Source organism: Heterocephalus glaber, unplaced genomic scaffold (assembly GCF_053883595.1).
Source record: "Heterocephalus glaber isolate CG9 unplaced genomic scaffold, H.glaber_assembly_v1.0 deba00001553, whole genome shotgun sequence".
Classification (NCBI taxonomy): domain Eukaryota; kingdom Metazoa; phylum Chordata; class Mammalia; order Rodentia; family Bathyergidae; genus Heterocephalus; species Heterocephalus glaber.
Genome location: NW_028258344.1, coordinates 9,524,083 through 9,668,261, shown reverse-complemented (window position 1 = coordinate 9,668,261; position 144,179 = coordinate 9,524,083). Strand labels below are relative to the sequence as shown.

The window sequence follows — 144,179 nt, the reverse complement described above, 5'->3', positions numbered from 1 at the left end:
GGTTGACCCCTTAGCCAAGGTCCCCAATCTGAACTCCAGATTTAAAAAACCCATTTCCACCCATTAGACAACCCCTCAAGGGCTATGTTAGATATGTAAAAATCAGGCTTATGCCCAACTGCCATCTCCTTGGACAGGGAGTTATGTTTTGGGGGACATTAAGCCATCCTTCTTCCTTCTATCTCTGCACCAAGAAAAACTGTTATGTTATCCCTTAAATACCCTCTTATAAGAAGATATCAGTCCATAAAAGGTTACATAATATTAGACCTAGATGATAAAAGTCAATAAAATATGATGTTCTTCAATAAGAGCCTCCAAGGGGGGAATGAGAGAAGAAACCACCTCCTCATTGTAAAAGACACTCCATAGTCATGACTACCACTATACTGTAAGTTCGCCAGAGCATAATGATCTTGGAAAGTCCTGCCAGGAGTTCCCACCTCTCCTAACCACCGCTTGTATAACCTCGGCTGCTATTTCCCCCTCCAATAAGAAGAAAGCAGCATAGAAAAATAGATGTATAAAAATGAAAGTAAACTTCTTTTTGATGCTCTCTTCTTTTTGATGTTCTCCAGGTGACAGTCCCTTGCTGAACTGCCAGCAATAAAGCTACTTTTGCACCTACTCTGTGTTCAAGTACTCTGTCTGGGTATCCCATCTTTTCTCCTGCTTCATTATCACTAACAAATTCAAGCAACAACTGACACACTCAGTTCTCATCCAATGATCTGAACTTTGGCCAGAAGATGGATGGGACAAGGATGGGCGTTTGTGGTGAATGAAGTAACAGTACTTTATCATGTTAGCTTTTCTTTTGTTTTTCATCCATGAGTTGTTGCCCCAAGTACTTAACATCAGTCCAAGGAGACTATCAGGAGATATTTTATTCCCTGATCCCCTAACCTGTCCTAACTGGGAACACGTTTATTTTCCATTCTGTTTGTCCCAAAAGCCTGAGGATCAATTTCTGGTGCACACTGAGAGGTCTTGCCAACAGTCAACGTAAGGACATTGTTCAGGGTAGCTGGTGTCCCCTGAAACAACAATGAACACTTGTCTAACTATCTACTTATCAAGTCAGCCCTCAGTGGGCCATCCCACTCCAAAGATGATCAATCAATTTCACAGAAGATCTGGAGCTTTCTAGGAGTCAGCTTAACACCATAGTCACCTGAATATCCTCTTAAAAAATTCTTTAACATACAGTCTAGGGGAGTTGGTTTACTCTGCTTTCCACACATTTCCTCCTCCTGACAGACAGCTTTCATGCACAAGAGAGGGAGGAAGGAAGGGGAAGAGTTTTCACACACTCACTTCATCTGTCTTTGGCCATTCTCCTCTCAGAGATATTTCAGGTGCCTCTTATCATTGGCAGAACTCCTGGGGGCCTATCTTTACCCTTAGCTGTATGAGGATTGTCACAGAACTACAGATTGGGACTCACCACTTGCTTTGTCCCTGAGGTCAGGTCAGAACCTTCCCACTGTCTGTCTCATTCACATGCAAACACATGACAACTTTAATCTGCCACGCAATGCCTAACACCTTGGGGCTGTGGTTTCATTCCTCACAGAACTACTTGGGCATCTCTGGTACTCCAGTCCACCACTCAGGTCCAGGAGTTGTGGTTTCAGTTTCAGTGAAACTTTCTCAGGCAACTCTGGGAGGTGATCAGTCTCTCCTTCTGTCTCTTTATAGGCAGGACTACCAAATTGAATATGGGTCTGGTGAGAGGCGCTCCCTGAACTGGTTCCTGGGCCTCTGGGTTCCATGGGCATCTGGAGCTCTCACCTTGGCACATTGAGAGAGACCAACCTCTTCTATGGGTCAAATGATCCACTGGCACCAGGCTAAGGTCGTATCTCCCAGTGCTCTGAGGTTTGGACTCCAGAGATAAAATAGGTGGAAATACACCACCTCTGATTCCCAGCCACAAGTCTCCAGATGTGCTGTGGGATTTTCATGTAGAGAGATTGGATACTGAGGGTTTTTTTTCCCAGAAAGGAGCTTTATTTGTGCTGGGACTGACTCAGCAGATTCATATCCGAAGGCTGAATGCTGAACATGTCATAGTTGTACCCTTTTATAGAATTCTTATGTCTTTATCTTCCTTACATGGGCATACACTAATATTTTACAGTCTAGTTGGGTATACATTAACATTCTACAGTCTGGCTAGGTAAGATTTATGTTATGGAGTTGTATCAGAACTACACATGTGTACACTGAGGCTGGTATCATTACATTGTAAAAAGTTCCCATCCTGGGCTGGGGATTTAGCTCAGTGTTTTCGCCGCCAGCTGCACAAGCGCAAGGACCTGAGGTCGATTCCCGGTACCAAAAAAAAGTTCCGACCCTAATACATCAGGAGGGGCCCTACTAATTCTACACGTATTTATTGAGAACAACTGTCAGTTACTGTAGTAGTAACTGAGTGAGCAAAATAGAATTATTCCTGTCTTAATGGAAGTAAGAGTTAAACAGGAAAGCAAAAAATGAAGGAGAAAACAAAAGTGTTGTGGAAATTCCTATAAAGGAAAAGAACAGTATAAAATAATGGATAATAATAAAGAGAACCATCATTTAGGTAGACTTACAGAAAAGACTTTCCTTGGAGATCTCATTTCAGCTCTAGAAGAGGGGATATATTGATTAAGACCTGTGCCATTTAATCTTGATTGTCCATTTGACTGGATTAAAGGATTTCTTTAGTGGTGATTAGATTGTGAGAACACTAACCTCATAAATGGGTTAACCTATTGATGAATTCATAGCTCAGTGGGATATTAGGATGCAGAGACTTGTTAGAAGAAGTTGGTGGATAATGGGGGCATGATTTGGGGGACTATATGTGGTCTCTGGCCCTTCATCTCTGACTTTCCCAACCCATTTTACTTCCTGGTTGCCACAAGTTGAGCAGTTTTCCTCCACTATGCCTTTCCACCTTGATGTCTTTGTGTTGGTAACAACCAACCATAGACTGAAACCTGTGAAATCATGAGTCAAAATAAACCTCTCCTACTTGAAGTTATTTATGTCAAATATTTTGTCCCCAAAATGGGAAAGCTGATGAATATGGAGAATTACTTGTTATGGTTAATCTTGATTGTCAACTTGATTGCCTAAGAGGCACCTCAGAGTTTAGTAAAACATGCTTGAGGATGTATCTGGGTGGGTCATAGGTTATGATCTTGAAGACTGCATCTGGTCCCTGGGCCTTTCTTCTCTAGCTCTTCCTCAGCTCTTTATTTTTCAAATAGCATGAGTTGAGCAGCTTTCCTTGCCCACTCCCTTCCACCATGATGTTTCTGCCTTGGAGTTAGCCAACCATTGGCTGAAACCTCAGAAATTGTGAGCCAAAATCATTCTCTCTTTCTTTAATTTGTGGGTTTCAGATATTTTGTTCTAATAACTGAAAAGCTTACCAATAAAAAAGGAAAGCATTGTGAGTAGAGAAGGTATAAGAACATTTTGGGCATAAGGACATCCTATTTATATTTGGAAAAGAATTTAGTGAATCAGGGAGCTCAAAAGCAGGTTGCTGTGTGCAGTAACATAGTGAGCAAGAAAGGCAGAGGATGACATGAGGAGCACTTAGAAGGGTGGCAGGGGGCACATTACACAGGGTAGGTGTAATGGAAGGCATTTACACATTATCTAAAATGCAGTGGGAATCCACTAATGAGTTTTAACCAGTGAAAGAACATAATTTGCTTTAAAATTTAATGAGTACTGTAGTTGTTGAGTAGAGGATGAATTAGAAGGGAAAGGAGAGGGTGCAGAAAACATGAGAGAAGCTATTACAGTAATTCAGAGAGAGATAGCTATTTAGACAAGAGTGGTGGTACTAGGCAAAGACAGAAGTGTACATAACTATAAATTATGGTATACTTGATATGGAGAGATTGTCAGGGAGAATCAGAAATCAAGGAAGATTCTCCATGTATCTTTGAAGGAAGATTTGCTAAGATAGAAAAGACTAAGGTATGAATTGTGAGGACCATGACTTCCATTATGAACATGTTTGAAATTCTTGTGAAATATCTAAGTTTCCTTCTGAAAAGAATTTTAGAAAATTGAATATAAAGTTCAAAGGAGAGGACTGTGCTAGTGGCTAGTATTTGGGCATCACTGACATAAACACACGTGTTTAAAGCCATAGAACAGTGAGGTCATTTGGGGAAAATGCATACAGTTAAGAGATAAGTGTCTAAGACTGAGCTGGGCACAGAAAAAAAGGATGGTGCCAAAGGCAGAGAGAAACAGCTAACAGAAATCACAAAGCCAGAAAAGCTTGTCAGAAGAGTCAAGACCAGAACACATTTAAAATAAGGGGTAAGTTAGTTTGTTACGTAATGCTAAAAAACCGAGTAAGGGGAGAAAAGACTGTCCACTGTATTTGGCAACATAAATGTTATTAATGATCCCATCAAGAGTGATTTTGGTGGTATGATGGGGATGAAAGCCAGGTTGGAGTGAGTTAAAGAGTTCATGAGAATTCTAGTTCTAATAAGACAACAAAGTAGAATCATCAGAAAATTTTATGCATGCGGGGTAGACTTTTACAACAACATTTATTTATATGCATGTAAGAGCTTTAAACAAATACAGTGGAAACTTTCCAGTGTTGGAAATTCATGTGAGAATTAAAGTCAAGTCATAAGCATATGAGCTGATAATATGACTGTTTGGGGAAGTGTTTGTTTTTTAAATCATAGTCAATTTAGAAGCTTCAGTTTTAGTAACTGTAGGGTAACATGACACTTTAAGACAATAAAAGGCGGGAAATGGAAACAAGGTATCAATGAAATAGTTACAGGACACCATTAGTGAAAATGAAAATTAGAAAATAAAATCATTTTTCTATGGGCAAGAGACAAAAAAGGTTTAAAAATAGGGAAAGAAAAGTTAGTTTGACACACCTAAGTTTTGGTTGAAATAATAACAATGTATCCATAAGAATTTAAAACCCCAGGTGTTAAATTCATGAGTGTGGGTTCAAAATTATGCTTTTGGCATTATTTATGAACTTGTAAGGAAGAAATCAATATGAAATTTAGTACCAACATTCAGCAAAAACTCTGGGGGGGAAGTTTCTTCAAATCACAGAGAATTTCCATAGATAAAAGCTTAGTGTAGATAAGCTCTGAGTCCCAAATTATAAAACATACAACACAACAACCTATTTTGAACAGTAAGCAGCCAACATACATGTACACACTCACATATAAATTAGATTAGAGCATTAACAATTTGAACAATATGATGGACATAGATTTATTATTAAAATATAGACAAAAAAATAAAAACTTAAAAATAGGAAATAAGCAGATAAGAAAATGAAATAGAATTTCTAGAAATGAAAATCTGTTATATTAAAAATGCAAATGTTGGCTAATTTGTTGATTTACATATGCAAATGAGTATCTCTGTGCTATGTTATAGAGACATAATTGTGACACCCCATCCCCACTCATGGAACCTGTAGTCTTTGGGAGATAGAGTGGTATCATTCAAATCATAAAAAAGACAAAAATAATCAGTTAATCTTATGATGTTATTAGAATAAATAAAAATGAAGAAAAATTCACCAAACTGAAAGACATCTGAAAGGTAATAAGTAATTCTGTTATTCAAAGTGTTTTCTGGAAATTCAAATAAGTACAAATGTGAAAGGAAATTTTTTAAATGTGGAGGATAGAGTAGAAAGATCAATATATATTTAACAGGAGTTACGGAAAAGAAAACTAAAAGGCAATACTACAAAACGCAATGGCTGAAAATTTTCCAGACCTAATATATAAAAATGGACTCACCAATTCAACAAATACAACATACTCCAATCAAGATAAATACAAAAATATCTACATAAATATAATGATAATGAACCTGCAAAACCCCAAAGACAAAGAGAAGGTTATAAAAGTAGCTAGACTGAAAAGACAGATTCTCTAAGAAGGAAGCAAAGTTAAACTCAGCAGGTTTCTACTTAGTAACCTAATACTGTTAAAAATAGGCCATTTTAGTAAAATTGAGGTTTAAATCCTAAAACTCTGCCACTGATATTTCTAGTCAACTATAAAAATATCAATATACAAGGGAGATTCTTGAAGAGCCCAGAGAAAATGCAAGCAAACCTAGAGGTCTGTCCTTGGAAGGCAAGACTGCTCTTAGTGAGCCTGTGAATTTGCTGAAACTTTGATAGACTTGAGTTCCCAAATCAAACCTCAGGCTGGCATCTTTCTTCCCAACTCTTTGCTGGTCACTAAATTACTTGGGAGTAAGAGAGATTATCAAGTGACTAGAATAAAAATAGAAGCTGTAAGGAAGCAACAACAATAGCAACAACAAAAACTGAGAACAGAGACTTCAGTGAATGAATCTCATGAGAGGAATATATACTTTATTTGGCTCAGGAAGTTAATTGCTAATCGTTATAAGAACAAAACAGAATTCATGATCTCTCCAATGTACTACTATCTGCAATTTTGAGTTTTGAGCACACCTACTAGACATTCCAGGAAACAAGAATTTTTTTATACTCTACTAAAGGGGAAAATATATATCAATAGATTTTAATAGCAGGTTGTAACAGGCTTTTGTATCACCAGTTATGTGTGAATTTGGCTCTTACTGTGAAATGAGGAAGCTGGTAAATAGCTGAGGTTCATGGGTGCATGGATTTTATATATTTCTGCTGGCTTGGTTACACTGTCAGTATTTCCTTGTATTTACCTCAAGTTTCTCACTGATGATATAACACAAAAACAAATTAGAAACTTATATTATGCTCATATTTTTTTCTTATTATCTCAACTGTCACGGAACAAATTTCAGTTTTCAAAATGTGCTATAGCAGATCAACTGTATAAGAAAATACTAGGATTGTCTACTCTTTTAGCTTGGGTACTGTTCAGGACTTTTAGACATTTCTACATTAAAAATTAAGAGAAAATTGTCTAGTGGAATGATTTAAAAAGTTTTGAGTTTGGCAGAAAGAAAGCTCTACTAAAGGGGGCCTACAAAGATATAGAGCAGAGGAGAATTTGGTTGCTGGAAAGATTAGCATTAAAAAGAAACCAAGTACTTTGGGAAACTCAATAGGAAAAATGCCTTGAGGGAATATGAGGAACCCGCAAAGCCCCTCTCTTTGCAGGCTCAAAATTGCAATGGTGAAAGCCTTTGCTTTGAGAAGACAGTCCTGGGGCACCATGCTCCAGAATGACAGAAACCTAAGGAATGGATTCCCCAGGATTCAGTTCCTTGTGCTCAGCCATCCAGACATGCAGAGGCCTCTGCAATTACCAACAAAGTGCAGAAGGTCCATCCACATACTAGATAGCCAGAGGATCCAGTTAAAGATCTCTGGAGCTCACTGCAGAGTCCTGTCTGAGTCCCTATCAGGAAGCTGAAGGGTCTGTGTTGAAAGGCTGGGGATTGATATCCAAAGGTGATGATGAAGACAAGAGCTCCTTCAAAGAAGTAGAAGTGATTCTTCCTTCTTTTGCTTTTCATTTCATACAGGGTATAAGCCTATTGGTAGACGTCACCCACAAGTAGGATGGGTCTTCTAACATCATCCTAACGATCATCCCAACACAGCCAGAACTGTACTGAACCAATTAACTAGGTGTTTCTTAATTCAAGTTGACATCATAGTTAACTGTCACATGGGTTTCAGTAAGGAAAAAAAAGCTACTTAAATAAGATACAAAAAATAGCTAGGTGTGATAGTATATGCCTCTAATCCTACCACTTTGGAAAGCAGAAGCAGGAGGATTGCAAGTTTGAGTCCAGCCTGGGCAATTTAGAAAGACCTTGTCTCAAAATAAAAAAATAAAAAGGGTTAGGGATGTAGCTCGGTATGAAAGTGCAATGGTTCTGTGTTCAATCCCCAGAATCACCACCAAAAAATATAAGCCATAAAACATGGATAAATTTGACTATACTGAACAACAACAACAACAACAAAAACAACTTTACACAGAGCAAACATTATATCAAAAGTAAAGTGAAAAAAATAAGCTATTGGCTGATTTAAAATTTTGAGGTGATTATAATGCTTGCATTTATCAAGAACTTCCAAAATCAATAATAAAGTAAAAAATTTAAAAAGAAATGGGCACAGGCAATTTATGAAGAAGACAAAATAAATGTCTAATAAACACAAGAAGAGCTGCTTTATCTTACTAATAATTAGTGACCTGAAAACTAAATCAGCAATAAACTACCACCTGTACAACAATTTGGCAAAAGTTAATTTGATTACACAAATGTTGGTGAGAATGTGGGAAACAGGTATTTTATAATTGATAGTAAAAACAAAAATTGATATAATTGCTTTGAAAACTCTGTCAATCTGGTAAAAAAAAAAGATACTCAGGGTTTAGGATTTAGCAGCTTTCCTTCCTAGTGACCACTGTAGATAGAATCTGGCATATATACATAGATAAGGACACATGATTGAGGATGTCCAAAGCAGAGTTTATAATGGCAAAAATGTGGAATACCCAAACCATCCTTTATTAGGGGAATGTGTACAGTTTTACTTATTAAAATGATGAGAACATATATAGAAATTAAAATTTGAGACATCTACTTGTAGATATTGACATGAATAAATTACTAAAAGAAAGATAAGTTTTAATGCAAATATATGTAAATGTTATGTATAGCCTGGTATTGTTTACAGATTTTGAAGACAAGACCACTAGTATATATGTATTTTAAACAAATACATCCATGTGCATTATAAATACTTGTAAGAGTATGATATGTGCCAATTTCAGAAGAGTGGGTCATCAGGTGGAGTGGGAATATGGACTGGGATCAGATGTTCCTGAAATATTTTAAATCTTATTTTCTTTTAAAAAGAGAGAAAATTAGGGCCGAGGATTTAACTCAGTGTTGCTGTGCCTCCCTCGCAAGTGCAAGGTCCTGAGTTCTATCCGTGGTACCAAAAAAAAAAAAAAAAAAAAAAAAAAAAATGAAGAGAGAGAGACTCATTTGATACAAATATATCAAAATAACATCAGCAAATGTAAATCCATGGGTATACACCATATATTTTTTCCATATTTTGTATGCTTAACATTTATTCAACAAATATATATCCAGTGCTTTATTTTATGTTGAACAATTTTTCTAAATGAGAAACTAAACTTAAAAGAGTGAGTGGAAAGAAGGTAGAAACATCCTGTTGGAAGTATGTTTCAGCTGCCTGTCTTTATAGTGAGGTACTAAAGTAAGTTCCGGCAGATTTAAGGAGCTCTCTTTCTCTGTCAACACGGTTACACAAATGTGAATCTAACGCTTATATCTGGGGAGAGAGATGGAAAAATGTGAAAGAGTTGCTTTCTCTGCTTAAATAATGTGTGCAGGTTTTCTTCCTTCAGGACAGGGGGTATCAGGATGATTGTTGCGGAAAGTGAGCTGGGCTTTGGGTCCTCATGGACAGCAGAGTGTAAGGACAGCTGCTTTGGAAAATACCTCTGGTTTCCGAAACAGAAAGGCTCAGGGATACAGGGTAACAGGCGGTTTATTTTAAAGCCAGGAAGTTATAAATTTTCTCACATAAAGACAACTCTGCAGAAAAATTCTGCGAATTGGCTCTTCCTAATGGGGATAGGAAAGAGTCAGATGTCCTCTGACCATCAGTTCCTGCTCTGTTGGCCTTAACCCTTTCACAGCTGGACCTGAAGTTCTGGTAAATGGCGCAGTCCAGACAGGGATGCTGTGGTGCCAAGGGGTTAACAGGCACTTTGTGTGAAGTTTTAATATTCCACAAATGAAATGTGCATGTGAAATGGGAAAAAAAGAGGAAAAGATTACATTCGTCAGCTGGGCTGCCATATGTTGTTCTGGCCGGAGTGCAGAAAAAATGGTGACAATTCTTTCCTGAATGAGAATCTCTGTCAACTCTCAATTTCATGCCTTTCTTTGGACAAGCAGGAGCTTTCTTCATGACCAGACAAAGCCTAAGATTTTCATATTTTGGAGCTACCTGCATCTACCCCTAAAAGATAGAATTGACATTGTTTGGTTTGAATTTAGAAGGTAGAAAAGGCAAAAAAAAATAAAAAAAATAAAAAATCATAAAATTCATCTGCATATTTTCTTCTTTTATTTTATTTTTTAAGATGAAATTGGACCTTAGGGTAAAAGCAATCCTCTGAAAGAACAAATGATAGCTAGCTGGCTCTGGCTCTGGCTGACACATGGCGAGGAGGTTAGATCTGCATATCTGTTAGTTCTCACCAAGGTTACCATCAATTTCTTAGGATTGACTCTGCTACACAAAAGGTTTTTCTTATCCATGTTTGGTGGGTTGCAGTGCCTATGTTAGTATGAAACAAATGTCTAATCCTGTGTGTTGTAAGAAAAATAAATAAGACACAGCCTTGAGGTGTGAGAGGGGGTGTTTATGTTTTAATGATAACTGTCTCACTTTGTATTTAAAACTCTTGCCCTAGACAAAATTACTTTTTCTTTGAGAAATGTTTTATAGATTCTGTTTGCTGATTGTATAAGTAATACAATTTAGGAATGACTTTTTAGATGTAGAAAATTTAGAAAACAGAAATACTTCATAATCTAAATATTGCAATATTTTATTCTATTTTTCATACTATAAGTAAATGTATAAACATAGCTTTATATAGTTGACAGCATATTATTATAATTCTTAATAGTTCTATATATATTAGTGATAGGATGTTCCAATCCTTGTTAATTATTTCCTGTTGTTAGCATTTGGATTCTTTTTGAGTTTCTTTTCCACTAAGAAGTAAGTTAGATATTTTTCCCTCAAGATTATTCTTTACAGAAGATAGCACGGCTTATAAGAAAAGCAAGCAGGGCTGGGGATTTAGCTCAGTGGTTCTGCCACCTGCCTCGAAAGCACAAGGTCCCAAGTTCGATCCCTGGTACCAAAAAAAAAAAGAAAGAAAAGAAAAGCAAGTAAAGGTTACAGTGATCAATCAATGTTTAATTTAGAATAGTAGGGTAGTTGAGCTGAGAATCTCTGACTTTATGGTTATGTTATATATGTTGATTATTTTATCTTAATGATTATGTGAGGTAATGTTTATTCTAGACCTACTTGAATACTTGAATTAGATTCAAGTGTTACAAGGATAAAAAGTTAACATAGATTTTTGTTAGCTGTATCATTGATTTACTCATTCAGTTTTTGGTATGTGTCAAATGAGGCACAGTTTGGATTAGACACAAATTCTTAGTGGGAACTAATTCTGCCAATTGCTAGAATGTTAATGAAAATACTGTGAGCAGAAAGTTTCAGGTAAAGATGGAAAAATGAAGCCAGTTCACAGACTCCCCTTCTTCCAACTCCAAACTAAACTTACTAAAACTAAGAGAATAAAACAGTAACTGAACAAAGAAAAGATCACAACCAAGGGCTATTGAATTTAAAAGTGGGGGACAAGCCAAGGAAAAAAAGAGCCTGGCATTATGCAATGCCTGAGCAAGTCCCTTCCGGCCCCCCCCTGCCCTCCTTAGACAAACTGGTGAGTTGACAAAACTCTAAGATTTTTTACAAATAGCCAAAATCTGGACAGAGGAAAGGGGAAATGCTTGTTTGTTTTTCTTGTTTCTGACTAGAGGGAGGCAGAGAAACGACTATCAAGAAGGCCTTGAAAAGCGATGGAATGAAAAATGGAGGTAGGGTCAGAAGATAGCAGACACCAGGCTGAATGAGGCCACAATGTGAGCACATGAACATTTTAAAAAGAAGTATACATTTAGTTTGATATCAGTTATTAATTCAGTAAACATGTGGCTTGATTCTAATTATTAGTAAGAATTAATTTTTCCATTCATCTATCCTTTCACTTTATATACAAAGAAATGAAAATAATTTACAGCTATTGGTAGCTTTTTCAGAAGGACATTTTTTCTTTATGATTTTCTGTATTGCTTGAATGTAAAAAATATTTTTATTAGCTTTATAAAACAATTAAATGATCATTATAGTATTACAATGATTTAATATATTGATTGTAGTAAGACCTTGCATTCTTATTCCTGTGTTATGCATTCAGTATTTTATTTCATTGCCACCATTAAATGGTAAGGAAATTTTAAAAATACTTTGATTTTCTAGTTCCTTTTGAAAGTTAGCTAAACTGGCTACACCAGAGCCACAACTTCATATAACATTACACTGTTGCTGATTTGCCACAGTCCACAGTATTCAATAGTGTGTTTCTCGTTGTCTTGTTTCTGGACCACTTCACTAGTTTACATCCGCTGCCTAACCCCTGTAGACCTCTGAGTTGGTTGTCTGTGCTCTGTTTCCCATATGCTCCATTTCCCCTTTCTACTTTTCTATTTATTATGAAGCAGTTTCCTTCTTTAAATATCATCCTATTATGGGTATAATTTTTAAAATCTCCTTAAGGGTCTCTAGAGGTACTGATTGTTGTGTCTCTTTTCAGTTTGATAATCTAGATTTAAGATGAAGCTCAAATACTTTGGACTGGTTCTTTTACAACATCCTTGTAACCTTGACTGCTAGACTTCCGTCTTTCCTCTCTTCACAATCCTCTGTGGTGGACTTGGAGAAAATGGAAAAGAAAAATAAAAGGAGAAAGAGAAGGAAAGGAGGCAGGAAGTAGGTAGAGACCTCTGGAAGAAATTATTGTGACCCACAAATAGGAAATTGAAATAAAAGGATTCGTCTCTTCCTTCTCTCCTTATCATATGCACTTCAATTTTTTTTAACCCAGTACCTTTGCACTGAGCTACATCCTCAGCCCTTTTCTTAATTTTTATTTTGAGATAGGGTCTCACTAAATTTTCCAGACTAGCCTTGAACTTGTAGTACTCCTGCTTTAGCTCTCAGAGGATTGGGATTCCAGGCATGCACCATAATGCCTGGCTTGCACTTCAATTAAAAAAAATTATTCATAAAAGTATTTTAACAAATAAAAATATGTTAAAATAATTTGAAAATATTTTTAAAAGTTGTATATAGATAAGCTTTTCAGATCTGGTTGGAACACAACATGAACAGGAATTTATTTGTTTGTTTCTACCAATAGCACTTGGAATGGTAATTGACCCAGTAAATGTTCATTAAATTATCTCTCATCCTGTTTTATTTTGTTATAAAACTAATGGATCTGAGGGATACAGTCTCATTATTTTATTCCTGGCTAGTTTCTCAAGAAATGTTACCTAATAAGAAATAAAATGTTTTGGGGCTGGGGATTTAGCTCAGCGGTTCTGCTGCCTGACTTGTAAGTGCAAGGACCTGAGTTCAGTCCCCGGTACCAAAAAAAAAAAAAAGAAATAAAATGTTTTACTAAAGGCAGATTGCAGGAAGAAGCAGAAATAAAGGGAACGCTTTTTTCTTGATTATACTAAAATTAGGTATCAGTAAGTGAAACTATGCCCCCATTTTCCTGGGACAGTACCAATTTATTCCTACTGACTTGGCATAATTATTAACAGCACCACTTTTCACTCTCAGAGTATCCTTGCTTGGATGATAAGTTATACAGGCACCCTATTAATCAGGCCCTAAATAATCAAAAACTATTTGCAATCTAATTGCAAGAATTTAGTTTTTTTTAAAAAAAATATTTTGGTGGAAGATGGTGATCTTGTAAGCTAAATGGAAATTAGAAAATATATTAACACTTTTGGAGATGATACATACATACAAACATATATGTAGGTAGGGCACTTTTAGGATACTACTTTGAATTAGAATTACATATTTATGTGTTTATTTACATTGGCCTCATTAAGGGCACTTCAACAGTTGGGAATGTGCTCATTTTTATTTTCCCTCAATACCTTGCAAAGAGTTTTTTACTTAATATAAATTGAATAGGTATTTGTTGAATGAAGTTGAATAAAATGAAAACAAATCATTATCAAATTATAAGAGATAATTTTTGTGTTTGTGTTTCAATCAATAAGCTTGTAATAGCCAGTATGACATTATAAATTTTATATATGACACACTAAATTAATTTTTTAAATTAATTATATTGGTACATTTAAGGTATACAATATAATGACATTCATCATTGGAAATTTGTATCTTTGCATAATCTCTCTTGGTTCTCATTTTTTCCCCATTCTGCTGCCTTCCCTTCAACCCCTCCATCCTTCCCTATCTACAAAGACTTCGTTTCCATTTTTTCTTTTTCTCATATTAATTCCATTCCCTTCTTTCTTTTCCCCTATCCCTCCCATTTCCCCTTCCCCTTTACCCCTTTTCTTCCTATTTCATATTATCTATTGTACCTTTTAGTCCTTATTTACACTTCAGTTTCTCACACTAGAGAAACTATCTGGTGTTTACACATCTGTGTCCTATTTATTTCACTTAAGAGTATGGCCTCGATGTTCATCCAGCCTCCTCATCCTCATTTTGCTACGTCTGAGGTGCAAGATAATTTCCTCCCAGAAATAGTTAAAAACATTCTGTTCATTGAGGAAAATGTCCCCAAGAGGCTCTAATTTCTTTGGATATATTTCAGAAAGGATATCTTTTCTTTCTTCTTTTTTTAATTGGCTAGGGTTTTGACCAGAAGGACAATAGGAGACTAGCAATAGTATATTGGCCATAGCTTGCAATTTTCATTAGTCAAAAATTCAATGAATAATTTTTTGGCCCTATTGAGTTTGAAGAGACTCAAATAAGAACCACAGAGAGGACCAATCTGAGAATCTGTGTATTTTGTATTTGAGGACTGAAACTCCTGGCCAACTGGCAAGGCACTGAGTTCTTCTAACAAGTTATAGGGTGGAAATTATTTCTCTTCTCACCCATCTGCTCTAGGAGTCATAGCTCATATTTAGAAGTAGCACTACTTACAAGAAGGAGAAAAAAGACCATCAGCAGAGTGAAAAAAGAATCAAAGACCATCAGTGACATAGCAGCAAACATAACAAGAACAACTAGCACAAATCACTTGTGATATTCATCCAAAAGGTTTAATTTTACGTTATTGCCACCTGGCATAATCAACCTACAGAGGCTTCCATACTACTTTTGAAAAAAAGACATGGTACTTACTCTAGTGATAGGTGAGTGTTTCTCTGTGAAGGAAAAGCAATAACCCTGCATAAAGTTTTTCAGCAGATACAAAGGAGAGTTGAGCTACAGAAGGGGATTCTATATTCTATTCTATGAATATTTATCACACACAGGTAAATATTCAAATAAGGAAGACAGCATAGAGGGATGGGAGAAAGGGTTATGGTAATGAAAACATTTTTCTCTCTCAGTTTAATTTTCTTTCATTAGCTTTGATTGTCTAAGGAAATCAACATGTTTCCCTAGCTGGCTACATTCCTTTAAGGTAGAAGCCTCTGCAACTAGCAAAGAAGAATGTCTTTTTTAACCTCTTCTGCTGTGGCATTTGCAGATGGCAACAATCTGTTGTGATCTGCTTTAGTTCATTTGGATAAATTATCAGTAAGCCAAAAAAACTGCAAAGAGCCTAATATCCGAAAGGAATGACATATACTACAGTAAAGCAGATTATTTTTAAAATGAAAAGATCAATATAAGGTAATTTTTTAAGAATTATCTCACTTTAAGAATCATGGAACTATCTCTTCCTAAAGTGTTGACTTAAAATACTAATGCTTTCGGGGCTGGGGATTTAGCTCAGTGGTTCTGGTGCCTGCCTCACAAGCACAAGGTCCCAAGTTCGATCGCCGGTACCAAAAAAAAAAATACTAATGCTTTGGGAAACAAATTGCACAAAGTTGGGTTAATCAGAGATATGGCTTTTGAAGTACATATACTTTCATATAAAATTATCTTTGTGCAGTTGTTGAATCTTCTTTATATTGTGATTTCCTTTCATACACAGTATCTATGGGTTTTATTGGAAAAGAAAAAGATACCTATCTGTTTCAAAACCCGTGACCTAGGAGAAGAGAAAATATCCAGGTAAAATGTCTTGTTCTAAAGACAATGTGCATGGTTTATACTTCTTAGAATTTCCTCATACATTTGACTTTCACTTTCATGTCTGTACAAGTGTTGGATTTTTTTCACTAGTTGAGGATATGTCTTTTCATTGGGATGTTGCCAAATGTGGCCTACTTGCACATGTGTCACTGTTTAAGACCCAGTTAAATATTACCTCCTCTGAAGTGTACCCTGACTCACAGAATGAATCAGTCACTCTCTCTCCTTGGCTCCAAATGTACTTTATCTGTAATACTATAGTAGATTTATGGAATGTTTGGAAAGACCAATTTTAATTGGGGTGTCAGGAAATTTTGAAAATGATGCATAAGAATCACTTACCTAGAAGTGAATCACTTCTAGGTAATAATCCACTTACCTAGAAGGAAGTGTAATTCTCCAGGTGAAAAGATCATGCTTTAGAGTTTATTGTTCATAATCCTCTGCCATCATGTACAGAAAAGAATCTCATAAAAGTATCTCCAGTAAATATTGTACAAGTAAGTAGTTGATATTTGTTTGTGGAAATTGATTGAATGAGTGCTAAGCTGAGATGGACATATTCTTCTATCATTCAGACCCTTAAATAAGCTCAATTCTTTCCATTAAGTCCTCTATACGAACTGGGAAAACTCTGGATCTGTGTCAGCTGGCTTTAATGACATTTAGTATCTATTTCTCTTTCTGCTCTAGCTACAGGTTTTCATTGAGAGATTTTACTGCCACAGAGAGAATGCACTCCATACCTTCTGAAAGTTGTTGCTAATGATATCTTGGTATTCAATAGATGATGATCATTCAAATAACTTGGCATTGTTAATGTAATTAATAACACTTAAAATGTCATGCTAAAAAATAGTGTGGGTGGCCTTATACTTAACATGACTTACGTATTTGTATTTGGCTTGATGAGTTTCAAATAAAAACAACAAGGTTACTTTCTTTGAATTTTACCATAAGACAAATGAGAGGGGAATGATTTTAGTATTTCTCATAGTAACTAGGTATCATGGAGTAGTTACTTGATGACACCCATATGCCATGGCTATTTCACATGAGACACTTGAAAATATCGACTTGTGGGTCCTGACCCCAATAAACTTGTTCCCTTCAACCAAATACATAACTAGAAATGGAGAAAAGCACGTTTTGGCTAGGCTTTATGTTGTCTTTTGTAATGCACCATTCAGGGATATTCTAAGTGGTTGATATAATCATTAAAATATATTTTTGCATATTCTCTTGATCTTCTTTAGGTTGCTGAGAAAGCACTCTTATTTTCTGAAACATAAACAAGTCAGGAAAGTGAGACTCTTCCTTAGGTAACCTCAGAACAGAGGAACTTTGTGCATTATGCAGCCGAGGCCATGCCAAAATGCAATTTGGAGGGTGTCCAGCCCTTCATTGGAAAGTAATGGTTTTCACTGAACTGAGTTATGACCAGCTGTTTGCAGACAGTCTGTGACATACTGATAGAGCAGAACACCGTATGTTGCTTTCCAAATCAAATGATACAAGAAGTGTGACAGAGTGGAGAAACATCTGTCATTAGCAATTTTCAGCACGCTTCACTAATTCTGGACAAAATACGAGTAATGAACTTACCGCAGGAAACTTCAAATACTACCACTGCTGAAACAAGGATATAAACAGCAAGTCCTCCTAATGGCTTTTAATTTAATTCATTTGCAGTAAGAAACAAACAAAGTGGGTTATTTGTTTTTGATCATAGGGTGTAAATACGGATGCTGATTGCAAATGCTTATTTTAATAAAAGAGATCAGGGAATCTAACTTTCTTCAAGTTCAGAAAGCTTTATTCCTTCCTTACTTGTTGATGAAAATGAGCTCTTGTTTTTATTTTTGTGAGCAGTGGAGCCAGAGAATGCAGCCTACCAAGGACAGGGTCTTCCCTGAGTTTTGGCTGTGCTCTGGACGGCTAGTGCTTCTACAGTTTACTGAACCTGCAGTGATATTTACATAATATTAAATGTTCCTAGTCTTTCTATTAAGAGGCTTGTGTAGAAGAATGTGTTCGGTCTTTCTCAGGCTGCTTCTCTCTACCATTTCTTGTCTTGCCTTTTTTTTTTCCTGGCTGATAATTTTAATTTTGCGGTCCCACAAATTTTCACAGTTCTGTGATGAGCGCATGGTCCTCATACAGCATCCACATGGTTCTCTACTGGTTGACGTCACACTGTTTATGAGATCTCAGAGCCAAACCCTGTGAAGGCTGCAATCTGTGAGCATTTTTCTTTTGTATCTTTGCAATCAATTGAGCTATTAAGCCATTAACATTCAAGGCCTACTCAGCTCAGCTTAAACTTCTGGTTAGCGCCAAGATCAAAAAATTCCTAAATGAATGGACGAGCTCAAGGTTGACTCCAGAAGAAAAAAAATGAAAAAACGTTGTGATTCTTTATCTGAAGGTTCGACTAATGTTCAGACAAACGGTAATGTAAAATGCAGACATGAGATTTTGCCCAAGCCGTTGGTGTTCTACCGATGGGACCCACTTTGGACTGTGTCCCAGAACAAAAAGACTGAATGCCATTCGGAACTGATGACTATAAAATGAGTGTAGGAGGTCTTTGAGGAGCTTCTTAATTATAAAATTATTCATGATAAAATGGCACTAATCTCAAATTCCCAGTTTCTTGTAAATTTTAGTATGCAGCTACATAAAAATGGCTTATAGCTTTTGAATACCTTAGATAAATCAGGCCTAGCCTAGGAATGTTGTGGGGGGAAATCATCTCCAAACATGTTTAAATCTTTCACTCTTCCTCTTCTTCTTCTTTTTCCTTTTTTAAAAGAATGACACTCCTACTCATTTATCTTTTTTTTAAAAAGCAATCTTTAAATTATTTTATGGTATAGAAGAAATATTCCAAGATATGCAAATGCTAAATTCTTCTGGTTTTTATAGACATCTGCATTGAAAAACAAAGCAAAGTGAAAATATAGATGCTATTGAAACCCATCATTACGTTTGTGATCTAGATAATAAAGTAAGCAGACCCGAGCAATTCGCTAACACTAACGCTATTCTTTACATAAACAGTAAATGTTTAGATTTTCCTGTTCACTGACTAACAGCACACATATCATAAACACTAAGCTGTTATAGTACGTTTCGTGTGTTGATTCACTTTAACAGTTGTTAGTGTGAAGACAGGAAAAGAAAAGTGGGTGTAATGAGACCATGTGCAGTATGCTGTGAAAACAGAGGCCCTTATTTGGCATAATGGGTTGCACCATAAGGGCCATAAAATTGTGCATGTGTTAGTATCATTTTAATTATTACGGGTGCCACATGTTAAGCAGAATAGCGGAACTACTAAAACAGCTTCAAAATCCTTACTGCTGATCGCTGCATTTAATTACAAATAGGAACATTTGGAGATAGGTCACCATAAAACCCTTCTGTTGTCAAATGAGCTCAAATCTGATTTTTGTAATTATGTTTTTATACCACAGATCCTGTTGAATAACTATAGGGAATAAAATTTTAATAAGTACTGATTAAATGTAGGTACATCTTGCTTCCTAAGAATATTTATGAATGCTCATCACACTTAAATCAAGGTACCATCACTTTTTCCTGTGGACAGTACTTTGATCATTCAACCTTAATGCAAATAAGCTGAATAAATTTATGTGCCATAAAATATTCTTTTTTTTTCCATTGGAGCATAAAAGCTCTGGATTTCAATTATTCATTCTGTTTGTGAGCACTATGCACTGTATTGTAATTCTCTAAAACCAAAGTGTTTTCATTACCCCATTACATGTCAGATTCCATGGGGTCTTGTAATTAACTTTCCAGAGGCAGAATTTTGTCAAGGAGAAGATGATGACACTTATGTCTATCTTGTTCCCTACTAGAATAAATATGGCTAGAGATAGTAAAATCATTTTTCAAAATTTCTTTTATTTGTAATTATTTATTTATTTGCATATCTATTTGTTTATTTCTGGGATACTTGGGCTGTGAAAATCATGAATGCATTGTGTTTTCCTAAAGAGACAGTACTTTGGGGTGTTTTACAATGCCATTTCCTAGTTTTGTGAAAATGGTTTTACACACTTGCATAAAGATTAGGTCTCTTATGCTCCTTTGAACAAGAAATGATCACTGTGTTTCTAACAAAGATGGGAAATGTAAGATGAACTGAAGAAAGAATTACTAATAGGTAATGACACATGAAATTCATGAGTTAATGTAAGAAAATAGTCCAAACACAGAGCTGGTACATTTTAAAATTGAAATGTGTTCATCTCGACATGTGACCTCACAAACATTAAGGAAGGTACATTTATAAGCTATCCATATGGACACATAAATTTGTGGGTTTGGAATTCCAGAAGCTTAAAATACTAACATATAAAATAGAAACATGTGATCCTTTTGATACTATTATTCCTTTAGAATAAATATTCACATCTTTCTGTATGTTCTAGACCACATTGTTGGAGAAGTTGCTCATTAAATTGAGAGAATTGAATCTAGTTTTCCAGCAGAAGACATTTCTCAAGCTCTTCCCCAGATTATGTGTTATAAAACATTTAATCCATGTTAGATAGCTATTTAATCTCCAAGCAGCTCTATAATATTGTGATCCAAAGAATAGTCTATGCACTCAGGTCCATATCTCAATATCCATTGTTTCAGATAAATGAAAACGCAGCAGTTCAGTAAAGACCTGGAATATTCATGCACCACTATGAGACAGTGCCATCCTACTGACAGCTGTATGTGACCCCCTGAATGCATCATTCTGATACAATTATCAGGAACCGGTTTTAAGGTTGTAAAGCACAGATTAAGGAGAAAATAGAGCTTTCCTTTGATTAAAAAATATAATACATAATACTTGGTCCTGAGGATTCTAAGTGATCCCAGCTATTTCCCTAAGGCAGTCATTTGAATCTGTAGTCTCATTGTATGGTCATCTTTAAGTGATGAGGGAGGAAGGGATGAACTAAGGATAAAGCCAGTGAAAAATTTTACTTCTATACTTTGTATGCATCATTTGACATTACCAATTTATTTTAAAATTTCAGTTCTGATATATAAACTAGATGTCTTCAAAAGTCAGATTGCCATTCAACAACTGTTTTGAACCCTGGTTGTGATCCACTGGAGGGCTGCTAAGTGTTAGTTGGAATTATTTCCTTAATAGACTAGCTAATTAATTAATTAATTGTAGGAAAATCTGAGAACCAATGAAATCATTCATGAGAATGGATAAGAAGAAAAACTCTACATATGCAAGGACCATTTACTATGAGTAATGTTTAGCACAGTAATTCCATTAATTCATATCTTCATGGCATAAGAGTAGGTTTTATAATCAATGAAAATTGAAGGAAGAAGGAATGAATAAAAAATGGAGAAGGAATTTCTCATTTTCTAAATTATTGATATATTCTTCTCTAAGCATGTAATAATCAGCTTTCAACAAAGATTGGCCACAAAATTTTTTTAAGCAATTCTGCAAAATAATTCAACAATAGATATTTTTTGAGAGTTTATCTTTGCTGGGCACTGTGTGGAGCACTGGGTAATGCAGCAAGCAGATTAGGCCAGGATCTTGTTCCCTGTGAGCATCCTATGCGACTACAGGACATGTCTGACTATCATTAGGAATTTTAGTTTATTAGTATTTGGAAATAATTCCTTTGCTTGTAAGAGAAGAGTTTGGATTAATGCTTTGGCCCCTTTCTTGTTCATAATAAAATTTCTTCAAACCCTAGGATTCTCTAGGTGTTAGACATGTGGATGATCAGTTCTTAGGATGATTAATCTGCCTTCAGGGAACCTATCTCTACCTGAAAAGACAGGATATAGACCAGAAAACATATATTAATCTCAGAAAATATCTGATTGAATCAAAATACCATGGCCACAGCTCTAGATTTTAAAATGTGGTCACACTTACTGTTTGCTCTGGGAACAAGCTTTATTCCAGGCACCAGTTGTAGAACAGTAGTTTAGAAACCAGAACCAGCTGACACCACTCTTTGTCTCCCTGCACTTGACATCCTGAAATCTTTTCACTGGAAATCTTTATGTCTCTTTTGGGAAAAACTGGTGCTCTCTCCTACCACAGAAGAGTTCATTCATAATTTTAAAATAGGGAACATTCATAATTTTAAAATAGGGAACATTCATAATTTTAAGATTTCTCTTATAGTTATTTTCTTCATGTCTGTGGCATCCATAGATTTAAATGCTGGAGGAGAATGCAATAGAATCATTTGCTTTCTGAAATAATCTGTCTCCTGCTATATATAATGGAAAGTTTGTGTTTACATTTTATTGTTTTACTACTATTAAATTTGGTCAAGAGCTTATCAGCCAATTGGTAGGTATGTCTTAGTCACCTGCCACTTTCTGACCAGGTGACTGTGCTGGAGGCTGGCCGCACTCCTGAGATATAACTCCTACATGGATGACATCATGGTCTCTGGCTTACTTTCTATTGTGGTGTTCAGAATTCTTTTGAAAAACCTCCACAGATAACACAGTTCATATGATGAATCTTTGCAGGGATTTTGTACAGAATAAACTATATTATGTCTGCTTCATGGAATACCTCCAGAGTTTTACTATCATGAAATTTAAATGTTTTCCTCTCTAATGGAAAATCTGATTCCCTTTATCTTAAATGGCTTTCTTAAATGCCTAAGTGATGATAACTGTAGCTTCCTTTTACTAAAACATGTGTCTACTTGTGTATTATCAACTGCTGTAAGACATTTTCCCAAGCTAAGCTGGGGGATAAAGTCTGCCACCCTTTTTTGAGAAAATTGAAAGAAAACTTTGCTGAAAGCAAGTGTTTCTTGTAGTAGTTGTGCTGTGAGGCATGTTGTCTTCACTAGTTGACCACAAATTTCCCAAGGCTCATATGTTGCCATATGTTATTTCTTGAAGTTTCTGTGCAAATTCTAAATTAAAAGGGAAACTATTCTCATATACACAAGGATCTTTATATTGTGTATATATAATGTATGTGTACATTTCCTTAATGTAAACATATATAGTTTTGTTCTATAAGTAAATATTCATTATACATTCTGTATATAACAATGTATACATTACTATGTTTATATGTACAGACACACTAAATCCTTTAGTTTCAGTTCTAAACTATGATTTGCATAAAAACCTTGTAAATTCAGGCAGTAAATGTATGTGTTCATGACAATTTCTATTAAATAGAATAAAGCTACTCAGAGTTGTAATTTATTAGGCACTGTCTTTAGTGACTTTTTAGGAGAAGGCTGAGTGAAAGGAAGCAAATGCATACTGGAGATTTTTGAAAGAACTTCTAGAATGTGTTCTATGTCAGCAGCCACTCAGACCCTCTCAGCATGCACCTATGGGAGGAAGGAGTCTCCTCCACAAGTTTCCCTTGCTTTCCTTGACCTGTTCTCATCTCTCACTACAGTCAGTTCTACACACTATCTCTTCTTCTGCGTTTCTCTCATTTCTCTGAATAATGGGTAATAGGTAACAGTCCACTTTCTATCCTGGTTGATGGATGTGGTTCACCTATCCTCCTCCTTCCTGACACGTATCTTCTGCTTTTTGGTACCGAAGCAGTAGGTACAATGCACAATCTATGAGAATCAACCTGTCACATCTGTCAGGTTGAACAGAGTTCCAGATGTTGAACTAGACGTACATTAACTGAAGGAAGGAAGCACTAAGTGTGAGCTGATTTCTGCTTAATTGAACTTTTTGGTTAACTGAAAATTAACAACAGAAGTTTAGTGAGTACTTTAATCCTTGCCTAGAAACATTCCTGCTGAATTAGGGAGAATATAACCAGCACATCAGTTCTTCTGCTAAATTTGAGTTAGTGCATTGTAGGCCTAGCCCCTCATCAGATTTACCCTCCTGTCTGCAGTCTGGCATGTCTTGAGGGCTCACACTTATCTGTTGAATGAATGAGTTGATTACTTTATTTATTCCTATAGAGATATTTATCAAACTGCTACATTTTGCTGGGTTTTCAAACAAGCAGGATGGATTAAATTATTTCCGGATCATCCTCAAAGTGAAAAATCCGTTCATCAAAACTATGCCCAGACCAACTTCTCAGTTGCTTTAGTATCATAATAATTGTGGTTTAAAGACTTAAGATTGTTGTCCAGAAATACTTACGTTGATCAAGATGTAAACTGAGGATGGCGGCACATGATTGTAATCCAAGCACTCTGGGGAGCTGAAGCAGGAATATCATACCTTTGAGCCCAGCCTGGACAGCTTAGTGAGAAGCTGTCTCAAAATAAACAAATACAAAAGGGCTGGTGATGAATCTCAGTGTGGAGGCCCTGAGTTCAATTTCCAATACCACCAAAAATGTAACTAGGAAGTGTCCTGAGGACAGGGACCTCAGATACTAAATTTATCTACTGTTTTTCAACAAAAGGAAGGTGGATAGGGATTTGAAATCCAGATGAGCTTCAGAGACATGGAACAGAAGTTTTAATTAAATACCAATATGCATATACTTGTATGTGTGATAGATTTTTTAATTATTAAAAATTACACCCATCTCAAAAGATGTTCAGGCTCCAATTTAAAATTTTTCACTCCTCCACATCTCCCCAAACCTTCATATTGTTTGACAGTATGTTGCATGACTGTTGCCTGTAAGTGTGAAAAGTCAGGATGAGAGTTCACAGCAGGTTGATGGCCTGGAGATGAGAAGTCTGTCTGAGGACATTTCAAAGTTGTAAAGGTATTATTCTCACATGGAGTTATTTCTCAGTGGGTGTGAACAACAGCTACTCAGCAAGCTGGTGCAGTGTGAAATAGAGTTTCCTGAAAAATGATGTGCAGACATATGCAGAAAGCCACATGCTTAGTACATGCACAGACTGTGTGCCTAACTTCCAAGGGTTGGGATATTTGCCCAGGAGATGAACTAGAAATGGTGAGTAGCCCAGGGGAAAGTGTAGTTTGGAATCACCTGATCCATCAGGTTCAAAGCAGATACATGTTTAAGGACGAAAAGCACAAGTGCAGCTGGATGAAGAAGGGAAGTCTGAGGAAATGCTAGAGGGATCCGGGTTTATGCAATACATCAGATATCTTTCCATATAATGCCAGAAGGTCTGTGTCTGCTCTGACAACAATTATGCTTAGGGCCGGGGATTTAGCTCAGTGGTTCTACTGCCTGCCTCACAAATGCAAAGTCCCGAGTTCAATCCCCGGTACCAAAACAAAACAAACAAACAAATAATTATGTTTATTCTGCATTATATCATTTTATAATTTTAGAGTTAAAAGCTGGTTTCATTAATCTTCCATGCTGACTGAAGGGAGTCATGCTCAGAGGTACTCTGTTCCTGTGATGGTGTATATCTGCTGAGAAAGTATCTGTCCAAGTTCATCTGCAGCCCTCTGCTCCAGTGTGTTGTTTAGGTATTAGATTTATTTGGACCTTTTCTTCATATAGCTTAAGCATGGTGCACAGATCTTTACATGAGTATTTTTCTCTGCTGTGTGGTTTTCCTCATAGCTTCTGCTATCTGCACAGGAAGGGAGGAAGAGCAGTTAGGAGAGTAAATAAGACTTAAAACTGATAAACCTGTAGACAAGGAGAGAGTGGGGAAAAACTATACCTGTATTTATATATGATTATTTTACTCTCCATATTTAAAAAGAGTATTTAAAATGGCTCACCCCCTAAAAAAGTATGCATGCCATAAGGCCTATGAAAATATCAACAGAAAATAAAATTTTGTAAAAAAAGAAAATTCAAATATGCTAACTAAGAGTGTTAATGAGAATAAGAATTAGTCATTTCACTACACAGATGGAGGTTTACTTGTGTGGTTTGGTTGGCAGGTGTGCTGACTCCATGGTGTTAATCTTCAGGTTCATCGCGTGGGAGGCCCTAGAGAATTCTTTCCTTCAGTTAGAAAAGACCCAAATAAAGAGATGCAACTTGCTAGTAATCCTAAGACTGGACAGGTTAGGGGTTAAATACTGCTTCACATTCCAGAATCCCTGCTTGCTATTCTGTGAGGTTCAGTTTTCATGCAAAAAGGAGTGGCTGACCAGAAACAAAACACATATTAAGGCAGAGTATTCCTTATTCTCATTGGCATTAGTTTGTTTTTTTAAAAATAGCTTTTTAAAGAAGCTCGTTTCATAATTCCAAATAAAAGTTGAAAGATGAAAATAAAGATCTGTATCCAATTACTTAGCAACAACTTTGTTATTGGGCAAGGGTGCATTTTTTTCTCCAATTTGCTCTACTCCTAATATAAACAAGCCCGGAAGTTTTGCTTGACTCAGCTTTCTCTGTCTCTATATCCAATGTATTAGAAAATCCTACTTTTTTAACCATTACCATTTATATACTATCAGCATTTCCCCCCAAAGTCTGCTGCCGATCGTACCTGCTCTCAGCTGTCGCCAGCCCTCTGAAGAGTGTCAAAACTGCCTCTTCCTACAGTCTTGCCATAATGTCCTCTTAACAGTGCCAGAATGTTCCTTTGGGCACATAAGTCAAATTTTGTCATTCCTACGCTCAAAAATCTCCAATGACTTTCCAATTTGTACCAAGAAAACGTTCATATCTTCCATTATTATAGCCTACAAGGTCCTTCACTATCTGGCTTAACCTACACATTATCCTGTGACATAACATTGTATTTGAATTGTTGAATACACAGTATTTCAGTTAACAATGTATCACACTTTATTTAACCAACCATCTATAGATTAAGACTGTTGCTTCTAATTTTTTCCTGATATAAATAAAGATGAAATAAATATACTATGAAATAAATCATGCAACTTCATTTTCATTGTAAACATGTTGTTGAACTTCTATTGGAGAGTATGCCAATTACATTGCCTCTAACCTACACATTTCTGAGCAACTGATTCTGGTTACAATTACAGTTCAGCCTCTGTGGAGGCTATAGCAGACTATGTAAGGCCTCAAATTTTGCATCCCAATTCCTATTTTGATAGTGGTGAGATTCTGTACTACTGTTGGCACTGAATTCGGTGCCAGTCTTCTTGCTTTGCCTTGTCAAATTGGACAGGGAGACGGCTGTCTTGCAAAAGTGGAATTGTCACTAATTGGCCACAGAGGAAAGATTCAAATTCTTGCCAAAAGTCTCCTGCCTTCTAAGGGAATAAAATCCTCCATATAACTTTCCCCTCTCATTAAAAAGAAACAAACTCAATATGAAAAGCACTTTGTGGCTAGAGAGCATTATGTGTGTGTTAGGAAGGTGCTGTTGCTATTCAGGTTAAGGTGTCTCTGTTGGGGCTGGTGGAAGAGGAGGGTCCAGGTAGTATGCTGAATACTCACAGGAGGCTGGTCCGTGGGGGCTGGCTTTTTTCACCTGTTTGTTATGTCCTGCTAAGAAATGTCAAGAAAGAAGCAACAGTAAATAACTTTTGACTTCACTTTGGCTTTTTCATTTAAAGCAGAGTACTTCAGGTGCATTCTACATACAAAATGAATGCTCTTGAAAATGTTTTGTCTCTTGTAATGTTTGAAATTTAAGTTGGTTTTCTTTATTATGTCAAAACAAATTTAGTAAGAGTAAACATCACCTCGTAATGGAAAAGACAACTCCTTACTTTTCTTCACTATATGGACACTGGAAAAGGTGCTCTATAAGAAGTAGAGCTAAATTGTTCTTTTTCCGAAGTAGCATATATTCCAAAGATTTTTTTTATTAAAAACACTACACATAATTTATAAAAATCAGGCCAGATGATATTTTCCTGAACATTTCAAAGAACTGGATTTTAACAAATCTATTTCTCTTTAAATTTAAAAGAATGCAAATATGTTTACAAGTCTAGAAATATGTATGTTGGAGTTTAAAATGTGATTGAATAAATTTTCAGGAGTTAAACCACTTATTTTTAGAATGTAAAATAGGTTTTAATTTTAGATCTTCCTAAAGTGAATTAAAAAAAGAAAAATTCTGTCTTCTATAAGATATCAGAGTTTAGGGAAATAGTTAATTTTTGAATTATTCATTAAAATAAATCATTTTATTAATATATACATTTCTTTCTTTAGTCTTATTTTAAATGAATTTTTGAAAGAACTTTAAGTTTGATACTGGGTATGTTTTGGTTGGACTTGCTACACTATCAAGTTCACAATAGTCTATTCTTTTAAACTTCCCAAGGACCAAAACTGAAAAAAGAAGAAAAACAAAATATAAGTGAAAAATGTTGGAAGAATAAATTGTGACATTTGTTCTGGATTAATACATATGCTGACCCTGATATTTTTTATTTAAATAACATGAAAGATCACTAAAGATCCCCATCCCTGTTGCCTCAATGTCAATATTTTGCATGCAACCATAAACAATCATAATTGGCAGAATAAAAAATGTTTAAAGAATTAGGTTGAAATTTTAGGCTCAAGTAAATCAAGGCTTTTGCTTTATTTCATGAACTTTTAGAGATTGGAAGAAATTTAGAATAAATTATTCTGACTTTTCATCAAGCAAAACCACATCCTGGTTAAATCTTAAGTGTTTTTGCATCCCTGCCTGGACGAAGTGAGCTGAAAGTCAATAGAGAAAATTCCATCAAGAGAGCTGAAATCACCTTAATTTTATGACTAAGGATTTCACCTTAGAACTCGAACTGTCAGACATTACACTGTTCAGCAACAGCAAAACAATGACCTACCCCTTGCCAATGACAGTGTTCAATTCTCTCTCATGTACTCAACAGCAGATGTTCACTCTCTCTTCTTGAAATGTTTTATCCAGTTCTAGGATGCCACACATGCCAGCTTTTCTTTTTTGCCTCCTTCCCTGCCCTCTTTCTCTGTGCACTTTGCTGATTCTTACAGATCTGCGTATTGGTGTTCTCTACTTCTACTCTTTAGCTGTTTTATTTTTCTCTATAATCAATATTTTTCTAGGCAAATTTATTTAATTTCCAGGCTTTTTCCTTTCAGACGGTTCTCAAATTTGTGAGACTCCCCAGACTGTCCTCTCCATTGAGCTCAAGATGCATATTCTCCCACTGGCCTCTTTCCATCTTGTTCAGAAAGGCCTTTCTCTTCCACGGTGGCCAATGTGCCTCTCCCACTTCCCAATCATTGTCTACAGCCTCGCCTTATTTTTATTTCCATCATGGTATCTTCCAGTAGTACTTGAAATTAGTGTTTATTCAAATGCTGATTATTTGTCTTCTCCCTTCTACTAGGACATAGGGGAGGAAAGTAAAACTCAGTTTCCACAGCATTCCCAAAGTATATTCCCACAGACGAGAATACTATAAAGTATAAACATGTCTGTTCCATCTCCTAATTTTACAAATTACAAAATTAAGTAAAATAATTTACCAAAAGTAAGTTTAGTAAATAAAGCTCTTCTGTAAATGTACAGGAAGTTTCTGAATCCTGATGAAAGAGAGCTATGTGCAAAGTGCTATGGGTGTTGAGGTTGAGGAGCCATTGTTGAGCCTGGGGAGGGTAGAAAATGTGTTGATGGAGACCTCAGAAGAAAGTTTATTTCACGAGCTTGAGCAGGGGACTCCAGGTAGAGGGCACAGTCTGTGCAAAAGCCCAGGTATATGAAGTCAAATGAATCCCAGAAGAATGCCAGGTACTTTTATGGTTTTCACCTAAGGGGTTATTTTTATCAGAGCTATATTATAGACAGATGGACTTTGTACCTGAGTAAAACCCTTTTGAGATGCCAAGAAAGACAAAGTCTTATGGACTTTATTCTGATGTGTGATGGCAAGAAGTTTTAGAACCTTCTTGGAAAGCACTGGTGACATTACAGGTGTAAAGGAAAAACATGCTCTGCTTTCCTAGTGGAGTAGGATGTGGAAGATCTGTTTTCATCAAGGAAGTGCACTTCCAGTTGGAATAGTGTGTCACACAATTTGGGACTCTCTCTGGATAGAGACAAAGAACTACTTCATCTTCAACTGAGGATTGCATTTCAAATGCAGGGCTGCTAAAGACTAGAGACCAGGTAAGTCCCCATCCATTGACACCAGGGCCAGTTTTGGACTGGTTTAGGTGATGTAACCATGATAAACCCCTGAGCCCAGGTACATTTATAGTGTAAATGCTACCTAAATAACTGTCATACTATATTATTTTGGCAACAATGACAAAAAGTCTTATATGTTCAGTACAGATGTAGTTTTTTTCTAAATATTTTTGATCCATCTTTGGTTGAATCTTCAAAGGCAGAGCCCACAGATACTGAGGGCAGGGCCAACTGTATTTTTCTCCTTCTACATAAATTAGAGCTCATTGGCCTGTCCAGAAAAACTGGAAAGAAATCTACAAAGAGTGGTCCTCAGGAGGCTTGAAGGATTAAAGTCAAGAAGCTTACCTTCCCTCTTTGATTCAGTGGGCAACTCATTGTCTTATGATTTGGCTGCGAACCTCTGCAGTTCTTTCTTTCCAAGAAACTTTCATCACTTTACCTCCTTAATGAGAGTCTGTGTGTGAATTTCCCAGATTTTAATTTTTGTAAATTCCAATCACAGTGCAAATTATTATATCATATGCATTCATATCTTGGTATAGTGTAATCATATTTATTTTTATTTAGGATAATTTATCATATGTTTTTGTTATCTTAATCATCAAGTTTTTAAAAATCTTCTGTGACAATCCTACACAAAATATCCTTGTTCCTACAACATATTTAATTTCTTCAAGAACTTTGGATCTGTGCAGTTAAAAAAAAAACTACCAGTAAATTTATACTTTGATTTTGAATACATTTTGTGTATTCAAGAGGAGAATATGAGATTGGAAGAAATTCTGCCTTCCACACTTGATTTATATTTATTTGTGCACTATGGTGCCATTGGCCAGAATGCTTGAAAACTGATAGTAATAAGATTTAAGTTCCTGTGAAGTCTGATTCTTATGTACTATCATGTTCAGTGTGATTTTCTTTCAGTTTTTCAACTACTATGTCTAAAAGAATTACTATGTTAATCTATTTCTATCAATCTAAAATACATTACCAGTTTTAACTCAATAGTACTTTGTGAGAGACACAAGAAGCAAGCTTAATTAACTCTTAGAGAAATAGATCAAAAATCAATAAAGAACTTTTCCATGTATACTATATATATACGTGGGAGATTATTTTGGTTTGGATGTTGATTGTCTCCCCAAAGGCCCATGTGTTAAAGACTTGGTCTCCAGGGTGGTATGATTAGAATGTGATGAAACTTTTGAGAAGTGGGGTTTAGTAGGAGGTCCTTAGGTCATGAGAGATGTGCCACTGCAAGGGATTTTGGGGCCTCACCTGTCCTTTCTCTCTATCCAGTCCAAGATGTGACTGTTTCTCCTGTATGCACTCCTGCTGTGATATGCTGCTCTCACCAGAGGCACATCAGTGGAGCTGCTCAATCTTGTACTTAAACCCCTGAAATGTGAACTAATAAACTTTTTCTCCTTATAAAGTTAGCTGCCTCAGATATTTCGTTGTAGTAACACAAAGCTAACAGACATTACTAGGTGATTGTTCCAAAAGATGTTTTCTCTCATCTTTAACATACTAAAGACTAGGTAGCTGTATTGTGTATGTCTATACTTATGAGATTTTCGATGGACAGACATTTAAAAGAATTATTGATTTCTTTTATCTTTTGAATCTATGTTAATGACTTACATGAAAAGTTTATCTGATTCAGAAGACAAAAATTTGATATGCTATTTCTATTAGTTTCTTCTAGAAATATTTTTAAAACGTTTATTAAATTTTTACCCTCTTCTAGCCAAAGGAGTAGTGAATTAACCAATTTTTTAAATTACATAGTGCTTATGTAACTTTCTCCTTTCTCTTCTTCCTCCCCTTCCATAATTATTTGTCTATTCAGTTTCTTTGTTTTGTGCTGGGTATGTAAAGTCAGATAAACATGAGGTGCATCTACAACAAACCAGTCTTCTTCTGTGAATTCTCATGCTCATTTCCCATTTCCCTTTCCTAGGATATACAGTACTTTCCTATGTTATTTGTGAATTAAGTTTCGCTTTTAAAATTATATTTTCTCAAGATAATTTAAGACTGCACACATTCTTTCTTATTCTTTTTCAAGGTAACATTTCTAAAACATATAAAAGAAAAACCCTAAATTGAGAGTTTATGTGATTGTATCCTTTTGTTTTAATTACTTAAAGTTTTGAATCATGAATGTGAAGTGAACCGTGATTCAGCAATGCTGACTCCATTTGCTGCTAAGATCAGATTCATGTGTTTGAGGCTTTCATTTTTCTGTCCTATGATAGCACCATCTGAAATGTTTTAGGTAATATGGTTTTTTGGCTGCTAGGAATTCAGAATTGACCACTATCCTCACAATCATTTATAAGAAAGCCAGAATTTGCTTCTAGAACCATAAAATAAAAGACAACCATGTAAACCCAAGGAAACAATTAGCTTCCCATTACAACATTTTATAATCTAGTCCTGTGTATGTCTGTGTCAACACAGATTGACAAAGTCATAGAATTTTATTAGACAATGTGAAAACTCATTTGTGGGTTTTATTGCTGTCCATCATTGCTTCCATTCACAGTCCAGGGCCTCTCCATTGTTGTAAATAACAATTGGGAGCACTGGCTGGCTGTGGTCAGGGTAGGGGTGCAATTTCTCACTGACAGGTGTTCTCTTCTAATTACTTCCATTAGTTCCTCTTTATTGAGGGGCTCTGTGTCCTGATTTCTATTCTCTTTATTGAACACCAAACCAGAACTAACAGCTCTGATGTGCAGTGAGAGAATCTGTACACATCCACCACATACTATTTCAGTTCAGGGACTGCTGGGAACAGGACGGTACTTTTTCTATAGCTGGTTGGCATTCTAACCTGGGCAAGAGTTCAGACTGCGGGAGAAATGGATCCAGTGGATAGTCAGCCCTACAACGCTATAATTATTGAAAAGTGCTAATAAAAAAAGACACATTCTTGGGGTAACTGAGATAAATGTCTAGAAGACCACTGCCACTTAACACCAGCAGACAGTGGTTGTGCTGGGTGTAGATTACACTATTTATCTCAATATAAAGCTTGTATAAAGTCATGTAGATAACACGGCTTATTTCTTGGATTATTTTCAATATATAGAGGGCTTTCCCAGTATCTAAAGTACCTTTTCTATGAAGAATACTGTTTATGTAACATTTTGCATTGCATAAACTGCTTTTCATCTCTCACTTCAAAACTGATATGTATTATTTCTTTTTTTTTTGTATTAAATTCTTTTACTGGTACATTGTAGGTATACAACACAATTACATTTCTCATTGGGAATTGTACCTTTACATAATGCATCTTGGTTCTTACTTTTTCCCCATTCCTAGCCCTCCCTTCACCCCCTCCACCCTTCCCTATTTACAAAGACTTTATTTCCATTTTTTCCATTTCTCATCATTTTTCCTTTCCCTTCTTTCCTTTCCCCTCCCCCTCCCACTACCATTTCTTTTTTTTTCCCCCCTTAAATTCTTTTATTGGTACATTTTAGGTAAAAAATACATTTGCATTTATCATTGGGTGCTTGTACCTGTACATGATGGACCTTGGTTCTTATTTTTTTCCTCATTACCTGTGTGCTCTTCACCCACTCCACCCTTCCCTATTTACATAGACATCATTTCCATTTTTTTTCTTTTCTCATAATATTTCCTTTCCCATTCCCCTCACACCACTCCTACCCCTTTGGACCTTTTCTTCCTATTTCAATTTATCAATTATTCATTTTAATCATTTTAATTCTTATTTACACTTTCAGTTTCTCACACTAGAGAAACCGTTTGGGATTTAAACATGTGTGTCCAATTTATTTCACTTATGAGTATGGCTTCGATATGTATCCATTTAGCTATAAATGTCTCTAGTTTCTTGTTCTTTATGGCTGAGTAGTACTCCATTTTATAAAAAACCCCACATCTTCTTTATCCAGTTTCCAGTTGATGGGGACTTGGGCTGTTTCCAAGTTTTTGCTATTAGAAACTGTGCTGCTATAAACATGGATACACATATATCACTGTGGTATGATTCTTTTAATTCTTTTGGGAAGATACCCAGCAGGGGAATAGCTGGGTCAAATGGGACCTCTAGTCCTAGTTCTTTGAGGTATCTCTGTATTGATTTCCACAGTGGTTGCACCAGTCTGCACTCCCACCAACAATGGAGAAGGGATCCTTTCTCCCCACACACCTGCCAGCATTTGTTATTGGTTGATTTCTTGATAGCAGCCATTCTTTCTTGGTTGATGTGGAATCTCCTTGTTGATTTCATCTGCATTTCTCCAATGACCAGTGATGTGGAACATTTTTTCATATATTTATTTGCACTTTTACTTCTCTGTCTGAGAAATATCTGTTCATTTCAGATGCCCATTTTTTAATTGGGTTTTTGAATTTTGGGGGTCTGATTTTTTTTCATTTCTTTATATATTCTGGATGGCAGTCCTTTGTCTAAGGTACAGCTGCTAAAAATTTTTCCCACATTGTAGGTTATCTCTTAGCTCTGTGGGTGGTTTCTCTTGCAGTGCACAAGCTTTTTAATAAGATGAGATCCCAGTTGTTGATGTTTTGTGCTAGTTCCCATGCTACTGAGGATTTGTTCATAAAATCTTTTCCTATGCCAATGTCTTCATGAGTTCTACCTATCTTCCAGAAATTTTAGTGTTTCTGTTTTAATATGTAGACCTTCAATCCAGTTCAAATCTTACTTTAGTGCATGGTGATAGGTATGGGTCTAGTTTTAATCTTTGGCAGGTTGAAATCCAGTATTTTCCAACACCATTTATTAAATAGGCTATCTTTCCTCCAATGAGGGTGGTTGGCTCCTTTGTCAAAGATGAGGTGGCTGAGTATGTCTGGAGTTGTTTCTGCATCTTGTAATCTATTCCACTGATCCTAGAGTCTGTTTTTTTTCCAGTACCATGCAGTTTTATCATAGTAGATTTGTAGAATAGTTTCAAGTTGGGGATTGTGATATCCCCAGCCATGTCTCTGTTGCCTAAAATTGCTTTTGCTGTTCTAGGTCTCTTCTGGTTCCAAATAAAATTTTGGATTGTTTTCTCTAGTTCTGTGAAGTATATTGTTGGAATTTCAACTGGCATTGGATGAAAACTGTATAGCAGTTTTGGAAGTATGGCCATTTTCACTATATTGGTTCTTCCTACCCAGGAACAAAAGATGTCTTTCCATTTTCTTATATCCTCCTTGATCTCCTTTTTTAGAGTGCTGTAGTTTTCACTGTAGAGTTCTTTTGCTTCCTTTGTTAGATCGATTCCTAGATATTTCATTTTTTGGATGCTATTGTAAAAGAAATTGTTTCACTAATTTCTCTCTCAGTGAGTCTGCTATTTGTAAAAGAAGGCTATTGCTTTGACAATATAGTGTTGACCTTATATCCAGCTACTCTACTGAATCTGTCAATTAAGTCTACAAGTCTTTTGGCCAAGTTTTTTGGGTCTTCTATGTAAAGTATCATATCATCAGCAAATAATGACAGTTATTAACTTCTTCCTTTCCTATCTTTATTCCTTTTATTTCTTTCTCTTTTCTAATTGCTGTGTCTAATGTTTCCAGAACTATATTGAACAGGAGTGGTGATAGTGGGCATCCTTGTCTTGTTCCTAATTTTAGCATGAAAGTTTTCAGTTTTGGACCATTTAGTATGATGTTGGCTATTGGTTTTTCATAGATAGCCTTAATAAGATTGAGATAAAGACCTTCTACTCCAACATCATGTATGGTTTTTATCATGAATGGGTGTTGGATTTTGTTGAATGCTTTTTCTGCATCTATTCAGATGATCATATCATTTTTGTCCTTGACTTTTTTAATATAGTGTATTACATTTATTTATTTACAGATGTTGAACCATCCTTGCATCCCTGGGATAAATCGGACTTGGTCAGGTTGTATGATCTTCTTGATGACCCTCTGTATTCTGTTTGCCAGTATCTTGTTGAGGATTTTTGCATCTATGTTCATTAGGGAGATTGGGCTGTAGTGCTCTTTTTGGGTTGGGTCTCTCCCTGGTTTTGGAATCAAAGTAACACTTGCTTCCAGGAAAGAATTTGGAAGCCTTGCTTCCCTTTCAATTTCCTTGATGAGTTTAAACAGTAGTGGTGATAGTTCTTCTTTAAATGTCTTGTAGACTTCAGCAGTGAAGCCATTAGGACCTGGGCTTTTCTTTGTTGGTAAATTTTTTTATTACCTTTTCAATTTCACTCATTGTTATTGGGGTGTTTAGAATTTCTATATCTTCTTCATTTAATTTTGGCAATTCATATGTATCTGGGAATGAGTCCATTTCTTCTGCGTTTTCCATTTTCTAAGAGTACAGATTCTCAAGGTAAGTACTGATGATCCTGTGGTTTTCTGCTGGGCCTGTTGTGACTTCACCGTTTTCATTCTTAATTGCTTGGATTTGAGCCTTTTCTTTCTTTTTTTTTGCTAAGATTGGCTAAAGGTTTATCAAATTTTATTTATTCTTTTGAAAAACCAACTCTGTGTTTCATTAATTTTCTGTATCATTCTCTTAGTCTCCATTGCATTGATTTCTGCTCTGATCCTTGTAATTTCCTCTCTTGCATGAGCTTTGGGTTTGTTGTGCTCTTCTTTTTCTAGGAGCTTGAGGTTCTGCATTAGGTTACTTATCTGAGTTCTCTCTGTTTTCCTAATATGGGCATTCACTGCTATGAATTTCCCATGTAGAACTGATTTCATTGTGTCCCGTAGATTCCTGTGCCATACTGGCATTATCATTTACTTGTAGAAACTGTCCAATTTCTTCTTTAATTTCCTCTGTGACCCATTAGTTGCTCAGGAGAGCGTTATTCAATTTCCATGTGTTTATGGGAGTTTTGCAGTTTCTTATGTTATTGATCTCCAATTTTATTGTGCTATGGTTTGATAATACACATGGGGTAACTTCAGTTTATTTACATTTACTTAAACATGTCCTATGAGCTAGAATGTGATCTATTTTGGAGAATGACCCATGTGCAGCTGAAAAGAATGTGTATTCTGATTTTGTGGGGTGGAACACTCTGTAAACTTCCATTAAGTCCATTTTTTCAATAGCTTGCTTCAGTTCCAGAATTTCTTTGTTGATATTTTGTCTAGAGGATCTGTCTATTTGTGATAGTGGGGTATTGAGGTCCCCCACTATAATTGTATTAGTGCTTATTTGGTTTTTCATGCCCATTAATATTTGTTTGGTATAGTTGGGAGGATTCGTATGTGGTACATATGTATTTAAGATTGTCATCTCTTCCTCTTGGATTGTTCCCTTCACAAGGATGTAGTGACCATCTTTGTCTCTCTTAATTAGTTTTGGTTTGAAATCTACTTTGTCTGCAAATAAGATTGCTACCCCTGCTTTTTTCTGGGTTCCTGTTGTGTGGAGAACTGTTTTCCATCCTTTTACTTTCAGTCTGTGAATTTCGTTTTGAATTAGGTGTGTTTCCTATATACAGCATATTGCTGGATTTTGCTTCTTAATCCATTCTGTCAGTCTATTTCTTTTGATTGGTGAATTGAAGCCATTAACACTGATAGCTATAATTGATAGATATTGACTCATCCTTGTCATGATATTTTATTGTTGTTGGCTCTTTAATTCTTATTTTCTTCCCCCTTTCCCTTTAGTGTCTTGCCTTGCCTGGTATCTTCCCTCTGTTGGGCCTCATGGAGTTGTGACCTTCATTGTCTTTTTCTAGGATATTGCTTAGAATTGCTTGGAGTGCTGGTTTGGTGTTTATGAAATTTCTCAGGTGTTTTTTGTCATGGTAGTATCTAATTTCCCCATCAATTTTGAAAGATAATTTTGCAGGATACAATAGCCTAGGTTGGAATTTATTTTCTTTTTGGGGTTGAATTACTTCACTCCAGGCTGTCCTTGATTTGAGGGTTTGTGTTGAGAAGTCTGCCATGATGCTGATGGGCTTTTCTTTGTAGGTGATTTGTTTCTTTTCTCTGTCTGTAGGATTTTGTTCTGTTGGGTTTCTGGGATCTTGGCTATTATTTGTCTAGGTGTAGATTTTTTTTTTTGATCATGGCTAGTTGGAGTTCTCTATGCCTCACTTATATGTATGTCCAATTCTCCACCTCTGTCTGGGTAGTTTTCTACTATTACTTTTGTAAAGAGATTTTTTTAATGTCAATTGTACTTTCTCCTGTTCTTTTGTGGACTCCTATCAGTCTTGTGTTATTCTTCTTTGCATCATCTAGCAGCTGCTGGATTGATTTCTTGTGGTCCCTTACTATTTTGAAGAGTTCTCTGTTTTCATGATCCTTAACTGCAATCCTGTCTTCTATATATGATATTCTATCTTCAGATTCCCTTATTCTGTTCTGTATGCTTTCATGGAGTTTTTAATCTCCTGAATATCTGTGTGAATCTGTTTCATGGATTCCATTTCTTTATGTTGGGCGATCATGGTTTCCATTTCTTTCTTATGCTGGGCATTCATGGCTTCCAACATACTTCTAAGGTCATCTATTTTTTAAATCTGTTTCTGTTCTAGAACCTTTAATCATGTCTTTCACTCTGTTCACCATCTCTGTAGTTATCTGGGAAATCATTTCTGTTTTGCATTTTTCTAGAGCCTCATTTATCTGTTTTGTTACTTCATGTGCAATCAGTTCAGGGTGTCCAGGTGGTTGATTATCAGACTTTTCCACCTCGGTTCCCCCAGAATTTGCCTTTTGTGGAGTGGAAGTCTGAGTTTGTACCTTACTTAAATGTCTTACCGTTTTTGGTTTTGGTACTGTCCTTGGTTTAGTTTCTGGGTTGATACCTTGAAGTTGCTTATTGTAAGTATCTTTGGTGATGTAGTTAGAACCCTTATAGAATGATTGCTTCTCAGAGGCATCTTCCAGATATAGCTGGTCTGTAGGCTTTTAAGTCTCTAATGGCTCTAAGGCTATCTCATTTTCATTATACTAGGAAGGAGAACTGATTAGATCAATCACAACAGGTTAGCCAAAGTGATACAATCAGCAACATAATAGCAGCATGTACCTCTTAGAAAATGACAATTTATGGTAGTTATTAATATATCACCTTTAACTGTGTGAATTAGATCAAAATCAAGGACCAACCCAACATATGTTTATAGTGAATAAACTCTTCAATATAGCAACTTCATCTTTCAGAATGGGGAGTTAGAAGGAGATGGGGAGGGAGGGATAGGTATGTAGAAGGATAGGGGAAGGTTAACAGTGAGGCCTGAGGACACAGGTGAGAGAAGGAAAGAGAAGGAAAGAAAAATAAAGAAAAAATATGAATTATGGCCAGAATAGGAACACAAAGGGAGATGAAGAACAATGAGGGACAGCAAAGGAGTGAGGGAAAGAAAGAAAGAAAAGACACCCTACCGAGGTCCTGAGTCACATGGAAGATGCCGAATCACCCCTCTGCAGGGAGGCAGGTCTGCCCACGCCCTACCAAGGTCCCCAGTCACAGGGAATATGCTGAATCAGCCCACTGCAGACAGGCAGGTCTGTGCACATCCTACTGAGGTCCCGAGTTGCACAGAAGATGCCGAATCACCCCACTGCAGACAGGCAGCCACCTGGTTCCACACTACAAAGACGCAGAGGACACCAGACCACCAGACCAAGGTACTGAGACCCACTGCTCCTGGCCCAGAGGTAGGGGCTTCTGAGCCGCGGTTCCTCTGCTCCTGGTCCAGAGGAAGGGGCTTCCCGGTGACCATCCCTCGTGCTGCTCCCCGCCCACAGGAAAGGGCTTTTGGGTCACCATCCCTACCGCAGCTCCTGGCCCCTGTCCCACCTCTCTCAGCTCAGGGGAGATAATCAGTGAAGGCGCTAACAGCCCCCCCGCCCCAGTCGAAATGAGAAAATACATAAATAAGTCTCAAAACCAGATCACCTACAGCAACTCAAAAGGGAAATGAGATGGAACACTCTGATACTCAACCACCTGGACCCACTGAACTGGAAACAAAAGGGGATCTGGAAAAAATGAAATCAGAAATAATTTCTCAGATAACAGGAGAAATTGTGCCCCTAGTGCAAGACACGATTAATAAATCTAGAGAGGAGCTGAGGAACATGATAGAATCCCTACATAAGAAACAAATGGAATCCATAAAACAGATGCAAATAGATTTCCAGGACATGAAAAACTCCATTGAAAGTCTACACAGCAGAATGAGCCAATGTGAGGACAGAATTTCAGATATAGAAGATAAGATTGCAATTAGTGACAAGGAAAAAAAAATTGCTTCAAAATTTTAAGGGAACATGAGAAATCAATCCAGCAACTGCTAGACAATGCAAAGAAGAATAACATAAGACAGATTGGGCTCAATGAAGAAACAGGAGAGAGTAGAGATGACATAAAAAAATCTCTTCACAGAAATAATGGCAGAAAAGTTCCCAAGCAGGAGAAAAGAGCTTGACATACAGATAAGTGAGGCATATAGGACTCCAAATAGCCTTGATCAAAAAAAATCTACACATAGGCATATAATCGTTAAGATTCCAGAAACGCAACAGAAGAACAAAGTTCTACAAGCACTCAGAGAAAAGAAACAAATCACATACAAAGGAAAGCCCATCAGAATCACAGCAGACTTCTCAACACAAACCATCAAGTCAAGAAGAGCTTGGAGTGACATATTCCAAGCCCTAAAAGAAAACAGCTTCCAACCCAGATTGATGTACCCTGCAAAACTATCTTTCAAAATGGATGGAGAAATAAGATACTTTCATGACAAAGAGCACCTTAGGAACTTTGTGAATACCAAACCAGCATTCCAAAGAATTTTACACAATATCCTAAGAACAGACATTGAGGATCACAACCCCAGGAAGGAAAGCAGAATGAACCCATCTGGCATGACAAGAAATTAAATGGAAAGGGGGAGAACCCAACAAAAAGAAAAAGTCATGACAATTATAAATCAATACGTTTCAGTTATAACCATCAATGTTAATGGTCTCAATTCACCAATCAAAAGAAACAGACTGGCAGAATGGGTCAAGAAGCAAAATCCAAAAATATGCTACATACAAGAAACACACTTCATTCAAAAGGAAACTCATAGACTGAAAGTTAAAGGGTGGAAAACAATACTCCATTCAACGGGAACTGAAAAAAAAGCAGGAGTAGCTATCCTCTTTGCAGATCAAGTAGATTTCAAACCAACAGTGATTAAGAGAGACGAAGAAGGACACTACATCCTTGTAAATGGAAGAATCCAAGAGGAAGAGATGACAATCATAAATATCTATGCACCAAACACTAGTGCACCCAACTATATAAAACACATACTAACAGACATGAAAAGTCATGTATATACTAATACAATTGTAGTGGGGGACCTCAACACCCCACTGTCACAAATAGATAGATCAACTAGACTGAAAATAAGTAATGAAATACTAGAACTCAATCGAACTCTTGAACAAATGAACTTAACAGATGTTTACAGAGTCTTCCACCCCACAAAATCAGAATACACATTCTTCTCAGCTGCACATGGGCCATTCTCCAAAATAGACCACATACTCACACATTGAACATGTTTAAGTAAGTGCAAAGGAATTGAAGTTATCCCCTTTATATTATCATACCATATTGTGATGAAATTGGAGATCCATAGCAAAAGAAAGTCAAAAAATTTCATAAACATGTGGAAATTGAATAACACACTTCTGAGTAACCAATGGGTCACATAGGAAATTAAAGAAGAAATCAGACAGTTCCTTCAATTAAATGACAATGACAATACAACATATCAGAATCCATGGGACACAATGAAAGCAGTCTTACGAAGGAAATTCATAGCAGTGAATATGCATATAAGGAAAACAGAATGAGCCCAATTAAACAACCTGATGCTGATTCTCAAGCTTCTAGAAAAAGAAGAGCAGAACAACCCCAAAGCTCATACAAGGGAGGAAATTATGAAGATCAGAGGAGAAATCAATGCAATGGAGACTAAGAGAATGATACAAAAAATCAATGAAGCCAAGAGTTGGTTCTTTGAAAGAATCAACAAAATTGACAAACCTTTAGCCAACCTTGTCAGAAAAAGGAAAGAAAAGGCCCAAATCCATGCAATTAGTGATGAAAAGGGTGAAATTACAACAGATCCAGCAGAAATCCAGAGGATCATCAATACCTACTTCCAGAACCTATATGACAATAAGATGGAAAACACAGACTAAATGGACAGATTCCTAGATACATATGAATTACCAAAGTTGAATGAAGAAGACCTAAAAATTCTAAGCAACCCAATATCAACCAATGAAATTGAAAATGTAATTAAAAACTTATCAACTAAGAAAAGCCCAGGCCCTGATGGCTTCACTGCTGAATTCTACAAGACATTTGGAGAGGAACTGCTGCCACTACTGTTTAAACTCTTCAATGAAATTGAAAGGGAAACAATACTCCCAAATTCATTCCTGGAAGCAAGCATCACCTTGATCCCCAAAGCAGAGAAAGACCCAACTGAAAAAGAGAACTATAGGCCAATCTCACTAATGAACATAGATGCAAAAATCCTTAATAAGATAAGGGCAAACAGAATGTAGAAGATGATCAAGAAGATCATACACCCTGATCAAGTGGGATTCATCCCAGGGATGCAGGGATGGTTCAATATATGAAAATAAATCAATGCAATACACTATATCAACAGAGCCAAGGGCAAAAGCCATATGACTATCTCCATAGATGCAGAAAAAACATTTGACAAAATCCAACATGCATTTATGATAAAAACCCTACAAAAAATTGGAATAGATGGTCTCTACCTCAAACTGATAGAAGCCATCTATGAAAAACCAATAGCCAATATCATACTAAATGGTCAGGAACTGAAATCCTTCACACTAAAATCAGGAACAAGACAAGGATGTCCACTATCACCACTCTTGTTCAATATAGTTCTGGAAACATTACCCACGGCAATTAGACAAGAGAAAGAAATAAAAGGAATAAGGATAGCTAATGAAGAAGTCAAATTGTCATTATTTCCAGATGACATGACACTCTATATAGAAGACCCCAAGAACTCCACCAAAAGTCTTCTAGACTTAATAACCAAATTCAGTCAAGTAGCTGGTTACAAGGTCAACACACACAAATCAATAGCTTTCCTCTACACAAATGACAGACTCACTGAGACAGAAATAGGGCAAATAATTCCTTTCACAATAGCATCCAAAAAACTGAAATACCTAGGAATCAACCTAATGAAAGAAATCAAAGACCTCTTCTCTGAAAACTATGGCACTCTGAAAAGAGAGATTGAAGATGATATCAGAAAATGGACAGACATCCCCTGTTCCTGGGTAGGAAGGATTAATAGAGTGAAAATGGCCATACTTCCAAAACTGCTATATAGATTTAATGCAATTCCAATTGAGATCCCAGCAGCATACTTCATAGACCTTGAGAAAACAATCCAAAAATTCATCTGGAATAAGAAGACACCCAGAATAGCAAAAGCAATTCTAGGTAACAGAGACATCGCAGGGGGGTATCACAATCCCCAACCTGCAACTATACTACAAAGCTACTGTGATAAAAACAGCATGCTACTGGCAAAGAAACAGACTTGAGGAACAGTAGAACAGATTAGCAGATGCAGAAACATCTCCAGACACACTCAGCCATCTCATCTTTGACAAAGGAGCCAAACACCCTCACTGGAGGGAAGATAGCCTCTTTAATAAATGGTGCTGGAAAAACTGGGCTCCAACTTGCCAAAGATTAAAACTAGACCTGTATCTCTCACCATGCACTAAACTAAAATCAAAATGGATTAAAGATCTAAATATTAAAATAGAAACTCTGGACCAGTTGGAACAGAGGTTAGGTAGAACCCTTGAAGACATCGGTGTAGGAAAAGATTTTATGAACAAAACCTCAGTTGCCCGTGAACTAGCACCAACAATCAACAAGTGGGATTTCTTCTTATTAAAAGGCTTCTGCACAGCAAGAGAAACCACCAGCAGTGTGAAGAGACAACCCACAATGTGGGAAAAAATCTTCACCTGCTCTTCCTCAGACAAAGGTCTACTATCTCAAATCTATAAAGAACTTAAAAAGATCAGACCTCCCAAATTTAAAGACCCAATCTGAAAATGGGCATCTGAAATGAATAGACCTTTCTCAGACAAAGAAGTAGAAATAACAAACAAATACATGAAAAAATGTTCAACATCACTGGTCATTCAAGAGATGCAAATAAAAACAACACTGAGATTCCACCTCACTCCAGAAAGAATGGCTCCTATCATGAAATCAACCAATAACCAATGCTGGCAGGGCTGTGGGGAAAGAGGAACCCTGCTCCACTGCTGGTGGGAGTGTAGACTGGTGCGACCACTGTGGAAATCAGTATGGAGATACCTCAAAGAACTAGGACTGGAAGTCCCATTTGACCCCGCTATTCCACTGCTGGGGATCTTCCCCAAAGAATTAAAAGAATCATACCACAGTGATATATGTGCACCCATGTTCATAGCAGCACAATTTGTGATAGCTAAAACTTGGAAACAGCCCAAATGCCCATCAACTGGAGATTGGATAAAGAAAATGTGGTTTTTAAATAAAATGGAGTACTACTCAGCCATAAAAATTGAGAAATTAGAGACATTTATAGCTAAGTGGATGCACATTGAGGCGATACTCTTAAGTGAAATAAATAGGACACACATGAATAAATTCTGAATAGTTTCTCTGGTGTGAGAAACTGAAAGTGTAAATAAGGACTAAATGTATAATAGGTAATATGAAATAGGAAGAAAAGGTGCAAAGGGGTAGGGGTAGTGGGAGGAGCAGGGGAAAGTAAAGAAGAGAAAGGAATAATGATGAGAAATGGAAAAAATGGAAATAAAGTCTTTGTAAATAGGGAAGGGTGGAGGGTGTGAAGGGAGGGCTAGGAATGGGGAAAAAATAAGAACCAAGACGCATTATGTAAAGGGACAATTCCCAATGAGAAATGTAATTGTGTTGTATACCTACAATGTACCAATAAAAGAATTTAATAAAAAAAAAAGAAAAAAAAAGAAAGAAAGAAAAGAGAAAAGAAAGATAAAAGAGAAAGATAAAAATTTTAAAAGAGTAGAAAAAGAAGAAAAAAATTAAAAATAAGAGCAAAAAAAAATAGTGGTAATTTTAAAAATAACAAATAAAAGATAAAAGTGAAGGGCTTCCTACAGGGTATGTCTCTGCTGTCCCAATAGGCAACGCGGGCCCCAGTGTGCTGTTAGAAGTCAATGAGTCTCAGTAAGCCAGTCACAGACCTGTGAGATTCAGGCAGATTTCGGGCTGCAAGTCCCAAGTTGAGCTCCCTGTCATGCTGCAGGGTTGGAACTGTGCAAGGTTCTACTGCAGGTTCCAGCTGCCTTTCCCCTGAAGATAGTCCAGGTTCCAATGGGAGGTGATGATCCCTCCAACTCACCAAGCACGGTGGTCGGGTGTGCCTTTATTGCAGAGAGTCTCTTCACTTTTCCAGTGGGCTTCAGTTTTCATCAGGGAGCCTGAGAGAGGCCCTCTCTCTGTCGTTCACTTCTGCAGCTCAGGGCAGTGGCCTTTATGTTCCCCTCTGCTTCTGTAGTGTGGAACCAGGTAGCTGCACAGCCAAAAAACCAGAGGCGAGGGGGGTGGGAGCTCTGTTGTTGCAGGTGCCTGCGCAACTCCAGGGGTGGCTGGTGGGCCAATATGTATTATTTCTATCTAGTGTTTTCCCCTATATTCTTTCCTTTTTTCATTCTTTTTTTCCTCTTCCTTCCTTTTCTTCTTTCCATTGTCCTTTTTTAAAAATAATAGATAAGGAAAGCCTGAGGCTACACAGGTTTTAAGCAGAGACTAAAACCCAGTCCTCTAGATTGCAAAGATTATACTATTTCTACTGTTCTCTGGCTTCTATTCCATAAAATGTTGATCAGTAAATTGATGAAATAAAATGTGCAGCCTGTAATCTTTAGGAATCTAAATACTGGGAGAGCCATTGTTACACAAATGAAGCATATAGGTGATTGACTACATTTTAATTTTTCTGTGAACAAAGTCAGTATTTGTTAACTCTTAAAGGCTGTAAGTGCTGCACTTATTTTTCCCTTAAGTTTATTGGTACATTTTAGGTACACAATACAGTTACATTCCTCACTGTGATCTTGTACCTTTACATGGTGTATCTTAGTTCTTTTTTCCCCATTTCCCTGCTCTCCCCTCATTCCCTCCATCCTTTCCTATTTACAGAGACTTTGTTTCCATTTTTCCTTTTCTCACATTTTTTCTTTTCCCTTCTTTCCTTTCCCCTACCCTTGCCACTTCCCCTGCTCCTTTAGACCTTTGCTTCATATTTCACATTATCAATTGTACCATTTAAAGAATGAGAAGCTAGAGACCTTTATAGCTAAATGGATGCACATTGAGGCCATGCTCTCAAGTGAAATAAATAGGATCCACATGTGTAAATACCGAAGCGTTTTTCTGGAGTGCAGCACTTTTAATAAAGCTCTACATCATTTTCTTTTCTAAGGGCATCATTTCTTTAGTCAAGTCCTATTCTCTCAGGAAATAGGTCCTTTAGAGTAACAAGATGAAACCCAAAGGACTGAAAAACAAGGATCAGATGTCAACCAGGGGTCAGACTTCAAAATATATTGTAGTTAAATATTTAAAATGCTAATGTTTGGTGGTGTTTTGATTTCATGATTGAAGAAGGAAATGTCATGTGTTTAAAGCAGTTGTGTAAAAGTGGCCTAGATGTGTTGTGTAAAAGATGCCTATTTTCTTAAGGTCATGCCAAAGATAATGTTCAATTCTAGATTAAGAACTTTAAAATTTGAAGTATAAACACACGCTAAGTTACTGTGTTGCTGTATTATGCTGTTTCTATTCTGTTGGCATTAGCCAAAAAAAGCCTGGTCCTGGATGTTTAGCTGAGTGTTCAAAGTGTAATTCACCATCTCTGAATTATTGACAGAATTTAATTTGCATACTGGAGTAAGATTAGCAGGAAAGAGTTATCACAGAAATTGTCCCGGGTGAGCATGGAATGTCTGTTTCTCTATCTTTGACTTATTTAGTGAGATCAGAAATCATCCCTGTTGTTCAAGCATTGATGCTTTTACACATCCATGTCATTTCTTACATGGCAGTGGCTTGTTTGTGATTTTGTGGAGAAATTTAACTGTACATAGACAGTGTACTTGGCATAGGGTGCTGCACACAGGATGTCCTCTTTTCCTCTATCCTGCCTTTACCCTTTCATGATGTTTCTCCTCCCTAGTGCTTCTCTTACTGCCCCACATTCTCCTAGCTCTGTGTTTTTCTGGTCCCCTTTACAGTTAACTGACATCACAAAATTGCTCCCACAGAGAAGTCGTTGTGTTAAACACCTGTAGGAAATTCTGGAGTTTTCTCTATTTGTAAGCTTGTTATGTTCTGGTTTGTATCTTCAAAAATATTTAGAATTGTTTAAAGGAGGCTTGGACCCTTTAAAAAGCAGCTTCAGCAGGCAGGATGACACAGGCAGTGATGAAAACCAAAGCTGTTGAGAGCTACAGCTGTCTGGTCCTTTCGTATGCAGATTTATGGAACTAGGAGGGGGGTCTGAGAATAAACTAAGGGAAGACTCACAAGACCATTCGCAAACACACAGTGAAGAAGAGAGGGCTCATGCTCTCCTCTCCTAGGAAATACAGGCTGACTCATGCAATTAACAGCATTTAGAGATGGACAGGACTTTTATAATCCCAATAATGCCATCTAGTCCAATCTCCTCATTTTACTGAAAGGTTGAATGATTTGCTGAAGGTCATAGAGCTAGTAAACAGAGCTTCCAAATACTCTCGAGACCAAGTATATGGTTTTCTTTTAAGTATCTGTTGCCCAGTTGCTGGCCACTCAGTAGGTTGCCAGTATCTATGTGTCTAATAAATAAATGATTGGATAAAAGCATTTAGGAAAACCCATGAGTGTTCTATATACATCTAGAATCTTCCTGTACAACTTGACAAAGTTTGGAATCAAGGTGAGAGAAGGTAGATTAATGAGGCCTGTTGTGTTGTACATTTCTCTGGATGAAATCACATTTATTTGACAGTTTAATTCATCCCAAACCTGAAGTGCCTGAAAGGCCTTCTAGGGGCAATGATTGTATCATGAACTATGCAAATGAATATGAATAAGGGTGACCAGCTAACCCCAGGGTACAGTTAAAAAGTTTTCATGAGGGAAGATCATGTTTCAAAACATCACATTTCTTTCACTTTTAGGATATAGAAAATGGTACTTCATCTTTTACAATTTTCCTAGTGGAGTATAATGTCTTACTTCTAGCAACTTTCTACTTACTTTTTAACTTGATCACTGCAGTGCAATTTTGACACTAACTACCCAGAGTTAGGGAAAACTTCATGGGTAAAAGGCACAGCCCCAACAAGACTCCCCTCATTTTGGACACTGGATTCCTAGGTCTTTAGGAAAATGAGCACTTTTTCTTACAATCATCTAACATTGAATAGAACTAGAACATGTCACTTCTGGCCATCAAAAGTGAATGAGTGTGTGTGTGTGTGTGTGTGTGTGTGTGTGTATTTCCCCCACTAACAACCAATTCTCTAACAGATGCTAATACTTCTGTTACAATTTAACTGAAGTTTAACACTACCTACCTGCAGTAGTATCATACCCAAAAGAATAAGAACCCAGTCCCCCAGCTTCAGATGTTATTTGCAGTCCCAAGTTATCACCTGAATTATGGCCAATCCATTCCAAATTGCAGGTTCCCATGACCTCCTCCTCAGGGTCAGTGCATTTGCTAGAATGGCTCCCCGAACTCAGGGAAACACATTTACTGTTTTATTACAGAGGGTGGTACAAAGCATACATATGAACAGCCAGATGGAAGAGATGCATAGGACAAGGTACATGGAATGGGGTGTTGAGCCTCCATGCCCTCTCTGAGTGTGTCACTTTCTTGGCACCTCCAGGTGTTCAGCAATATAGAAAGTCTGAACCCTATCCCTTTGGCCTTTAATAGTGACTTTATTATGTGAAGCCCCCATCCTGAGGAACCCACAAGAAGTCACTTCTTTAGAACAAAAGACATTCCCATATATCCAGGACATTTTAAGGGATTTAGGAGCTCTGAGTCAGACACTTCTACTGCCCAGGAAATTAGGTCTTAGGATCACTGTGTCAGAAGGTAAGGTCAAAGACAATTTTAAAAATATTATTAGAACAAAAGATTATCCTGCAATCCCATCTCCAAAGAGTTTAGAAATCTCATCTCAGAAACCAGGAGCAGAGACTAAATATATATCACACAATATACCAAGCCATTCACATTCAAAGTAACTGATCATGTATTTGGGCATTTCCAAATGGCCTCAGGTTTGACAATTCAGTAGAATAATCACAAAACTCAAGAATTTAGGATTTTGGTTTTATTACAAAGGATACAGATCAGGACCAGCCAAAGGAAGAGATCTGTAAGGCCAAGCCTGGGAGTGTTTCAAGAATCTATGTCCTCAGGATGTGTCACCTTCTGTCTTAACCAGCTCAGGCTGCTATAACAAAATATAATGCCCTTGGTGAACTGGACAATAAACATTTTCTTCATAATCGTAGAGATTGTAAGTCTGAGGTCAGGGATTAAAAGGACCAAATTCTTGGTGAGGGTTCTTGTTGGTTAATAGAGAGTTGTCTTATTTCTGTGTCTGTACATTGTGGAGAGTAAGTCCTTATTTTCTTGTCTATTATGGATATGATCTAAAATGTCCCCCAAAATTCTCACGTACTCAGAGGTGGGGCTTTTGGAAGGTGATTTGTTCATGGGGACACTATACTCATCAGTGGATTGATTCTTTCATGAGTTCGTAGTTCAATATGCTCTTAGGAGGTGGGGCTTGGTCAGAAGAGGCATACTGCTGGGGATATATGCCTTTAGAGGGTATATCTCCCTCTTCAGCTTCTCCTCTCCCTCTGCCTCTGCTTTCTGATTGTCATGAGTTGAGCATATTTTCTCTACTATACCCTCTTCCATGCCATTTTTGGAGCAACTTTCCTTCATTATGTCTTTCAACCAGCCATGGACCGAATGCCTCAAAACTATGAACCAAATTAAACCTCTCCTCCCTTGAGTTGTGGATGACAGGTACTTTTTTCCAGCAATAGGAAATCTGACTAATACATTGCTTTTTCTTATAACAATATTAATCCTAATTATGAGGGCTCATTTTCATAATCTACTTCCCAAAGTCCCCGCCTCATATTATCACATTAAGGATTAGATTTCAGCATGTGAAGTTTGGAGAGACACAAATGGTCAGTCCATAACACCTTCACAGCATTCCAATGTGCTTCCCTAACCATGATGTTTGCTTGAATTTCGGTGTCTAGAGATTTTATTGGAGTTTTAGTTTGTATGCCCTGTGGTTGAACTCAAAATCCATCTTCCCTCCTTTCCTTGAGGATGGGCTGCTGCCACATGGCTCAGGTCTGAGCCCTTTAATCACATGGTTCATCTGTCTAATGTATCCAGCCCCATCCTTAGCCATCTAAATTATCAGGGTCCACCACAAATAACAAAGATACCCCTATCACTTTGGAAAAGTTTAAGGATCTAGAGGGAACCTCTCAGGAACATATTATTTATTATCCAACAATTATATTACTCTATCAACATTTTATTAAAGAACATGCTTTGTCTAGAAAAAAAAGAGAAAGTAATCTGTGTAAATAATTATTTCAACCAACAGCTCTTCAAAAGAAATTATTCTTCACTATGCTGTCTACTAAATTGATTTTGGCTTCTGGTCCTGATCACTGGGACATAAAAACATCAGATCTGAAGACTATTAGTGAGGATTAAACATGAACCTAGCTGGCTCACCAATGCAGAGAATAGAATGTCATAGTACTACTTAGACAATTAGATGTCACTGTTACTCATAGGAGGAGAGACTTTAAATAAACTACGTAGTTATAAAATTGAATTCTGTTAACAATATAAGTAGCTAACATTTATCGAGCACTTACTAAATCTGAGATACTGTGCTAAGCTCAACACACATATTATCACATTTAATTCTCAAAACATTCCTACTAGGTATGGGGACTGCTATCATCCTCATTGAACAGATGAGGAAATGGATGTCCCTAGAAGTGAAGCACTTGGAACCAGTTTCCTGAGTTAGTATGTTGCAGAGCTAGTGAGGACTCTAGTCTTTCTTTAGCTACCAGAATTCCAAATATTAACCATATACTGAACTGTTTTTAGGTGATTGAGATGACTTCAAAGTCATATCAGAGTGTAAACCATATATGAGTGAGAAATTTTACAAATCATTATTCACTTTGATTATTAAGTTTCTATAGGTATTTCTGTAGGTCTTACTTTACTATTACGTTTAAAGATTTATGCTAATTAAGAACAAAGATTCTAATATGAGATTATTTGGCTTACTAGCTGGATGACCTTGAGCAATTTTCTTAACCTCTCTGTACCCAAACTTCTCCACCTGCAATGGTATCATAGTAGTATTTTTTTATTGTATGATTCAATTTTAATGAAATATACAGAATATCTAAATCCATACACATGGAGAGCAGATTGGTGGTTGGCAGGGCCTGAGAGGAGAGAGGAATGAGAAGTAGGCATTAATGGGTACATGGTTTCTTTTGGAAAATGTGCTCCTTTTTTTTTGTACTAGGGATCGAACTTGGGACCTTGCCCTTGTGAGGCAAGTGGTGGAACCACTGAGCCAAATCCCTGGCCCCTTCATAATAGTATTTTGAGTTGTGAGAAAAATCAATGAGTTCTTACATGTAAAATATATACAACAATGCCTGGCAAAGAGTAAACAGTATGCAATATTTATTAATCTATTGTTGTTCTTCCTCCAACATTCCAAAGTGGGAACGTTATACTTTTAACATTTTTAACTTCATTTCCCTGATCATCTGCCTTTTAAAGGAAGATAATTTTTCCTGTCTAGAGCCAAAATGCTGACTTCAAACCTCTTTTCTCAAAGCCACCTACACTGTTCCATCTTTTTCTGTGGATAAATTCCTTTTTAGTCTTTTAAAACCCAGCTCAGCTGTCACTTTCTGATGATGTCTCCCAGCCCCTCCATTACCCCTAAAATCCCCCACAGAATGTTTCCCACTCTCTGCCAATCACACAGCACTTTAACACCTCATGTCTTAGGGTGTATCATCAGCATTGACTTAAATTTACCACTGCTGATGGAATATGAATTCCAAGAGCCAGAGCCACAGCTTGTGTAGTGCCCACCCCTTCTTCAAGGCTAACCCTAATTCAGAGCACAGTCAATGCACTACTGAATTCATGGAGTACTGCCTAAAGATTTTGCCAGAATTAAAGCTCTTCATCTGCAGAGTTCTTAGTGTCAGTTTCCTGAGGCTACAAGAGTTTTAATTTCTTTCTCCTGCTCTCCAATCATATCTTGTGTTGATCAGCGTTTTTTCACATAACATATACCCAAGATAATCCATTCAGGAAGAGAACAAGGTTGTTTTAGCTTAGGGTTTTGGAAGTTCCAATCAGTGATCAGATTGACACATTGCTTTCAGGCTTTTGGTGGGGTGCCTGATGGCAATGGTGGAAATTGTCTGGCAGAGCAAACCAGCTCACCTGACAGCTAGGGAGAAAAAGAAAGGAAGCACCTGGCCTTCAATGACCTCAAACCTTCCCACTAACTCCCAGGAGCACCTGAGGACAAGGCCTTTTACACATTGACTTTTGGGGGACAAATAGGATCCAAAGAATACCATATCTCTTTGGTTAATCTCAGTTTCTACTTTATACTCAGCTCCAACAAATATTTATTGAGTTTCTACTCCAAAGGGCCTAACAAGAAATACTAACTAATTACACTCCCAAAAAAGAAAGATGGTCTTCTCACTTCTGGATGTAATGAGCTCTCTGATAAAGATAGGCAGCATCACAGATGCTCTTTTTTCCCACCTAGGTGTAGTTAATCAATGTAGGAAGAAAAATGAGTGACATTAGTTCTGATAATGCTGTTGTGCCTGGATGTGGTGATGCAGAACATGTCAAAGATGAAGTTTTTGTAATAGGCAGCTTTCTGTCCCATTGAAGATACTGGCAAATATATTAAACACCCAAGTGTATTCATTAGTAACATTATGTTGTATCCTGGGCATTTCTCTCTCTCCTAAATCATCATATTTCCAGTTTGGAAGTGTGATAAAATTAAGATTTAGAATCACAGCTTTTGTCTTAGTTTAGGTACCTCTGAAGCAATGAACTCTACACAATGAAGATATTTACAAGGTAATCCCATGGAACCCTTATAAGGAGGTAGGAGTGTGAATCTGGATAGGAGAGGCAGCTAATGAAAGATGTGCTATTAAGTAAGCTACCATTAAGGAAAATTAGGGCTTGATCTTAGATAAATCTGGGAGCCAAGGTTATTCTTTGTGAAAGTTGTCAGAATTAAAATGGAATCACTTATGTTAAACCCTAACAAAATGGAGTCAAGACACCATTCAAAAGGGAGTGGGAAGGCTCACACATATTTGCCTAATAGACAATCATCACAAAAGACACTGCAAAAACCACAACTTTCTGTAAAAGTAGCTGCAACCACACATAAAAACAAACAAACAACCGTCTACAAAGATTCCTAGCCAAAACTGCCTTTTCAAATTTGGACAGAATTACCTTGTTATTTATTCTTCAAGGCAAGGGTAATAGTTTTTAAACAACTTAGGTAGCCTTTTTCATTCTACTTTTAAACTCTTGGTCTTCTTTCGCCTACTTGGACATGACTTTAATCTCTGAAAATGGCACATATATCTTCTTTTTTTTTTTTTTAAACCTTTGCAGTTGGGGCCGGGGATTTAGCTCAGTGGTTTCACCACCTGCTGCACAAGTGCAAGGAGCACCCCCCCGCAAAAAAAAAATTAAAAGAAAACCTTTGGAGTTGTTTTTCTTTTTCTTTTATTTATTTTGGTACCGGGGATCAAACTCGGGACCTTGAGGTTGCAAGGCAGGCGGTGGCACCACTGAGCTAAATCCCCAGCCCTTGGCACATATATCTTATGCTGCAATCTTTTCTCATTCTTTGCCAAATAAACTCTTCTGAGTCTCTCTCTCTCTCTCTCTCTCTCTCTCTCTCTCTCTCTGTTTCTAGAATGCTGGGAGGTTCGGTTAAGAGGGACAGATGGTGGCAATATCCTCTACTTGTGGGACATGTAGGCATAGCACCGTGGAAGTTTTTAGAATCTGATTTCAGCTGTAGGCTTCTGTAGAAATACGTCTTGCAGACCTTTCAGGCTAATAACCCTCACTGATAGTTTTTTTCCTCCCATGATCTCTGTGCCCAAATTATTAAGATTTTGCCACCTCAAGGGTACCTCAATTTAAAAGAGGAATGACTTCGGCTTCCCTCATTTCATAGGTGAAAAGAATGCCAAGAAAGAGTCATTTACCAGGAATCCCTATGGAGGAAAACTTCTTTAGCCAAGTTATAATTACATACAGAATTTAGCAACATAGTCTCAAATGACTTTTTCAAGATTGAAGGGTCAGTGATGACCTTGGAATGCTAAAATGAGGAAACTTTGTGTTGACATTACTGTGCACATTAATCTGATTTTCTGTAACTTTATAAACATTGAACATTAAATATTGAAAGTATTAAGAAAAATGAACCACATGACAAATTGTGTTGCTAGTCATTCCAATTAGCAAGGTCCTAAGTAATTAGTGTAAGCTGCACAGAAATCAGGTAACAGGGGAGTGCAAAATTTAATCAGACTTGAAATTCTGACCTATTAAACGAGGAAGGTTTAAAACCTCTGATGTTTCTGAGACTTATTGCTTTGGAGTCTGTTCACCTGATCAAATCTGGTAAGTTTTGCAGTGAATAGACCAACTTTAAGAAGCAAGCTTTTTCTAGTCCATTCAATTGGTATGTATTAATGTGCATTGAAAATCATAGTCTAGTAGTGATGTAAATTATTAAATAACTCCATTCCTAGCCATTCTTATAGCTCATGATTAGTCACTCACTAAAATGTTACATTTCTTCTTATTTGGAAGTTATTGTTTCTTTTCATTTCCAAAGAGATTCCATAACTACGCAGCCTATTTGTAATTCTACTCTTAAAAACTGAGACATTTGTGAAGACTAGAACAACATAAGTGGAATTTTAAATATGGCTCCTGGATGAGAAATCTTTGTTACTTAGTATTTATTAGATATTTTCATTTTTGTAATTTTCATGTGAGAATTTTTAAACCTATACAAAATCAGAGAGCATGTTATAATCAACTCTCTTTTACCCATCCGCAAGTTTCACACTTTCAACAGGAAGTATTTTAAAAACAACAGGGACCTCTGTAAATTTTCATGTCAATCTCCCAAAAATAAAATCTGGAAGTTTCAACACTACAAGAAATTTAATTCTTAGAGAGAGAGTGCACTTTTGATCTGTCACTTGTCAATGAATGTGTTAGGATCTTAGTCCACTTTTTTTTTCCTGGTTAGATACTGTCTTTGTCTCTGTATCTTCCTCTCTCTCTTGTTGGTTCATTCAATCGTGTACACCTGGGCTTTCCATGGATTAGAAATGACCCAGAACACATTACCTTCTTCTGACCCACGAAATGCTCCAAATCTCTCTTGATAGGAAGACAGCAGCTGGTCAAGAAAAGATGACCAGAATGGCTAGCAGCCTGGGACAGATTTCCAAGGTCAATGAGGAGAGAATCTTATCTGTTCAAACTTTGCTTAACTTGAGGGGAAAAAGGGTTCCAGATCAGTGAGAGTTTCCATTAGAGATTGGAGATGAATCTTCATTTCTTTGGGGGTAGTTTAGCCATTTGCCCCTCAGAATATGTGTTTATTGTGAATCATGAATGAGAGAAATGAGATGGGGATGCCAGAATATTATTCTTGTATTTCACTGGAACTATTTATGCTGCGCTGCTTTCACTTACTACCTCCTGTGCCGCCACCTGCCAGAAGCAGCCCGCCTCATCGGAGCGCCGTCTGGTATTGCTGGAGCATGGGGGCCTTGGCCTCCCTGCGAAGGTGCTGTATGTTGGCACTGCAGGCCAGCAACCTCTCATGCTTGAATGTAGTTGGCACCTACAGGATGAGCAGGAGTCATTTATTTTCTGGTCCAAGTACTCTAGCTAAACCATATCCACTTACTCTGAAATCACAAAATGATACAGAAAAAACTACAGCGTACTCTCTTCTCTGAAAAGAATGTTTTCATCTGTCAAGAAATGTTGGTGAGCTAATATAAATTAATGCCATTTTTATCTTTAATTCCATTAAAATATATTCATTTGTATTTTGGATGTGAAGTGAAAGACACTAAAATATATCTCCCCATTCTTTTCAGGTAGATTAGTAGAAGATGAAGAAAAGAAGGTAAAAAAGAGAAATATAATAAGTTTGTTGGTAACTTTTGACATCTGTTTTAATTAGATGTAAACTTTCACCTCAACAGTGAGCCTATCATTATAGGAAGGCTAAGCTTTCTTCTGACTTTGAATTCCTGAAAAAAAAGAAAAAAATGAATCATATAAATGATCATTTACTTTTCTATCACTTGCTTGGGTATAAAACATCTAAATGAGAGTAAAGTCTATAATTTCTTGGATTTTTGGTACTTCCTAGCCAAAAGCAGTTCTCTACTGACTGCAGATAGAGGTTGTGTATCACCCAAAAGGTAGGAGACTTCTTTTCTTAAAATTCAAATCTATCTCTCAACATCCTTAAATTTTCTATGTACAAAGTGCAAAGGTATTTATCAATTTGGATACATTTGCCACTATGATAAATAGAGCAAAATAATTAATGGCATAGAAAGAGTGGAAGTTTATTTTTCATTTCTATAAACAGCCTGAGGCAGCTCCAGGTAAGTAAAGGAATGCTATTCCACAGAGACATTTGTGACTTTGTCTAACAAGGGCTCTGCTGGCTTCTGATGCCTCTGTGGATATCCTTATCCAACAGCATAGAGGAATTCTTCTGAGGAGATTTTGTGACCAAGCTTGAAAGTGACACCCTTGTAGTAAAGTTATCTCTACTCACATACTATTGATTTAAACCTAGTCATATAGTTATGACTGTAAGGAAAGCTGAGAAATAGTCTAGCTGTGTTTCCCAGAAGAATAGATCTTTTCTTACATATGTCTTTTCTCAGTCACTTATTTAGGAGACACACCAGGACATATTTAATTAAAATATGACATGGGAGATGATTCTCCTTAGTAGATATTTAGCAAGCACCTGTATCCAATGCTTTGTGCTAACACCAGTGGGCAGAAGATGAAAATATTTGAGAGTTTAAAATTTAGGAAGAAACAAAAACTGTTAGCACTGGAATGAAAATTCTACATCTGAGCAAAGTTTGTATTTGAATTAGCCCCAGCTGTTTCCCTGATATCCAGCACATTACATACATATACTAGGATTTAAGAAAATAATGAATAGGCCAGGGATTTAGCTCAGCAGCACCGTGATTGCCTCACAAGCACAAGGTCCTGAGTTTGATACTCAGTACCAGAAAAAAAAGAAAATAATGAATAAATTCTACATCAAGTTGGGCTATCCTTCAAAGTCAATTAAAAGGGTAGAGTAGATCTGTGTTACATTCAATTCATTTATGAAGCTGGTATAACAACACAAAAGAAGATAGGTAACATTAGTTATTCCAAATTTTTAAAAATCAGGGACATGATTTTTCTTCTTTGTAGTATAAGCTGACTCTCCTGAAACTTGACTCTTCCTTTCATGAACACTGATAAAGTGAATGTTCTTTAATGAAGGTAAGTTATTCAGTGTTTTCAGGCAATAACAGTCTTCTTTTATCACTCACCATATCAATAATATTTAAAGGACCCTCCGAAGACACACTAATTAAGAGACAAATGAGGTAATAAGAATTTCTCTTACTTAAGCAAGGCTACATACTGGATTTATCTCCCCAGAAAGGGTCGTTAGCAACATCCTAAGTGTTTCCAGAAAAGACTTCTGCCATCATTATGAAGTTTTTATTATCAATTGAAGTGTAGAAAATGTGATAACAAATTTTCAGCCCAATTCTACATATCTTTTTTCATCCTATGTCCTCATCAACCCCAGCTCCAAGTCCCTGTTTGGATTTTTTGGATTCTGAAAAGTGTTCATATTCTACTTGCTATGCCAGAAGAATTATTAGTTTGTGATACCATGATCTGTTATACTTGGGAAACACATTGTTTGAAATTGTGAATGTTATTTCATTGGAAGAATGGAGATCAGCATTTGTTCATTTTAACCTACATAGTTCTTTATTTCTTCATATAATATACCTCAGACTGAATTTGTATGGCTCCATCTCAGGATAGAATTAAGAAGTATATTCAGTTTGGAGCCCAGGATAGAGCTTATTTCAAAATGACTAAATTAAACCTTCTTCAAATGGCTGCTTTGGGATTTTCATAAGTAATAATCTCCATGATTTAATTTGATCAATAAAAAAAATAACCACTTTAACTTTCAAAACTAATTCAAACTTTCTTGACTCTGTTTCCGGTCAGGGATCTGTCTCTTAGAAAATTTACCTTTCCATATCTTTGCCCCATCCTTGTCTATTGGGTCAGGCCTGTGGCAGATTCCCTTAGCTTTCCTAGATCTCTAGATGTGAGCTTTTGCTTTTACAATAGTATTAAAATTTTCTTGATAGTTACTTTCCTATTTCTTTCTTCTGTTATAAAATTTTTGTAGACAGGCAGTGTTTAATTTTTTTACGTCTCTCAGAATCTAATCACTAAGCTTGTCATTATAGTAGTGATGCAAATATATATTCACTTGTACTGAAGTAAGGGAAATGGATTTGAGATGGTACAGTTTTAAAGTTTTAAGAGGAGGGCTGGGGATTTAGCTCAGTGCTTCCACTGCCTGCCTTGTAAGTACAAGGTCCCGAGTTTGATCCCCGGTACAAAAAAAAAAAAAAAGTTTCAAGGGCACAGAACTATGGCGTCCTTTATTAGCAAAAAAAATTTTTTTTGGTGCTGGGGATCAACTCGGGTCCTTGCAATTGCAAGGCCAGCGGTGGAACCACTGAGCTAAATCCCCAGCTTCTTAATTAGTAAATTTAACACAGTTTGAAGTGTACTCTAGGAGAAGTAAGAACTGTACCATGGAAGGAGGTAGTGGCTCTAGATTGGCATTTGTAAAGATTTTTTCTCTTCTTTTCTTCCCAATAAAGTATTCTTGGAGAATATGAAGCACACTCATCAGTAACAGTTACTGAATTATGAGTCTCAGATGGAGAAACACAAGCCCCATGCAGGGCATATCAGAATCAATTTTATATCTTCTTCTCTTGTCTCCCATGTGCACATATCATTCACATAGATATGATTTTTGCACATATGTACTTGAATGTCATTTTTTTGCATTTTATAGTACATACTAAGCAGCAACCGATAATTCCATGCCTCTCTTTAAAGATCGCATTCTCATACTCGCTATAGTATATTGCTGTACTATTTATCAGACACTGAGATTATTTTTAGAAAAGTTATTATATTCTCTTCTTCAATCTCTTAAATTTTACTGTTAAAAACAAAGATACAAAAGCAAAATAAGCAATATAATTACTTAGGAATTCAGCTCCAACATGTAAAGAACTTGGAAGTTGTTGTTCCTAAACATACAATAAGAAAAACCTGAACAAACAGTAAATCAATGAATTTCCTTGAATTATCAGAGAATTGGGAAGCAGAACAAACTTCCTTGCTGAGAACTAGAGGGGCTTAGAGCCATAAACTGGTAGGAACACTCACACAGTATTATTATTATTATTATTATTATTATTATTATTATTATTATTATTTTGATACTGAGGATTAAATCCAAGGCCTTCATACTGGGTTACATCCTTCATTCAGCCCCTTCTATTTTTTATTTTGCAACAGATCTCACTAAGTCACTAAGTTTCCCAGGCGTGGTTTGAACTTGCATCCTTCTTCCTCAGTCTCCAGAGTTCTGGGATTACAGGTGTATGTCAACATACTATATAGTAGTTTTGATGACTTGCTGGAAGCAGAGTGTGAACTAGCTTGGAGAGATGACTGATCCTTGTGAGGGAAGCCCAGAGTGCTCCCCATAACAAAAGCTACTCTCTAGGGAAAAAGCCTTGTAGAGCCTTTATCTCTGAACCTTTTTCAGTGGAGAGACACAAGAAATACCATAATATGAATATTCAAAAAGTAGTTCTTTTTGTTATTTACACTACAATGGTAATAATTGTATGATACAATTAATATTGTATTAATACCTTTCTCCCCACAATAAAAACATTGTCTTCCGGGCTGGGGATTTAGCTCAGTGGTTCTGGTGCCTGCCTTGAAAGCGCAAGGTCCTGAGTTCGATCCCCAGTACCAAAAAAAAAAAAAGAGGGCCGGGGATTTAGCTCGGTGGTTCTGCCACCTGCCTCACAAGGGAAAAGACCCGGAGTTCGATCCCCGTGACCAAAAAAAAAAAAAAAAAAAAAAAAAAGAAACAACTGTCTTCCTTCCAAATATGACAATGAAGTATCCCTGCTTCTCTCAAGGAGAGACCTCTCATGACCCTTTCAATTTCATTAGGCCCTTAAGTATATACCTTTTTACCCTTTAAAAGTCTTCACTTTTCTTTACCCCTCCATCTGGTAGTTCATTGTTAATTTCTCCCCTTTTCCTCTCTTCTAGATCACCTCTATCAACATCGTACAGGCTCTAAGAGACTCTACCTATTTTCTAAATGTCTAAATACCATTGCCCATCACTGCTCCCTCAACTTTGGACTCTTTGTCACACAAAGATAATTTGACAGATAAGTTTATAGCACTTCTTTATATCCACTGTCCACTCTGTGCTGCCTCCAACCCATTATGCCTCTGAAACAATACTGTCAAGGTCACTAATAACCTTGCTCCAAGCCCAATGGTTATTTCAGTGTGTGTAACTTATCCAGCCCACCACTACTAACTAGCCAACAAAGTTAGTACTCCCTTGATGGTTAAACTCTCTCTTGCTTCCAGCCTACGCAGTCAGCTCCCCATAACCTTGAGTTTAGCATTCACAGATTGAACTAGTATAAGATTGGAAATATTTGGAAAATAATTGCATCTGTGCTAAATGTGATTTTTTCTTGTCATCATTCCCCAACAATATAATCTAACAGTGAGTTACATAGCATTTACATTGTATTAGGTATTACAAATAATCTGGACAGGATTTAAAGTGTATAGGAAGATGTGAATAGGCTATCTACAAATAAGAGGTATGATTTTAAAACATGGTGACTGTTTAAATTAAAAAAGAACATTGTTACAGTAAAAGACACTGCCATAATCTACCTCTAAATATGCCCCCTTAATTTGAACACCCTTATCCCACTGTCCCCTTTTATGTCATTAGTTGTGCTGTTGAGGCTATCTTCATGTTCTGGATTAATTAAAAATGTTTACCTTTTCTGGTCATTTCGACTTTGAGGAAGAGCCAGAACTCTCATGGAACCAAATACCATGAATGAAGTGGTTGAAGACACTGTCATGTTTTCCTGAGCCTGCCTTTCTGTTAAATGGCACTTGGCGGCAGTATTCACTATATTTTTGATCGTACCTCCTAAAGAGACTCATAAAATTGGACTTCCAGAATTGCTTTAGAAACTTGCAAGAAAGATTGCATAAATGTATTTGAATCCAAGGAGAGTGTTTTGAGGGGAATTAATGACAATGTGTCTTCTACTATAATTTTTTTTTTTTAATTTAAACATTCACAATATACTGTCATACTCCTTGTACTGTGTCATTTTATGTAAGGGACATGAGTATCTGTGTATTTTGGTATCCATGCCCTACTGGAACCAATCCCCTGGATACCAAAGGATGACTATACTTTCTGGGTTTTCATCTTCACAGATCATTCCCGTTCATATCCTTTCATTCATTTTTTAAAACAGGAAAAAAATTAAAAGCTTACTAAGTCCTTATATGCCAGGCACTATCCTAAGTGGTGGAAATACAGTGATGAGTGTGTAACCCCTCATGACATACATTTTGTTAAACTTTTTAGTTTTTGAATTTTTAAATAACTATCAATTTCTAATTTCTCTTGAATTCTATCATCTTAGTTTTGAACATTTTCTAATTCTAACTGTTCTTTTACTATGCTGTTCTTTTACTTCATATTAATAGGGAAAATTTTAGATAATAATATATTAAATATTAAGGTAGTTGTAGAAACAAAATAAGTAATGTGTTCTTTTCAGATTTGCTTTTCCCATAACTCCTTGTTTAAGGTGATGGTTATCTGACTCTTTAACCAGTAACTTCATTAACCTAACAAAGTTACCATGCCAGGGTGAATTTATAATGTATATGTGCCTATCTTGTGTCTGTGACTTGTAAATAGGAACTGGAATTGTATTTACACATCAAAGACCACTAGGGATGAGATAATGGTTAAAAAGGACATAAAAAGGGAAATGCTGAACAAAGGGGGCGCGGATATTGACCAGACTGGTTTCTGGCATTCCCGTCCGCTCCCGAGAAGAAATTTTATTATTTCATCCGAATTCTGTGTCTCTGTGTATTGCTTTCCTAGATTTCTGCAACAATATTAGCTTCTTTCAGCTCAGTTAGAAATAATAGGTTACAGCTTGGCTTTATTTTATGCATGTTTTCTTGATGTGCTTTTATTTTTTCTTTCGCTACTATTCTTTCTCTTCTTGCAATAAATTTTAATGAAACTTTACCCTCAATAATATTCTGCCCTCTCATTACCCTACTGTGCATTCCCATTAATATCTACTTGTTCTTTTAAGGTTGTCTTTTTCCCAAATACTTGAAATGCCTTCATTGCTTTCCTTTGTTTCTTCTCAAACAGATGCTTACAGCTGTTAATGGCTTTTTCATAATCTGCTTGTATTTTTAGAGTTATCGAGGATAACTTGTTACTTAAGTTTAGTGTAAAAGTTGCCTGATATTTTAGAGTGTTTTTATGTGAAAATTTCAGAGAAATTAAATCCACATAACTGCCAACAACGCCATATTTCTAGAATCTTCTCTATACTCTTGAATTGTTTGTTTTTCACAGTATGGTACAATATAAATCATAATTTTAGTCTAAAGAAAATAAATATATTTTAATATATCACATTTTATTTTATCTTTATCACACTATCTTGTTCAGGTAAACATGAAAAAATTCTAGAAATATTTATGAAAGCAATCACAGATTTGCTTAATTTAGACCTTATTTCTTCTAATCTCATTTTTTTTCCTGTTGGTATTAAATTCTTTAACAGCATATTCTCGTGCCACAAGTGCTTTTAGGAAACCGATCTCAAGTGAAGGAAATATAGTATACTCTCTGTTAACCATATGTTGGAGTCAGGACTGTTTATGCAAACAAGTTACATAGCTTTTTAATTTGTAAAAAATGTTTCTGTTCTTTTTCTTTGGATTTTCCAATAATTACATGCAAGTTGATTTATATAGTTTCTTTTAAAATATTTTCTTCCTCTCCCAGCTACACTAAGGTATAATACTGGAGACCCTTGCAGTTAGGTTCCAGTCCCCTGCCAAGTATACAGTGCAGGCCTGAGAAAAAGATACACTAAGAGACAGAACTAAGAGAGAGAGAGCCAGGTGCCAGGACGGCCAACGTGGGGGCAACTGACAAAGGCCCTGGCCAGTCCCAGGCACTGACTTTTATTGGTAATCAAATGGGGCAAAGGCAAGCTACCTGCAGTTTCTATGGAAATTAATGTAAACAAGACTCATAAAGGACAAGACAAAGCATTCTCGAATTAGGAACAGAAGAGACAAAATATATGGTTGTATTAGAACATTGTCCTTTATCAGAAAGTTTTAATTGTGTGAATGAAATTTGGGTGCAAGTTACTCTGACCTTGGCACATAGGCTTTGGCCAGATTCACTTTTCAAAACGAGCCAATTGTGGCATAATCAATATTACAGACCTCTGTAGTGTAATAGACAAATAAAAATTATATGTATTTACAGTATACCTATATTATCTTGTATATGTGTACATTGTGAAGTGATTAAATCAAGCTAATATTCATCACCTCACATTTTTGTTTTGGCGATGAGAACATTCAAAATGAACTCTGTTAACAATTTTAAAGTATGCAATATATTATTTTGTTAAATGAGAATTATCTCTTTAAAGTTAAAAAACATTAAATAATATATATATTAATTAGAGGCAGGAACTATTTTATAGAGGTCATTTTTTGGTGACTTTCTCAGTTCTTTATATTAATTGTTTGTATGTTTTATTTAAATTTTAAATTTAAATTTGGTTTTAACTTATGATCAAAGTCTTGTGTTATGACCCAAATCCCAGCCACTTGTACAATTGTAAACAAAGACTTAAGATGACAGAAAAGCATATGTAAGCATACATAAGCATCAATCTAAGCCTAGATGCACGTTTGTGGACATGATTTCAGTCAGTGCTTTACATAATCACTACAATTACTGCTAACAAAATGGCTCCCAAAAAGCTAGAAAAGAAGCTAAGGAAGGAAGGGAAGATAAAGGAAACAATCACAATAGAAAAGAAGAAGAAAATTGTGGAGAAATGCAAGAGTAGCATTCATGTGACAGATCTCGCTAATTTGTACAGCATGTCAAAAATCCACCATTCTGACAATCTTACAGAGAAAAGATTTGTATAAGGAAGCTAGTGTTGCTAAAGGTGTTACTCAAATTAATAAGTCCCATTCAACAATGTTAGATGAGGTAGAAAGGCTATTATTAGTGAGGATAAATGAAAGGGAGATGGTAGGTTACAGCCATCTGAGTCTATACTTTGAGCAAAAGCTAGGGTTATAAATGTAGATCTCATAAAGGATAATCCTTCAATGAGTCATAATAATGAAACATTTCATGCCGGTAAGGGACGGTTTCACAATTTTAAAGTGAGAACTGGGGTTCATAGTGTAACTAGGCATGGTGAAGCAGCCAGTGCTGACAAAAGGGGTGCTAAAACTTATATGCACCACTTCAAAATGATGACACAGAGAAATGGTTTTTCTTCTCATCAAGTCTTCAACTGTGATAAAATGGCCTTTTCTGGAAGAAAATGCCCAGGAGAACATACATTACCCAGGAAGAGAAGAAAATGCAAGAAGACCACAAGCCAATGAATGTTAGGCTAAAGTTATTGCTTTGTGCCAATGACAGTGGTGAGCTCAAGATAAAACCTCTCTTGGTTTATCACTGAGACCTCTAGAGTGTTTAGAAAACATAAAGAATAGGCTGTGGAGATCTCACACAAAAACTTGGATAACAAGAGTACTTTTTCTTTAGTGGATCAGGGAGGCTTTCTGTCCTACTGTTAAGAAATATAGAAGACAAAGGTTTACCACTCAGGGCTCTCCTCACCGTGGACAATGCTCCTACTCACCCATGAGATTTGGAAGAAGAACTGGTTGAAGACTTCCCATGGCTCTCAATCAAGCCCCTCCCACCTAATACAACTCCTCTACTGCAGCCTATGAACCAGCATGTAATAGCTAACTTTAAGAAGCTATATATTCCTGAAGTGCTTCCAGATGGTCTAAGATACAGATTTAACACTTACAGAGTTTTGGAAAGAACATTACAACATCCTTTCCTGTGTGAGGTTGAGAAATCCCAGGCCAGTGTCTCTCTAAGGACACTGACATCTGCCTGGAAGAAAGTGTGGCCCAAAATTATACAGGAGAGATACTTTGAAGGCTGTGTAGAGGAGCCTGAGCCTTCAAGTGATCCTAGGGTTGATGATATTGTCACTATAGCAGAGTCCATAGGCTTGCAGGTAGCCAGTGGTGATGTTGAGGAACTGGTGGAAGAACATTCAGAGGAATTTTCTACAGGGGAACTTCAGCAATTTCTGGTTAAGCAACAGAGAATGGCAGCTGAGGAGCTTTCTAAAGAAGAGGAGGAATATCAACAATCAGTGAAGCAAAGTTCTTTTTCTGAAATAAAGGAAATCCTGAAAAAATGAACATTTGAAGAGAAAACTCACCCAGACAGAGAAAAAGCCAATCACTGCATTCACTTGCTAATGACAATGTCATGTTGTACTGCAGAACAGTGTTAAAGAAAAGTCAGAAACAGGCAACCTTAGAACACTTTTTAATTCTGACAAGGTTGAGCCAGAAGCACCTAGGGGGCTACAGACTCTCCCAAGGAGAGAAAGGAAACCAGAGAGCCAGATTTATGATGTTCTTATGAATGATCTTCTCCTTCCAAACAATAACCACCTTCCATTTCATCCTCCCTTCCTATTTCCTATAAGGCAAATTGTTGTTTCTGGTAACCTAGGCACATTTTATAACTTTTTGGTGAATACACTAGGAAAATTATTGGTGTTTCTGGTGAATTACACACATCATACAACCTTGTTTATTATGAAAAGGTTAATTAAAGGGTGTTTTGGGAGGTTCCAAATGCATTATGGGTATTTCCATTATTTCTTATGAGAAAAATAGTCTTTATTTACAACCAACTTGAGTTATAATCAGCCCTCATGAATGAATTGTGTTCATAAGTCAAGGATCCAATATAGTTCTGAATTTTAAGCATTTAATAATTATTTTGTTGTTTAATTTGTTTTCTAATTAGTTTTGCCATTTAAAAAATAGATTATTGCTATGTGCTAAAATCATTAATTGAATTTGACTGCACTTCCTTATGTACAGCTAGTAACATGATGTAGAGATAAGAATTTACCCGCGTGGGCAGTTTTTACCACATATGATCAGCTTTAATGTTTAGCTTTCTTATTTTGTAATTTCTTTTCATTTCCTTTCTATATGATTTTATTAAAGAGAGTTAAAGTTTTCAAAAATATCAAATAGTTTTAGTAGTAATTTCTTAAATTATTTCAGTAAGTATATTATACGGCCGGGGATTTAGCTCAGTGGTTCTGCTGCCTGCCTCACAAGTGCAAAGTCCCAATTTTGATCACTGGTACCAAAAAAAAAGAGAAGTATATTATAATAACTCGTTTAGAATATTTCTGTAATTTAAATTTGAAATGAACATTTTAATATATTTTATATACAAGTAAATATGGGAAAGTTATTTTTCCCTAAGTAGTAAAATTTGGTATTTATGCTAGTTTAGCCTTGCTATATGTAAATAATTTGTCATATTCTCTAAATAATTCCCTTGATGGCACAGAGTAATATTTTTCTTTTTTAAATTATTTTTTAAATTTATAAAGCAAGCTTTCATATATTTATTATGTACAAGTTTTGAAATATATAAATATACTGTTTACTAAATTGAGATAATTGACAAATGTATTACCTTACATACTCATCAATTTTTATGGTGTGAAGACTTAAAACCTACTGTTTTAGCAATTCTCAAGAATATAATACATCATAATTATAGTCTTATGTTGCAGAATAGATCTAAAATTTTTCTTCCTATCTAATTTACATTATTTTATGTTTGGATCAACACCTCCCCAAACCAGCACCCTTACCTCACCACCTTGTAAACACTATTCTACTCTCTGGCTCTAAATATTCATCTTTTCAGATTCCACAAATAAGTTATGTGTTATTTGTCTTTGTTTGCCTGGTTTATTTTACCTAATGTACTCTGTGTTCATCTACGTTGTCACAAATAATGGATTTATCTTTTTTAAACTTTTTGTAAGTATATTCCATTTTCTTTATGTGTCCATTCATTGATGGATATTTGGGCTGAATCCATACCATGGCTTTTGTGAATATTGCTGAAATCAACATGGAAGTGCAGGTATCTTTTCCAAATACTGATTTAATTTCTTTTGCACATATACCTAGTAGTGGGAGTGCTGAGTCATATGATACTTTTAATTCTATTCTATTTTTAATTTTTTGAGGAGTCTCCATACTGTTGTCCAAAATGATTGTGCACTTACATTCCCACCAACAGGTGAAAAGGTTCTCTTTTCTCCACATCTTCTCTAACACTTAACTTTCATCTTTTTTTTTTTTGTATTGGGGATCAAACTCGGGACCTTGCACTTGCAAGGCAGGTGGCAGAACCACTGAGCTAAATCCCGGCCCTTCTTTCATCTTTTTGATAATAGCTACTTCACCAGCTGTAAGTGATACATTATTGCCATTTTAATTTTCATTTATCTGATTATTAGTAATTTTTTAGTCATTTGTGTTTTCCTTTTGAAAAATATCTACTTACATTCTTTGCCAATTGCTTAATTAGACTGTTTCATTTTTACTCTTGAGTTCTTTGAGCTCCATATATAGTTTGGACATTAGCTCCTTAAAAGACATACACAGTAATATTTATATGCTAAAATTTGTCAGTGGGATTAGATTTCTGGAAATTTATCTGAGCAGTTTTAATGCATTTAGTTGCTGTAGAATATAACTAAAGTTTCTCAATACTAATATGTCTTCATTAACTTTTAAACTGTTTTCAATGGGTTATACAATTCATGTAATACTTTTGCTACATAGATTCTGCAATATTTCTTCATGGACACAATAATTAATTGAAGCAAACAAAAGACCTAAATGTATGAACTAAAATTATCAAATTCTTAAAAGAAAACATTGGGGTAAGTCTTTATGACTTTAGATTTATCAAAAGATTCTTAGGTAGGACATCAAGAGTATGAATAATGGGGCCGGGGATTTAGCTCAGTGGTTCCACCTCCTGCCTTGCAAGCAGAAGGACCTGAGTTCAATCCCCAGCTCCAAACAACAACAACAACAACAACAACAACAACAACAGTATGAATAATGAAAGAAAAAAATATATGTATATATACAGACTTCATAAAAATTTTTAAAACATTTTACTTCAAAGGACATAAGAGTGATAAGACAACCCATAGAACAAGAGGCAAAATTTGAAAATCATATATGTGATAAGGAATTTGAATCCAAAATATATAAAGATCGCTTACAACTCAGCAGTAAAAAGACAACCTCACTTCAAAATTGACAATGGATCTCAATAGACATGGCATAAAGAAGATATATATCTATCTATATATCTATAGATATAGATATATAGATATATATGCACATGAAAAGATATTTAGAATTATTAGTTAGCAGGGAAAGAAAAGTTGAAGCCATGATGAGATACCACTTCACAGATACTAGGATGGGTCTAATCAAAAGGTCGGATAAGAAGTATTGGGCAGGCTGCAGAAAATCAGGACCCTCATACACTGCTAGTGGGGATGTAAGATGGTGCAGCCACTTTGGAGTGCAGTTTGACAGTTCTTCAAACAATTAAACATAGAGGTACCATAGCATGTAGCAAGTATACCCCTAGGTTTGTATATGTTTTAGGCTGATTTTTGTTGCTATGACAAAACCTTGTGGCAAAATACTTTATAAAATGGTTCATTTAGCTCATAGCTAAGGAAGTTTAAGAGCACGGTGCTGACATCTGCTTGACTCTAGTGACAGATTCATGGCAAGTGTCATTACAGTGGTAAGAGAGTGTGCAGAAGAGAGGTCACATGGTGAGACAGGAAGCAAGCAACCAGGCAAAGGCTAAGCTCACTCTTTATAACAAACCCTTTTGTAGAACTCACATCTGTAAGACCCAGCACACTCCATGAGATCAGTACTAACTTGTTCATGGAAGCAAAGATTCCATGACCTAATTACTTTCCACCAATCCTCATCTCTAAAAGGTTTATCACCTCAGCACTACCACCCTGGAGACCAAACATCCAGCACATGAACATTTAGGGGGGCATAATCAAGCATTGAAGCCATGGAAATACGTAAATATAAAAACATTTACAAAAAGATGTACACTAGTGTTTATAGTAGCATTAGCCACAATAGTGAAATGAATTCTTGTATGTGTTAAATGGTATTTCAACATGGTTTCAATTTTCTTTTCCTGAAATAATGAAAACAACCCAAATATCTATTTGATCATATGACTGAAAGAACTATAATTGGTATGTAAATACAAGAAAATATTATTTGGTCATAAAAAAGGAATAAGTACTGCTATATGTGACCATATGGGTGGACCTTGAATACAATGTACTAAGTGAAAGAAGCCAGTCATGAAAGGTCATATATTACATGGTTTAATTTATATTAAATATACCAAACATGGAAATCTATAGGGAAAGAAAATAAATGGTTGCTTAGGGCTGGGATAAGAGGGTAGAAGTTTAGGAGGTGTTGATAACTAAGGGTATGAGGTTTCTTTTGAGGTAATAAAAACTATCTAAAAATGGACTGTGATGATGGTTAAGCATATCTGCAAATAAACAAAAAAATTGGTTTGTATACTGTAAATTAGTGAATTGTAGGGAATATGATTCATATTTCAATAAAACTGCTAAAATAAACAAATCCTACCCATGAAACATAAGAATTGCTGCTCCTGACGTTATTGTTTTTCTTTCATAGAGTATATTTTCCCAATCATTTATTTTTAGATCAGCATTAGTTTCCACTGATTTTTATAATTTTTCAGTTTTATCTTAGTTCAACCATTGTATATTATCTTTTTCATGTATATTTAAATTTTCATCTTTTGCTGTGCCAATTATGTCTTTATTGTTGTTTTCTGTAATGATTTAAGCAACACGCTTTCTGTAATTCTTTTAAGTGTTATTTTAAAACTTCCAAAATTTCTTGCTTCTGGCTCCACTATGGTGGCCTAAGCCATCCCCAGCCCACTCCCCCAGCTGATTACAAATCAAACTAAGAACAAAGTAAAACACCAACCAACTTTCAGAGTCTGACAAGTAAACAACAGCAGGGGAATTGTGATTTGGTGTCAAGCTCATAGAAGCAAAGAGCAAAGGAGCAAATTTTTTCTTTAGTAGCATTGTGTGAAGGATGCAGCCTAGATCTGGATTAGTGTCACAGCATAGGCTGCTAAAGCTCCAGCATAAGCTTGTTCTTCTGGCCAGAGGAACCAGCAATGAGAGTGCATAGGAGAGAATAAAGCTGAAGAATGGGATTCCCAAGTCGTGTATGAAGACACAGAGTCACATCCTAAACCTTGAGTGACACTCAGCCAAAGCAGTGCTGCAAAGCCTACCTTAACAGAGTTGAGATTTGAGCCATCCACAGAAGCCTCACATTATTAGTCCCTGAATAGTGGTTGCATGAGTTGGATCCATACTCAAGTAGAAATGCTAGAAGAATTGATGTGAAATTTGAACCAGGTCTTAAAAAGGTAAAGCACAAATTAACTCTTGGATGTGGGTGGGATAAGGGCTTTACATGGTTCCAAAGTTTTTGCATTTTATGAGAAGTGATATACTTTCACTCTAAATAGAGAATCAAGGATTAAATATATAAAGTATAAACCCCATGGTAACCACTGAAGGAGAAAATTCAGGAGATGTAGTAAAAACTAAATGTGAGTAAATTTAAATGAAATACTAAAATGCATTAAAATTATCCAAAAGAAGATAGAAAAAAGAGAACAGAGGAACAGAAAACAGAGACCCAAAAAGAACATTAACAGTAAAATGATAGAACTAAGTCCAACCATATCAGTAATTACATTGACTGTTAGTGACCTGTATACCTCTATTAAAAGATTGAGTTTGCTCAAGGACCCGAGTTCGATCCCCGGTACAAAAAAAAAAAAAAAAAAAAAAGATTGAGTTTGCCGGAGTGGATTAAAAGAAGGAACCTATTAAAATTGGCCTTATAAGGGACATCTTTTAAGTAGATAGATTGAAAATAAATGATAAAGTAAATGAAAAAGATATGCCATGCACACAGTAAGAATAAGGCAAGAGTAGCTACTTTTATTATCTGATAAAACAGACTTTAAGACTGAAAATACTTCATAATGATAAAAGATACCATTTATCAGGAAGTCACACAATTGTAAATGTGTATGTGTCTAATAAGTTAATCTCAAAATATGAAGGAAAAATGGACAAAATTAAAATGTAGAGGCTATTTTAACACCTCTCTCAGTGATTGTTAGAACAACTAGTCTGAAGTCAGTGAGGTAAAATAAGATCTAAACAACACTATCTTCTACTTTGATCTAATAGGCATTTATAGATCATGACATTCTGTAAATGCAGCAATACATTCTTTTCAGTGCACAAAGAATGTTCACCAAAATAAGCCATATGCACATGGTATACTGACCAAAATAAACCATACAAAAAGCAAGTGCAAATACCTTGTAAAGTATTGAAATTATACATAGTGTATTCTTGACAAGAGGATTAAAGGTAAATCAATAATAATAAGATTCTCTAAATAAATTAGTTTTCTATGATTTTATAACAAATTACCATAAACTTGGTGACTTAAAACAACACAAATTTATCATCTTATATTTTTATTGCTCAGAAATCTGAAATGGATCTAATTAGGCAAAAAATAACATGTCTGCAGGAATGTTGTATTAGTCATGTTCTACAGAGAAACAAAAGCACTTTTTACTGGGTAGCCAAGAAACCCAGTAATTCAGTCCAAGTCTAAAGGACTGAAAATTGAGACTGAGGGAGAAGATGTGTTGGTGTAAGCCTTGAATCCTGAAATCTGAGAACCAGGAGCTCCAACGTGCTAGGGCAGGAGAACATGAATATCCCAGCTCAAGAAGAGAAACACTAATAAATTGCTTTTTTGTCTTTTTGTTCTATTTGAGTCCTCAAAATAGAACTCACCCATTTTCAGTGGTAAAAACGGACCAGCTTTACTCAGTCTACTGACTCATATTCTAATCTCTTACAGAAACATTGTCATAAAGTTACCTTGAAATAGTATTTTACCAGATATCTGGGTATCCCTTAACCCAGGCAAACTGATGCATGAATTTAACTATTACAAGTTCACTTCTTGTTGACTGGATATCCATAGACATCTCCTTAAACTATACTTGATTTCCAGTTACAGTGACAGTATCATAATTCTAACCAATATAATGCAACTATCCTATATTGTTAGTCGGCTTCCTGTTACTATGAGAAAATACACAAGAAAATGATTTAAAAAGGAAAGACATATTTTGGCTCAGAATTTCTGAGGCTTTAGTCTGTGGCTAATTGTCTCCGTTGTTTCTTGGTCTATGGTGAGGCAGAATATCATGGCCAGGAGGATGTGATGGAGTAAAGTGATTCACTTTATGGTGGATGGAAGGGAGGGAAGGAACAGAGAAAGAGACAGAGAGAGGAGAGGGAGAGGGAGAGAGAGAGAGAGAGAGAGAGAGAGAGAGAGAGAGAGAGAGAGAGAGAGAGAGAGAGAGAACCAAGAAGAAGGAGCTGGGGACAAGATATAGCTCCCAAGGGCATGCCCTAAGGACCCACTCTCCTCAACTAGGTCCCACCTCTTAAGTTTCCATCACCTCCCAGTATCCCATCAAGTTGTGAACCCATTAATGGATTAATCCATTGCTGAGGTGAGAGTCTGCATGATCCAATCGCTTCTCAAAAGCTCTACTTCTGAACATTCCTGCACTGAGGACCAAGCATTCAGTAAATAAGCCTTTATGGAACATTTCATATCCAAACTATAATACCTATATAAAACCAAAAACACACTAACAGTCTCACTAGAGCAGGAGGTAAGTTCCCTGAGTCAACAAGTCAAGAAGAGTTAGGGTTATGACTGAGTGACTGATCAGAACTACCAAGGGGAAATCAGACCTAACTCCTCAGTGAAAGTAAAGAAGTGCTTTGTACTTGTTTTTTCAGAGCCTTCAATTGTCATGGCAATTTAATTTTGTTTCTAGAGTTATATAGTAATGAAAACTCTTGTTTTTTTGTTTTGAAGACAGCATTTATTTCTTGGAGCAGAAGTAGAGCCAGTGAAAGTTTTCTTTCAAACTTCCAATATGAATGTTGAAAAAGAAAAATAAACTTAATTATTGCACTAGAGAAATATAAGAGGCTAACAGGCCTGCCTTTGACATGGGTGGCCTTTATCTGGTACCCTATAAGAGTCAGTCTATTATGGCCTTTGCTTCAATGCCACAGCTATGTATGTGGCTCAACTAGCTCCAGCACCCACTGATTAGTAGAAAATCAGAACTCTGCACAGTAAATAATAGAGAATCACAATAATTATCTTTAGGCACTATTTAATGTTCCTTTGACTAACTAAACAACTTGTTGTTTGCTGTCTAAAAAGAGAGGAGTATTGAGTTTAAATTTTATCCTGCACCAAAGACATCATTGTTCTTCAAAGGATTGCTCCTTACCTCAAACATCCCAACCTTGGCATAAGTACCCTCAGAATACTCCAACCCCTGATTGACATTGCGCTGCATTCTAAGATCCAGGCCTGAGAGAAGGCAGGGCTGGGGAGTTTCTGATACCATTTTCCACTTAATTTCTCACTTGCTAAGTCACCTGAGGAGAGATAGGTTTTGTGTGTGAGCAGAGCCCATTAATTGAGAGTGTAAATTCTGATACCATGTCTGCAATAACAAAGCTTCACTAAATGAAATGATCAGGGTGACCCACAGTAGGGAAAATTATTGATGTTTTCTTCTCTAACTTATATGCCTGAAGACATCCATGAGCTCAGAAACAAAAATGAATTTTTAAAAGTTTCCCTCAAGTTACTCTTTCACTCATCTTTTCTACCTTTATGTTTTTGTCAAGCCTGTTTCCTCCAACTCTATGTGACCAGTTCTGGATGCTCAAAGAACTTGTTTTTTATTATATCATATATTATTTCTGAATATGTGCAACAGTGCTGGCAAAAATCTAGTGGACATTAGATGTTTATCTGTACTCTAGGACTAGTTCTTTTACTAACTCAGTGTAGATTGGTAAATTCTGTGTCCTTGTCATATTTCTAGAATATCTCTTTTAGAAACTTTCTCCAAGATAATACTGTCTTTCCTTGATTATACTGAAAGGGAAAACAGAGTAAAAGAGGGAGGGAAACATGAACTCAGTGGTCCAAGCATGTTTATTGATAAACCTGAGGGACCTCTCTGTAGGAGCAGAACAGAAAAAGTGGTTGTTACAGCCTAATAGATGTTTTTTTTTTAAAAAAATTTATTTTATTTTATTTTATCCCCTTCCCACCTCTTAAGCCTTCTCCCTCCCTATGTACAAAAGCTTTGTTTCCATTTTCTTCTTCTATTTTTAGTTTTTTCTTGTCCCTTCTTTCCTTTCCCTCTCCCTCTTCCCTCATTCCCCTTCCCATTGAATACTTTATTCCCATTTCCTAACATCCATTATACATCTCAGTCCTTATTTCCACATTCAGTTTCTCACACCAGAGAAACAATGTGGTATTTAAACACATGTGTCTAATTTATTTCATTTAAGAGTATGGTCTCAAGGTCCGCCCATTTAGCTATAGATGTCTGAAGCCAATCCTCCTTTATGGAATAGTAGTACTCCAATGTACAAAAAAACCACATCTTTATCCACTTGTCAGTTGATAGGCATTTAGGCTGTTTCCAAGATTTAGCTATTACAAACTGTGCTGCTATAAACATGGATGTGCATATATCATGGAGCCTTTAATTCTTTCTGGAAAATACCAAGAAGAGGTATAGCTGGATCACATAGAACCTCTAGTTTTAGTTTTTTGAGAAATCTCCACACTGATTTCCACAGTGGTTGCAGCAGTCTACACTCCCACCAATAATGGAGAAGGGTTCCTTTTTCTCCCCATAACCCTTCCAGCATTTGTAATTGGTTGATTTCTTGATAGCAGCTATTCTTTCTGGAGTGAGATGGAATCTCAGTGTTTTAATTTTCATCTCTCAACTGACCAGTGATGTTGAAGATTTTTTCATATATTTATTTGCTGTTTCTAATTCTTTATCTGAGAAGAGTCTTTTAATTTCAGATACCCATTTTTGCAATGAGTCTTTAATTTTCTGGGGTCTGATTTTTTGAGTTCTTTATATATTCTAGATAATAGTCCTTCATCTGAATAGCTGATAAAAATTTTTTCCACTCTGTGGATTGTCTTTTCACTCTGTTGGTGGTTTCTCTTGCTGTGCAAAAGCTTTTTAATACGTTGTTGATTCTTTGTAGTATTTCCTGTGCAGTCTGGGTTTTGTTCATGAAGTCTTTGTCTACTCCTATGTCCTCAAGTGTTCTACCTATTTTCTCTTCTAGCAGATTTAGTGTCTCTGTTTTTTTTTAATTTTTATTTTTTTAGTGTCTCTGTTTTAATATTTAGATCTTTGATCCATTTCAATTTTAAGTTGATTCAAGAGGCATTTTTTATAGCGTTTTTTGGTGGGGTTTTTAGGGGGTTGGTTGGAGAAACATCAGGCTGATGTGTCCTGTATGCTCTCTGTAACCTGCTTACACGTTACTGGAGGACAGCTCATAACCTGCTGAACATGTCCTCTGTGACCTACTGACATATCTTCGGGGACTGCCCATAGCTTACTGACATGTCTTCTGTGACCAAGTGAAATGAGACCTATGTTTCTCTAAGACAGCAGGTGGGCTCATTGAAACCGGCAGTGTCTCTGTCTGGGCTCTATCAAAAATAACATGGTAGGGGCCTGGGGTTTAGCTCAGTGGCTCCTCCGCCTGCCTCGAAAGCGCAAGGATCCAAGTTCAATCCCTGGTACCAAAAAGAAAACAAAAACAAAAACATGGTATTCACTGATCTTCCTGTCAGGTGGACCACAAACAACACATTTCCACTATTTTTAGTGTCAGCTAAGAGTGTCTCAAATTTCCAATCTCAAGCCATAGTCATATTTCTGAAGATTTTAAAAATAATTTTTCTCCAATATATTTGTCCATTTTTCTTAGAGTACACATAAATAAGTAGCAGCAAGATACCTCTTTGCCATTATGTGCCATTTTCCAATATACCTTGCTTATCAGCCAGGAAGATGATGTAATACTAATGTAGCTTTATCAGTAAATTATTTTATTTTAAAAAGATGTTCTGGATGGATCAGTTTTCTAGCATCAAAATGGCCCATTGTGGGCAGGGCATGGTGATGCACATCTGTAGTCCCAGCACTAGGGAGGCTGAGGCAGGAGGATCTCTGTGATTTCAAGGTCAGGCTGGGCTACCCAGTGTGTTCAAGGTTAGCCTGAACTGCATAGTGAGACTCTGTCTCAAAAGAAAAGAAAAGAAAAAAAACCACACAAAGCCCAAGCTCTCCATTGCAACATGGAATTAAGCACTTGAAAATCTGAGTATATATAAATATGCCACTGTTCTAATCTTCTCCATTCTCATTATGCATATGTCTATATAATATTCATGTCTTTGTTGAGATTTGTTGATTTCTTTTCCGTCTAATTTTCTAGACTGTAAATTCCTTAAGAAAGTTCAATATGTATTTAGATCTTTGCTTTATCCCCATAGACTCAATCAGTATTGAATGAATCACTTTAAAAGGAATCTTCTTACAAGGCAAGCAAATATTTGTATTTATATTAAACATTAAATATATAAATATATATCACATATAGTTATATATAGTTATATATAAATATACAGTTACATGTATGATATATAATTATATAAATATATATCTATAATATATACATATATAATCTTATATATTATAATTTTCATTGTATATTTATATAATATAGCATATTATATAAATATATAATTATATATTTATACAATGTATAATTTATATACATATAAATATATAATATAAATATATTTATATTAAATATATATTCATTTTTAAATATAAATATTTAAACAATACCTTATTGCTAGCTTTTATTGTAATTTCTCAACAGATTTAGTGAATGGGACATGCTTGTTGAATAAATTATAGTATTAAACTTTAATTTTCCCATTCCTAGTTCTCTGTTTTCTCTTTGGAGCTTACTGACTTGGTATGCTTTTCCACAAACTTCACCATTTTGTTAATTAATTTTAATGAAAAGGATTGCAGAGTATGGTTAAAATATGAATTGTGGCAAATACATTAAGAATGCTGGCCTAGGTACAATAATTTTGCTCTAATACATGAAAATCAGTTACCTTGTTTGGAAATTTTATACAGTTATTAATTTGCTTTTTATATTAGTTCCCTGTTGCAACCATAACAAATTTTCACAAACTTTATGATTTAAAATAATACAGATTTATTGTCTTATCATTCTGAAGGTCAGATGTCTCAAATCAGATTCATGTGCTTTAAAATCAAGTATCAGCAGGGCTGGTTCCTTCTGATATCTCCAGGACAGAACGTGTTCCCTGCCTCTGCTGGCTTCTAGAAGCTGCCTACATTCCTTGGGTTATGGCTCCCTTCCTTTACCTTCAAAACAGAATCTTGCTTATGTTGCTGCATTGCCTTCTTTTTAGTCAAATCTCTCTTTGCTGTCTCTTGCAAAGAACTTTGTGATTACATTTACAGCACCCTCAGATAACCCAAGATAATCTTTACTATTTCCACATGCTAATGTTCATAGGTTCCACAAATTTGGACCTAAATATCCTCGTGTAGTCATTGTCTAGGCTACCTCACCCTTCTCTATTAATTTAATCTGTAATGAATGTATGATGCTTATCTAATAAAAAGTTTTACCATATGTATTAAAATACATGTATGTATTACTATAATGCTTCTCACTACTTGTGTTTTAAAGAATTAAAGAATTTCAATTAAAATATACTAATTTGTATTTTCATACATAACACACATTTTTATTAAATTTTCATCTCCAAAATGCCTTGAATCTGTTCTTGGTGGTGGTTTTTGTAGAAGACTGAAAACTAAAAGGGTTAGAGAGGGAGTTAGCCTGATTAGTGTGCTGTTCATTCTCAAAAAAAAAAAACCCAAAACAGCCACTGAAGTTGATATTATTTCCTTTTGTTCTGACACTTTTTCTCTCCTGCTAGCTTTTTTATTTGTGCAAATATTAAAAACAGAAGATGTGTATTTATTCAGTTTCACATTCCCGGTTAATCCATTTCATTGTTTGAACACATCATGTCCTCTAAACAGTCCGTTTACAGCCATTGAGGGGCTGGCTCCCATTCTCTTAAACACCCTTCATTCTCCCTTTGACGGAGGATACCCAGTCTTCAGATTTTAGCTCAGAAATCACTGCTTCTATGATTCCACCAGGTTGTCTTGGTGAAACCACACATATGACCTCAGTACACCTGGCCCTGTAGCTCTTTTGTCACTCATCATCTCAGATGGCAAATGCTCGTTCATTGTGATTGCTTCTCCTCTGGGTTTCACAGTCCAAAAACATAGGGACCCTGTCGTTCAGAATGCTTAATGTTGTTCCCAGCTCTGAGTAGGTGTTCACTGAATGTGTGTGAATAAGCAACAGCTCAGTCCATAACTGTGTGCTGAATGCATTCATTTACCCATGAATTTAACTCATTTCACTAACTTCTCTTCCACTGCAAATTTTGACACTTTGATATTCTGTAGAGTGTACATTTACCAAGAAAATGAAAAATATTTCCTATTTATCACTGTTGATATTATAAAACAAATATATTTTATATGTTCAGTAGTGGGATCACACATGGATGTGAGACAAATGCATTAGTCAAGATGGAACAAATCTGTGTCAATACCTCTCTTAAAACAATGTTGGTGTGTCATATAATTCCCACTCTTGAGAAAGCTGTCATTTTTGTATAAGGGCATTGAAGCAGCATCTGTTACTAAACCTACCTAAATAAAATTATACTTCCAGGAAAAGTACTTATTGTTTAACGTTGAAGTAGCTAAAGCTATAAATATAGTTTTATTTTTATTTATTTTCAAATGGAAAATAAATTTTTAATTGATTTTACCATAAAAGCCACACATATCTAATCTCTGTAAAGTTATTTAGTTCATTTCAGATCTCTGAAAAAAATACAGATCAGATTGGTAGTGGCAATCATTTTCTTTAGGCAATTTTGAAAGAGAATTTTGTAGCTAACATAGAAATATTGAAAAAATATCTTTCCACGATCAATTCTTTTTTTTTTGGTACTGGGGATTGAACCCAGGGTCTTCACATTGAGCTACAACCTCAGCCTCTTTCTTCCCTCCTTTCCTGTGTCTTTTGTTCTATTTCATTTGTCTTCCTGTCCTTTTTTCTGCCAGTATCACTGTTTTTAGTACTGTAGCTTTGTAGTATAATTTGAAATCTGAATTTTAATGCTTCTCACTTTACTCTTCTTGTTCAGGATTGCTTTGGTTACACTTAATCTGTGCCGGTGAGATATAAATTTTAGGATTTTTTTTTAGCTCTGTGAAGAAGGTTGTTGGTGTTTTTATTGGAATTGGATTCAACCTATATATCATTTATGGTATTATGGCCATTTTACAATATTGACACAGCCGATCTAAGCGCAGGACATCTTTCTAATTTCTTTTTCTTTCTTTGTCTTTTTCTTTTTTTTTTTTTGGTACCAGAAATTGAACTCAGGGCCTTGCACTTGCGAGGCAGGCTGTAGAACTACTGAGCTAAATCCCCAGCCCTTCTAATTTCTTTTTCAATCTCATTTGGAGAGTTCTATATTTCTCATTATAGAGGTCTTGTTTCCTAGATTAATTTCTAGATATTTAATATTTTTAAATCTACTGTGAACTGATTCCTTTCTTGGTTGATTAATTCTTTGGAGTATTATAGTTTTCATTATAATGGTCTTATACTTCCCTGGTTAGGTTAATTATGAGTTATTTAATTTCTTTGAAGCTATCATGAATGAGTGCTTTCCTGAATTTTTTCTCAGTAGGTTCACTATTGGTGTACAGGAACACTACTGATTTTGGTGTAGTTTTTGTATGCTGCTACTATGTTGTATTTGTTTATTAACACTAAGAGTCTTTTGGTGGTGTTGTTTGGACGGTCTATGCAAAGAATCATATATCTACAAATAAAGATAGTTTGTCTTCTTTCTTACGTGCTTGCATCCCTCTTACATATTCCCTTGCCTGATTTCTCTGGCTAAAGATTTGATAAGATTTTTTTTTGTTGTTAAATTCATTTATTGGTACATTGTAGGTATACAACACAATTACATTTCTCATTGGGAATTGTACCTTTACATAATGCATCTTGGTTCTTATTTTTTCCCCATTCCTAGCCCTCCCTTCATGCCCTCCACCCTTCCCTATTTACAAAGACTTTATTTCCATTTTTTCCATTTCTCATCATTTTTCCTTTCCCTTCTTTCCTTTCCCCTGCCCCACTCACTACCCCTACCCGTTTGGACCTTTTCATCCTACTTTGCATTATCCATTATTCATTCTAATAATTGGCACATTTTAGGTATACAATATAATGACATTCATCATTGGAAATTTGCACCTTTACATAATCTCTCTTGGTTCTTGTTTTTCACCCTTGCCCAGCCCTCCCTTCAACTCCTCCATTCCTCCCTATTTACAAAGACTTTGTTCCTATTTTTCCATTCTCTCATATTAATCCCATTCCCTTCTATCCTTTCCCCTAACCCTCCCACTTCCTTCCCCTTTGGCCCTTTTCTTCCTATTTCACATTACCTATTATACATTTAGTCCTTATTTACACTTTCAGTTTCTCACACCAGAGAAACTATTTGGTATTTATACATGTGTGTCCTATTTATTTCACTTAAGAGTATCGCCTCAATGTGCATCCACTTAGCTATAAATGTCTCTAATTTCTCAATTTTTATGGCTGAGTAGTACTCCATTTTATTTAAAAACCACATTTTCTTTATCCAATCTCCAGTTGATGGGCATTTGGGCTGTTTCCAAGTTTTAGCTATCACAAACTGTGCTACTATGAACATGGGTGCACATATATCACTGTGGTATGATTCTTTTAATTCTTTGGGGAAGATCCCCAGCAGTGGAATAGCTGGGTCAAATGGGACTTCCAGTCCTAGTTCTTTGAGGTATCTCCATACTGATTTCCACCGTGCTTGCAGCAGTCTATACTCCCACCAGCAGTGTAACAGGGTTCTTCTTTCCCCACAGCCCCACCAGCATTTGTTATTGGTTGATTTCATGATAGCAGCCTTTCTTTCTGGAGTGAAGTGGCATCTCAGCATTGTTTTCATTGGCATCTCTCCAATGACCGGTGATGTTGAACATTTTTTCATGTATTTATTTGCTATTTCTACTTCCTTGTCTGAGAAATGTCTGTTCATTTCAGATGCCCATTTTTGGATTGGGTCTTTAAATTTGGGAAGTCTGATCTTCTTAAGTTCTTTATAGATTCGAGATAGTAGACCTTTGTCTGAGGAAAAGCAGGTGAAGATATTTTCCCACATTGTGGGTTGTCTCTTCACACTGCTGGTGGTTTCTCTTGCTGTGCAGAGCGTTTTAATAAGTAGAGATCCCACTTGTTGATTGTTTGTGCTAGTTCACGGGCAACTGAGGTTTAGTTCATAAAATCTTTTCCTACACCAATGTCTTCAGGAGTTCTGCCTAACCTCTGTTCCAACTGGTTCAGAGTTTCTATTTCAATATTTAGATCTTTAATCTATTTTGATTTTAGTTTAGTGCATGGTGAGAGATATAGGTCTAGTTTTAATCTTTGGCAAGTTGAAGCCCAATTTTTCCAGCACCATTTATTAAAGAGGCTATCTTTCCTCCAGTGAGTATGTTTGGCTCCTTTATTGAAGATGATATGGTTGAGTGTGTCTGGAGTTGTTTCTGCATCTTCTAATCTGTTCCACTGGTCCTCAGGTCTGTTTCTTTGTCAGTACCATGCTGTTTTTATCACAGTAGCTTTGTAGTATAGTTGTAGGTTGGGGAATGTGATACCCCCTACCATGTCTCTGTTACCTAGAATTGCTTTTGCTATTCTGGGTCTCTTCTTGTTCCAAATGAATTTTTGGATTGTTTTCTCAAGGTCCGTGAAGCATACTGCTGGGATCTCAATTAGAATTGCATTAAATCTATATAGTAGTTTTGGAAGTATGGCCATTTTCACTATATTAATCCTTCCTACCCAGGAGCAGGGGATGTCTGTCCATTTTCTGATATCATCTTCAATCTCTCTTTTCAGAGTGCCATAGTTTTCAGAGAAGAGGTCTTTGATTTCTTTCGTTAGGTTGATTCCTAGGTATTTCAGGTTTTTGGGTGCTATTGTGAAAGGAATTATTTGCCCTATTTCTCTCTCAGTGAGTTTGTCATTCGTGTAGAGGAAAGCTATTGATTTTTCTGTGTTGATCTTGTAACCAGCTACTTGACTGAATTTGGTTATTAAGTCTCAAGGGCTTTTGGTGGAGTTCTTGGGGTCTTCTGTACAGAGTATCATGACATCTGGAAATAATGACAATTTGACTTCTTCATTTCCTATCTTTATTCCTTTTATTTCTTTCTCTTGTCCAATTGCTGTGGCTAATGTTTCCAGAACTACATTGAACAAGAGTGGTGATAGTGGACATCCTTGTCTTGTTCCTGATTTTAGTGTGAAGGATTTCAGTTTTTGACCATTTAGTATGATATTGGCTGTTGGTTGTTCATAGATGGCTTCTATCAGTTTGAGGTAGAGACCATTTATTCCAATTTTTTGTAGGGCTTTTATAATAAATACATGTTGGATTTTGTCAAATGCTTTTTCTGCATCTATAGAGATAATCATATGGTTTTTGTCCTTGGCTCTTTTGGTATAGAGTATTACATTGATTAATTTGCAAATATTGAACCATCCCTGCATCCCTGGGATGAATCCCACTTGATCAGGGTGTATGATCTTCTTGATGATCTTCTGCATTCTGTTTGCCCTTATCTTATTAAGGATTTCTGCATCTATGTTCATTAGTGAGATTGGCCTATAGTTCTCTTTTTCAGTTGGGTCTTTCTCTGCTTTGGGGATCAAGGTGATGCTTGCTTCCAGGAATGAATTTGGGAGTACTGCTTCCCTTTCAATTTCATTGAAGAGTTTAAACAGTAGTGGCAGTAGTTCCTCTCTTAATGTCTTGTAGAATTCAGCAGTGAAGCCATCAGGGCCTGGGCTTTTCTTAGTTGATAAGTTTTTAATTACATTTTCAATTTCATTGGTTGATATTGGGTTGTTCAGAATTTTTAGGTCTTCTCCATTCAACTTTGGTTATTCATATATATCTAGGAATCTGTCCGTTTCTTCTGTATTGTCCATCTTATTGGTGTACAGGTTCTGGAAGTAGGTATTGGTGATCCTCTGGATTTCTGCTGGATCTGTTGCAATTTCACCCTTTTCATTCCTAAGGACATGGATTTGGGCCTTTTCTTTCCTTTTTCTGACAAGGTTGGCTAAAGGTTTGTCAATTTTGTTGATTCTTTCAAAGAACCAACTCTTGGCTTCATTGATTTTTTGTATTGTTCTCTTAGTCTCCATTGCATTGATTTCTCCTCTGATTTTTATAATTTCCTCACTTGTATGAGCTCTGGGGTTTTCCTGCTCTTCTTTTTCTAGAAGCTTGAGGTTCAGCATCAGGTTGTTTAATTGGGCTCATTCTGTTTTCCTAATATGCATATTCACTGCTATGAATTTCCCTCATAAGACTGCTTTCATTGTGTCCCATAGATTCCGATATGTTGTATTGTCATTGCCATTTAATTGAAGGAACTGTCTGATTTCTTCTTTAATTTCCTCTGTGACCCATTGGTTACTCAGAAGTGTGTTGTTCAATTTCCACGTGTTTATGAAATTTTTTGAGTTTCTTTTGCTATGGATCTCCAATTTCATTGCACTATGGTCTGATAATATACAGGGGATAACTTCAATTCCTTTGCACTTACTTTAACATGTTCTATGTGTGAGTATGTGGTCTATTTAGGAGAATGACTCATGTGCAGCTGAGAAGAATGTGTATTCTGATTTTGAGGGGTGGAAGACTCTGTAAACATCTGTTAAGTTCATTTGTTCAAGAGTTCGATTGAGTTCTAGTATTTCATTACTTATTTTTAGTCTAGTTGATCTATCTATTTGTGACAGTGGGGTGTTGAGGTCCCCCACTACAATTGTATTAGTGCATATATGACTTTTAATGTCCGTTAGTATTTGTTTTATATAGTTGGGTACACTAGTGTTTGGTGCATAGATATTTATGATTGTCTTCTCTTCCTCTTGGATTGTTCCCTTTACAAGGATGTAGTGTCTTTCTTCATCTCTCTTAATCAGTGTTGTTTTGAAATCTACTTGATCTGCAAAGAGGATAGCGACTCCTGGGGTTTTTTTGGGGGGTTGCCGTTGAATGGAGTATTGTTTTCCACCCTTTAACTTTCAGTCTATGAGTTTCCTTTTGAATGAAGTGTGTTTCTTGTATGCAGCATATTGTTGGATTTTGCTTCTTGACCCATTCTGCCAGTCTGTTTCTTTTGATTGGTAAATTGAGACCATTAATATTGATGGTTATAACTGAAACATATTGACTTGTCATTGCCATGACTTTTTCTTTTTGTTGGGTTCTCCCCCTCTACATTTAATTTCTTATCTTGCTAGATGGGTTCATTCTCCTTTGCTTCCTGGGGTTGTGATCCTCAATGTCTGTTCCTAGGATATTGTGTAAAATTTTTTGGAGTGCTGGTTTGGTATTTATGAAGTTCCTAAGGTGCTCTTTGTCATGAAAGTATCTTATTTCTCCATCAAGTTTGAAAGATAGTTTTTCAGGGTACATCAATCTGGGTTGGAGGCTGTTTTCCTTTAGGGCTTGGAATATGTCACTCCAAGCTCTTCTTGCCTTGAGGGTTTGTGTTGAGAAGTCTGCTGTGATTCTGATGGGCTTTCCTTTGTATGTGATTTCTTTTCTCTGACTGCTTGGAGAACTTTTTTCTTTTGTTGAGTTTCTGGAATCTTAACAATTATATGCCTATGTTCAGATTTTTTTTGATCAAGTCTATTTGGAGTCCTATATGCCTCACTTATCTGTATGTCAAGTTCTTTTCCCCTGCTTGGGAAGTTTTCTGCCATTTCTTCTGTGAAGAGTTTTTTTTATGTCATCTGCACTCTCTCCTGTTTCTTCATTGACTCCAATCAGTCTTATGTTATTCTTCTTTGCATTGTCTAGCAGCTGCTGGATTGGTTTCTCATGTTCCCTTATAATTTTGAAGCAATTTTTGTTTTCTTGGTCATTAATTGAAATCTTATCTTCTACATCTGAAATTCTGTCCTCACATTACCTCATTCTGCTGTGTAGACTTTCAATGGAGATTTTCATCTCCTGGAAATCTATTTGCATCTGTTTTATGGATTCCATTTGTTTCTTATGTTGGGATTCCGCCATGTTCCTCAGCTCCTCTCTAGATTTATTAATCTTGTCTTGCACTAGGGGCACAATGTCTCCTGTTATCTGAGAAATTATTTCTGATTTCCTTTTTTTCCAGATCCCCTTTTGTTGCCAGTTCAGTGGGTTCAGGTGGTTGAGTATCAGAGTGTTCCATCTCCTTTCCCTTTGGGGTTGCTGTAGGTGATCTGGCAGTCTGGTTTTGAGACTTATTTACATGTTTTCTCATTTTGATTGGTGGGGGCATGTGGATGCTTTTGGCGCCTGTGAGGATCACCTCCTCTGAGCTGGGAGAGGTGGGATAGGGGCCAGGAGCAGTGGTAGGGGTGGTGGCCCAGAAGCCCCTTCCTCTGGGCTGGGAGCAGCAGGAGGGATGGTCACCGGGAAGCCCCTTCCTCTGGTCTAGGAGCAGTAGGATAGTAGCTCAGAAGCCCCTACCTCTAGGCCTGGAGCGGTGGGAGGGATGGTGGCCCAGAAGCCCCTTCCTCCTGGCTGGAAGCAGTGGGACAGAAAGTGGCCCAAAAGCCCTTTCCTCTGGCCTGGGAGCAGGGGGAGAGATATGGCCAGGAAGCCCCTTCCTCTGGACCAGGAGCAGTGGGACAGCAGCTCAGAAGCTCCTACCTCTGGGCCGGGAGCGGTGGGACCCAGTACCATGGTCTGGTGGTCTGGTGTCCTCTGCATCTTTGTAGTGTGGAACCAGGTGGCTGTACAGAGGAGCAGGGGATTGGTGTCCAGTGGATTGCTGCCGGGGTGCCAGTTTTGAGTACTATATTGAATAGGATTGGTAAGAGCAGATGGTTTTGTCTTGTTCTTAATTTTCAAGAGACACTTTCAGTGTTTCCCTATTTAGTATGATGTTGCAGTGGGTTTTTCATAAAAGGCTTTTCTACATCTATTGAGAAGGTTATCTGATTTTTATCCTATTCATGTGGTTATTACATTTGTTGACTTACATGTTTTGAACCATCCTTGTATCCCTGGAATGAATCCAACTTGATCATGATGAATGATCTTTTTAATGATTTGTTTCATTCTATTTTGTTTGGGATGGCCTCATTAAATGAGTTTAAATGTATTTCTTCCTTCAGCCTCAATTTTAAGGAGTTTAATGATACCTGGTGTTAGTTTTTCTCTGAAGTTCTGGTGAAATTCAGCAGTGCATCTATCAGGTTCTGGGCTTAGTTGATAGGGATTTTATTACTGTCTTAATTTTATTGTCTGTTTTGGTTTGTTCTAGAATTTTATATCTTCTTGGTTCAATTTTGGTAATTCATATATTTCTAGGAATTTATTTTTCTACATTCTCCAATTTATTGGAGTATACCTGTTTCAAACGGTTTGTTATAATCCTCTGGATTTCAGCAGTGTCCATTGCAATTTTATCTTTTTCATTTAAATTGCATTAATATGGGACATTTCATTTTTTCTTTTGGTAAGTTTGGCTAAGGGTTTATCAATCTTATTTATCCTCTCAAAGATCCAACTCATTGATTAATTGAGCTTTAATATTTTTGCCTCAATTTTACTGATTTCCACTCTGATCTTTATAATTTATTTCCTTCTACAAGTTTTGTATTTGGGTTGCTCCTTTTTTCTGGATTGCTCTTTTTTTTCTGTGAACTTGTGATGAATCATTGGGATATTTAATTGTGATCACTCTCTTTTTCTAATGTAAGTACTGATAGCCATAAAAGTCCAACTTAAGATGACTTTCATTATGTCCCATATGTTTTTAGTATGTCGTGCTACCATTGTCATTTGATTCTTGGAAATTTTAAATTTCTTCCCTGTTTTATCCTGTCACTTATTGATTTTTCAAAAATGATCATAAGAGACTAAGAATGTATCATTTAATCTTCATGTGTTTGCATAGTTCCTATTGGTTTCTAGTTTCATTCCATAATGATCTGACAGGATGCAAGAGAGTTATTTCAGTTCTTTTGTATTTATTTAAGCATGCTTTATAGCCTACAATGTAGTATATTTTGGATAAGGTTCTATAGGCTATTTAGAAGAGTGTTTCTTTTGGAATTGTTAGATGAAACTCCGTAGGTATCTGTTAAGTTCATTTCTTTGATGGTGTGATTCAACTCTGGTGTTTCTTTTTTAATTTTTTTGTCTGGTTGACATCTATATTTAAGAGAGGGGGATAATGAAGTTTTCATGGAACTTATTGATGTCTGTCTGCCTTTTTTATCTCCAGTATTTTTTTATGAAATTTAATGCACTGACATTTCATGCACATATATTTAAAATTTCTATCTCTTGCTGATAAATTATTCCTTTACCACTTTGTAGTGACCTTCTCAGTCTCTCATGATCTGTTTTGGCTTGAAGTACACCTTTTCTGAAATTAAGATAGAAATTCCTTTTGCTTTCAGACTTTAGTTGTATAGAGTATTATTTTCCATTCTTTTGTTTTCAATCTATATATCTCTTTGTGGATAGGCTGCATCTCTTGAATACAACATATACATACTTGTTGCTAGAATCTAGTCTTTTTGCCTAATTAATTTATTGCTATCTCTACAACATCATAATAAAGTAATAAAACATTTCAAAATTATTAAGCCATTCAAAATTCTGAATCATATATATATGTAATTTGCATTATTCTCCATCTTATAGAGAAGTGGTTCAAAGAACACTATATATACCCATTACCCACTATATATACCCATTCAATGAAGTTCTTCCTGCAGCCTGTGGAATTCATTCTAGTTAACTGAGGCAGACAGGAAGTACATTCCCAAGTCATAGCCTAGTAGTACCATTAAAACAGCTACTGCGCCTGCCAGTGTTAAGAGACTGCAGAATCAGAAAGCTGCCTCTGTCCTAAACAAAAAGCTGCTGATTTACCTAGCTTGTAAATCAGGAAATTGATACCAGTACTGCTGGATCCAAAACACTACTGTTTTTGTCACCATCTGGAACACCCCAAATGAATGTTCTGCACTGTGTCTCTCTCTCTGTTCATGTAGCTCTGATCTAAATGAAAGTCTCAAGTAAATGTTTGAATGCCATACAGTAGTCCTCCCTTAGCCATGGTTTTAGTGTGGCCAACTGTGGTCCAAAAATATTACATAGACAATTCCAGAAATAAATCACTCATAAGTTTTAAATCACATACTGTTCTAAGTAGTGTGATGAAATCTGTGTCTTCACATTCCATTCTGCCTGGGACATGAATTTTCTCTTTTTCCAGTATTTCCATGCTGTTTTGCTATCTGATCAACTGTCACTGTATTACAGTGCTTGTGTTGAAGTATTCCTTATCTTATTAATGTCCCCAGTTTCCCAAGGCAATGAATCTGGCAATTTGGGTATGGCAAAGATGTAAAATGCTTCCTTTAAGTGAAAAGGTGAAAGATCTACTTAATTAAAAAAAAAGAAATGGGCCAGGGATTTAGCTCAGTGGTTCTGCCACCTGTCTTGAAAGTGCAAGATCTTGAGTTTGATCCCTGGTACCAAAAAAAAAAAAAAAGAAAGAAAAGAAAAAGAAAAAAAATCATAGTTTGAGACTGCTAAGATAAATGGTGAGAGAAAACAGGGAAAAAACACATTGTATATATTGGGTTTGGTCTTATCCAAAGTTTCAGCATCTACTAGGGTCTTGGAAAGTATCTCCTATGGATAACAGAGCTACATGCCTATATCACATGCAGAGCCTTCACTCAAAAGGCATCTGGGAAATGGAGTTTTTATGAAGAGGAAGACTCCTAATAGACAGAGGTTAGAATGGCCCACAAGTGATCCAATCCTCAGGATGAAGCACCCTGGTTTTAATTCTTCTTGTATGACCACATGATCTGGGAAAAAATCAAATTTCTCTAAGCTCCAAATAACACAATGGATATGAAAGCAGTTTTTTGTAAAGAGATGTACAAATGGCAGTTATTTAGTATTACTCTTTGTGCCATTTGTACCCTCCTACTTATTCCAGCTTCTGTTTAGCCTATGTGGTATGCCAATGAGATAAAAACAACTATCTTACCAGAATACCATCTTTTCATCCAATCCCTGAAAATATCTGCCCATGAAAATAGTACAAAAGGGAATGGGGAGTATGATATCTTTAGCTTGGACTTATTTCCATGGCTAAGTTTAGAGAAGTGTTTTAATGAGTCTTGTTAGCAGGCTATAGCTTAATGCCATTTGGTTCTCCTTGAAGACTCTTCTATTCCTGATCTTAAGACTTATTTTTCTTTAAAGTAAGCTGACACACTCTATAGCTTCAGCTGGTCCATGCTGCAAGTAATTAGTTACCTTAGAAAATTTTCTGATGTCTATTAGCAAAATATTGGCCTATTAAGAACATGATCAAAATCACATTGAATCTAACTTGATGACCTGGGAACACTGACCTTCCTTTTGGACACTTAGCATTTTAAGGGGCATAGGGCTATATCATGCCTTCATGATAGCCCATCTTAATTTCAAGTTGTTCTCCTTCTCACCTGCTGTCTACCCATTCTCATCATCTTTGCTCTGACTATCCTCAATAATTTTTTCCAGAACTGTGCAAAATAAAAATGGATAGTACATTCCAACATATGCTCATTAAGTTCTTTTGGATAACAAGTCATAGTTATTGTGGGTGAGAAAGAATGATCATTGCTTCATTTTGTAGGGAAAACATGACATAAATTAATTTTTAGCATTGGCAGGTATTTGTACTTACACTTCCCTCTGCTTAAAAATATTTCTTGCCAGTTAAAAAATGAATGAAGCATTATGATTACTTATAAGGATTATATAACTTTCTATAAAATGTGGATTATCACAACTGTACCTATAAAGTGAGAACCTTTTTGATGATGCTCAAGTCCTTGGGCCATCACTCCTGTCTTCAGTTTCCAGATGTATAAAAAAGATGTGAATTTTGTCTCTGAGATTCCAATTTTCTACGAGTCTATGAATGCTCAACTACCCAGTTGAAAGTTGGAAAACCTTGTCTAAAAGAAAAGAAGAAAGAAACCAACCAACCAAACAAACAAACAAATGAAAACAAAGTTGCCCCTTTGATCCATTTTTAAATAAGGATTTTAGAACATGGGACTACAGAGGGCATTACTAAATTCTCTTCTTAATCTTTCTACTCATCTTCTTCCACCTGCTTTTTGTCTCTTCATAGTAATAGACTTAAAAATTTAAAAAATTAGACCCCGAGTGGTTGTCTTTCTTTGTATGATCAGAGTTAGAAGTAGTCACACTATTAAGAGTGAAATTGCCTTTGAATCTTACTTCTCCTTTAAGGAAGTATCAGGATCCACCTTAGCAGCACCAAGCCTATAGGGAAAGTTTTCACTTTCTTCCTTAGCCTGGTTGTTTATTGTGAGCAGTTACATATTCAAATGAATCTGTCAGGGATTAGAGTCTGGTGCTCGAGTTCCTGCTCAGCTCGATGACATTGATTTGTGAGCATAATGCTCTGCTGCAGGATGTGTGACAGATAAATTTTATCAAAATTAAGGCACAATTAAACATTTCATCTTCCTAATTACTGGCTGTAGATTCAGCCTGATGACCATGTGCTGTAAGAAATCAGCGACCATTACACATTTTAATGGAGCACAGCTGTCTTACAGCTTGGTAATATTTGCACAGTGCCACAGAACTGTAATTTATGATAAAAAGAAAAAATGTGTATTGGTGCTTTTTTGCCAAAATAGATTAAGGATTCATATACTTTAATGAGATTTGGACCTAGTCTTGGATTATCGTTATAAATGATTTATGTGCATGTTGTTGGACTCCTGTAGTTCAGAGTTGATTTGTGTTTTGGTCTACCAATATATAATTCAGTATTTATTCCTAAGCCAATACTTATCACTATCCCTCTTTTTGCTTTCTTTGGCATCTTTCAAAGAAGGATGGATGAGAAGGTGAACAAAACAAAAATGGAAAAATAGGAAGGGCCTTGTTGAAAACAACTGTGGCTTCTTTAAAACTCCGTGGAGAGTGAGTTAGGGAGAAGGCAAAGGTGTCCCTGACAGCAAGAGCACCATGGAGCAGCCCTGGCCTTGGGTGTCGCCTTGGGAAGCCATGCCCTCCAGGGAAGAGGTGCAGGTTGACCCTTGAAGACCAACCCTGATTGCAGAATTGGCCTTTACTCTTCTGAGAGGAGGAATGATGGCAATTAGACTCCCCTGTTTCTGCATTTTTAAAATGAGGGGAAAACACACATTTCACTACTTACCTGGCATTCCTGAGTACTAATGAGGAGGATTATGAGTTACTTACAATGATAAAAGGCAGTGTGTACTTCTCCTTCTGACTACTGTCAAAACCCCTGTGAATGTGGCACTGCTCGCTATGAGCTGTGATTGGTGCACGTTTCTCTTTAGGGTCATTCTTACCAGAGAAATGCTTGACTGTCCCTGTTTGTGAACAAACTGCTTTCAACAGACGGGTCACCAGAAGGGCCACAAGTAGTCAAAAAGGTGCACAGAAATTGTGTGTGAACTGGATGTGCTTGGTACATAGTTGTTAATAAATTAGGGAGGGAATGTAACTCATTATATATTAATAATTATTATAATAGTTAAATTTTTCCAAGCAAATTGATGTCATCATCTCTAGTCCTCCTTTTATGAAAAAGATATACATCTTTCTTCAGAAATATTTCTTTTCGGAATGCACTCTGGACGAGAGAAAAAAGCAAGATACCAGAATCTACAGGAATCTGCTTAATTTAGGTGTTAACTTGCCTACTGGAAACAGAGAACATAGCCTAATGAATTCAGAAAGCCTAAATATATATATGTAACACAGAAAGAAGAGCTCATCTTTTTATCATCCCGATCTTCTCCAGGCTTGATTTATCTCAGCACTCATATGCTGGAACGCTTCATACTGTACCAGGTTGCATATGCTTGCACACTAATTCTCAATTGCCGTATGCAGTTTGTGACAACCATCTGCTTCGACCTCCCTTTGAGTTCTTTCTCCCACTCAGCCCAGCTGAAGTAAAAATATGGACAGAAACAACTTCTGCAGGGAAATGAAAAAGTTAACAGGAGAGTTAAAGTTACACTGTGAATCTGCCTTTCTCATAGATGTGCTCCTGCCACTTAATCTCCACTTATCAAATATTTCCGAAGTGCAAATCCTGACACATAGTAGAAAGCTGCAAAAATGTTATGTTTCCACTGACAGCCTTGGCTACGGAGGAAAGGTAATCATAAAATATGTACATCCAGTGCACGTGCAGACACAGGGCCCACCAGTCCTGCTCCAGTAACCTAAGTTTGCAGTATGTAGCACCTTGTCACATACCAGAGGGAGACAGCGAGCGAGTGTAGAAAGAGTGAGGTGAACATATTTCAAAATGCCTGGAAAAACTCAACAGCACATTTTGGAGTCTGATTTTTAAGAGAGCGTTGTTATATATTTCCTAAACATTACTGAATTAGGAAATAGAAGAAAGAGCCTCTCTACCATAGAGTTCAGATCTTCTATTTTTTGTTTGGTGTCTGAAAAGAAAAAGAGAAAAGTGAGTTTTTGTGAAACATTAGGTTTACATATTTGTGTTTGAGAGGTGTATTTAGGGGAAAATGAGAAGTGCTCAAGTGGACAGCATATCAGTGACATTGAAGTCATTGTATTTATTGCACTTCACAAAATTAAAGGCACCACTGATTGTATCAGACTTGGACCAGATCTCATGAGTGCTGAAATGTGAAAAAATTATGTTTTGAAACTGGCGAAAAGCCTCACATATATCCTTATTCTCAAGTTTATCAAAGTTTGGAGCCTAGATCTTTCATACCATGGACATGGGTCTAACCATAAGAACAAAAAGAAAAATGTCCTTGGGACCATCAGAAGAATGAATTATGGAATGGGAGACTTATGGGAGAAAGTAGAGGGAAAAAGGAAGAGATGAGAAAGGAGAAAAGAAAAAAACCGAATCTCTACAGAGAGCAATGAAGGAAGAATCTGAAATAATGCTATAATACTCATTCAGAGGACCCCACTGATCCCTCTGTCTTCCCAAATCATTAGTATTTCCTCAAGAAAAGAACAAAATGAGAACATCAAATGGAATTGGTAGACAACAAAAAGAGAAACATCCTAGATGCTGCTCTGATAAGTTTCAGATAAAATCAGAAACAAAGCCTGGTGAATCATTACTAAAATGGGCAACATACAAGTTCAGTGTGTTCTCTTAGAGTCTGAACTGCAAGAGTCTGTCCAATTATATTCAATAATTCCAAAAAGTGGTGATGCAAACATTGTCTATTACATTTTACCTTTTTCTTTAAACTTTCGTGGTTTATCAGAACAGTTTCATTATTTCCCAGAACCAGATTTCATAGTTGAGCTTTATGACCTTGCAACCATTGAGAGGATTTAAATTTTTTCCTTAGGAAATCCAAAGGTAATAGCTAATAATTAATTCTGTGATATGAAATTTAGAATCAGGCTGGCTTAAAACTTAGTTCTCATTTTGACTCTACCATTTATTAACTTATAAACGTAAGCATCCATTTCTTTGTAAAATGACTGAAAATAGCACATGAAAAAGTACATGTGAATCACCAAGCACAGTGCTTAATATATAATAAATGTACAATACATAATAATCACTTTTATGAGAAAAATCTACACAGATAGTTGGGAGGAGATGCTGAGAAATGACCAAGGGCAGTTATAGTAGACAGAGCACTGAATTTTTTCATAGGGAGGTAGAGATGTGAAATGTTAAGTTGGGTCATTTGAAGAAAACGATCGTCTATGGTCATCATATGTTGGTGAAGGTTAAATATAAGAATTGTACATTACTAATTCTTCTTCAGATATTCTATGAAATCCACAGAACATTGTTCCATTTCTGGAAATATAATTGCTTTCCTCCCAGATTGGACTGCTGTGACTTATGAAGTATAAACTCTTGCTACTTTTTGTTGATTAGTACTTGAAGTCAGTTTGAATGTTTGTGAGTAAGCATGTATGGCATGTACATAGGACATATATGAATAACAGGTATATATATATAAATATGTATACATATATCTGAGTATTTTGAAAAAAAACTTTTGTAATTTTGGTTTGCAAAGGTGTTCTGTATTTTTGTTTCTTTTGGTATCTTTCAGAAATTGAAAGACTTGTTCCCCTCTCATTGCTATTTTCAGCTAACTAGTTTTGTCTCCGTTGATTTGTGTTATAGAGTAGGATTTTTAGATGCCAGATGCCTGAAATGCACAGGTTAAAAGCAGGTCAATTTCAATTCAAGACTATCATTTTACAGTTTAATGAACAGATTTACAAATTCCAGAGTAACAGGCTTGTTGACACAGCCACAGTGAATTTTTAATCCTCAATAAATAATCCAGTGTAAAATTATTATATTCTAAGCCTGTGCACCTATCAGCCACTGGTAAGGGACCAGCATCTGACTATACTGGCATTCGAAAGTTTGAAGTGGAGGAAGATGAGATGTAGCTTGGGGCTCTTGTTAATGGTTACAGAATCCTCATAATGCAGCCAAGGCTGGCAAAGTCAACAAAAAACAGCAGGGTTTAAATAGCTCACTGCTAATCCTAGCAGGGCTCTTGTCAGTCAAATACATTCACTGCATACCTATTGTGTGCAAAATGCACGTTTTCACTTGCCAATTCAGCACTAAGAGGTTGGTTTAGCTCTTTTTATCTTTATGACCTGCACACTGGTAACAGCCTTTCTAGCAGTGTGTTCATTTTAACAATAATTTATTCCAATAAAACAAGGTGGATGTTCCCTAGATATGGCCACCATATGCCCTAGATTTTCTGGGATAATCCTGATTTCATGTAATTTTATTTTCATTTCAATAAAGGCAATTAGTAAAAAACATAATGTGATTTGAATGTTTCATGCTATTCTGAGATTTTATATAACGAATTGGTGAATCAGCAAAAATATTTTGCTAGATTATGTTTATGAATTTCTAGTTTAGAAAATATGGTTACTGGGTGGACTATGGTGGTCCTCATGAAGAAATTTTATTTTTTAAATCTTGTACAAAATAGATGACATTTCAGGAGGGTGTGATATTATCTATGAACTGTTTTGGCTTCACTGAAGTCTTCTCAACTCCTCTATCTTCTCCCTCAAGGAGATTGAAGTTTGCACCCTTATATAGATGTGGATCATATATGTGCTAGGAATCTTTAAATTTTAAGGGCATAGTCCCCAGTACAAGCTGACATGAACAATATAGAAGAAATCTATTAGATCGCATCCTAGTCAAGACTGGCTAAAAAGACTTAATTTGGAAGTGGATGAATATCATGAAAGACTGGTTTGATTTCAGCTTCTCTGTCCTTAGTGTTGCTTTCATCATCAGACTCCACAAAGATCCCCTTGCTACCATGCAAATGCCTTTGAGGGTTTAAAAATGAATCCAGCAGTTCTTCCATCTTCACACCTCACTTTCAAGGAAAAGAAAAGGTTTCTTCCAGTAGCCTCTAAAGAAGAGAGAAGCTTTGCATTCCCCAAATCCCTGACAGACATCTCAGATTCACTCCTAAGTAGGCAAATTACTTATCTGAAATCAAGAAATTCCAAGTAGACAGAACAGCGTACAATAATATCAATATTTCTCTGTAAAAGCATGGAGATTATCAGGATTCCAAAGGTCCTTAGGTCACAGAGAGGAACATTCTAGAATTACAGCTCCAAAGTGATAGAAATCTTTAATAAGTTAGTTCTCAAACACGCTCAATTATAAGTATCACCTAGGGGAACTTTTGTAATGCACATGCTAATGTTCTACCCTAAACTTTTTGAATCAGCATATTCATGGGAAGGGCCTAATAACTTATATTTTCAAAAACATGCAAATCAGGAAAATGCTGACTTACTCTACATCTCTCGCTTACCTACTATAAAAAAGGTACATGATTTTATGTAGGATTAAGAAAGTCCCACTCAGAATTGCTTCATTCATTCAATCAATATTTATTTTACCTTGAAACAATGAACATACAAAGAATAGTCAGATTTATCCCCTGAATTCATGGAATTGATGGTGTTAAAGAGAACCTGATTAGCAATCAAGAAGTACATAAATATATGGGTATAAATATGATACTACCAAACAGAAGTGTAGGACACTGAGAAATGAATTACAAGGCCTCACTTCATCAAGAGATGCAAGATGGTAAGACTACTTACTTACCTATTAGTCTGTCCAAGAATGTGGACAAGCCTCAAGTACTAGGTGATAAACCTTAGCATAAGTCCAACCAGAGCTATACTTCATTGTGGTATAACCGGGGAAGTAAACTGTCCTAGAGAATGTAAATTTAAGATGGCTATGGAAAGAGCTGGGTAACATCCCCATCCTAATGGTTACCTTTTATAACTCTCTCTAATATTTATTTGACCTAAGAGCTGAAGCTATTTCTTGATTTCAAAGAGTAAATTCCTAGAACCAAGTGATTGCTGGGTATAGTTTTCTTCAACATTTGCTAAATGTTTAATAAAGATGAATATTAATGCTGAGTTCAAAACAGGTCCTGTAGACCACTGTAATTTAGTCAAATAGATTAAACTTTTGTTTGTTTCTTCTGCATAAAGCTGGAAAAAAATCAAAGCAGAAGATGTTTTGTCACTTTCATTCACAAAAAACCATATTTTTTATTCAATTTTTATATTATACTTAGTGTGGTGATTCATTATCAAATAAAACAGTGTTATTGTAGTATTACTTTTAAAAATGAAAACTATGATTGGAATATGTCATCGATGTTTATTTTAAACACCAAGGTCTTGCAGTATGTTGATTTAAATACCAGAGTGGAAATGGATATTTTGACTTTCTGAATGTAGTGATTCAGCTCTCGGGTTAGTATAGACACTGAAATTCTATCTCTTTTACTATTTAAGATTAAAATATTTTCTCGAGGAAAATGATGTATCTAAGGCAATGAACTAAATATCATCTGTCTATTTTATTTTCATTTCAGGTTAATAGACCAATATGGAAAAATTCTAATTTCATCAACATACAGGATTTTAATATTGTGTTATTATTCTTGGTGTAAATCAACTTTTTTGTTTTCCTCTAAAATAGTTTATTATGCAATGTTATTTCACTTGATAGGATTTTAAAAATTATCATATTTATGAAGTGTCTCTTTGAGACTGAATTATACTGATCAATATTGCCATCATTTCCTAATATTTAAAAAATATAACTCAATATCATGTCCATTTTAAAGTTCTTGTTAGGTGATTGAGCTTGCATTTTTAGAGTGATATCCCAACAGTCGTTGAGCCAACTCTTTTCACGATTGGTTGCTTGTTTTTCATAAGTGCTTCCTAAATTTTGCACATGTGAAATTGGAATGTCTTCAGGAAGATTAGAATTCAATCAACAATGGATATTTTGATTTTATATCCTATGCATTTGGAAATACTAAAGCTGTTGAGTTGCTTGGTTGCTTTTGTTTGTTTGCTTTGTTTGTTTGTTGTTCTTGTCTCGCATCATAAAGATATAATCATGGAAAATCTCTTTTTCTAAGCAAATGAACATGTTATATTTTCTTATAGATATGTGGTGGGGGATGTTAGTTAGTGCTCTGCTTGCCTAAAGTAGGGGAAGATGAAGTTTACAAGCAAAAAGAAGACATAATTAAGAGACAGTGAGACAGAAGAGAGCTAATAACATCATTTGAAGTACTAGATCCATCCATACTAAATAAAATTTTATGAAATATTTGAGCCATTAAACTCTTTTGTAACAATTTAATTTACTTCATGTTTGGTTTCTATCACCTGCAACCAAATTATTCTAACTAACATATATCAAATTTTTTTTAAAAAGTGATATACATTCTTTTCATGATGATGAGAGAATGAAAATAGAACAATGTTTTCGTACATTCATGATATTTAATAGTAATATTATAAAATTTGATAAGTTTGTATTTCATTATAAATTTAAAGCTAGTCAGTTGGAAATTACATTAGAGCTGATGACATTTTTATTGATGGCAAAATAACAAAGACAACATTGTATGCCTTTATTTAATACTTAATTTTGTAATTATAGGGTATAGTAGACTTTGTAGCAGGATATTATGCAAAGAAATGGACAAAATTCACTCAAATATTGATTATGAGTGCTTGCCAATGTTTAATACAGGGTCAACTTAATGTCTGAAACCATCTGCCTACATAACACAGCTGACTCTGTTTAGTAAGTCCCATTTACTAACACATGGAAGTATATATTATACATTTAGGGGATGTTGCTATAAAAACAAGAAATTAAACCTTTGGGCAAGTAAACTATGAATACAATTATTGGATAATCCCAAATAACTGAATCTTTGTGGATAAATAAGAAGTTGCAGTGATTCTCAAGCAAGAAAAATGCTTCCTGGTGTGTAAGAAGGATTGTAGGGATCGCTAGAATGTTTAAAGGCATGTTTATTTCTTGCTTAGTATTTACTGCATACATACTGGATTCGACATTTTAGTCCAATACTTGTTTCCTGACACCTGCATCATTGAACAGAAGTGTATACTTGTACTTTATTTAGATAGTCACTTTAAAAGTGATATATTTGCTATTTTGTATCTTCCTGGATCAAGTTTGCTTTTCATACTCAATTTCATCTCTGTCACCACCATAGGGAAACTTTGGATCCTCCCTAGCACCACAGATAAAATACGCTTAGAAGTTTGAGATCTGATACAGATCGTGTAACCCCAGGTCCCACTCTTTTGACAAATTCCTCTCACCCAATGAATATGCTTCTTTAAGAGTCACTGCACATGCTCCTTGTACTTGATGTATTCAATTTCTGTGCTTTCATTTTAGTCTTTTCCCTATTTCTCGCATTTCTATGTTCACTGTTACAGATGATGTACTAGTTAAGGTACTCTAAAGGAAGAGAATTGATAGAAAAAAAATATATATATATTTATATTATATATAATAAAATAAAAATGTCAACTATATATTTATATATAATATAAATATAAATATATAAAATATATAGTATATATAATTATGCAAGGGAATTTGTTAGACTTAGAGACTTAGAGGCAGGAGAATCCAAAATGGCCATCTATATGCTAGAGAACAGGAGGACACAGTGGCTGCTCAGTCCATGAAGATGGAAATCATAAAACAAGAGGGATCAAAGATGCAGCACCAGTCCAAGCTTGAAGGTCTGGAAGCTCACTAAAAACTCACTGATGTGAGTCTGTATTGGAAACCTGAGGAAATTGGAATCCAGTGTCCAAAGGTTATAGCAATAGAAGACACGCCAGCTCACAAAGACTGGAGCTCTTTGAAAATGTGCCAGCTTTTCTCTGTCTTTTCCATTACCTCCAGGCTACATGCCTATTGGATGATGCCACCCACAGTTGGGGGTGCTTCTTCACTCCTTATTTTGCTAGCCTTCATGCCAATCCCCTCCACAGTCATACCCAGGCGTGTACTTTACTAATCTGTTGGGCATTTCTTAATCTCTCAAGTAGACATATTATGATTAATAGTTAGGGGTGATACTTTGTTTTTTTTCTTTCTGGTGATAGTGCTTCTAATCATAGTTAATAGCAAACTTCACCAGTTTTTATTGTTTCTTTGCTTGTTATTTCATTTAGCACACACTATTATTTTATGACTTTTTATTAAATTTTTTTGACTTAATTGTTAGGCTTAAAAGTTATTTAGAGGATTAGTAGGAGGCAGAGGATGATTTTGCCTTCCTCCAGAGTGGATTGTTTAGATTGAATTGTCTACCAAATTTCATATGCTGAAGTTCTAAGTCTCAATACTTCAAAATATAACTCATTTGGAAAGAGTCATTGTAGGTGTAATCAGTTAGTTAAAATGAGGTCATAATGGAGTAGGGTGGGCCCTTAAAACAACATGGCTGGTGTCTTCTTGAAAAGGGAAAATTTGGGCACAAATACATATGTAGGGAGAAAGTCATAAGTGGGACATGCATAGACCATAATTAAGAAACTAGAAGCTAGGAGAGAGGCCTGGAGCAGACTACTCGGCTTTAGAAGGAACATAATATTAGAGGGAGCATAATCTCACTGACATCTTCATCTTGGACTTCTAACTTCCACAAATTGTGAGATAATAAGCTTATGTTGTTGAACTCACCCAGTTTGTGGTAATTTGATATGATAGCCCAGAAAACTGATAGACAAGGTTTTCATTTTCTTCCATTAAAGAGAGAGAGTCTTTAACTTCAGTCAGCAGGTAAACCCTGTGCTTAGACGTTGATCTGCCTCTGGACATTTACTCTTTCTTATTCACTTCAACAGCCCAGTAGAGAGAGAGTGTTACTGGCTAAGTATAAAAGACAACAGAATTCTAGGGAATTACAATTTCATGAAAAATACCATCAGGAATCAACACGTAGAATTATATCAAATTAAAAAGATTTTGCATAGCAAAGGAAGCAAATAATTGAGTGAAGAGACAAACTGAAAAATGGGAAAAAATTTTGCCAGCTACTACTCAAAGGACTAATATCTAAAATGTGTAAGGAACTCAAACTTGGATAAAAAAGACCCAATTAAAAAAAATGGGCAACTGAAATGAAGAGAAACTTCTTGGAAGAAGTACAAATGGCCAGTAAATATATGAAAAATGTTCGACATCTCTGGCTACTAGGGAAATGCAAATTAAAACTATACAGAGATTCCGCCTTACTCTAGAAACAATGGCTATTATTAATAAATCAAATATAACAAGTGTTACTGAGGTTGTGGGAAAAGAAAAATTCTTATATACAATGCGATACTACTCTGCCATAAAAAAGGATAAACTTGAGCCATTTGTAGGAAAATGGATACACTTTGAGACCATAGTATTAAGTGAAATAATTCAGATACACAAGCTTAAATATCATATTTTTCTTTTCTGAGAAATCCAAATATGAATAATTAAAGATCAAAATAAACAGTAGATAATAGGAATTAGGGAGATTTTTTTTTTTTGTAAATGGAAGACAAATCTAGAGATGAAGGGAGACAGAGGGAAAGAAGGGGAAATACAAAAATTAAGATATAATATGTGCATGTACCAACTCTGCAAGATGAATGTAATCACTATATACTGCAAATATGTACTAATAAAAAATTAAAACAAAAACAATTTTGGGACAATAGGCAATAGACTCAAAGACAATAGAATTCTTGAACCCATCTATGGGAAGGCTTTTCATCTCTAGATTTAACAAGGATCTTGTATTTACTGTCACATTTTACATGTCGGTGTCTGCAGTTCAAGGGTATTATTATTCAGAATCTTTTACTATACACTACTCAGCCTAAGTTAAAATATGCTTGCATAATGAAGCTGGGCTACATTTATAATTTAGTAAGTCAGGTACCCCAGTTTCCTAAAGGTGGGTCATCTGCAAGAAAGGTTCATTATACTTTCTCTAGCCAAATAAGTATATTTAAAAATCTGTCTTTTTTTTACACAACTAAATCTAGATTTTCAGAAAGGCAGTGAACAAGCTTAAAAGAAGATTGATAAAAAAGAAACGAATCCTTAACTTCAATTTAAAAAATTTTAATTGAAATTTAACTTACATTTTAAACTAACTTAAATCTAGGCTTTAAACTAACAATTATTCAGGCTCAAGAAGATTTTAAAAAAATTTTTCTGATGATCTATTTGCATAACTCTTGAACTACAAGAAGAAAAACAATAACTTGTATAATATTTTATAGTATACATTGAACTTTGTACATCAGAAGCTCCCCTAAACTGAGAGCAGCCTGCACTTATGTGGACTCAGGAACCTTATTCTTCACAGCATTCACCTCTGGCTAACTCTGTGCTCATGGATTCTGGGCAATAGCCATGGCCATGGCCACCCACCAATTTAAGTCCACTCTTTGTTGTGTTTCCCACTGGTACTGGGTAGCAGAGGCACCAGCCAACCAACTAACCTGATTATGTATGAAGCCAATACCCTAGGAGAGAAGGTAAGCCCCAAAGTATGAGCACCTCTGGGGACGAATAATAGACCTGGTCAGCAGTACTACCCCCAGGAAAAGCCCAGGGTTATTATAAGCCACAAAAACAGCTTTGGGTTTTACTCCGAAAGTGACTTCTGTGTGGCAGGCTACAGTTGAAAAATACACCCAGTGTGGCATCTGAGATATTTCCAGAGAGTGTTTAATTAGGCATCATTTTTGGAAAGGAGTCATTTAACACTGAGCCACAAAATAACTTCACTTCAGGGTTTCCAGTGTTACTCTCCCACACTGACTGATGAGAGTCAGCCAGAGAGACATCCATGGAAAGAGTACAGGCTAGACATAGAATCCCTGAGAAGTTTCAACTCAGACTAGGAAGGACACAGCCTCCATTCCAAGAAAGCAGGCCCAGCAAGTGTGGCTTTCAAAGGGAGCTCAATCTGAAAGTCTCGTCATCAAGTCCAGCAGTCTCCTTGAACCGCCAACCCACTGCCCCAATTCAGCAGAGACGAGTGGTCTAATTGCTTTCTTCATTTGTGAGCAAGGTCTGGCTTGGACAACTTCCACATTCTGGAATGTATGGACACAGGGACCTGTGGAGTAGACTCTGGAGACCCCATCACAAACCCACGGGTCATAAGGCTAGGTGAGCCAAATTGTGACTTGCTGGATTCAAAAATGAAAGACCTTGGACAGAAATCACTCATTCAAAAAATAGAGGAATTTTTTTGGACTCAATTATTTTTCTTTATTTTCCATCATCTTTTTTTGGGGGGGGGGGGATGTTTTTCTCCTGTTTTCTTTTTCTTTCTTTTTTCCTTCCTATTTTTCTTTTCTCTTTTATTTTGTTTCTTTTTCTTCTTTCTCTCAATTGTTCTTTTCTGTTACTTTTATCTAATACTATTAATTTCCTCTTACTCTTAACTAGTATCCTTCATTTGACTCTTCTCTCCTCATATTCCATTGACTAGTTTTTCAAATGCTACTTTTTTTCATTCTCCAGGTCTCTACCCAATTTCTCCTTTCTAGTAAAACCATTAAGCATTATAATATTTAAATAGTTAACTCTATGGTATTATTGCATATTGTTCTATTGTTAGTGGAGGTATAATTGTTGCACTTAGATATTTACGATATGTCAATATTTGTTTGTTTTAGTGTTTATGCTATAATTACAGATCTCTTTTCTATGGTGAATGGTGGTACAATACTGGTTCTTAGGATATCAATATCCAGTTTCTTTGATGCTATTACTATTGCTGCTTTTATTGCTATTGCCATGGTGACATACTTGTTGCTGTTAACTGAGTTCCTCTGTATCCCAATATGTGGATTACCTTTGAGTCATTAACAATACAAGGGTCCATTCTCAAAACACTGAGTGTTGGACCTAACACTGCAGCCTCCCTTTCCAAATAAATGGTGGTGATTGGATCTTGGGAGTAGCCATGCCCAGAGAGTGTCATTGAAAAGTAGATACCAACTAAAGAGCTCTACATACTAGCAACAAATTCCTTCACTATACTTAACCCACAAATCTCAGCACAAAGCAAACAGACAAAAAAACAATAAAAACATGAGAAGACAAGGCAACAAAATGCCTTCCTAAACTCCCCCAACTTCCCCAAATCTGGTCCATGGGCATCAAGGGGGAGGAAATAAAATGCCACAATAGAATTATTTGAAAGAAAAATAAAGGAGATTAAGAAAAACAGATCAATAAGGTACTTGGTGAGCTTGAAGATATAACTAAACAGATAATGAACATAATAAATAAAATGATCATTGAGTTCACAGAAGACATTAATAAAGAGCTAGGTGAGCTAAACAAAATGAAACAAAACATAAAATACCACTTTAGTAAAGAATTAGAGTTCATAAAAATGTATCAAATTCAGCAGATTAAAAACTCTATTGAAAGTATGGGCAGCTGCAGTGACCAGTGTGAGGACTGAGTGTCAGAATTAGAAGACAGAGCTTCTGCAAGAGGCAAATTATTGAGATAACTTAAAAAACTGTAAAGAAACACAAAAAATGGATGACACAAAGAAGACTAATCATGGAATTGTCGAAAAATCAAAAGACTGCACACATGGTACAAAAAGCTATTTACAGAAATAATAGTAGAAAAAATTCCAAACATGAGAAAGTAACATATAGATAAGCACATGTATATGACACATTGTAGCCAAAATCCTAAAAGTCCAGCCCAAGGACCAAGTCTTAAAAGTTGGTAGAGGCCAGGGATTTAGCTCAGTGGTTTCGCCGCCTGCTGTGCAGGCGCAAGAACCAGCATTCAATCCCCGGTACCAAAAAAAAAACCTGCTAGAGAAAAGTGATAAGTCACTTATAAAGGCAAATGCACTAGAATTACAGCAGACTTCTCAAAACAAATTTTAAAGGCCCAGAGAGCTTGGAGTGAAGTGTTTCAAGCCATGAAATGATACAACTTTGAACATAGACATATATCCTGCAAAACTTTTATTTAAAATTGATGGAGAAATAAAATATTTCCATGACAAAGAACACCTTAAGAAATTTACCACCACCAAACCAGCCCTGCCAAAACTTCTCCAGGGTATCCAAGAACTAGATAATGAAGCCAACAAAGAGAAAAGGTCTAATAGAACAAAAACAACAGGCATGGTGAGCAGTTAAGCAGAAGGGGAAAAATAAGGAATTTAGCAATAGAAAAATAATACAGGTATAGGTCAATACTTTTCAGTAATAATGATCAATATGAATGGTCTCAATTTCCCAAATAAGACACAGATTGGAAGAATGGATCAAAAAACAACATCAAATGGTATGCTTTATACAAGAAATACATTTAAGTGAAATAGGAAGTAAAGGTCCAAAGGGGAAGGGAAGTGGGAGGGGTAGGGAAAAGGAAAGAAGGAAAGGGAATAATTATGAGAAAAGGAAAAAATGGAAACAAAGTCTTTGTAAACAGGGAAAGGTGGAAGGGTTGAAGGGAGGGTAGGGGAATGGGGGAAAAAATAAGAACCAAGAGAGATTACGTAAAGGTACAAATTTCCAATGATGAATGTCATCATCATGTTGTATACCTAAAATATATGAATAAACTTAACGAATAAAAAGAAATACATTTAAACCAAATAGAGATTCATAAACTAGAAATCAAAGAGGAAAAACAATATTCCATGCAACAGAAACCCCCAAACAAGGAAGAGTAATTATTTTAATTTCAGACAAAGTATTCATCAAGCCAAAACTGATCAGAAGCAGCAAACAAGGCCATGACATATTGGTCAAGGGAAAAATTCAACAGCAAGAGATAAAAATTATGAGAATACACCAAACAATGGTGTCCTCAATTTTATAAAACAATCACTACTAGTCATAATAGATCACATAAACATCAACCCAATATAGTAGGGGAACTCAATATCTCCCCCTAACAAATAAACATATTAACTAGACAAAAAAAATCAACAAAGAAATATCAGAGTTAAAACAAACCTTTAAATAAATATTTAGTAGACATCTACACAATGCTGCACCCAACAACAACAGAATACACATTCTTCTCGGCAGCCCATGGAACTTTTCCAAAATAGACTAAATACCAGCCAAAAAGTATATTTAAGTAAATGCAAAGGAAGCAAAATTATTCCATGCTTATTTTCAGGTCACAGTGCAAGGAAGCTGGAAATCAACAGCAAAAGAGACCACAGAAATTATGCAAATGAATAGAAATTAGATAATACACCGAGTAATTAATGGATCACAGAAGAAATCAAAGAAACTAATCTGTTCCTAAATAATGCCAGTACACATACCAGAATCTATGGGACATAATAAAAACAGTTCTAACAGGGATGTTTATAGGAGTGTATGCCCACATCAGAAAAACAGAGTGAGTCCAAACAAATAACCTAATTATGCACCTCAAGGTCTTAGAAAAACATGAACAAGCAAAATCCAAAGCTTGTGCAAGGATGGAAATTATAAATATCAGAGTAAAAATTAATGAAATTGAGACTAAAAATATTACAAAGAATCAATGAATCTAAGAGCTGATTCATTGAAAGAATAAACACAATAGACAAACTCTTAGCCAATCTTCTGAAAAAAAAGAAAGAAAAGTCTCAGTACAATTAGAAATGAATAAGGTGAAAACAAAATGGACACTGCTGAAATCTAGAAGATTATTAGCAGCTACCTTGAAAATCTGTGCTTCAGTAAGTTGGAGAATTAAGAAGAAATGAATAGATTCCTAAGTACATATCAGTTACCAGAACTGAACCAAGAAAATTAAAAAACCTTGCATAATCCAAAAACAGGCAATGATTGTAACAGAAAAAAAAACGCTACCAATTAGAAAAGTGTAGGTTCGGATAGATTCATTGCTGAATTCATCAAAAACTTCAGGGAAGATCTAACAGCAATACTCCTCAAAACTTTTAATGCATGAAAGGGAAAGAGTATTCCCAAAGTCATTCCTGGAAGCTAGCATTATCCTAATTCCAAAACCAGACAAAGACCCAATCAAAAAAGAAAATTACAGGCCAATTGCCTTAATGAACATAGATGCAAATTTCTTTCATAAGATACTGGCAAACAGAATGGAATAAATCATGGAAAAGATCATACACCATGATTGAGTAGGCTTCATACCAGGAATGCAAGGATGATTCAACATATATAGGAAAAAAAAATGTGACATATCACATAAACAGAAGCAAGGACAAAAAAATCTCATGGTCATCTCAATAAATGTAGAAAAATCCTTTGAAAAAACCTAACATGCATTCATGATAAAAAAAAAAATGAAGAAAACAGTTATAGAAGGACGTGATCTTAGTGTGATAAAAACCATCTGCAACAAACTTACTGCCAGCTCCATATTAAATGGGAAACACTGAGTACTCTCAAATCAGGAAGAATACAAAGATGTCCACTATCACCACTCTAGTTCAATATAATATTTAAAACGTTAGCTGGATGAATTAAGAAAGAGAAAGAAATAAAAGGGATGTGTATAGGAAAGGAAGGAATCAAATTATCATTATTTTCAGATGAGAAGATCCTCTACATACAAGACCAGAAAAATTCCACCAAAAGACTCCTATAATTAATAACCGAATTTGGCAATGTAGCAACATACAAAGCCAACACACAAAAATCAATAAAATTTGGGCCGGGAATTCAGCTCAGTGGTTCTGTTGCTTGCCCTGCAAGTGCAAGGTCCCAAGTTCGATCCCCGGTACAAAAAAAAAAAATCAATAAAATTTATTTACACAAATAATGAACTCACTGAAAAAGAAATCACCATAACATCAAGAAAAATTGAATATTTAGAGATTAACCTAAGCAAGGAATGGTAAGACTTCTCCAATGAAACCATTTATCCTGAAAAAGGAAATCAAATAGGACATTAGGAAATGAAAAGATATTCTTTATTTCTAGATAGGCAGGACCAATATTGTCAAAACAGACACACTTCCAAAATTTATATACAGGTTTAACACAATCCAAATCAAAATACCAACAGCATTTCTCACAGAACTGGAGAAAACAATCCTGAAATTCACATAGAATCAGAAGATACACAGAATAGCAAAAGCAATTCTGGATAACAAGAGCAAAACAGAAGGCATCACAATCCTGTATCTAGAGATATATTATAAAGCCATAGTGATAAAAACAGTGTGTTATTGGCATAAAAAGAGACAAGTGGATCAATGGAACAGATTAAAATTTGCAAAACAACCACAGGCACACTCAGCTATCTGATTTTTAACAAAAGTGCCCAAAAACATACACTGGAGAAAATATAGCCTCTTTAATAAATGGTGCTGGAGAAACTGGATATTCATATTCAGAGGATTGATCTGAATATCTCTTTCTCATATCTATCTCATCATGTACTAAACTAAAATAAAAATGGGCCAATGGTCTAAATGTTAAAGGAGAAACAGTTAAACTGCTAGAAAATAAAATAAGTAAAATTTTGGAGACATTGGTGTAGGTAGACTCTTTGAACAGTCCTCACTCAATTGCACAAGAAATAACATCAAGAATCAACAAATGGGATCATATCAAATTTAAAAAGCTTCTGCACAGCAAGAGAAACAACCAATAGAGTGAAGTGACAACCTATAAATGGAAAAAAAAATTGCCAGCTATTCCTCAGAGGACTAATATGTAGACTATACCTAGACCCCCTCCAACATAAAAGACCCAATCAAAAAGTGGGCAACTGAAATGAATAGCTTCTTCTCAGAAGAAGTACAAGTAGCCAATAAATGCATGAAGAAAATGTTCAACATCTCTGACCGATAGAGAAATGCAAATTTGAACAATGCTGACACTTTATCTTACTCCAGAAGAATGGCTATCATTAAGAAATCAAATAACAACAAATTCTAGGGAGGTTTCAGGGGAAAATTCTAAATTGTTGGTGGGAATGTAAACTAGTACAACTATTGCAGAAATCAGTGTAGAGATTCCTCAGAAAACTAAAACTAGAAATTCCACTCAATCCAGCTATTCCCTTTCTAGGTATTTTTCCAAAAGAGCTAAAGACATCATGTTACAGTGATACATGCACATGTATGTTTATGATACAATATACGATCATTAAATTTTATAATCCACCTATATTTCCTTATCAGTTGAATGGATAAATAAAATGTGTTATTTATACAAAATGCAGTACTGCCTTACCTCAAAGAAAATAAGTTTTTGGGCTGGGGATTTAGCTCAGTGGTTCCTGTGCCTGCCTCACAAGTGCAAGGTCCTGAGTTCGATCTCCGAAACCAAAAAAAAAAAAAAAAAAAAAGGAGAGAGAGAAAGAAAATAAGTTTTAGTCATTGTCAATAAAATGGATGCACTTTGAGACCATATATTAAATGAAATAAATCTGACACACAAGCTCCGTTATTGCCTGGCTTTGTTTATATGAGAAGCTCAAAATAGAAATAAAGAGGGAAAAGAAAATATAGATGATAGGAAACAAGGAGGTAGATCTTTTTCAAAGGGAAGGAGTCTAAGAGATGAGGGAGGTGGGGCAGATGGAAAGAGAAGGGGTTGAAAAAAGAACTGAGACGTGTTATATGCATGTATCAAATCTCCACCAAGAATGTAATCATTATGTATTAAAACATGTACTAATAAAAATTTAAAAATTAACAAAATATAAAAGGAACTAAATTACTTTCACAATCTACCAAATGAATATACCTTTTAATTTTCCTCATAGCAGGCTGAAAAGCATTGGCCACAAAGGCACTTTCCTCTAGCAATCTGCCTATGTTTTTGTCCAGTAAAACATTTCTACAAAGTTGTATTTGCCTTTGAAAGTCTTAAGTGAGGAATACTTCTTGTTGTCATTGGGCAATTTAAGTAAATATTATGGAAACCAGTAATGTAGGTATGCAAAAGGAAAAATAAATGTACCTATGAAACCTAATACCAATACTTCAAAAAACTCAAAATTAGCAAATCATATCAAAATTTTAAATTGGTTGCAGTACAGTCCTTAAAAATACTGGGAAACATATGAGAGAAATCTACACAGTTTGCTTTCCAAATGTCTGTAAATTATTATATTTCCTTAAAGGCACAAACTTGAAATTGTAGACAATACAATTTGTTTATGACTCATCAAGGGAAAAAAAACCTCCAATCAACAGAGTCACTCATGGTGGACAGAATAATGTCCCCCTCCATCCTCAATCTAAAAATGACCCCTTCTTTATCCCCAGAACTCATGAATATTTCACTTCACATGAAAAGAAGAAACTTTGCAAATGTGATTAAGTAAGGGATCTTGAGTTGGGGAGAATATCCTAGATTATCCTTTCGGACTCAGTGTAATCTTATGGGTCCTTGAGAAAGACAAATGAGTCAGAGTCAGGGAAGGAAATAATGACTGTGGTAGCAGAGTCCAGAAAAGTGATGTCATTGTTTGCTTTGAGGATTCCATGAGCCAAGGAACCTGGGTGGCCTCTTGAAGCTAGAAAAGGCAGGGAGACATATTTTTCCCCTCCTTTGTCCAGGAGGAATACAGTCCTACCAATACATTGATCTTAGCCCATTAGACCCATCTTGAACTCCATAACAGTACTACTATAATTTTATGTTGTCAAATGTCATGGTATCTATAGTAATTTGTTACAGCAGCAACAGAAAACTAATAAATAAATGTAAGGAAATAGCCTTGCTTAGCACATATCAATAATGAAGAATAAAATGTACATTAATGTGCTTAAAACAAAATGCAAGGTGGTAGTATATTTGTATCATTTAAAAAATGATTTTGTTTATCTCACTTTTTAATTAGTTGACCAATGATAGATTACAACTGTTTGAAACAAGAAGGCTACTCTCCCATGGCGTATCATCTACAGGAGTTTTGTGGAGTTTGCTTTAGACTTGTGTTCAAAATTCTAGTTTGTCTCTGGCTCTATAACTCAAATGGAGAATGTCATTTTACTTCTTTGTAATTTTCATTTAAGAAAACTAGAGGCTTAAAAGGGATCTACAAAGAATCTTAAACACTAAAAGTCTGCTATTTAAAAGTTTTCATCAGAGAGTCTAGATTATCTTTTCTCTCCTGTTTAATTGATTGCTGAAACCCTTGGGTGTATCTGTAGTTTGGCTCTGATTTAACTTGAAATGAATGCTGGTGTGCTTCACAGGTGTTGGCTGCCCCTAACCAGGGACTTATAACTCAAATATTTGAAGGATGCTGGAGTCAAGAGATCAGGATTTCAGATCTGACTGACACTAACTAGTGGGGTGTCTTTTGACAAAGCTTTTAATCTCTCTGGGTTTTAGTTTTCTCACTTATTACTCATGACAACAGAGTCAATAATATTTAAGGCTCCTTTTAGGACTACAGTTCTATGTTCCTATAATTGTAATTCCAGTAATATTCAGTTCTAAGAAATTTAAAATTTCTCTTCAATGTGGAAAGAAAAATATTATGGCTATGAAGGATACCTAAGGATATTCTGATATACCCCCTACATGTTCCTTTCCCAGGAGTTGAAGTGTCTAAGTCCTAAAATTTTTCATACAACTCTAAAAACTCAATTTACATATAATTTACATTTCCTTGGGATAATTCTGTCTCACTAATGGGTCTATCTATACCTTCTGCAAAACAATGAGTTCTCACTGTTATGGTCATTGAGCAGGATGGTAGTGAGAATTCTTAACAGCTTACCTATTAGGAGGAGTCAGACTTGAAGGCAGATCAAGGATGCCATCTGTAAATACTGCCACAGAGGACAGAACTGAATGCAGAGTATACACAAGGGAAGAAATGGTTATACTCAATGCAGTGTGACTGAGGCTTTTAAGCACTGATGACCTCTGAGCTGCATCCTAAGGGTTCTGAAGACGAAGTTCAGGGTCAGGAATGTATTCTAAGTAGAGAAGATAGCCTGTTCCAAACAGATGTGAAAGGCCTGGTATGTTTGGGAAAGGATGAAATTTTATCATGTTTAAATAGAGATTAAGTGGGACAAAGGACTGGAAAAATATTGCTGGTCCTCCATTTCTGTGAGTTCCACATTCAACCAACCATGGATTCAACTAATCCTGGCTCAAAAATATTTGGAACAAAAAAGGCTGTATTGATCATGCACAGACTTTGTTTTTCCTTGTCATTATTCCCTAAACAATACAGACTATATGCATAGGATTTTCAGTGTATTAGGTATTATGAGTAATATGGAAACAATTTAAAATATACAGGAAGATCTTTTTATTTTTGATACTGGGGATCGAACTAGGGACCATGTGCTTGCAGGCAGACAGTGGCACCACTGAGCTAAATCCCTAGTCCTGTACAGGAAGATCTTGAGCATCTGTCTTAGTTACTTTTCTTATAGCTGAGACAGAATACTCAGACATCCACAGTCATAGAAGGAGAGGTTTATTTGGCTCTCAGTTTGTAGAGTTTTGAGTCCATAATCAGTTGGCTTCAGGGCAGAGTAGTATTGCAGAAGGGCATTGCGGAGCAGAAATAGGCAGGTAGCAAGTGATAGTAACCAGACAGTGACCAAATAGGCAAGGCAGGCAGAAGGCAGCAAGTGACAAGTGACCAGAGACCTTCTTTCTGTCCCTTATGTCTTATATCTTAGGGCAGGTAGGACTCATACCCTCAATCCTAGCATTGCATCCTTGATCCCAGCATCATATACCCATATACCCTAGATCCAGCCACCTCTGAAAATGCTCACCTCTGACTACATTAGGCTTTCGGGGGACATCTAGATACGAGCCATAACAGCATCCATGAATTTTGGATGACTGTACATGAAAAGAAATATGAAGATATCCTCGGATGCCAAGCTGGAGGCAACAAGGAATCCACAGAACTTACTACCTAGTGTAATGACATGATCAAAGAGTTAATTGTGGCAGATTTGGGGAGCACACAGACTAGGTGTGTGGGGCTTGGTGGAAGGAAAAGAGAGAATAAATTTCAAGAAATAGTGAACACTGAACTAAGGCAGTGGTGTTTGGCAGCCATTTCAGAAAATGGATCCATTGGCTTTTGTAACTGAGTATCCTTCCCAAAGCACCACCCTCCACCCCAGGAGGGCCTGCCAGGGCACAGATTGAGTCTTGGCTCATTCTCCAGAGCAATGAGGAATATTTTACGATACAGAACTCCCAATCATCACCACTAGTAGCAAAAAAAAAATCACATTTTAAAAACACATTTAAACAAAATTTGCAAGAATTCAACGGATTATAAAGTGGTTTCTTATCCTCTCTTGTGGCTATGAATACATTGCAAAATCTAGGACAGTTAAATACTGTATTTAAATTCAGATGTGATATACACATATGTTACTTATTCTTTTTATAAAGATCTGCCCTAGTGAAATTTAATTAGCCTTGGCAAGCTTATATACTGTGTGTGTTAGAAGAGGATTTAAACTAAGTTGGTAGTTTTAACCTGTTGAAATTCTCCAACCGCAGCAGCAGAGAGGTGTATTAGAATTAGACATCATATGATGAAAGTTAAAGTAACAAAGATGACAAAAGAAGTTTATCTCCTAGATACGTAAATTTGATAAATAGCACAGAACTTGGAAGGGCTAGGGCAGCTATACAGTGTCATCATCCTGTGGAAGTCAGGCTCATTCTATCTTACTGCTTTGCCACCCCCACTTCATGATCCAAGATGGCAGCTAGAGTTCCAAACATCTTTCATAATTTGCCAGTGCAAATGAGAAAGAATGCAGTCAGTTGCACCTTTTAAAGGATTTCTCAGAGTTCATACATGCTCTTCTGTTTGCCTACAATTAGATAAAATATATTTAAATGACAGCAAAGTAGAGCTGAAAATGTAATTATTCTTTGTGGGATTATTCTGGCTAATAATTGGGAGATCTATAAGAAGAGTCAAATATATATTAAAAGATAACTCTTAGCCTGAAGGAGAAACTAGAGAAAGTGAAGTGATGATACTGGCATCAAATGAATTACTTCAATAGTATAGATGACCATTTAGTGACCAGCTCCATAAGTTTTAAACAATTCTTAGTTTGGGTGCACACTGCCTAGGAGATACATCAGCCAGTCCAGTAAATATGGAATTGTTTGACTACTTCAAGCTTCTTCCAATCCTTGCTCTATTTACTTGCAAGAAAAATTACAAAAAATTAATACAATCATCTGCAATTCTGGGTTAAGGGATACCATGATTAAGAGAGGTCATACCTCTCTCACAGTTCACATGAATAGTGGTGCCTAGTGTTGTACCCGCCAAAAAGATTCTAGTGACCATATCAGGGAATGGGGAGGCTATTAAAGGAGATGCCTTTGAAATGCCAGGGTCTCATATGATCTTTCAACAGTTTCACATGGTAATGAGATGGGGCATCTTACTCTGCTTGAACATAGACTTTGGGCAAGCTTGTGTGTGTATGAATAACTTATATATTAGTTAAACTACTATTAGAAGTTTAAGTTTTGGATGAAAAGTAAACCATTCAAATTAATACTGGAGATAGGGCCGTTTGTGTTCAAGATGCTGGCCATCAGTTCTTTCCCCCCATACAGTCAATTTCCTATGGGTAGGTGGACTTCAGTCTTCCCTTTTCCCAAGAAATGAGTCAGCCTTAGGGTTTTGCTTGAGCAATAAGTGTGAAGACTTGGCACTTTAACCTGGGTCTCTTGAAATGTGCTCTTTGGAAAGCTCACTTTGGGAAAGTCAGTCACTCTATAAGAAGTATAATTATGCTATGACCACCATGGTGTGAAAAGCCCTAGGCAGGTACAGAGGCTGTAGAAGAAGACACTCAAGGTAGAAAGCGAGAGACCACATGTATGAGGAAGCCATTTTAGAAATGAATCCTTTAGCTCACCCACTCCAGCTGTGGTCATGAGGATTAAGATGAAATATCCAGCCAAGCCCTTCTGAAATTCCTGATCCACAAAATTGTGAACAAAATAAAAGAAGCATATTAAGCCCCTAAGTATTGTTAGAAATAGGAAACAGAAAAGGTAGGTTAAAAGAGAATATAATATAGGAAATGTGACTAGGAGATAAGCAAAAAGTGAGGTAGCTTCAAAAGATTCAAACTGATCTGGAGAACTATGAAGTTATTATGATAAAGCTGATGATCAACGACTAAAACAGCCACGTGATGGGGACAAATTCCATAGAATTAGACAAGCTGTTGATAAAAAGAAAGTGCTAATATAAAAATAGATATTCTCAAAAGAAAATAATAATTCCAGGAAAAGAGGAGAGCTCAAATAGCACTGCAAGTGCTCTACCCCGAAGAAATGCATAAAAATCAAAGCTGTACAATGTTAGGAACTGGGGAAAAGAAAAAATCTCATTGACATCAATGTTCACATTGCATATGAAATACTGTGTATGTATATGGGTCAGAATTGGGTAATTTTTACATGGAAGAGGCAATTCTTGCTCTCAGGACTCAAAAACATATCTCATTTTTGTCTTAGAAGAGTAACTTTGTGATTTTTTCAATTATGAATAAATGTTATAATCCCTCAAGTTTGTAGGGATATAGCAATATTTTTTCATTGTTAATATGAAGCCATATCTTTATGAAAACAAATGTATCTGGAAAATATAAAAAGCCAAGTATGGAAGCTAAAATCTGAGAAATGGAACTATGCTAATAGCGAGTCATGTCTTCTGGGAAGTTCCTTGTTAGTTGATGAGGTTGGAACATTGGATACATGAGGAAGTCACTTGTCATGCTAGAGAGAAGACTGTAGTTGCTTCTTAGAAAAAGAAAAGAGAGAATTAAACGAGAAGTACAGAGATACATCTTGTTTCATGTAGTCTTGGAAAGCCTTATATAACTGTGTTTTGTTTTGAAAACCTAAGGATATTTGTTATGCATATTATCAAGTAAATATTATGATATAGTTCTAAGAAAGTAAAATCCCTAGTCATCCTTCTCTTTTTTTTGTAAAACACTGATTAGATTTTAATAGTCATAATTAAATTTACTGAAAGTGGAGTCTCCTCATATTTTAATATCATAAGGGAACAATAGATTTTTTTAAATGTCAAGATTTATAACAGTAAAGAGTAAAAGGAGTTGCAATCACTGATGTTCCTATTCATCCCATAGCCATTTTCCAGCACTAAATATCTTTTTTTCTTTTCTCTAGATCAAGCTAATCTGTTTAAAAATTTTTTTCACTCCAACCTTCTCTCTTTTACTCCACCTGTAGCCAATGTCCCTTTACCTGTGGCATTTTACACTTGTGAAGATCTGCTAATGGTTGACAACAAAAGGACTGCTAATCACACCAATTAAGAGGTGTGAATGTCACCCTTTACCTACCAGCTTGGTTACTACACATGTTAATTAGTAATTGTACAGGTGCAGCCTTTTACATTCAAGAGGCTAATGTTCCGACACAGCTTTGTTTTGACTCTTTGTTTAAATATTGAAAAACTGTGGATAGAGGGCTGATCTATGTCAAAGAATGAACCATTGCTATATTTTCTCATATGAAACATCTTTAGACTGACTTACAGTGATAAAACTGACCTTCCAACAAGTGATTCTCTGTGGTCAGTCTATCAAAGACCGCATGCTTATGGTTCTCTTATTTTACCCTAAGTGGAGAAGCAAGGAACTTCTTTTATATCACAGAACTATGGAACTCTATTGTATAGTCTGGTGAGAGCATTATGCTAGAAATGTGCAGAGTCTGGTGAGGGCATTATGCTAGAAATGTGTAGAGTCAATTATAAGAAAATTCTCTATAGGAATTTTTTTGATAAGTACAAAGTTTCTATTTTAATCTCTTCTGAAAGCTTTGCTCATTCATTGATTTAATGTGATAGATATGTCTCTCAGATTTCCATTTAGAAAGTTTTAACTATCAAAATATATGAATAAGGGAAATCTCAAGATCATATACTCTCAACTTGATGGGACCCTCAAGAGATCATGTTGACAAGCCTGTAATTAGGGATGGTAACAAATCCATTTTACAGAGGGAGTTATAGAGGTCCAAGACTTTACATGTCCTGTCCAAGGTCATTAAACCAAGATTAGCCTTGATTTACAAAGTGAGCTAGATTTTGGGAAAAGCTAACCTTCAATTGTTCCCTAGCAGAATGAGTAATTTCTATGAGGAGCTGGTAATTTTTAGCTTGTCCTCAGACCTACTGAAATATCTTTGCTCTTTCCATGCATCTGTAAAAGCAACTGTTGTTTTCAGTCATTCAAGGGGAAAGTGTGCAGTACGTGCCTCTTCTATTTTTGTGGTAGACTCCACAACAAATAAAGAAAGGCTCTCTGGGAAGCCAGAGGGTGGTTTTTTGGATGTGAATTGCAAGGTTTTGAGAGCTTCTATGCATTAGTAAAACTAGGTGATGGATTTGAGGCCAGTGACCTGTAATCACCTTGTTCTCTGCTCACAGTGAGGTTAATTTTTATCTGCCTTACAACAAGGAGTAACTTGGAGGTACTCTAGTAGGGCTAAGAGTACAGTTGCTTTCTATGCATAGGGGCAAAGTCTAAACTTTTATCCACAACTGAATGAACAAATGCTGAGCATCCACACAGTATATTGTAAATCTTCAGGAAATGATAACTGCTATTACTATAGAAGCTTACTAGCCTCTGAGGACATGTGAATCCTTAGATAAATTCTTAGAAGCAGAATTTTGGGTGTTTGAGTAGTATACATGAATTAGTGTCTGTTGCTTAATAGTAAATTATTTCAAATTATTTCAAAATTCATTTTTATTATTTCAGTTCTCTCAATCAGGGTCCAGGAACAACTTAGCTGGTTCCCCTGAAAGATGTAAATCAATGTGTCAATTGTCATTTGGTATTTTTGTCCTGTCTGAAGCTGTACTAGGAGGTAGCCAGTTCAAAACTCACTGACATTGTTGGTAGAATCTGTTTCCTTGTTATAGGACTACAGTCTCGTTTACTGCTTGATTGAAAGCTTGGAGTGCCTTCAGCTCCCAGAAATAGCCTTAAAGTTAATTGCTTCATGGAGCTTCTAATATAGGCAGCCCAAGCATGACAGCTTTCTTCTATGGAGTCAGCAAGGCAAGGAGAAACCTGCGCCAGCAAGCTGGATATTACAGTATATGTAATACAGTCATGAACTAGCATGTGTCCTGTATCTTTTGCCATATTCATTCTATTGACTAGATACAAGTTAAGGTCCAATAGTCCTCAGAGGAGCCTGTAACACAAAGGCATAAACACTGGGACACACAGTCACGGAGGTTATCTTAATCATTTGTTCACTATCATGCATTTTAAAATTTTTGATAAATATACCCAAACTTCAACTATATCTTTTTTAGCACAGACTTATTGTGACTTTTTCCTTGACTAATTTGTGTGTCTTCATTTAAAAAAATAATCTGCCAATTTAATAGGAAGGAAATGGTACATTCTAATTTGAATATACTTGTTTATTAATGAGCCAAAATATGTCTTCTTAGAGTCTTTGGTCATCTGTGTACTTCTCTTTTGGGGATGATTTTTTCTTTTTTTTGTACATCCATTTATTGGTACATTTTAAGTGAACAATATAATGACATTCATCATTAGAGATATGCACCTTTACATACTCTCTTGGTTATTATTTTTTCCCTCTTCCCCTGCCCTAACTTCAACCCCTCCATCCCTCCCTATTTACCAAGACTTTGTTTCCCTTTTTTTATGGGAATGATTTTTTCATGCCCTGTGTGGATTATTAATTCTTTTTATTGTTGTTATAGTCATTGAAAATATTTCTCATTTGTCTCTTGATTTAGTTTTCTTGGTGAATATTCAGATGTATGGCTTGTTTTATTTTATTTTACTCAAATCAGACATTCTTTACCTTATTGACGTCTCTTTTCCACCATGTAAACCAAATTTTTTCCTGCCCCAAATAACATGACTATTCTAAAGCACTAAAAATAATTGCAACCTGAAGTTATTTTTATATTTATATTTAATCCATGTGCTATTTGTTTGGTATGTAATATGAAACATATTTCTTTTTATTAATATTTTATCACAATTGGTTAGTAATTTTCTAGGAACTCATTATGACTAAAAAGCCTAAAAGATTAGAAGCAATGAGTTGAGACAGAATTTTATAGCATCACAGGGGTAGATAGAACAGATATTTACTTAAGAAATGGAAGTTTAAGTTGTTCCTGCTGGTACCTAATGGCTGTGTCCGTTTGGTAAGGCCCTCCAGTATGTCATTACTTTATTTTTTGTCTGTGAATGTAGCAGAGAGATTACTACAATAAATTCCAAGGTGATCATTGTGATGTCAATCAAATCAAGCATGGAAGATCTTCCACTAGTCCCTTTCTTTCCTGTGTGGAACAATCTGCTGTTTAACAGATTCCACTTTCCTTCCTTGTTCTTAATAATAAAACTCATCAAGTTGTAACAAGGCTTATGAACATTTATGTACAGTCCACATTTCCTAACCTCCTTTGCAACCAATTACAGCCTTTAAAATCAGGCCAATGGATATATGCAATTTCTTGATTATATACTTAAAGATGCTTGCAATGGACTTTTATTTTCCTTTTATTTTGTATTGGAAGCACAGTTGTGACCACAAAGGCAGAAGCAATACTATAGACTTATGGTCCTCGAAATATGGTCCCCAAACCAACAGCACCAACATCACATGAGAACTTGATAGAAATGCACATTTTTAGGTTCCCCCCTGGACAGACTGAATCAGAAACTCAGAGGGCTCAGAAAACCTTTAAGGTGATTCTGATTCCCAAAAGCTGAGACCAGCAAACTACAGCCCATAGACCAAAATCATTGGATTGGCCCAATTTTGTACAATCTATATGGTTTTCACATTTTAAAGACTTACAACAACAACAAATAACAAAACGAAAGAAGAATATGTAATCAATGCTGTGTATGGAGCCTGAAAAAGACTAAAATATTTATCTTATGATCCTTTACAGTAACAGTTTGTCAATCTCTGCGTTAAAGTTTGTACTCACTTCCATAGGGGCTAGAACCACGAGATAAAAGGAACTTAGATCCTCTGTGGATCAGATCTTTTCTGTCTGCTTACCCCAGGACCACAAACTTGGATTATATATAAACTTCCACCTGTGGGGTCTCTGTTAGCATAGCCAAACATATCCTAACCAATGTAACAGGTGAAAGGAGCTTCTGTGAGATATGATTTCTCTCCCTTCCCCTACCCCACTGTCAGCAGTGGTCTGTTGTTTGCCTATAATTTCTAACCTTACAGATCTAGTGGTTCTTACAAATATAGATGTTGGATTCATCTTTGTTGTCGTCCACATATTTTGATTCCTAGAAGCTTCAGAAAAATTTATTGGAAGTTCAAGTTCAAATTCAATCTACCTGGCTAATTACACTTAAGTGTTTTCCACCAAAATACTTCCTTAAATACATTTGTTCAGTAATCTTATATACTTACATATTCTTATTCTGAAATATTGAATCAGAATATGTAGTGTACTCATACTGAGCAAATCACCATGACACCTCTTGTTCCGGCTCATGCAGATTCATCCTTGTTTGGAAAGGTGCATTGAGTGACTCTGGTTCTTCCCAGATAAGACTTGATGGTAATCTCTGCCGCTGTTATTTGTGGGATTTCTTTTTAAAAGGGTGGTTATGATTTAGGCCAGAGGCATAAGACTGCAATTATGGAAGTGATTAAAAAGGTTTACATTTTATAGAGCGTGAGGTCTATATTCCCAGGTATTTACACTCTCTAAATGCTGAATAGATCCTGTGTATAACAGGAAGTGGTACAATGGAGATTCAGCTCCAGGAAGTATAGCAGAAGGAAGAGAAAGGGTGGATCTGAACTTTGTTGGTTGGCTAATAGTTATTTTCTTGGTATTCCGGAAATGTATTAACCGAGGAATGAGCAAGGTGCTGAAGCCTGGTCTCCAGCAGAAGCAAATGTGTCCTAGGTAGGACACCTACATAAGCAAAGCCGGTAGGACAGCCAGTGGGTGGGTGGATGGAGGAGGGCTGAAGAACAGGTTGGGGGTTGCAGAAAGATATGCTGGCTTCGCGGCACACCATACGCCTAGTTGTGGAGCACAGGCTCACTTGTGTCATTTTGTGTGCAGTAATGAAGCCTGACGAGAGGTCTCCTGCTTGCCGATAGCCGGCTGTTGTCCTAAAAATGCAAACCACCGCCTCCGGCTATGGAATCGGGAACAGGCAGAGGACAGAGGCTGCGGCTGAGCGCCCCACTGCTCGCCCTCCCTTCAGCACTGGCAACTTGGATGTGGAAAGCTGGTCTTTACCCTTGTACATAAGGACACAAAAGAAAGAGATTTTTAATTAAAAAAAAAAAAAAAAAGATGTCCCAGAGGTCGATGGTTTTAATCCTGACTTTTTGCGGAACAGATATTAAAGACCGGAGAGGAGGGGTGCCTACTCCCCATCCTCTAGCCTCCTATGTTTTCTCATGTAAAATAAGCCTTTTGAACTAGAAAGCCGCTTTTTTGACTCCTCCTCCAATGCCCCCTTCGGAGAGTGCCCTCCCTTCCCCCAGTTCTCCCTTCGTTCTCCGTGGACCAGGCTCGTCACCCGCAGCCGCCGTTTCCAAGCTCTGCCTAACAATGGCTCATTAATATTCGATGGATCCGCTGAGCCTGGGAAGCGCCAGGGTTTACAGCTCCTGTGCCGCGGACCGCAGACCCCCTTGCCCCTGATTAGAAATCCGGAGCCTGGAGGAAAGCGCTTGGCAGGAAAAGGAAACGGGGGTCCAGTGAGGCCTCAGGTCCTAACATCCGGTGGGAACCAGGCCTGGTCTTTGGTAGCTCTGCCCCGGCCCTGAGTTTGTTTTAAATGTTGCTTTCCTGCTCTCAAACAGCACCTTGGCCCTAAGGTTTCTTGGACTGTGGAGGCAAAGTGGTTTTTAAGTTATAACCTTGATCCCCATTCCATCTGAGGGTGTTTATTATCCGCAGTCCACATTTCAGAAGCCGCCTTCTCCTTTTTTGTCAATCTCCTTGGAGGTAAGCCCTTGAAGTGGGGGAGAAATGCATTTTTCCTTGGGTTTTTAGGCATCTTTTATTTGCATGGAATTTTTGATAGACAACAAAGAATTTTTTTAAAAATTGAATTTTTTGCTGTCAAGGAAACAAGCTGTTCTCCCGATTAAGGCTCTTTGGTAAGCCTGGTAAAAACTTTATTAAGAGTTGAGGTATACATTCAGCCCTTCACAGAACTCAGCTAAAGTCATTTCTAGAACTACAACCTGCTTTGGAAAGAGCTTGATAAATCTGTGACTGTGAATCCCAGCTCTGGAGGAGTGGTCCTGATTTTCTGGAAGCCCTGAGAGAAGGTATTGACCCCTCAAGGGAAACACTGAGGATGACATTGTGATAAGAACAATTCTGACACTTCTGCAGCAGCAAAAAGATGTCATTCCTATACCTTACTGAGCCAAGGTCCATGGCCAACACCCTATAATCAAATTCAGATTGACAAGAAAACAGCATATCAAATTTATGAAAGCTCTGAACAACAGGAGAGTCTTCAGAGATGATGACTCAAAGAACCAGAGGAAATTGTATTTTTATGCTTCGGTTTGATGAAAGCATAGTCATATACCAGTGTGACTGGACAAAAAAGATATTGTCTAGTGGAGGGAAATTAAGCAATGCTGTTTATTCAGATTCTTCTCAGCCTTTCTGTGTAGCATTATTTCTTCTCTTCCCCCCAGGTAAGGGGCCAGATCCTTCTGAATTGAGAGTTTTATGACCCACTTTCTGGGAAGTAGGTCAGAGAATGACATTTCTAGGTCTTATGGCTTGCTTTGGGGGGTGGAGGGGAGTTCTAATTTCTATGACCTGCCTTGGGAGAGAAATGAAGGAGAAAGGAGGGCAGGAGAAGGATAAAGAGGACTTCTTGGTTTTTCTCTTTGCCAGTCTCCTTCAGTTCTAAGTGCCAGGATACCAAAAGGCCATACTTTGGGGTATCATACTGTAAGTCATAACATTTCACAGCCATATAGCATTTTATGGTTCATAAGCCCTTCTGCACAACCATGAAATTTGGTAACCCCAGTAGGCAAGTGGGGCACACAGTGTGCAAATTGGGACAAAGTGGGCCTCCCCACCAGGGAGTTGCCAGTAGCCAATCTGTTGCCAGTTAGGGTTTCATGCACAGGATTGATACCTTCTCCTTCTGCACTTCTCTATCTTCCTTTTACACATATTTCTGTTATTTATATACTTATTTGCTAATCACTGAGTTCCTTAAAATCCTATTTCCCAAGCAAATTCAGCAGGTAGTCTAGCTATTCTTCTCTCAGTCCTCATACCATCACTGACTCTCTTATTTTTTAAATTAAGATTCAAGCTATCCACAAACCATTCTAATTTCAAAACAACTGAATAAACCATAACTGTACTCTGGTGTTCAGAGCTATTTAAACCTTGCTGTCTTAACTGAATCTCACAGCAATCATATAGGGATGCTCAACTTCATTCTTTGGTGGGGTGGTGAAGGCTCGTCCAGTGGTAAATGTATTTTTCCCTCTTTGTCACCTTGCTTCTCACCCATCTGGCTGGCTCCAGTGATGTGTTCATAGATGCACAAGACCTAGTCTCTACTTTTTTTTTTTAAATGAAAACTGTGTATTATATTCCTATGAAAAGAATATGAACAATGGACCTATTGCTTCAGAAAAGGGAGAATCTTTTTGGTGTAACAAGTATATAAAATGATGGGTTAAAGACATAGCCTTTAACATCATAGAGATCTTGCCTTAATCTACCTATTTATTGGCTACTGATGTTGAAAAAATTATTTAACTTCTCTGAGTTTAAGATTTTTCATCTAAAAGACAGGTTTGTTATACTTACAGCATTTTCGTGAAGCTTAAATAAGATAATGTATGTAACTTATTCAGCCTACCACAGAATGAGGACTTAATTGATGGCACTAATTACTTAAAGACTCTGCATACTTAGGATTTTGACAGCTAGAAATGGGGCAAACAATAACATTTCTGATAAGGGAAGAAGCTATTATTGATGTTTCATGTTCTAAAATGTATACACATGTAATACACATCCTCTTGCAAAAAAGATAATTATTAAATCAGTTTATAATTTGACAAGCATTATACAAAGCACTATCACTCCTTCATTAAAGTCTCTCTACAACTATTTAGATAAATGTTGTTCTCTTCATTAATAGGGGAGAAAATAGGAACCTCAAGAAGTGAAAGGACTTGTTCTTGGTCACATTTCTGGGAGCCAGATTGGATCCTTTTTTCTGGTTCCTGCTGAAGGCTTCTTTCCTGAGACCATTCTGTGTCTCTTAACATTTATCTAGCACTTACAGTGTACTCGGCACTGCTCCAAACCTTTATAAATGTTAAGTCATTTTACTCTTTCTATATCTTTTTGAAGTAGGTACTGTCATTCCTCTAGAAGGAAGGAAGTGCACAGAGAAGGTAACTTGCCCACATTTTCACAAAAGTCTGGCACAGAGTGAGATTTGCTCCAAATGGGCTGCTGTGGAGTCCATATGCTAGATCATGGATGACACTTATCCATGGGAATATGTATCTCCTGGTGTGTGTTTTGTGTTATACAGTTTCCCTCTATAAATCTTTTTGTCTTGTTGCCTGCTCAGTAACAGCTATTCTGGGTGGATAGGTATTCAATAGGTGCTCACAAAACCAGGCAGATCACCTGTGCAGGGAAATAAGGGTATGGAGAGTTTGGCTTGCTTGATTGCACTGTATTTCTAGGCTATGATGAGGAGTGATATAGCTGAGAGGCTGCAAGGATAAAGGTACCAGGGCAGTCAGGGTGGAGGAGGACAGGGGTTGGGATAAGCAGATTGGGATGGAGACCAATTTGGTATAGGCACTTGCCCCTGTGGAATTTTAGCCAAGTGTTGAAACATTTTGGATCTGAGCTACAATGTCCAAAAAGCCAACCTAAGTAGTGCACATTTTTTTCTATCTTACTCATATACTGTTACATGGGTAAAATAAAGCAATGAGTGAATTTGCAGTTTGTACTCTAAAAGGTATATAAATATGAATCACCAAAAACTTAGGCTATTTTTAAGGTGAAATAACATCCTGATTTGCCTTATTGCCCAGAATATCTAGTGGGAATAATTTGTTTCCATAGCTAAACTCATACTGAATTTCCAGAGGCCAACATTCTTCTGACTTTCCTCCCCCTTTTCTAGTATTCGGGATTGAACTCAGGACCTTCCCACTGAGGTCTGTCTCTAGCCCTCCCTTCTTTAGTTTGACACAGGCTCTTGCTAAATCACTAGTTGCCAAGGCTTGTTTCTTTTAGTCCACTGAGTTATCTACGGCTCTAACAAGCAATGATTTTTAATGACTGGGTCACGATCCTAATCCTAAGAGAGAATTTGAACCCATAGGTCTCATGAGTTTTACACCTTTAGGACAAAGAGGGACAAAGAGGGGCATCGTCTCTGCTGGTAGTATAGTTTAATTTTATAGTCAACTTGCCCCCTTACCAGGTTAGGGTATGGAAAAAGTCATATATTTTTCTGTTCTTTTTTGAAGTTGAAATACAGTGGTACCTCGGTTTATGAATTTAATTTGTTTTAAAATTTTAGGGAAGATGGCTGCATTTGTGTTTGTGTGGAGAAGATGGCTGTGGTTGTGTTTGTTGCCTGACACAGAGTTTGAGAAAAGAGGCAAAATTTTTCTGAACACTTTTGTTTGAGAACCAGTTTGCAAACAGAAGTATTCATGAACTGAGGAATTACTATAATAATAAGCCTTCTTCTCATCTAATTTTCTCCTTGTATAAATATGGAGAACTTAGGAACTTGCTCAGCCTAAAGAGCTTATCCATGATCATGTATATCATATATACAGAACATGCCAAAAAATGTATACATACTTCAGGAAAAGAAAAGTAGTATGATGTTTTTTCAACACATGATGTCATCCACATTATGAGGGACCCTAGAGGATGTTATATATTTCAGAGAACCTATTACTGCTGGCCCTTAGATAAGAAATTAAAAATGTGTGTGCAGCAGTCTTAATAACCAAGATTACCCAAGTAGGAGTTTGCTATGCTAATAAGTGTCTGGAAGCTAATGGCCACCACTTTGAGCACCTCTTGTAATTGTAGAGGCAAAGATAACTTGCACTAATTTTGTCATGTTTCAATAAATTTAATATTTAAATATTTATACAAGTTTTTCATTTCCTGAAGTGTGCATACATTTTTTTGGGTGGACTCTGTATATGGAAGAAACTGGAGCATCTCGTCAGACCGCAAAAGAACCTCTCTTTTCTGCTACAGTTGCCACCATCAACTATGGTTGTAAACTCTATAAACTGAGGAGCTGAACCCTACTTACTCTTGTGGAGTCAGTCATAGTTTCTCAGCATGTAGGCTGGGGAAGAGGAGGACAAGTTATTTGAAGTTCTCCATACCTGAGAAGGCTGAGCCTTCATAATCAGAGCCCGGTGTGAGCAGCTGTTGGATCTTGTACCTGGAGTCCTACTCAGGGAATGCAGCAGGTCCGGAGTGACTGTTAAGAAGGAAGTGATTCCCAGCCGGTTGACCTGGGGCCCAGCCTGCTTTCCAACAGTCTGGATCCTGGAGTTGTTTGTCCAGTTTTGAACTTTCTAATCTCCTGGATATGTGTTTCCATCTGTTTTATGGATTCCCTTTGTTTCCTATGCTGGGATTCCATCATGTTCCTGAGCTCCTCTGTTTTTTATCTGTATCTGCTCTAGAGTTATTAATCACATCTTTAACTATGAAAGCAATCTGTGTTGTTATCTGTGAAATTATTTCTGATTTTATAATTTCCAGACCCTCTTTTGTTGCCAGTTCAGGGAGTCCAGGTGCTTGAGTTTCAGATTGTTTTATTTCGTTGGCCCTAGGGTTGCCTTTGGTGACCTGGAAGTCTAGTTTTGAGTCTTCTTTAGTTGTTTTCTTATTTCATTTTCTTATGCAGTCTGCTGTGCCTTTATTGAGGAGATCTTTGCTCTCCCAGTGGGCTTCAATTTTCAACAAGCCTCAGATTGGCCTTCTTCCTGCTGCTCACCACTGGACCAGTTCCTGGGTTCAGAGTGATGGCCATCTGGATCCTCATGCTGGGTTGTTGTCTGGGTGGGCCTCTGGCTGGGGACTGCCTGCCTGTGTAGCTGTTGCATGGGAGGGCCTTTGGCTGGGGACTCTGCACCTGAGTCTCTAGTGTCTGGATGGGCTTTTGGCTGGGGCCTGCACAAGTTTTGCGCTTTCTTATCTTTCTAATGGCTTTCCTTTTGGGGGTCCTTTCCTTTTTTTTGTAGCAGACTTTCTCCATGACTGAACTATAGCCTGCCTCATGCAGCTCACAACTGTTTTTTTTTTTTATCAATAAAGCTTTATTGAAGCAAAGCCATGCTCACTGGTTCGCATATTGCCTGTGACTGCTTTTCTGTAGCAGAGCTGAGCGCCTGTGGCCAAGACCATGCAACCCACAAGCCTAAAATAGTAATTATCTGGCCCTCTACAGAAGATGTTTACCTGTATGTCTGTGGCCTTTTAAAATGGTAAGGTGACAGAATTATCAAAGTAAAGTGTTCATGCTCCTCTCTCTTCCTTCTGAAAGATTTCAAAGTCAAATAATTTGATGGATGTAAATTGAATGCATGTACAAGGGTAACTCCACACTCAAAAGAAGCTACACTCCAGGGTTTTGTCAAAGCAACAACAAAAATATTCTTTTATACTCTTACCCCTGACTTTTTTAAAATTTAGAACAAAGAAGATGAGCTCCAAGTTGGCCTGATATCCACTTTCCCAGAAATAGAAAGAAGTAGCCAATTTTAAACAGAAAATGATTCTGATTCACTAGTACTCAAAACATTTTCCCAAGGATAGGAAGTACTAGCATAGGGCACACTCAATCATATTCTCAAAAGAAATAAGGAATAGTACTAGAGTGATTTCTAGTGACTTTTAGACTCCAAAAGATTAAGACAGGGCTGGGAATGTAGCTCAGTGGTAGAGTGCTTCCCTAGAATATGCAAGTCCTTGGGTTCAATTCCCATGATAGAAAGAGAGAGGGAGGGAAGAAGTAAAGAGGGAGACAGAGAGGGAGAGACAGACAGGGAAAGAGAGAGAACAATAAAATTAATCTTTGATGAAAGATTCTGTGAACAGTACTCTTTATAATGAAAACCGTTTATGAGCTAAGGCCAGGTTTTAAATAGAGTTAGAGTCACGTTGACCTAGCTGATTAAAAATGAGAACATTCACAGTGTAGTTTGGCTTTTCCTCTCTCCCTTCAAGAGCCTTGTTGTACAACAGCCTGAGCTAAACCTGCTGTGTCACTCTCATCTTTTACATTTCCCGGGTGTTTTCTTCTTAGATCATGCAACAACCCTGTCATTATTTTAAATATTTTTGTCTGTAAATTGCAGAATACTTGATCTGATTTTAATAGGACCCATGTGTGAAATCCATTACTTTTTTTTTAATCCATCGTTCTGATTCTTTCTGCTCTTTAGTACAGCACAGCTTGGTAGCACTAGGTACGTCTTGTTGAAAGTATGTCCATAAATATGTCCCTTGCAGCACAGAACAGCTTGTTAAATTGGCAGTCCTCAGCAGTTTGCCTAGAAAAGTTTGCCTCACTTGCGATAGTCCAAATGTAGGGCAGAACACAGCGCAACTTTTTATCTAATTTTACCAATTGACATATTCTTCAAATTTTTAACTACCTCGTGCCTTTTTCTTACAGTGCCACCACTTGATTTTTAAAATGGCTAAATGTTCTCCCGCTTCCCAAGTATAGATAGGAAAATTGCCTCACTTATTGCTGGGTATTAATTTGGGGAAAATGCTATAGTTTAAAACAGAATGCCAAAGTAATTGTGGGAAAGAGTCCTGATAAGATTGAGGTCCTGATTTTTATTCTTGAATTAGGATTGGGGCTATTTTCCACCTTGACAAGGGAGGCACTCCTTAATTATAGTTGTTCATGCCTTATCAATAGAGTTTATTGACATATTCTTTTTAATGATACTTTATTACTAATATTGATACACTTTGATATTTTATTGGTGTATTGATATATTCTGGTTTCCATCTGTTTGGTTAGTATTCTGTTAGAACTAGGAATGACATGTATCCAGGAACTTTCAACTGAAAGCTTAATGTCACAGTGATGAGCCTTCAATTTTATAGATCTTTGCCCTCACCTCTATGAGAGGAGGCCAGGTTCAGTAGCTTCTGATGTTTGAAGAATGCAGGCAGCCGATCTCCAGGCCTCAAAACCCCAGAGACTGTCCTACTCAGCTTATCACTATATGTTCAGATTTATCAAGGTTCATCCTAAAGGAAAAGCACACAGTGGATGAAACAAAACATATCTGAATATATCTTGTACACAGGGACCCAGGCATGAGACAATGCACAACACAAAGGCTGTGTGTTCAAAGTCACTGTCTGGAGACCATAACTTTCAGATGGCCATAAGTGCTTTGGTGTAAGTGGCTAGAGAAAGCTGAATATATATTCTATTCTTAGTTCCTGTCTGCAAATTTTACCACTGAGTAGGAAATTTGGTTGTCTCTGAAGAATCTATTAGCAAATATCACTTTTAGGAGGAAAGTTTGAAGGTAGCCTTCTTGGATCATTGAAATGTGAGGCACATGTTCTACAAATAACACTCACACTTTCTACTCCCTTTTTTTAAAATTAATTTTAATGGTACATTTTAAGTATACAATATAATGACATTCATCACTGGAGATTTATACCTTTACATAATCTATCTTGGTTCTTATTCTTTCCCTATTCCCCTGCCCTCCCTTCAACCCCTCCACCCCTCTCTATTTACAAAGACTTTGTTTCCATTTTTTCATTTTCTCATGTTAATTCCATTCCCTTTTTTTCTCTCCCTTCCCCTTCCCACTTCCCCTTTCCCTTTGTACCATTTTTTTCCTATTTCACATTATCTATTATACATTTTGATCATTATTTACATTTTCATTTCTCACACCGGAGAAACTATTTGGAATTTACATGTGTGTCCTATTTTTTTCAATTAAGAGTATCACCTCAACATGCATCCATTTAGCTATAAATGTCTCTAATTTCTCATTCTTTATGGCTGAGTAGTACTCCATTTTATATTAAAAAAACACATTTTCTTTATCCAGTCTCCATTTGACAGGCAACTGGGCTGTTTCTCAGTTTTAGCTATTACAAACTGTGCTGGAATGAACATGGGTGCACATATATTGCTATGGAATGATTCTTTTAATTTATTTGGGAAGATACCCAGCAGGGGAATAGCTGGGTCAAATGGGACCTCTAATCCTAGTTCTTTGAGGTATCTTCATACTGATTTCCACAGTAGTTTCTTCAGTCTACACTCCCACCAATGGTGGAGAAGGGTTCCTTTTTCCCCACGGCCCTACCAACATTTGTTATTGGTTGATTTCATGATAGCAGCCATTCTTTCTGGGGTGAGGTAGAATCTCAGCATTGTTTTCATTTGCATCTCTTGAATGACCAGTGATGTTGAACATTTTTTCATATGTTTATTTGCTTTTATACTTCTTTGAGAAATGTCTGTTCATTTCAGATGCCCATTTTTGGTTTGGGTCTTTAAATTTGGGAGCTCTGATTTTTTTAAAGTTCTTTATATATTCTGGATAGTAGACCTTTGTCTGAGGAACAGCTGGTAAAATTTTTTCCCCACATTGTGGGTTGTGTCTTCACACTGTTGGTGGTTTCTTTTGCTGTACAGAAGCTGTTTAATAAGAAGAGATCCCACTTGTTGATTCTTTGTGGTAGTTCACGTGCAACTGAGGTTTTGTTCATAAAATCTTTTCCTGTTCCAATGTCTTCAAGAGTTCTACCTAATATCTCTTTCAGCTGGTTAATTGTTTTTATTTTAATATTTAGATCTTTCATCCATTTCTATTTTAGTTTAGTACATGGTGAGAGATATAGGTCTAGTTTTAATCTTTGGTAAGTTGAAACCCAATTTTTCCAGCACCGTTTATTAAAGAGGCTATCTTTCCTCCAGTGAGGGTGGTTGGCTCCTTTGTCAAAGATGAGGTGGCTGAGTGTGTCTGAAGTTGTTTCTGCATCTTTTAATCTGGTCTACTGGTCCTCAGGTCTGTTTCTTTGCCAGTACCATGCTGTTTGTAGTATAGTACTTTTGTAGCATAGTTTCAAGTTGGGAGTTGTGATACCCCTTGCCATGTCTCTGTTGCCTAGAATTGCTTTTGCTATTCTGTATCTCTTTTTCTTCCAAATGAATTTTTGGATTGTTTTCTCCTGGTCTGTGAAGTATGCTGTTGAAGTTTCAATTGGGATGACATTGAGTCTATATAGCAGTTTTGGAAGTATGGCCTTTTTCACTGTGTGGCTTCTTCCTACCAAGGAGCAAGGGATGTCTTTCCATTTCTGATATCCTCTTCGATCTCTTTTTTCAGAGTGCCATAGTTTTCAGAGTAGAGGTCTTTGATCTCTTTTGTTAGGTTGATTCATAGGTATTTCTTTTTTTTTTTTTTTGAATGCTATTGTGAAAGGAGTTGTTTCTCTGTTTCCTCTTTCAGTGAGTCTGTTGTTAGTGGACAGGAAAGCTATTGATTTTTTTGTGTATGTTGACTTTGTACTCAGCTACTCTACTCCTTCTTAAGCATGGTTTCCTAGCTGCAGGTGAATAAAGGCTAATGCTTGAATCATTTTAATTTCACTTTAATTAAGTATTTGAAACTTGTTACAGCCTCTTTTTTTTGGTACTGGGGATCGAACTCAGGTCCTTACACTTGTGAGGCAGGCTCCAGAACCACTGAGCTAAATCCCCAGCCCTCAACCTCTTATTTTTAAGTGTGTGTAGAGGGTATGTTTCACACCTCTGTCTCAAGGTTAAGAGACAATATTTCTTAAAAGTGGGGGTTTGAGTTTCATTTGCTTTAGAATCACCTTGGATAGTTGTTAAAGAAGCAAATTTCTGGGATTTACTTTTAACTTCTTGAATCAGAGTCACAAAGATAGAATCTAGGTAATTCTGATACCAATGAATTTTGAGATTGCCCTATCAAATGCCCTGTGTTCAATATATTTTTTGTGGAATGAATAAAAACAGTCCAAGGGAGCAAAGTGGATTGATTAAATCAAATGAAGAACATTCTTTTTTATTATTAAATGTCCTTCAGGCTTTTATGTTGATTTAACCACGTTAAAAGTGTGACCAATGACATTCTAAATTGTGGAACTGTGGCTGATAATTGAAAGAGAAAATCTCTTGTTTGGCATCCTGAACAATCTTTTCTTATACTCTTAAAGGTGTTAGAAAATCACTTTTAAAATATTATTTTACCTTTTCGTAATTAAAAAAATTAATTATTTCCGAAAGATATTTGCTGGAATTGTATAAAAATGTTTACAGATGTCTTAGGAAGAAAACAGCAGAATGTGGAACTAATTATGTTGATTTAAGATAATTATGAAACACAAATGACCATTACTGCAACAAGTCCCCTGACAGTTAGTGTGTGACTCGGGGGATCAGGCTCAAATGAAGTTAAAAAAAAAAAAGAACAGTGATGTATTTGTGTGATAGTAATCAAATGAGAAAGTCCCCCAAGGGAACAAAGTTATTTGGTTATAGTTTAGTATTCAAATTATATAAGATTTTTTTTACTGAATAAAATTTTTTTCCTCAACCTCAAACGAATGTGTGTGTGTGTGTGTGTGTGCACGCGCATGTGTGTGTTTATTATTTTGGAAATAAAAAATGAATAAGTATTCAATTTTCTTACATTTCTGACTTCCTGTTACAGTAGAAACTGACATATTTAGTATGAATTGGATCCATTTTCTTTTCCATCTTATATTGTCAGTGAGATTCTGTGACAGGATTGGAAGTAGAGCCCCAAAGAGACTTTTAGATTTTACCAAATGTCCTGGCACAACAGACCTAAGCAGCCTTAATTCAATTCAGGTCACCACTGAGTATTTGTAAGCTGTACCCAATCTACATGGACCTTTTGGTCTATGGTAGTTTGGTCATGCTCTATTTAGCATGATGGAATTGAAGATATGGAAAATCCAAAAGCTTCTAGTGGGAATCACCATCAACAAAATATGCTGGAGGACCAAACAATTTTGAACTCTGTTGAACAGTTGAACAGCCATATCTAGAAGAGTATCTTCCACATTTGTAGAAAAATAGACTTCAATTTCACATTACTACTAACTTAAAGAGAAACCATAAGTCAACATATCAACCTCCAGAACAGCACCATCTAGTGAATACCAGGTGAGAATACTTAATCTTAAATATTCTGCTAGCTGCATCAAACCAAGTAAATGAATAGATGAAAATAATGACATATGTATTATTTAACCCAAAGTTTCCAAAATTTTGTCTGAACATGTATTCAGTATGAAAATTATTACTGTGTTATTTAACAGTCTATTTGTTACATTAGATATTCATAGCTCAATTTGAATTAACCACATTTCATATGGTCAATAACCACATGTAACAGGTTTTCCTTGTCCATCTATTGCATGTACTAGGTTGCAGTTGTCTTGGTTCTGCTGCGCTTTAGGGCTACTGGGTAGTTTAAGGTGTCTTCACAGGCTGTTTATCCCCATTGCTAGAGTGGATGCCTCACTCTAGTTTTCTGTTTAGCAGCTACTCATGACTCCTCTGTTAAAGATGCTGAGCCAGTGGCTCACTCCCATTCTTGGTTCTCACTGTTGTTTGGTAAATGTAGAGATGTGCCAAGGAACCAGATGTGACATGACAAATCTAAGTCTTGTAGGTAGAGTAAAAATTGAGTAATAGAATTTGATACTTAGTTTTTCACCGCAATCTGGAGCATGTCATATCAATAATGTCTTACTGTCCTAGAAACTTATCAGCTTTCTTGACTAGTTTATTTCTGGATTTAAAATACAGAAAATTGTAAATCATACCTCTTAGTTTATGATACCATATAATTGATCTGTGTTCTCTCTTGACCATCAGTATGGATCAACTGATAGTCATCTATCAATTTTCACCTGCAGTTATCCATCTACCCATTTATCTTATCCATTGATCTCATTTGAGTTTTGTTTCTCAATTTCACACTGCTTTACCATTCTTCCCCCTAGCATAAGCAGCCATTTTAATGTGCTCAATGATATCCTTGTTTTGTTTATTTTGGTACTGGGGATCGAACTCAGGACCTTGCATTTGCAAAGCAGGTGGCGGAAACACTGAGCTAAATCCCCAGCCCTATATCCTTGTTTTTTATGTTCTTGTAAAACATATGTTCATGTATTTTAATTTACACAACTATCATTATGCTACATAGCTCATTATATTTTCTTTTTTATCATGCTGACATATTGTTCTTAAGCGCTAGCCATGTAGCTGTGTGGTCATCTAACTTTTTGTAATGCTGCAAAATACTTAGTAGGCATCTACCATGTTTAACCTATATGCAAGTGATGGGCACCATGATTGCCTCTCATTTCCCACCACCACAAGCAATACTGTGAAAAATGTCATAGAGCATGTTTCCTGGTAAGTGAAATTATTTTCAGAATTATATCCAGGAATGGGATTAATGTGTCACAAGGAATAGTCACTTTAACTAAGTACTATCAGATTGTTTCTGGAATGTCTATACCAGTTTATGTTTATATTAGCAGGGAATGAAGGTTTGTATATTATCATTTACCTCCCCCCATTACATTCTCTAGCTTTCAAATTTTAATCATTCCAATGAGTTTCTCGGAATTTTCAATGCTCTTGTGTCAAAATTCATAATTGAGGCATATAATTGGGAAGCAAAAGTAGGTGATAAAGTCCAGTTTTCTATTTACTTTTAAAATATTTGACCAGGGACAGGTATTTAGCTCAGTGGTTCTGCCACCTGCCTTGCAAGCGCAAGGTCCCTAGTTTGATCCCTGGTACTCCCCTCTCCCCCCCCCCAAATTTGATCATATGTTGGTTACTCCAGTACTAGAGGCAATAACATCATTCGTATCATGTTTTAAAAAGACAATAAATAAGAGAGTAGAATATCTGGGTAAAGTAAATATGCTCAGAATATATGACAGCCACTGGTCACTTCTGTATTTGTCTAGAAGGCTGAGGGATACATTCTTTAATAGTCCCAAGAAGCCTGCTCTTGGTCTGGACCTGATTCTAGTGGAAACTCAAAAACCAATAAATTGTCTAAAACTGATGGTGCTTTCATATATTCTTTAGAAATCTACTCCACTAGATCATAGCATAACCCAGGAAAGCTTGCTCACAAAGACGTTGCCAGTATGAGTCAAAGAGAAAGAGTAGGATGCTGAAGCCTGATGGGCTAGGGGAACTGACTTCAATGGTAAGCTGTTTCTAAGGTATCATAAGAGCAGTCAACACTGAGTAACAGACTCTAAAATTCTGAATCCAGTGTAAAATACCTCCAACACTCTGTAGTCTGGTTTCCCAAATTTGCTCTGGAAATCATTGGAAAGACTATGTTTTAAAATTTCCTAAAGGTCAGTCATTCAGTTCTTCCCCTTTTAATACTTAAAATATCCCCTTTCTCACCAAGGGCTCTCTAGATTATATAAGTATATAATGCATATGTGGTCTTTTCTTAGAGCCAGTAGAAATTTAAAAGACTTCCATAAAGAAGAGGGGAACCCAAGGCCATACTGCATTGTAAGTGGGGAGTAGAGTGGTGGTGACTCCTATATATTGTCCTTACCAACTACACATTGAATTCCAATGAATGAACCGGACAAAGATTCAGTGACTTCACAATCAGCATGGATTCAGTATATTTGATCAGCATCTATGGATTTCATATCTATGGATTCAAACAACCATGAAATGAAAATATTTGGGAAAAACTGTTCATACTAAACATGTACTGTACAGGCTTTTCCCCCTTGTCATTATTTCCTAAACAATATAGGGTAACAACTACTGTATTTAAATAGTAGTTACATAGTAGTAGGCATAGAAGTAATCTAGAGATAATTTAAAGTATTCAGAAGGATATATACAGAGTATATATAAAGTATATATTGTGACATATTATTTTCATAATATGTCACAATGAATGACATTGTGAATGTCATTTTACATAGAGTACTTGAGGATCCTTAAATTTTGGTATCAGAGGGGGTTGTGGAACTCATCCCCAGGGATACCAAGGGAAACTATATAACATGTTGATTGTATAGGTGGCTTTACGGTCTTTCTGAGCCATGTACCAAGAGGAGCCCTGTGTCATTGTAAATAAGGGTGTCTTTATGTCCATGCCCTCAAAAATGTGCACTAACATTTACTGTGGTAATGAATAAGTGAAAACAGAAGACAGAGATGTTGATTTACATGCATACAAAGATCACAAGTGTTTAGCTACTATTCTGCTATATGAGAAGTAGTAATTATAAGGAAAGAGAACTGAGTCTAAAGAAGTAAATTCGAGGATATCTGCAATCAGAAAAAAAATTACAAGTGACAAAATTTATACACATATTCTTTTAGATATTTATTTATAATTATGTTGATTGTAAGATAATTTTAGAAATGATCCTATACAGTCTTGCGGATTTAAGAGAGGCCCTACTCCTTGAACAAAGGCAAAATGAGGTCATTTCACAGTTTGTTACCAACGTTGGGGTTCATCTCCACACACTATCCACTCTGGCTGGCACCTCATTCATGGAGGCAGCTGCAAAGTATTCTGTTTTACTTTCATGTTTGTAAAACCTCAGAAAAGTCTGCATAAAATCCTCACCCTTCCCACCCAGCTTAAAGTCACTTTTAGTCCCAAAGCTGGAACAAGGTCTGGGGGGTCCTCAGGGCTTGAGCACTGGTCATGCTCCTCAAAATCAGATGCCAGTGGATACCCAGGAGAGGATGCTGGGGGCAAGTTCATTGTCAAGGGTGAATGGGGTTAAAGATAATATGAATCCAATCCACAGGGATAACAGATCATGTAGCAAGTAATAATTAGAGAAGCCATTCCCACTATGTAGATGGGGAGAAAGATCTGAGTACGTGGGCCAGAGATGTGAGACATTTGCAAACCCGATTAAAAATGAAGGACTTAAAATACTAGATTGTGCCAAATGTGTTTACATTAGAGGAAGACAAGTTAGCACTGCTGATAGCTCTACTTTCAGAGACTGGGTGTGAGAAGCCAGTGAACAAAGGCTGGAGGAATAGGGCTGGGGCCAGAAGCTTTTAATCCTGTGTGTTGGGGCAAATTTAGAAGTGCAACATCTGCAATCAGGCAGAAATGGAGACTTGGGAGAGGTGTTTGCCTATTGGCTTTCCTCTGCTGTATGGATATGGAGTATGAAGCTTCTTTAGGCTTCATTGGAAAAATCAAAGTAAAGGCTATACCATAGTCCTGAGGTAGACAGAAAAAATAGGTAAGAAGAAGAAGACAAGGAGAATCATAATCTTTAAATTGTGCTTTTAATAAAAACTGCAGCTTCAAAAATGAAGGAAAAATTCCTAAGGACCTTAAAGACAATAATCTATGAACTGACCTCTGAGCCTATGCTTTTCAACTGTACATAGTACTCCCCCGTCAATCCCCATCCTAAACAGGCACACATAATAAGACATATTTTAGTTTCAAGCACATGTAAATGGTTTGCTTTTAAACACAGCTCACCAAATGGGCAAACCCAACAGATACTAGAATATACAACTTAGATGACCCATTTTAGGGACACACCTAAATCCCCATAAATGTACACATCTAGAGCACAAATGTACCCCCCCTCCCCCACATTGAGGGCTGTACTCTTTCTTTGAGTATGTACTTTAAAAATTCTGCCTAATCAAACTATGCTTCTTACTGAAGCACTCTGAAAATTCTTTTTCTAGGTTGGAAAACCTACAACTTACCCTGTGGGTGGAGTAAGATGAGGTTCCCCAGCTCCACTTCAGAGACCCCTTCAGACCCTGTCTGGTGACAGTCCCAATAGCCAAGAGCAGTGTGATCACATCTTCTCTCCACCTTGGTTCCCAGGCTGCGGTGCTGACAGGGAGCTATGCTCAAGGTGGGAGGGGAGAGGTATTTTTCCTTTGCTTCATTTCCTCACATCCTGAGGAATTGAGGGATAATACAGACTTTCTGCTTTTAATGATTGACCAGTACTTTAGTTAGTCCAGTTTCTTCTGACTCATTGTACACAGGAAATGAAAAATAGAGTGGTAAATAAATTGCTTCTAGCAGTTTTGTCCTTCTAACATGAGTTGGTGAAAGTTTTGGGGGAAAGAAGATGAATTTTTCTAAATGAGCAATACAAAGTACATTTCAGATAAATAAATTCACAGAATATTTTGGACTACAGATTATAAACTACTCAGTGGGATTATAAATATATATTTCATTTCAATGTAGCTGTTTAAGTGCACCAAGTAGGCGAGCTAGTTGGTTTAAAAGAATTTAAAAACATTGTTTTAAATTTTCACTGGGCAGTGAACTAACCATTTCCGCCCTCTCCTTCCCACCTCCCCGCCTCCCGCCCTCCCTTACTCACCTCATTGCTATTATTTGAATTCAGTGCATAATGGTAAAGAGGTGTAGCACCTCAGTTCATTTAGTCTGGCCAGAGCTCCCAGTTGTTCTGATTTCGTCATGTTTCTAACATTTGTAAAGGGTAGACTCTGAAATTATAAACGAAGGGTGTTCCTTTTCTTGCCCTTGCTCTTAAAAATATTTAGCATTTTTAAGCTTCTGACATAGTTTTCCAACTATATAATAAATAATATCTAGTTTTAACATTTCTAGTCTAAAATGTAATGAGGAGCAAAAGGCAGGATCCATTAATTTATAATTAAACTGGTTGGGAAACGGGAAGCACATTCTAGCAGATTGGTCCTCAGTGACTGATATGCTCACTGCCATGGAGCCACCACTGGAGGATGATTTATGATTTTTCCTAATGTTTCTCATTCTCATTACAGCAGAGAAGGTCACCCACAGAATCTGGAAACAGACAACATAGCTTGACTTTAGGTGGCTGCCTTTTTCTTTTTCCTTTCACTTAAATTTCAGTATTTACAGCTTACCAGCCTTAAATTTGACACTTAGCAGACATAAACTGTATTCTTGAGAGGATTAAAGGATTATTCACTCACTAACTTAATCAGATAAATCAGAGATTTTAAACAAGATATCTAATGCAATTCACAAGATAAGATGTGTGATCACTGCCTGCTAGTTGGATTTGGCTTAAGTGTACACACATGCACACTTATGTGTGCACATATATTCACGAACACATGTATACAAAGCACATACACATTTTACACATTCTATTATATATAATAATAATTATACTCATGTGATCATCATCTATCAGCTTTTAACACCTCCCTTATCTAAGGACAGAGTGAAAGAGTGAATGAAAAGGTTATGTGCCTATGTTGCCTAATGCTATTAGATTTTAATTTCTTTGTTCATTACAAAGATGAATTTACTTTTAGAGCTGCATTTGTGTTGGGAAACTATCCTTTAAAATAATCTCTGAAACTTTTTATAACTACATAATTATTTCCGTTTTTACAGCTATGATATAAACCTTGAAATTTGAATATTACTAATTGAAATTATAGTGTAATAAGAAAGATGCTGAAAAATAGATTGTTAATTATTATTTCAATTAGTGCTTTTCTGTTCCTATTAGGAGCTTTAATTCTAGTCTATATTTATTTTAATAAGCTCCTTTTTTCCTGCAGAAACAAGAAGCAGCAAAGACCCTTTGTACTGTAGACATATTAAATCAGGATTGGGACCAACTGTCCCATTGTATTAACCCTTATTTTAAAGCAGCCTGAGTTAAGCAGATTTTGTTGGATTGACTTTTATTTGGGTCTTATGCTATTTGGGAGATGAACATTGTAATACTGGGAATATTCTCAAAGACAGCAGCAAAATTAAAGTGTGAGTCCTATTTGTCCACTCCATTAATCAGAATTATTTGATCCAGGAACTTGTGAGGCCCCTGGGAGCAGAATTTAGACACATCTCCATATTGGCCTTGCAGTTCAACATTGAATAGGATTTGATGCTCTTGCTTTCCAGCTAGAATTAATTTATTTTCAGCAGTTATACATTCATTATAAAATCATCACTAATTTGTTTATAATACTCATCAATGTTTGGTGATGACAGTATTAGTTTATAATACCAATTTTTGATATTTAAGCTTTACAATGCTTTATATTTTTGAAAGTCCTTTTTACTGATTTGATCATTACAGCAACCCATGGAATTCCAAAATGTAATTTACAGATGAAGAAACAAGCAGAGAGAAGAAGTGTTTTACCCAAAATTTAACTATTAGGATTAAGACAACATGCAGGCTTTTAACTTTGAGTGCAGTATCATGCTGCTTCTTTTCCTGTTGTATTTCTCAGTAATAGTTAATACTTGTAGGTTTGCAGAGACCCTAGCAACACTCATGCCACATGAGGACATGAGGAATAGCGTGCATGTCAGAGAGAGAGGGGGCTGAGGATACAGCCTGACAAATTAATAGATATATTTTACAGCAATGAAATAAAATAAACAATAGTTCCAAGATAGCAAAGAGTGAAAATCAAAAACAGCAATTAAAAATGAACAATGAATTCTGGCCGGTTTCCTGGGCTTTTGAGCTTCAATACAATTTCATTGCTGCACTAGAACCAAAAGTACTAAAGGATGGAATAACAGCCTTTGGAGCACTGTGAATGCAAGCTAACTTTTGTAGTGCTTATAATTTGCCAGGAGAGTTACCTATATTATCATAACTGGTCAACTCATGTGCTAGGTTCTTTATTATTGCCCCTACTTTTCATAAGATAAAAGTGAAACACCAAGAATTCCAGAAACACACACAAGGTTTCCAGGTGGTCTCAACCTGGGATCTCTGTTCTTCACCACTATGGCCACTTCTTTATCATAATACTGTGGCTCCTTTACAAAATATTGTTCCTACACTGAACCCTAATAATCTTAATGTTTGTATTGTATCTGCATTTGCAGAATTATCTTTTAACAGAAATTGTGACATTTGTTCTGGCTTAACTTCATTTTTGTCATACTTTAAGGGCTTAGTGCATGTCAGATACATGTGAAATGTTTTCCTGTCTATCAAAGTTAATCCCCACTTGAGAGATAGGTATTGTTTTGTTCATTGTAAAACAGAATTTGAGATCCAGAAAAAGTAAGTGACCTGCCCAAGTACTAGGTCAAGTTAAAAGGCTGCAATTCAACTTACACTGACTAACTCCATGTCCTCTGGCCTTTCTCTGTGACTTGATATCTTAGTCACAGGCATGGGTTACTGCTCTGAGGTTCAGACCCTGCTTCACTAGTAGTGATAAATCCAGAACCAGAAGGAAAGATGCCCAGCATTTTGGATTTGCAGAATTATCTTTTCCTCATGTGAAGGTCAGGAAGTTTTCACGTATCTTACCTCATTTCATTAACACTAAGTAATCAAATCCAGTTTTCCTCTCCTCTCCCTAGGCCTTAGTAATTGTTTTCATTTTTTAGTAACATTTTTATTTTTAATTACACACATATCTGTTATCTTTTATCTTTATTGAAAGAATAAACTATATTTGGTAATTTGGTTTTCAATGTGTAGTCCTATAATTTTTCTCTAACAGAAGAGAGCGGTTTTACAAAGGTCAGGATCATCCATTTCACTAGGTAGTGTTAATCTCAAACTGATTCCTATTTATGCCTGTGAGAAAAATAACATACATTGGGGAGAATGCTGATATTTTAAAAATCCATGTACTTATGTAAAATCCATTAAAGGATAATATTTGGGGACCTGGAGTTAAGGTAGACATGTCTAATTTTTCTTGTTTATGTCTTTAAATATTATATTAGCAAAATACCTCAAGGACAGTGAACATGCAAGTTTGTTAAATTCAGTAGTCCCCACTTATCCATGGGAGATACTTTCCAAAATCTCCTGAACTCATGGATAGTGTATATATATATATATATATATATATATATATATATATATATAACTTGCATGTTCACTGTCCTTGAGGTATTTTGCTAATATAATATTTAAAGACATAAACAAGAAAAATTAGACATGTCTACCTTAACTCCAGGTCCCCAAATATTATCCTTTAATAGATTTTACATAAGTACATGGATTTTTAAATTATCAGCATTCTCCCCAATGTATGTTATTTTTCTCACAGGCATAAATAGGAATCAGTTTGAGATATATATATATATATATATATATATATATAGTCTACTGTTGTTTTCCATCTACATGGTTACTTAAGCTAAAGTTTAATTTATAAATTAGGTACAGAAAGAATGAATAATAACTAATAATAACAGAGCAATTATAACAATATACTATAGTAAAAGTTTGTACTTTAGGGCCATTATTAAGTATAATAAGGGTTACTCAGACACAAGGACTGTGATACCATAACAATCTGATAACAAAGACAGCTACTAAGTAACACACAGGCAGGTAGCTTATGCAGCACAGATACACTGGACGATGGGATGATTTGCACCCTAGATGGGGCAAAGTGGGGAAAAATGAGATTGCATCACACCACTCAGAACAGCACATAGTTTAAAAGTTATTAGTTGTTTATTTCTGGAATTTTCCATTTAGTTTTTCCGAACTTGGTTGATTGTGAGTCACTGAAACTACAGAGAGACCTCAGATAAGGAAGAACTACTGTATGTACATTTTGTACTCATACTTTTATATGAGTTAACAAAGGTTCATATACGCTTTTTAAAAGTTGAATCTGCTCAAAACATTCTATGGCTTCTATTCAAATACCCATTAGAAAGGTCCTTAATATTGAAACAAAATATGTGAAATAACTTTTGGGCCTATGTTTCAGAAGCAGCTTAAACTTGATTGCTTTTTGAGAAAAGATGAGTATGTAAGAAGAGGAGCTGGTTCTCATGTGTGTATGTCCATGGCAGGATTTAACCTTGTTTTTCTCACACCTACTCTCTTGTGATTTATCTTGTACTTGCAACAAAGGCTGATATTCTGGAAAAATCAGCCCTCTGGATGTGTGTAAGAGACTGTGGGTGTGTAAGAGACTGTGGATTGGGCCTGTCACAGGTAGAGAAATCCTAGGCCATTTTAACCTAAACTTGAAAGGATTGTGTGACTGTCTTAGCAGTCTCTAGAATGACTCAGATTTAGTGTCTGAGCAAAGATATTTGATTTAGGTAATTACAACCACTGGGTTATGTGGCAGTTATTCTAAATGACTGACCTAAATAGTGGAGATTTCAAGGTTATGGGTCACTGGAAACCTTTCTCCAGCTTCTGAGGACAGGTGCTCACTGGTGGGGCCTTTCCTATATCGAAAGGGTGTGTGTGTGTGTGTGTGTGTGTGTGTGTGTGTGTGAAAGAGGGAGAGAGGTACGGAGAGATATGAGAACTCTAGGCCCGTGACAGTGAAACTTTTAGAGGCTGAGGACCCAAACTGCAACCCAAAATCCACTTATTTATTGCAAAGTGCCAACAGTGCAATTAAACCTGATTACTGAGGTTTAGTTT

General features: G+C 36.3%; 1 long non-coding RNA gene across 1 annotated transcript; it reads right to left on the bottom strand.

Annotated features, from left to right (window-relative positions):
• Window positions 1-24,501: 24,501 nt before the first annotated feature.
• LOC101720957 (uncharacterized) lies at window positions 24,502-138,686 on the bottom strand. The gene is made up of 3 exons (XR_205128.4): window positions 138,514-138,686; window positions 27,315-27,365; window positions 24,502-25,512 (listed from the first exon to the last, which is right to left on the bottom strand). It is a non-coding gene; the product is annotated as an uncharacterized LOC101720957 (long non-coding RNA).
• Between the last annotated feature and the right edge of the window lie 5,493 nt (window positions 138,687-144,179).